The 130,637-nt window shown below is 41.5% G+C and overlaps 1 protein-coding gene across 1 annotated transcript; it reads left to right on the forward strand.

The window, feature by feature from the left end:
• Positions 1 to 2,372: 2,372 nt before the first annotated feature.
• LOC100664786 (collagen alpha-4(VI) chain-like) lies at positions 2,373 to 120,158 on the forward strand. The gene is made up of 38 exons (XM_064277314.1): positions 2,373 to 2,573; positions 6,376 to 6,978; positions 9,302 to 9,889; positions 15,378 to 15,986; positions 18,812 to 19,489; positions 21,246 to 21,299; positions 22,519 to 23,160; positions 23,776 to 24,330; positions 28,481 to 28,803; positions 30,115 to 30,193; positions 43,806 to 43,951; positions 44,255 to 44,347; positions 46,441 to 46,494; positions 51,504 to 51,575; positions 52,643 to 52,669; positions 54,145 to 54,189; positions 56,987 to 57,040; positions 61,552 to 61,614; positions 62,716 to 62,781; positions 70,394 to 70,447; positions 70,569 to 70,604; positions 75,689 to 75,751; positions 77,499 to 77,561; positions 78,651 to 78,713; positions 79,524 to 79,586; positions 82,685 to 82,735; positions 87,276 to 87,311; positions 87,416 to 87,478; positions 88,787 to 88,849; positions 90,515 to 90,550; positions 91,526 to 91,562; positions 94,184 to 94,195; positions 94,283 to 94,776; positions 106,432 to 106,522; positions 108,598 to 109,281; positions 111,526 to 111,622; positions 113,816 to 114,045; positions 119,473 to 120,158. The coding sequence occupies exons 1-38, from the start codon at positions 2,498 to 2,500 to the stop codon at positions 119,652 to 119,654; spliced, it is 7,245 nt and encodes a 2,414-aa protein (XP_064133384.1). The 5' UTR covers positions 2,373 to 2,497; the 3' UTR covers positions 119,655 to 120,158.
• Positions 120,159 to 130,637: the final 10,479 nt, after the last annotated feature.

Below are 130,637 nucleotides of genomic sequence, written 5' to 3' on the forward strand. Positions count from 1 at the left end.
AAAGTTGAAGTACAGTCTTTCATTACAACAATAATGATAATAATATGTGAATTTATGTTGGACCATTTTTCCTGACACTTCCAAACTCTCAAGTTCTTTACCATCACATTGTCCTTAACCCATTAGAATCATCTCTTCTTTAAGAGTCAGACATTCATTTCTTTACCATTGGGTGAAAGTTTGTTGGGGAACAGGATGTTTACCATCTGAAAGTATCTCCCTTCAAGTTACTTACATACCTCCTTGAGGAGACATTAGGGGGAAGCTGATGCAGAAACCGAGGAACAGAGAAATCAAATCATATCACATCTGTTTATTGGAAACACTGGGCCACTACCCTGGGGAATGTTTGTAATATAGTGGGCAATATAGGAGGTGCCTCAGATTGGCCCATAAACCCAGAAAGGTGAAACGGCTTGCTCAAGTCCACAAAGCGAATGGCCAAGTTGAAACCAGAATCAAGGCCTATGGGCTTCCTTTGAAATAAAGACTTCACCCAGCATTTTCTGTTGGTATAAATGATAAAATAGGAGTGGTTATCTGACATCCTTGAGACACACTTGAGGAGTAAAAAGTATGCACTTCAAAATTTACTGAATTTCTTACTGTTTCCAATACATAAAATTTCCTTTCTCAAACAGATTCAGTTATTTAAGTGTGAAAGTGATGTTTATAATTCCATTCTCTGCAGTACCTAAGTAGTGTTCGGACCCAAATGGTGTTCCCTGAAGACCTAATTGGTGGATAAAGGAATTAAGGGTTTGAGTCCACATTTTTCCCCCAGGGCAAATTTTTCACAGGTCTTCATTTTACACAGGCGGACTCTGAAGAGTTGAGTGACCATCTGGACTTGAAGATTTTCATTGAAGAGTTTGAAACATATTTGAGGTCCAGTCAGGTGCTGGACCAGGAGCCAGGTCACCTGGGGCAGGGGCTGGCTCTGATAATTCATGACTGTGTAGCCCTGGTATGCTACTTAACCTTTCTAAGATGCAATTCCTTCATTTCCAGTAACAAAATGAGCAAGCTAAGTCCTGCCCCCCTGGTGTCTCGCAGATTTGGGGTGAGGAACATGGACATGTTAGCATGGTAGCTTTCAAAGCAACAATCAATTGAAAATGAAGATTAAATGAAGGGAATGAATTAAATAATCTAAATGAAATTAAACAAAACAAAATAACTGCTTTATTAATATACACTGCAAATAATGAGTGTTCTATCTCTACAGATTCTGAGTTTCAGATTCAGATTTTGCATATCGGGGTTCTAAGAAGACTTATTTTATTTAACAAACACTTGAATAGTTCTATGTGCCAGGGGTGGATAAAGTGTTTTACATAACACATTCATTTAATCCTCATAACAGCTCTATGAGGTCAGGCTATTACTGTCCCCAATTTTAGAAATGGGGAAACTGAGGCTCAGGGAAGTGAAGCAACTTGACCAAGATCAACTCTTAAGTAGTGGATCTGGGATTCAAACCCAGGCAGTCTATCTCTAAGAGTCCTTACTTTTAACTCCACTGCACTTTGCTGAAGGAACCTTGGTGACACAATGGCTAAGTGCATGGCTGCTAACCGAAAGGTCAGAGGTTCGAACCCACCAGCGGCTCTGCAGGAGGAAAGACCTGGTGATCCGCTCCCATAAAGACCACACCCTAAGAAACCCTATGGGGCAGTTCTACTCTGTCCTATAGGGTCACTGTGAATCAGAATCAACTTGATGGCACACAACAATACACTTTACTGGGAGTGGCTGTGAGGTGGACTGGCTAAAAAGATTAAGGTCAGGTGTTCCCCGTTCCACTTGGAACATGTCATTCAATGTGATTGCTGTGTGGTTGGTATTCTATTTAAATAAATGGACTTTCTTAAAGTAAAAAAATAGAATCAGAATTGAGAGTAGATCATTTTCTTGGAGGCCTTTAGAAATGGATACAAGTTTTGGGGGAGGAAGTCTGATGTTCTACACCTTTTGGGAACGTGTAAAACGTTTTCAGACTAGACTGATTTTTATCAGGCAGATGCGCCCATGAGCTATTTGAACATTTCTGCATGCAGCCACAAATGTTTATTGGGTCACCCAACTCTTGTATAAAAATACAAGAAAATCATGAAGAAATGTTTACGTTCCACCAAATGAATTCAGCATGTGAAACAGAAGTTCTACCCCAAGCCCTATATGTGTTTTCCTTTTATAGCCATATCTGGACAACTTGAAACAGTGAAGGCTGAGGCATACAATCTGGGTGTTTACAAAATTCTTCCTGACTTGGGTCAGCAAGACCAATATCCATGCACATTTGACACAGTGTTGCCAGATTTCCTCTATTATTTTGTAAAGCTTCTGCTGGTCTGGGAAAAGACTTGGTTTTGTTTTTTTACAATCAACTTTATTGAGGAATAATTATCATATAATACAATGCATCCATTTTAAGTATATGAAAATATAATTTTTAACTCTAAGGTTTCTTTTTCTTTCTAGATACACATCTAGAATGGAGACTTGGAATACGTTTTGGGGGATCCTCTTCCTTGCAGCTAGTTTTGACTTCATCAAGTCACAGAGAACTGGTAATAATACATCAGATTCTTTAAGCCCCCCAAAATTACCTTGCCAGGAACCTAATGTAGTGACAATCTCAAAAGAAAATATACAGGCACTTCATAATTAACAAAAGGGAAATGATTCTTTTAAGGAAAATTTAGTTAGAATCTGGAAGATTTTAGTGAATGGCAGACACTTGATTTTTTTTCCCCAAAGCTTAACCCCCGATGAAGCAGGAGTCTGGGTGGTGCAAATGGTTTGTGATCAGCTGCCAACCAAGAGGTTGGTGGTTTGTACCCACCCAGCAGCTCCTTAAAAGAAAGGCCTGGTGATCTGCTTTCATAAAGATTAAAAAAACCGAAAACCAAACCCAGTGCCATCGAGTTGATTCCGACTCATAGCGACCCTATAGGACAGAGTAGAACTGCCCAAAGGAGCACCTGGTGGATTTGAACTGCCGACCCTGTGGTTAGCAGCCGTAGCACTTAACCACTATGCCACCAGGGTTTCCTCATAAAGATTACAGCCTAGGAAACCCTATAGAGCAGTTCTACTGTGTAACACATGGGGTTGTCATGAGTTGGGGGCCGACTTGACAGCAGGTAACAACAACAACCTCAAGCGACAAAAAATAGATAATAAAAAATTGTACCCCTCTGAATGTTTTACCAGGCTCTTAAATACTCTTTGTAAACATGGGCCTGTTCTATTAATTGCATCTTGCTTCGTCTTCTTTGGTGAAGCTTTTCCAAGAGCAATTGGCACCGTAAGATGGACAGCTTCACCGAGTGCTAGTGGCATCTCTGCAATTTTTTTTCACAGTCATTTAAATGGATTGTTGGGACGTCTCAAGATGAAGGTCGTATCAAAAGAAGGTTGTTTGAATAGCCTGAAGCCGCACGGAGACAATATTGACGTTGAAATATTCAAATATAATTACACAGACTGTTATTTGATGGGAAAAAAACATGAAGCTCTCTAGATTTTCCCCTTGGCTCTGAATGCTATCACTTGTGAACAGAAGTGGCGACGGCCTTTTCAAGTTTCAAACACCTTGTAAAATTACAAAGAACTAGCGGAGGGATTAAGAAAGTGACCATGTATGAAAATGTAATGCATCTCTCAAATTGCACGTGATGGAAACAATACCGATTAGTCTGAAAAATCCTCTACAGCCTGAGGTTTCTCCTGATGCTTGGGAAGAGCAGGGGAAGGCTTTGTGGTCTGCGTTTGCTCTCTGGAAAGAGATGTTAAGAGGACAAACCAATCAACCATTCCTGGAGCGCTCAATGGATTTTCACCTCTAATAGGATAGCATTTTGGGGGTCTAAAAGGAAATAAAGCTGAAAGAGCTTGAAACTCATTAATTGTGTACCTTTTCCCTGATGATGGCTCCACTTGTCTTTATGATCCAATAGCAAGAGAAAGCAAAATTCTGAGAGGTGGGACCCAGGACTCCAGAAATGACAGATGGCCCTGGTATCTCTAGATTACACTAACTTTCCCTAGCCCTTCTCTGTCTAAACTCCCACTTGCCCTTTCTCTTTTCTCAAAGCCTTCAGTCCTTTGCATTTCTGTAATATGGGTTTTAATTTTATCTTCTTTATGGCAGTATAGGGTATGGACTGAATGCCAGGAGACCTGGGTTCTAATTCTGGCTGTTTGAAATGATTTGCACTAGTTATTTTTGCCTTTCTAGGTCTTAATTTCCTTCTCTGTAAGATGAACAAATTAGATTCCTTATTCTACACCTGTGCTGCCCAATACGGTAGCTACTAGCCACCTGGGACTATTGAAATGAAAATGCAATCAATTAAAAAATTCAGTTTCTCAGTCATGCTAGCCACATTGCAAGTGCTCAATAGCCACATATACCTAGTGGCTACCATATTAGATTGCTCAGCTCCATAGGATCATTTCCAGCTCCCAAATTTTCTGATTATTTTATTGGTTTTCATTAATGTTCAAAATTTGTATCCTTGTAGGTGATGTCTGTCTCCTTCCTCCCTCCCTCCCTCCTTTTCGTCTTTCCTTCATCAAACATATACATGTATATATTTTGGTATCCACTCTATGCTAGGCACTCACCGCACCCCCCCCCCCCAAAAAAAAAAGACGTAGTATCTGTTCTCATGAAACTTACAGTCTTGTTAGGGGAGATTGTCATTAATCAAATAAATACCCTAATGAATGTTACGTAACAAATTGAGGTAAAAGAGCGTTAGTCTAAGGGAATTTACACCCCCCTCCCACACACACACACACACAGACACACACACACACAAAATGAACGAGAAACTTGGAACCCCGTGGCACGAGGGAGGGTGGCAAGTTTGAGACACTGGACTAAGTTTAGAGCCTGGAGGACAGAGGCCAAGGTGGAGAACGTAGAGAGAAGAGAGGCGAGAGGGGCAGCGCAGGGCCTGGCCATGCCAGTATTTTAACCCCTTTGGCACAAAACCAGGTACGAGATGTACTTAATCAGTGTGGGATAATCATCCCTGAGTTTTTCAGCCACTTTAAGCTAAAACTGGTTTTAGCTGGCTTCAAGTTTTGTTTCTTCTCCTGTCACTAGTTCGTGTTCCCCTTCTACCATCACATATAATCAAATTGGGAGCTATGGGGAAAGACATTATGGTGGCTGCTGAGAAATAAATAAACAGGCCATAAACAGGCCATTAATTGCTTCTTCTTTTTTTCACAAAAGCATTGTGCTTAATCCATGTTTTCCCTCTTGTCACAGAAAAATAAAGTTTGAGTTGGAAGACACCAGGTCATCTGGTCTACTTTTGACTCTAAAGTAGGACAATCTGAGAAGCTGAGGGATTAACCTATTTGTCCAAGTCCTGCAGCCAGCTGTTGTCTGATCCTTTCTGTGCTAGAAGCCAGCGTGGGCCTGGCTGGGTACCAGTTGTTCTGGCTACTGTTGGGATGGTGATTTCTAGGATTAGAGCAGGGTCTGGGGAGAAGTAGTTGCACAGTGCAGCCTTGAGTTCAGGAAGTCAGCGGACAAATGCAAGCCACAACTTATCAAACATCAAACTAAAGGGTGGCCAGGGAGTACTAGGGGTTAAAGTCAGATTGCCTAGAAGCAGAGTCTGGGACAAGGACTCAGGTGCACGTGTTAATTTGAGGGAGTGCTCTTTAGGAAAAATATACAAGGGAGTGAGAGAAGTGGGATAGAGTAGGGGAAGAAGCTGGGCAGGGATGTGGCCTCAGGCAAAACCAAGACTTGACCTGATCTATGGAGGGCTCAGGAGCATAAATAGCACTAGAGTTGTCTTGCTTGAGGCAAGGAAGGCCAGGAGTCTGTACCCCCATATCCACCAGACACTGGCCACTCAGGCCAGTGGTGGTGTAACTCCCCAGGTGTTTCCAGATGAGGTCACTCCCTTCAGCCAAGCTCAGATTTCTGGAAAAAGCCGCAGACGTGAGAGTTTAGCTGGAGCACTTGAAGCAGCTGGAAGTGGGTATGCCAGCCAAGAAAGGGTATCTAGGTTTTGACTAAGAACAACATCTGCTACTAGTGGAAAGCTGGTTTCTTCTGGTAAGTTCAAGGGGTGAGTGGAGGGCCAGGGTCAGGACCTAATCGAAGGGTCTAGTATGTGTTAGAATGGTAAGGAGGGCGGCAGGTGAGCAAGGGTGGATGCTGGGCATGCTGAAGCAATGGAAGGTAATGGTGTGCCTCGACCTGGTTCATACTGATGACCATCAGGGTGCAGTGTGAGCTGATCTGGGTGGTGTAAAGATGCTGAATTGGGAGAGATAGATCCCAGCTGAGAGCTGTCAATTCTTTAATGCTTTCCCTTAAAGTGACTCTCTCCCCAGTCTGCAGGGAGGCCTCTGTGGGAGATATCGTGTTTCTGGTGGACACCAGCATCAACCCCCAACAGGCCCGCAGTGTGCGGAGCTTCTTGTCCGCTCTGGTGAAAGGCTTCAATGTCAGCAGAGAGACCATCCGCGTGGGTCTGGCCGAGTACAGCGATGAACCCAGTTCGGAGTTCCTACTTTCTACCTACCACCGCAAAAGCGATGTGTTGAGACACATTCAGAGGCTTCCATTCAAGCCTGGGGGCAGGAAGACGGGCCTGGGCCTGCAGTTCATCCTAGATCACCACTTTCAGGAAACAGCTGGTAGCCGTGCAAACCAAGGGGTGCCTCAGGTCGCTATGGTGATCAGCAGTGGCCCAGCTGAGGACCATGTCCGTGAACCAGCGGAGGCACTGAGAAGGGCAGGCATCCTGCTTTATGCTGTTGGCATCAGAGATGCCGTTTGGGCAGAGCTCAGGGAGATGGCAAGTAGTCCTGAGGAGAAGTTTGCTTCCTTGGTTCCCAACTTCCCTGGTCTGGGAAACCTTGTCCAGAAGCTGCGGCAGGAGCTCTGTGACACTTTGGCAGAGGCGACTCAGCCTGTTGACCACATCTCTCCAGGTACAAAGGCTTTCCCTTCTTATTTCTGATCTGGAAGGCTCAGGACTCAAAGCTTTATCTGTCTATTCATCCCTCTCACTGTCCTTCTTATTTTCCAGAACTTGGGATGGGGTAGGTTGGGGCGGGGGTGGCTTGGTAAGGTGTCTTGATTGCTTGGGCACACTTGATATTGCAGGTTGAAACTTAAAATTTCACTAAACTGTCTGTACTCTTCAGTCATTAGCCAAATACATATCAACTCTTTTTTGTAAACCCGTACGCTGGTTCTACATGCTGATGTAGTGTAAGTCCATTTTTGAAGAAAGGATTGTTTCTAGAATGATCTTATTATTCCCAGATTGATACCCACATTGCCTGGGTGGGTAGCAGATGAGGGGAAAGGGGCAGTGGATCCCTCAAGAAGTTTCTTTTACTACCAATATGTTGGTGTAATGCCGTGGTTAAGAGAACAAATTTAGGGAAAAGACAGATCTGGACTAAAATCTTAATATTCCACTTTCTGATTTTGTCATCTTGGACAGCTACTTTACTGCTCTGAACCTAAGTTGTCTTCACAGGGTGATGGTACCTGCCTCAGAGAGCTGTTGAGAACGCTGAAGTTATGCATGGAAAGTACTTGGTGTAGTGCCTAGCCCATCGGGGTGTCCATAAGCATGATCTATTATTAATTGTTATTACCTGGGATGATATAGCTATCATTAACTTCATGCTTCCATTGGTGATGATGGGACATAAGCTGGTGAAAATTCTCTATAAATTAATTACTAAGCTCTATTTTTTTTTTGTTGTTATAGTGATTTATCAGTTCTACTGTGTCCTATAGGGTCGCTATGAGTCGGAATGGACTCGACGGCACTGGGTTTTTATAGTGAAGTATAAAGCTTTGTGCAGGGAAAGAGAAGATTGCTTGTGGGTTCCATCAAAAACACACAAGAGTTTATGATTTTGGTATTCATATATAGGCTAGGAGAATTGGAAGAGATGCTAAAACTTCTACCCCGTTTGATGTAGCACTTGTGTGATTGGCATGCGAGTGGTGGGAGTATAGCATTTGTTGGTCAAATAAATATTATATGCCTTACTTTTGTAAAGCCCTTTGAGGTTTACAAAGAGGTTTATGTATGTAGTAGTGATGATTGCCATCTTTTTGGTGCTATATAGTTTTCAAAGCGTGTTGACATTGTTCATGTGACTGACCCATCATCTCAACTTTGTTAGTCACAGGGAAATTAACATTTTTATTTCCATTTTTCCAATAAGGAAACTGAGGCCAAAGGTAGCACAAGTGAATGGCAGAGCTAGGACTTGATCTCATCTTTTAGAGCAGACTCAATCCACTGGAGCAAGCGCCTTAGGCTGTGTTCCCCAGAAGCAGAGCCTGAAGCAAGGATTTGGTACATGTATATATTAAGGAAGAGCTCTCAGGGAAGAAGTCAGTAAAGATGTAAGGGATGCAGGACAGAGAAGCAGAGTAAGGTAAGAAAGGGTATGATCTGAGAGAAAGGTTCCACAGAGGGTTGCTTTAGACCGAGGCTGCTGGTGCATTCAGGAATGTAAGTTACACTTTAGAGTTGTCCTGACCCCAAAGTAAGGAGCTAGGCTCTCATATACTGCAGGCAAAGCAGCTCCAGTAGCTGGAGAGCAGTCCTCCAAAGAGCAGTGTAAGAAAAGGTAACAAGGAATCCAATGGGGCCTGGGCAGAGCTCTGATATTGTCTGCTACAGTAGATTATTTTGTTTTATCCTTATAATAATTCTGTGACAGTATGAGGCCTGGTATAAAGATTTCAGTGCTGCAGAGAAGAAAATTGAGTCTCAAAGAGGTGAATGGCCAGTAGTCCCAGGGCTAATACATAAGTGATAAGCTGCAATGAAAGATATCATGGCATATGGGATATACTCGAGCTTTCTGACCTATTGGTGCCAGCACATTCTAAAGAAGACGTTTCTTTGTGAAAAGGTGAGAGGCTGGTCTCTTACTTCCATTGGGCAGAGAACAGTCCTTTTCTCAACATGTTGTTCCATTTATAGGAGTATTTTTCTTCTTAGTGAGATTCAAAGGATTGCCCAAGGGGATTTCAAGGTTGAAGGTTATCAGTAGAACAGGACAGAAGCCTCAGAAGATGATAGAGTAGAGGAAAGGCAAGGCAAGGAGGATGACACTTTTCTAAACACACTGTCACTTGAGGGTAGTGTCTGAGGACCATTGAGTACAGGCTGCGTGGCATTGCTCACCCTTTATGTACACCATTCGTCTCTTTTTTGTTCTAAGTATTTTGAGTGAAGACCCACCAATTGTATCCCTTTCCCCTCCTCTCTTACAGCTTGCAGAGAAGCAGCCCTGGCGGACATTGTGTTCCTGGTGGACAGCTCAACCAGCATTGGACCCCAGAACTTCCAGAAAGTGAAGAACTTCCTTTACTCTGTTGTCTTGGGGCTTGACATCAGCAGTGACCAGGTCCGAGTGGCACTTGTCCAGTATAATGACAACATCTACCCAGCCTTTCAGCTGAACCAGTACCCTCTGAAGAGCATGGTCCTGGAGCAGATCCAGAATCTGCCCTACCGCACAGGAGGCACAAGCACGGGGAGCGCCCTGGAATTCATCAGGACCAACTACTTGACTGAGGCAGCTGGCAGCCGGGCCCAGGATGGGGTTCCTCAGATAGTTATTCTGGTGACAGATGGGGAGTCAAGTGATGAAGTCCAGGAGACCGCTGACAGGTTGAAAGAAGATGGAGTTGTTGTGTACGTGGTAGGGATTAATGTCCAGGATGTCCAGGAGTTGCAAATAATAGCCAGTGAACCATTCGAGAAGTTTCTCTTCAACACTGAAAACTTCAACATCCTGCAGGAGCTGTCAGGAAGCATCCTTCAGACCCTGTGCTCAGCAGTGGAGGGTGAGATTAAAGGTAAGAGGCTGTGGTAAAACCCAACATTCCCACCAGGTCAACTTGCCTACGTCTCTTAGTATTTTCCTTTGCATTGACTCTCTTATTTCACTGACATTTATTTTAAGAGATCATTACCACAAATGAAAAAACAGTTTACTTTGCCATTGTTAGCAGGTAATTGTCAGTCCTGGGTTTGGTTACCCTCAGTGATGTTCTTTGTCCTCCCCCTGCTCTGCTCTATATTTCAAGATAATGCCCCCTAGAGCTATTCAGGCTCCTATATGAGATGGTTTTAGCCAATGGGAGTCACCGAGAAGGTGGAGAGAAGGGAGACATCAGAGTACTTCTTCCTCACATCTGGGCAGTCTCTGGCAGTAGCTGTGCCCCTTTGGTGGCCCCACATTCTGCTGGTATGCCCAGCATGGGCCTAACATCTGCTTGCCCCTTTCCCCTGGGCTCCAGTTATATCACCTCTTCCTTTTGTCCCTCCAGCCAAAAAATAATTTCTTATTTTTGTTAACCCTTAATTGTCTCTTTTGTTTAGCTTCTCTCCTCTTTCAGTATCAGTGTAATTGATATCAGTGTAACCAATTCCCTACATTAAATTCTCCCTTTTAAATATTTAGAGTAGTTTCTGTTTTCCTGGTCAGACTCTGACTAATTTACAAACCATAAAATCGAACGTAGTAAAAGAGTAAGTTAAATAATCCTAGCTAGAAGAAATACTCTTATTTTTAGAAGAGATAGAAACACCATATAATCCAGCAATCCCACTCCTAGGAGCATACCTAGAGAAATAAGAGCCTTCATACAAATAGACATATGTATACCCACGTTCGTTGCAGCATTGTTCACAATAGCAAAAAATGGAAACAGCCTAGGGTTCCCATCAACAGATGAATGGATAAACAAACTATGGTACATACACACAATGGAGTACTACGCAACAACAAACAACAATGTTGAACCTGTGAAGCATCTCACAACATGGATGAATCTGGAGGGCATTATGCTGAGTGAAATAAGTCAATCACAAAAGGACAATATTGTCTGAGACCACTACTTCAAAAACTCATTATAAGGTTTATACACAAAAAGAAACAATGTTTGATGGTTATGAGGTAGAGGAGGGGTGGAAGGGAAAAACGCTAAATAGACACGAGATAAGTTGTAACTTTGGTGGAGGGTAAGACAGTACACAATACTGGGGAAGCCAGCGCAACTAGTCCAAGGCAAGGTCATGGAAGCTCCATAGACACGTCCAAGCTCCCTGAGGGACCAAATTACTGGGGTAAGGGCTATGGGGACCATGGTCTTGGGGAACATCTAGCTCAGTTGGCGTAACATAGTTTATAAAAAAATATTTTGCATTCTACTTTGGTCAGTAGCCCCTGGGGTCTTAAAAGCTTGTGAGCGGCCATCTAAGATACTCCACTGGTCTCACCCCATCTGGAGCAAGGGAGAATGAAGAAAACCAAAGACACAAGAGAAAGATTAGTCCAAAGGACTCATGGACTACAAGTACCACACCCTTCACCAGATTGAGTCCAGCACAGCTAGATGGTACCCAGCTACCACAACTGACTGCTGTCAAAGGGATCACAATAGACGGTCCCAGACAGAACTGAAGAAAAATGTAAGACAAAATTCTAACTCACAAAAAAAAAAAAAAAAAAAAGAAGGTCATGCTTACTGTAGGTCTGATAGAGACTGGAGAAACCTCGAGAGTATGGCCACAGGACACCGTTATAACTAGGTAATGAAGTCACTCCTGAGGTTCGCTCTTCAACCGGAGATTAGACAGGCCCATAAAACAAAATGAGACTAAATGGGCACACTGGTGTAGAGGCGAGGATAAGAAGGCAGGAAGGGACAAGAAAGCTGGTAATGGGGAGCCTAAGGTCGAGAAGGGGAGAGTGTTGACATGTTGTGGTGTTGGCAACCAATGTCACAAAACAATATGTGTATAAATTGTTTAATGAGAAACTATTTTTCTCTGTAAACCTTCATCTAAAGTACAATTAAAAAAAAGAACCAGTAACTAGTTGCCATGGAGTCAGTTCCGACTCATGGCGACCTCATGTGTACCAGAGTAGATCTGTACTCCATCAGTTTTCAATGGCTGATTTTTTGGGGAAGTAAATCACCAGGCCTTTCTTCTAAGGTGCCTCTGGCTGGACTTAAACCTCCAACCTTTCGCTTAGCAGCCAAGCATTAACTGTTTGTACCACCCAGGAACTCCACATGGAATTAGGTGCTTATGAAATCTGGAAAGATCTGGAGAAAAAGGTTTTGAAATGACATGCAAGGAACACAAAACTGATTTAACAGTGCAGCCACAACCTCTAGGCTGCTACCGGAGCTATGAGTTCAAACACCTATGGTACCTCTGATGCAATGGTGCAACTGTTTCTAGACACCCAAAAGCAGGAAAATGTCAATGCAGGACAATTTTAATTTCTGTGAACTCCCCTGCCAGCAGAAACAGCCAAATCCAGAAGGAAGATAGCCCCGGCTTCACTTCTGACACCCATGTCTTGTGTGAGCCTATCTACTTAATGAGCTCTACATTTGAATCCAAGGAGCCTTAGTGGCACAGTGGTTAAGTACTTGTCTGCTAACCAAAGGGAGAGAGACCTGGCAATCTGCTCCAGTAAAAAGTACAGCCTAGAAAAGGCTCTGGGGAAAAAAAAATTCTAGCTAGATACCCCATTCTGCAAAAGGATCTGAACGTGGAGCCCGAGCTTTTTCGGTTTAAAAGGGAGATTAGCAAATGATTATTTTTAGCTGCCCTCAAATTGGCTCTGACTCGTGACGACTTTACATATAACAGAATGAAACATTGCCCCGTGCTGTGCCATCTTCGTGATCATTGGTATGGTTGAATCTGTTGTTGAGGCTATTGTGTCAATCCATTCCATTGAAGGTATCCCTCGTTTTTTGCTGACCTTCTACTTTACCAAAACATGGTGTCTTTTTCTAGCTTTTGGTCTTTCCTGATGACATGTCCCAAGTAAGCAAGCTGACAAATGGTTAAAACCAAAAAACCAAATCCGTTGCTGTCGAGCGACTCATAGTGACCCTAAAGGACAGGGTAGAACTGCCCCATAGGGTTTCCAAGGAGTGCCGGGTAGATTCAAACTGCCAACCTTTTGGTTAGCAGCTATAGCTCTGAACCACTATGCTACCAGGGTTTCTGACAAATGGTTAGAGAGATGTTAAAGACATTCTAAAACCAAACCAGAATTTTTTTCTGCATTTAATTTGAATGGTGAAAAGAGAATGCAAAAAGTAACGACTTTCTCACCATGTGAATCAATGTCATTTAATGCCCTGTCATGTGCCATGTAAAATCATCTCCTGTACTACTGAAGACCCATAGTTTGGGAAACACTGACTTCCACTAAGGTTGTCTTTGGTGTCTTCGATAATTCTGAGGATTAAGGATGTACACGAGCAGGGTGAATATGCCTGAGTTCTGTTCAGGACTTGACTAGATATTAGTCTTCCCTGGCTGTCTGCCCACATCCTGGTAACCATCAGCTGAATCTCTCAGACATTTCTTGTACACTTAACTGTTCGTTAGGCCTTGAGCTAAGCCCTGGGGATATAAGCACAAACAACAAGATAACTCCAGGGCAGGGAGGCAAAGAGATGACAGGAATTTTTCAGTGTATAACGTGGAATATGCTGTGAACTAGAGAGGTACAAAGTGCTAAGAAATCCCAGACACTTCTGGGTACCCTAGTTTGTGTTTTTTCCCATAGACTAGTTCAACGAGAGCAGCACATGGCAATTTTGATAAACAGGCTAAAGCTTGACCGTTGCTGCTCCTTTTTTTAAAAGCCAGCTCTAAAAATCCCTCCTTTGTGGTATATAAGAAGCCCTGGTGGCACAGTGGAAAACCTGGTGGCATAGTGGTTAAGTGCTATGGCTGCTAACCAAAGGGTCAGCAGTTTGAATCCACCAGGTGCTCCTTGGAAGCTCTATGGGGTAGTTTTACTCTGTCCTATGGGGTCACTATAAGTTGGAATCAACTCTGCAGCAACGGGTTTTTTTGAGTTAGTGGTGCAGCGGTTAAGAGCTCGGCTGCTAACCAAAAGGTTGGCAGTTCGAATCTACCAGGTGCTCCCTGGAAACCCTATGGAGCAGTTCTCCTCTGTCCTACAGGGTCGCTATGAGTCAGAATCAACTTGACAGGAATGTGTTTGGTTTTTGGTGTTGGTGGTATTTAATTAGGTGCTGAAAGTCTTTGCTGACCTACCTTAGCTTGTGTTTTAGATTCTGGTGAATAAAGTTTTTTTTTTTTTTTCTCATAACATGTTTGAAAATTAGATGAAAGCCTGGTACCAGCATATCAGGCACCTAGTTATAAACCAGTTACTTCAGTCTTGAGCTCATCAGCATGGACCAAGAAGCCTTTTATATGTTTCAGAGTAGCTCAAATTAAGCCACTGCATGAGAACTCTTACTTCACTGACTTACAATGATAGTAATTACATGGTTCTTGAAAACTGTTTTTAGCCAATAAGTCAACTCCACTGGATTCCGTTGCTGAAGTAATATTCTGACATTGTAAATTGAGCATTGGATTATATACCTTGTTTCATTATATAGTCAGTGTCTTTATTTTATTCTTTAATGTATCTGCTGAGGACTCAGTACCATCTAAGACAGAACAGGGTGTTCAAGGTGAAGACACTGTAGTTCTTGTCCAGAAAGGGCTCATAGGCACGACCACTTAACTACAATATGAGCCAGAATTAACTGGATATACTGGGACAGCAGAAGGAGCTGTCTGCCATCATTGGAGAATCTGGGGAAACTTCCTAGGGGAAGGGACATCTGAACCGGAGACCGAAGGATGGGTAGAGTTCTCACGGGTAGAAAACGAGGGAGAGAACATCCCGCGGTGTGGTCTAGAGAAAACAGCATGGGTTTTATAGTCCAGCAGACCGGGGTTTTAATTACAGCTTTGCCATTTTCTAGCTATTTATTATGGAAAAGCAGCTTCCCTTCTTTAGGCCTCATTCTTCTCACCTGCACAATGAAGATAATAATAATTTTCTACTACGATGATTTATGAGGATTAAATTAGATGAAATGTGTAAGAAGCTCTAAGACAAAGTAACTACTCAGTAAATGTTAACTTCTCTTTCTTCTTCTCTTGGTTGAAGATTCTTTAGTCTAATAAAGCAGTCAAAAAGGCAGTAGGATATAGAGAGGGAGAGAGCTTTGTGATCGAGACCCACATGGAGGGGATGGAATTACAGTACGCACAGTGTTGTATAGGCGAAGTACATCTCCAGCCCACATTCCCATACAAAACACCTATGTATTCAATTTCTGTTGTTGTTGTTTTGTCAGCTTTCACATTTCTCCTTCAATGACATTGATTGCATTTTTCATATTGTGCCACCTTTATCGCTTTGTATTCGGTATTCCTGAGAACTTAATTTACTTTGTCCTCTTTGTCTTTTCCTTCCCTTTCTCCCTTCTATTCCAGAATTCAGCAAGGCTTATGCAGACGTGGTCTTTCTTGCTGACACCTCTCAGGACACATCATGGGACAGTTTCCAGTGGATGAGGAATTTCATCTCCAGAGTGGTTGGCATGCTGGAGGTTGGCAAGGACAAGTACCAGATCGGGCTGGCTCAGTATGGTGATCGAGGTCACACTGAATTTTTGCTCAATACCTACCAGACACAGAACGAGATGATTGTTCACATCCAGGAGCAGTTTAGGCCCCGGGGTGGCCCCAGGAGGACAGGCAAGGCTCTGCGGTACCTTCGTCAGACCTTCTTCCAGGAGGCAGCAGGAAGCCGGTTTCTCCAGGGCATTCCCCAGTATGCAGTGGTCATTACTTCGGGCAAGTCTGAGGATGAGGTCTGGGAGGCCACACAGGCACTGAGGAAGAAAGGTGTGAAAGTCATGTCTGTGGGCTTGCAGAACTTTGACAGGAAAGAATTGGAGGGAATGGGAACCCCAACCTTTGTATATGAGATCCAAGGAGAAGATGGAGTCAGACGGGCGCTGCAAGATGTGCGTGTGGTGATCCAAGAGACTGAGCAGCCAACGCTCAGTACTACTCAGGTCTTCGAGGAGGCTGAAGTAGGTAAGATTTGGTCCCTAGGATATGGGAGCCTCTGAGGGATCTCAGCATAAGAATAAGATCAGAGAAGGGGGCGTCCTGGATTCTTAACCTAAGTACTGGGGCACTGGAACCAGTGGATGGGGAAGAGGAGGAGGCCTGGGGCTACCTTAGGCACACACCTTGAATTAGTTAATTATGGATATAATGATTCCAAATAACAAACCATCTCAAAATTCAGTGCCTGATGAGAACCATTTATTCTCACCAATCTGCTGAGGATCAGCCGATCTTGGCTGGGCTCAAATGAATGATTTGGATGATCTTGGCTGGGCTCATTTACACCTTTGGGGTTTGGCTGGGGGTTGGCTGATCTAGGCTTGGCTATGATAATCCTGAATCATCAGGCTAGCTGGGGCATATTATTTCCATGGTAATGGCAGAGGTGCAAAATAGGGAGCCCAATTGGGCAAGCACTTTTCAGACTTCTGCTGCATTGTGTCTGGTAATATCCCATTTTCCATAGCAAGTCATATGGCCAACATCAGTGGAGTATAAAATATATTCCTCCCATGGAACTGAGAGGTAGGGAGTGAATTTCTGAAAAATGTTCCATGCTACCAGATACCTATTCCAGGTGAAGGAGGAACATTCGGGGTTCTCCCCAGAGACTGAAAAAAGTCCTTGGGTTGGCATTCAACATGCTCACTGCAGATGCTATTGGCATTTTGGGTGGGGCAATTCATGGTGCAGGACTTTTCTGTATATTGTAGGAGGTGTAGCATCCCTGGTCCCTGTCAGTGGCATTCCCTAGTCATTGTGGTAATCCAGCCTCCCCAACATGTTTTCCAAATGCCCCCTGGGGATGGGCACCACTGTTGGTCAAGAACCACTGAACCTTATTTCACACTAAATTCCATTATACATTCGACACTTCAGCCAAGCTGAACTACTCACCATTTGCTATATATATGTCAGCTCTCCCACCTCTGTCTCTACCTTTGAACATATTAAATCATCCTGGGATGTCCACGGTCAAAACTCTAGCCGTCAATTCTCAAGTTACCTTCTTGGTGAAGCCTACCTTGATACCCCTAACTATAAATGATCAGTCTTCTTTTCTCTGAGTTAGCACAGCTCTGCCCAGACCTCTCAACATCCAGAGCTTGGGGAAAAGGGCCCTTGCAATTTTATGGGCAGACAAGACAAACACAGTTTAGACGACAAGAAGAAAATCCGAACAGAAGTAATAAGGAACTAAGCAGCACCATAAGGACACAGCATTAAAGAGAAATAGAGCAAAAAGAGGTCACCCTGGAGAAGGTGACCTGGGTGGAGTTGTGCTGGTCCTTTAATAATGAGTGTGATTTTAACATACAGGGAGAAAGGAGGGCATTCCTGGCAAGGGGAACAGGATGAGTAAGTGTGTGGGAGAAAGAATGAGCTGGATGAGTGTAAAGTAAAAGACTAAGCCCACTGGGATGGGGTGGGAGAGGGCTTAGAAGTAGTGAGGAATGAGATTGGATTAGATAGAATGGATCCTGATTATGGGAAAGTTAACCAAGGGATTTGGAGCAGGAAGAATAGCATGATCAAAGCGGTCTTTCAGGAAGCCCTCAGTGGGCTGGATGGGTTCCAGATGGGACCTCAGACTCAGAAGGATGTAAAGCCACATGGGGAGGATGCCTGGCCCCACCCAATGGTGGCTCAGAGAATGAGGAAAGTAGATGAATCTTGGAGACGACTTGAAAAGAGATTTACACTTGGCACTGGCAGATGAAAGGAGAAGTCAAAGATGCTTGGAGTTTCTAGAGAAGCTGTTTCAGACTTGCCAAAATTGGGGCACCCCCTCTTTTTTTAAACCTAGGTTTAATTTCTGGTTCTTTATAAAAAAGGAACAAAGGGAAAATTTCAGGACATCAAAAGACCTAGAGATAAGTTAAAATGTCATTCTGCTGCCCCTGTACTCTCTTCTATAAAGCTTGTTTACACACTGGTTTTAGCTCTCTGCTTGGGAGATTTTTTGTTTGTTTGTTTTCTTTTCATGTCAAAGCAGACCTGGATCTCTTTGGTTTGTGGACACAGTAGGTTCCCCACATTAGGCATTGCCTCAAAGGGAGAGGCAGGTGTCCTGAATTTCTCTTGGCAGGGAGTTTATTCAGTCATAACTCCATTACCCCATTTGAGACAGGTGAAAGGGAAGGTTCTTTTTACAGCAAAATGAAACAGCCAGCTAGCCCAATTTTTAGACAAAAGCTTTTCATAGGAGCTTGCAACATTTCATGTTCCCCCTGCTGCTATGACCTAAAATTTAGCAGAGAAAGGTGCCCAAGTTAGGAGTCACAATTTGTTATTTCCATCTTTTACCAAGAGATGGGGGATGTTATTAAGTCCATGGTGAATGTAATGGAGTTTCAGGCCTATGAAAGAGAATTTGATTAAGGGTTTCCTGCAACTAGGAAAATTGAGTCAAGACTCAGGTGCTTCTAATGAACTGAGATAAATTGAAAAGTAATCTTAAAATAATTTCAGGTGGATATTCAAATATCTACATATTTTGCAAGTGGTATGTATACTCATTCAGGTGAAAAATTTTGAAGCTGGTATGAACTCTGCAATGTCCTTTGGCCATTACGCCAAATAAAGACTTCCACTAAATTCTAAAATGTATGCGTATAAGTTAGTATAATATATGTTATTATAATTTATAACACGAAATATATTATTATAATATACATAAACATACCATTGCACGAGTTTCATACCTAAAATGAGAATTATCTTTATTACTCTGTTTTCATGCTAAAATCCTTCTTTCTGTTTTTGTTTGTTTCTTTCTTTGTTTATAGTATGTCCAAAGGCTGTTCCAACTGACTTAGTATTCCTGGTTGAGGAATTTAGCAGGGCTGGTCAATCAAATTTCCGACAGGTTGTCTATTTCCTGAAGACCACTGTCAAATCGCTAAGAATCCACCCTGGTGCTGTGAGAATTGGCTTGGTCTTTTACAGTGGGGAACCACGACTCGAGTTTTCGCTGGATACATTTCAGAATCCAGCCCAAATCTTGGCGCATTTGGATAAATTAACCTACCGAGGAAGAGGAGGAAGGCTGAAGACTGGTGCTGCTTTGGATTTCCTAAGGAACAGGGTTTTCATTCAGGAGAAGGGCAGCCGGTCCAACCAAGGTGTGCAACAGATAGCTGTGGTCATCACGGAAAGTGTCTCCCAGGATAATGTGTCCAGACCAGCTTCTCTCCTCCGAAGGGCAGGGGTTACCATCTATGCAGTGGGCACCCAGCTTCCCTCAGAGAGCAAGGACCTGGAGAAAATGGCGTCGTATCCTCCTTGGAAACATGCGATCTCCCTAGAATCTTTCCTGCAACTCTCTGCTGTGGGGAACAAGATTGAGAAGGAGCTCTGCACTGAAATTGTGGGCAAAATGGATTTAGATTCAAGAGTGGGCTATGCCCCACAAGAAGGTAAGAAGGCCTTTTCCAAAGTTGATCATTTTTTTTTTAATTTATTCTGCTTGCTCCTTCCACCTACCTCTTCCATTCCCCTCCAAAGAAGATTTTTGATTGAATTAATTTAAAAGAAAAAAAAAAAACAAACCCAAATCCTATAAAATCTTTGTTTTGTCTTGATTCCAAACAACACAGAAGAATATGAAGTCAAAGTGAACATCCCTTCCTCCTCATTTCTTACCGTTCACTCCTCTTAACAGTTTGATGAAGATATGTGCGTAGAGTAGAAGCCTTGTGGTACTCAGTGGGGATCGAGCAAATCTTAAGTCACCTAAGGCAGGAATTATTAAAAAAAAAAAAAAAAGATACAAATATACTTGAAATTTAAAAATTTTAACTTAGAACATTTATAAGACCTATAAACATTTTTAGTTTGTCAACCTTTTGGTGTAGGATCAAGGCTTCTTTGAGTATGAGCTGCTGCTTGCAGTTCTGTGTATTTTCTTCATTAATCTTCCAATAGTGTATTGTCTATAATGTCCAGTTTCAGTTTCTTTCAAGCGGGAAGAGAATTTAACCGGTTTTGAAATAATCTGAGCACAGAAGTCCTTATTGATTTTTTGATCCCCAAAATTCAGTCTTTTGTAGTACTGTCTAGTAACCCAACAATTTTTCTAAACAAGCCTTTATTATGTCTTTTCTAAGTTGTTAATCTAGTTTTCACAGATGCAATGAGTCTTTTTTTTCATACTCATGCCTTATTGATTTGTACACTATTTGATTAATTATGTAATGATAATAACAAAATTGACTCACACATGAGTTTCCAAGTTGAATCTAGTATTTTTTAGATTCAAATTAGAATCCTAGAAAGAAGGTGACATCTTGAGATGTAGATGATTAACTTAAAAATTCAAGGCTGTGATTATATCTTGAGGGGAAAAATCACTGAACTTTTTTTTTACCAAACACTCAACTATCTTGAAATCTCTTGATTACTTGTGCTGAGGTCCAGAGATTTGAAATATCTAAATAAATTTTGATTTTACTCTTTGGCCTGTATTTTTAGTCCCTTTTTCTGTTCTGGGAGCAAGGGACAGTATTATTATGTCTGAAGTTCATTTTCTTGTACACCTCTTGCCTACATTCTATAGGGAAGAAGGAGGGAAATGAAGCCCAGCTAATTCACAGTGTAAAGGGTTAAGAGTTTGTTCCTTCTCTAGATTACATAGCTAGCTATTAAGAAGGAGCCTGGAATCAGGAAAATCATCCCAAGGCCTAGAGGGATTAGAGGTGGGACAGTTTAGAGGTAAACAGAAGCCGTGACAATTTTATGTCTGGATAACCTGGATGGTCATAATGATAATACTTTCTATCATTTATTGGTCCTTTGCTATGTGTCAGGCACTCTGCTAAACACTTCATATAATAGGATATTACATATTATATAATATACATATTATATCATATAATAAATGTAATAAACACGGATGCCCAGAGGCATCCAGACTGTAAGAAATCTCTCTCTCTCTTTTTTTTTTCCCCAAACCCATATTTGCCAAGAGTGGTATGCAGTGTTTAGGGCCCTTGGCCCCTCTGGACAGTGCAAAGGCCCTGGGATGCAGTGGAGACCCCTGGGTCACTGCTCCGTTGGCTGGCTACAGAGATGCCTCTCCCCTCAGAGCAGTCCTGCCCTCGGACCTTTTCCTCACAGCTGTCTTTCCTCAGACCCTCCCCCTCACAGTGGCCGTGTTCTAGGTCTTCACCTCACAGCGGTCCTGTCCTCAGACTCTTCGCCTGACAACGATCCTTTCCTCAGACACCGGGTCCCATCCACCCACCCTATCGCCTGTGGGTGCTGGGTTCCAGCAAGGTCCAAGTTTCTGCCTTCTGTTTCCATATTTTTTTCCCTCCAATCTCCAAGGGATCAACAATACTTAACTTTGGGCAGATCACTTCTTCCTGGACCCCTCCAAGCCACACCCTCTTCCAGTGCCTGCCCTTCTAGTGTAGGGTTGCCAGATAAAATTCAGGCTAACATTAAACACATTTTTTGGTAGAAGTATGTCACAAATATTGCATAGAATTTGGGCCTCCCAAATAAAGGCTTGAGCAGGGAAGTACAACTCCCACCTCAGGTTGCTTCCCTTTCAGTCAGGAAACATGAAAAGGCTCTTAATTTTTCCCTGGATCAAGGGAATTCAGAGATTAAGAACACCAGACATCTTTCTTTTTGAGGACTATGTTAGATAACAAAAATAATACACTGGGTAATCTTAACCTTAAATTTTAGTACTTAGTGCTGCTGTGTGTACATGATCTTAGTTAATCCTTACAATAAGCTTATTGAGTAGGTCTTAAGGTCTTCGTTTGACGGACTAGGAATTGAGATGCAAAGAGGCCAAGTCACAGACCTCAGGTCGTGCAGCTAGTAAGTGGTGGAACAGGATCTGAATTTGGAGCCATGTTGCCCTTTGGAGTCTAGATCTTATTACAAAGTGATTCATTTAAGTAAGACCCATTTAAAACAGACAGTTCTAAATTTCAGAAAGTGTGCTCTTTTGCCCACATATTTAAAAAGTGCGTCTTGGCTTGGGAGGCAGGAATAATTTATACTGAGGCAATTCATAGCTTCAAATATGCTCTGATTTTTACTTACAGCTTGTTTTCAATGTCTCCACTTGAGAAATATTAAGTGTATTTATTTCATGTCTTAAGCAGAGTTCACCAGAAACACTCTGAGACAAATGATGTATTTGGGAGGCGACCCCAGACAGAAAAGGGAAGGAAGCCAATAGGGGGTGAATTAATGAGCAGGTTATTACTGTACGCTACTGGGGCTGAAGTCTGCTGGGGTCCTCAGAGGGACTGTAGAACTCACCTCAGAGTTGTTCCACTCAAAGAGCAAGGAAGCTGGAATATTATCTGCCAGCTCCTGTGGGCCACTTGAGGCTGTTCCCAGACTGATTCTCAAGCATTCTAGCCTGCCCACGTGTGGGCTAATCACACTCTTGGCCAGTGAATGCTCAGCCGTAGTCACAGGAGCTTTCAGGAGAAAGCTCTTGGCTCTCAAGGGAACAGCTAGGGCTAAGGAAACATGGGTGGGGCTTGGTATCAACAGCTTTGGCTATACCCCATCTCAGACTCTGCTCTAATGCATTGGGTTGTTTGTTCTTCTTATTGCCTAGATTGTGTGCATATTAAGAAGGCAGATATTTACTTCCTTATCGACGGTTCTGGCAGCATCACACGCGAAGATTTTCTTGAAATGAAGGTGTTCATGAATGCGGTGATAAAGAAGTTCTCTGTCGGGCCTGACAGAATACAGTTTGGAGTCGTTCAGTACTCACGTGACACTCAGAGGCAGTTTATCCTCAGTCAGTATCCCAGTGTGGCAGAGCTGAAGGTAGCCATTGATGGCATCCGGCAGATGGGCGGTGGCACCAACACAGGTCAGGCCTTGAATGATATGAAGCAGATCTTTGCAGACACTGCCCGCAGCAACATCCCTCGATATCTCATAGTCATCACTGACGGAAAATCTGATGACCCGGTGGCCGAAGCTGCAGAGGCCTTGAGGGGAGGCAACATCACCATCTACGCAATTGGAGTAAGAGATGCTAACACTGATGAGCTTAGAAAAATAGCGAAAGACAAGATTTTTTTTGTGTTTGAGTTTGATTCCTTGAAGGCCATCCAAGAAGAAGTGGTACGGGATATCTGCTCCTCAGAGAGTAAGAATTTTTTTTTTTCTTTTTTTAATTGTGGTAAATTTATAGGTAACAAAACATTTACCATTCTACAGTCTTAAAATGTACAGTTTAGTGATATTAAATATGTACCTCATGTTCAACCGTCGCCATTAACCATTTCCAATTTTTTCCATCACCCTTAACAGAAGCTCAGTGTCCCTTAGGCTTTATGTCTTCCTTTCCTTTCCCCCTCCCTCTCGCCTGCCCCTAATAACCACCAATAAACTTTGAAGAATTTTTTTCTTCATCAACTCTCCCTCTCTTTCTGTCTCTCTCCAAGTACATGTGTCTAATCTATTTAAATAGCCTTCATACTTGAAATGCTGATCCACTGGTCAACAAATGAGTACTGACACACTCAGAGTGACCATGACCTGGAACGAACCAAGCTGGTCAAATTTTATATCCTCCTTACACAGCTGTGTCTTATTTTGAGATGGGACTGTGCTGGGTCATAGAAAATTACTGACTTCCTCTTTCACCTCCTTTAAAAATATTTTCTGTTGTGTATATGCCACCTCCGCCTGTCCCTGGGATTTGTAATTATTGGATTCAGACTCTGAATGAATGGTTCTATTCTATTCCTTTCTTCGCCAGTCTGTAAGGATAGGAAAGCTGACGTTATCTTCCTGATAGATGGCTCAGAAAGCATCTCCTCAAAAGACTTTGAAAAGATGAAGAAATTCATGGAGAGAATGGTGAACATATCAAATATTGGTCCTGATGAAGTTCAGATTGGCCTTTTGCAGTTCAGCACAGAGCCCCAGGAAGAATTCGTGCTCAACCGATATTCTTCAAAGGTGGACATTCGCAGAGCCATCTTGGCTGTTCAGCAAATGAGTGATGGCACCCACACAGGGAAGGCCCTGAATTTCACTCTGCCTTTTTTTGACAGCTCGAGAGGAGGGAGACCCAGTGTTCATCAGTATTTGATTGTCATCACCGACGGGGTTGCAAAGGATAGTGTAACAATACCAGCCAAGGCCCTCAGGGACAGAAACATAATTATTTTTGCCATTGGGGTGGGGGAAGCCAAAAACTCTCAGCTTCTGGAGATTACTAATGACCAGGACAAAGTGTACTATGGAGAAAATTTTGAATCCCTTGAGAACCTGGAGAAAACAATTGTTTATCGGGTCTGCACCCCACAAGGTGAGTGACAGAGGACGTGTTTTTTGATTCATGTGCCTATTGTAGGGATCGGGGACCCTGTTGGCTCTATTCATAGAACAATTTCTGATCTTTCTGTCTGGGCGAGGAAGGGAAGATCACTTTGTGGGCAGGACAACTGGACTGAACTGATCCTGTGATTCGTCTCCCCCCGGGGATCCTTTTAATCATTCCTGGGGCTTTCGCTACTCTGGCCTTTAGAGAGGCCTGAGCCTTCTTAGAACCATGTCTCTAGAAAGACCTTGCAACTCTTTCTTTTATTCCTTGTAGCACAGATGAAGCCAGGTCGGAATGTGTAAACGTAACTTTACTGAAGGTTTGGCCATGTCCGAAGAAAAATAGAAAGCAGAGAATAATATCAATTAGGCGATCTTTCTTATGGAATAGAGCACACTGACTCTTCTATGGGGCTCAGTGCAGGGGCCTCCTTAATGTGTTGCCAGTCTGCTTTCCTATGGCCAAGGTCAAACTCAATTCTGTTTTGTGTCCTCTTTTATCCAAAACAGCAAGGCCCAGAGACAGGGGTTCTTCCAACTGACAGTCTGGGTTTGCTCTTCTGAGTTTACCTTTCTTTTTCTAAGACTTGCTTTTCAGGGGTGATTGGCCCAGAAACTGTCTTCGTGGAAGTCCCCACTGCACAACCACAGTATAATTGGAATAGATAATCTTTAGACGAGGATTGTTCCAAGGACTTCCCATGTATCAACACATTTAATCCTCACAATAATCCTATGGAATAGGTACAGTTTTACAGATGAGGAAACCCAGGCACAGCAAGATTAGGCTATTTGACTCAAGTAAATGGAAGAGCTGAAATTTGAACCCGAGGCGGTCTGATTCCTGAATCTGAGTACTAAATACTGTACTATACTGCCTCCCGGTATAGTGTGGGGCAGCATAGCAGGGCTTCTCAAACTTTTACACACATTTGAACGCGGATTCTGATTCAGTAAGTCAGGGTGAGATTCTGCATTTCTAAAGAGCTCCCAGGTGAGCTCTCAGACCACACTGTGAGTAGGCGGTAGCTTAGTAGGAGGGTAGCTTAGTAGGAGGGCAGTATAGTGTAATACAGTGAAGCTTTGGTGAAACAGTGAAGCTTAGTGCAGTATAGTATGGTATAGAATAGCAGAGAATGTCACAGAATGGTATAATATGGTATAATATAATACAGCAAACTATATAATGAAACTCACAAGGCCTAGGATTCCTACAAGAAGTCTGTGTATACAGGAGATCATTTTGTTATTACCTTCTTAAATATATACAAATTTAATTGGATCTAGAGGTCTTTGTTAGCTTAATGCTGAAAAGGAGAGAGGGTGCTCCTGGCCTCTATGCTCCTACTGAAGTAGTTGTTTCTTGACAAGGTGCTGCAACTTTGAACCTTCTGCTGGAGGCAGAACCTGGGCTTTTGGCATTGGCAAAACACTTTCCCATCCTTTATGTTACCTGATTCTTCATAACAAATCTTTGAGATATAAGCAGTTTTTGTTATTTTTTAAAATCCCCTTATCAGCTAGTATGCTTTTACCTACAAGTACCAGAAAACTCGGCTTAAGCAAGAAGCACACATCTTGTCCTGTATAGACTGGAACTCTAAAGGCAGGGTTGGCTCAAGGGAGGCACAACCAAGACTCCTACTTGGTTTTCCCATTGTGTACGTAACGCTGTTCCTACGCATTAGGTGATATCCAAAAACAAACCAAACCCAGTGCCGTCGAGTCGATTCCGACTCATAGCGACCCTATAGGACAGAGTAGAACTGCCCATAGAGTTTCCAAGGAGTGCCTGGTGGATTCGAACTGCTGACCCTTTGCTTAGCAGCTGTAGCACGTAACCACTATGCCACCAGGGTTTCCTTAGGTGATATACACTCATTTAAGTCTCACATTAACCCTGTGTGAAGTGAATGCTGGTATTATGATACCCAATTCCCAGATGAGAAAATTAAGGCAGAGATACGTTAAGAAACACACCTGGAAGTGTTGGAAGCACAGTTCAAACTCCCCAGCAGTTTGGGGTCAAAGCCTGCGTACGAACCATTATGCACACGGATCCACTTTATGAGAAGCTGGGGCCCAGATGGGGCTAGGTTTTAGTTTGGGGGCTAAGGCTTAATTCTGGAGAATGAGGAGATCTTGAAAGTCAGATTTTCTGGAGTATTAAATTAATATTTTTGCTTATGCTATCTAAAGAATATCACTGCTTTGCAGTGACCTATGTGGATTTAGAAATCACTTGAAAAGAATGCATGGGTACATTTTTTTTTTTTTTAAATAAGCATGGATTATGGGCTGTCTCATATTAAGGCAGCAAAGGCTTATTTTTGTTTGTTTGTTTGTTTACATGCAGCTGGTCATGGGCTTGGGGAGCAGAGGAGAAAGGGGGTTCCAGCTTCTCTTTTCAGTTCCTTTGGCACTATGTAGTAAATCAGGATTTATGTTTATCTTCAGCTTTGTCTTTTAACTCTTTAAATGTAATTAGCTAGGCATTCTAAGAATAACTGGAACCTAATTAATTATAGAATTCTAGAATCGTAAAGCTGAAGAAGACCTTAGAGCTTATCTGGCAAGTTTCAACCCTTCCCATTCCCAGGAAAGATAATGCTCCTGGCTACAATACAAAGTGTCAGTTGCAGAAGAAAGGCAGCTGAAAATGTTCATGGGGAAAGTGTAAATTAGAAATATCAAAACAATAGACCATACTGCAAAAAGGGAATTTCTCCTTTCTGAAATTATATCCACTATGGACATGGGACTTATATCTGCAAAAGTTCCTTTTGGTGAATTTGAATTAGAGATTTAAAATATAAAACAAAAACAAGCTGTCTTATAAGAAAGGAGGGGAGGAAGGTGTACTCTAGCTTGACAAGTTCAGAAACATGTGGCCGGCTGGCCTGGGGTATGACGTTTAGGGGATTGAAAACTCCCAGACCAGCCCTGGATCTCAGATTCCTAAGAACCTTTAAATTTAGGCCACTAGGAACTTTTTTGCTGGTGGAGCGTCCAGTATACATCTGTGTTCCCCCAAATTGTTACCTGTAGTTTTGGTTTTACTGATTCTGAGCCATATACTGCAATGTGTGATGAGCTAAAGAGAAGATGGTTACATGTCCTGGCTTGTCTTAGGGCAGTTCCCATTCATGCTTGTCCAGAAGTAATTAATATTAGCGCTCCCTCTTATGATTGATAAGGTCCATGGGTGGCACAAATGGTTTGCTCTCAACTACTAACGAAGAAGTTGGCAGCTCAAATCCACCCAGTGGTGCCATAGGGGAAAGGCCTGTTGACCTGCTTCTGTAAAATCACAGCTACTAAAAACCCTGTGGAGCACAGTTCTACTCTGAAATACATGGGGTCGCCATGAGTTAGAATCAGCTCGATTTTTTTTTTTTATGGTTGATTAAGTTACACTTCTAGACACTTATCCAGGTTGTAACTGAGATATATCTGTGACCATCAGCTTTTGGATCCTCAGTGGAATTTTGTGGATGGTCTTATTTACCCATAAATGTGTGGGTATAACTTGAAAGATTAAAAAAAAAAAAAAAAACACACTGCCGTTGAGTCGATTCCAACTCATAGCGACCCTGTAGGACAGAGTAGAACTGCTCCATAGAGTTTCCAAGGAAACTGATCAAGGAGCCTTCAAATTCTACATACACCATTCCAAGGAGGGCTTAAAAACCTTCAGGCAGAGGGAGCAGAAATTGGGAGTGATTGTCAGTCTTGACTTTTTCTTATATGCCTTCCCATCCCTGAAACGAGGTCTGTGCATGGGTGGTGAATGGCGAAGAAAACTTCAGGAGAGAAGGAAATAGTACAGCTAGTGCTGAAAGAGGCTCAAGCCTCGTTTACATACCCTTCTGCATTCATTTGTCAAATATTTAATGAGCATCTCCTTTATACCAGAATCTGCAGAGGCATGGAAGTATGAAACGTTATGTATTACACTAGTTGGCTTTTGCTATGTAACAAACCACCCCAGAACTCAAACAACAACCATTATTTAGCTCATAGTTCTGTGGGTTGACTGGGGTTCTTCTGTCAGGGCCAGCTTGGCAAGTCTCTTCTTGGCTCAGTCATGCATCTGTGGATGACTAATTTGATTTTCTGCTTCTCCATCTTTAAAGAATGCAACACGGAGTTGTCTGTAGGAATTGATATCTCTACTTCCAGAAGGCAAGGTCAGCAGAAGCTTCAAGAGTTACTGCCAGAACTGATGCGACAGTTGGCATTGCATTCCAACATCAGCTGTCACGTTCCTGGTCAGACCAACATGAGGTTTCGCTACATGGTTCCTGGCCCAGATGGGCAGGTTACCTTTGACTCATACTTTCAGAATTCCAATGACAGGATCACCCAGATGTTCTTGAATGCCAAAAGCAATCGTATGGATGTGGAGTTTTTGCAGTCCCTGGGGAATGTTGCTCTCCTGGCTTCTGCTAAAGTGAAGGTAATCAATGATGAGAACCCATGCTAAGGAGTCATCATGCAGGGTAGGAAGAATAAGGCCAACTAAACTGTCATTTACTGCAGACCCTACATAGAGGAAAAGTATAGTTTTACCGAGTAAGAACCAACAAGAGGTATGTTTTCATTCAATCAACAACTATTTATTAAGCCCTAGATGCTTTGTGCTGATTGATGCCAATAGGGAGAAGAGGATAAGTCCCTGCCTTCAAGTTGTCCATAGTTTAGCGATCCTCCCATTGCATAAATTCATTCCAAAGACAACTTGGAAGGCATTCAAAGACTTTGTAGCTCCTTATGGCCATTCATTACCGCTACTAGAGTAACCAAAAAACCAAACCCATAGCATCTAGTTGATTCCAACTCACAGCAACCCTGTAAGACAGAGTGGGACTGCCTCATAGGGTTTCCAAGGAATGCCTGGTGGATTCGAACTGCTGACCTTTTAGCATCTAGTTGATTCCAACTCACAGCAACCCTGTAAGACAGAGTGGGACTGCCTCATAGGGTTTCCAAGGAATGCCTGGTGGATTCGAACTGCTGACCTTTTGGTTAGCAGTTGAGCTCTTAACCACTGTGCCACCAGGGCTCTGCCCTCTAAATTAGGGCTCATTATTTTTTCAGTCAGTGCCTCCAACTGTCTTTACTGACAGCTAATGGCTTGTTAGTGCAGCCCACCTCTCAAACCCCTCCTCCCTCCCTGTTGTCCCTTAACTTTATATCCACAAAATTCCACAGAGATGGAAAGGTCTTATGTGGCATTTGTTAGGAAATGATACCCCCCAAACTTTGGAAGTTACATTTAGCTTTTCCTTCAATCATTCATTCAATGAATTTTATTTCTTGACTAATATGATTCGCTTTTTAAAGTTTTCTACGAGTAAAAGTAACACATTTGAAATGTAGACAAAACATTAAAAAACATGTAACAGAAAATAACAATAACCTCCACCCACATCTCTCTGTCTCTCCACACACACATGCACAATACATATACATGCTCATACATACAAACATACGCAAACTTGAAAACCCCTGTTAACATTTTGATGCTTTTGCTTTGATAAAGGTGGGTATTGCAAGATGATTTTTGGAAGGTGAATAGGTTAAGCTGGTTCAAATCTTTTTTGGCGGGGAGGGAGTTGAAGTAAAAGTGAATGGTTAATAACAAATGTATGAAAAGATAAAAAGGAAGAAGGTAAAAGGCTAAGCACAACCAGAAAAGTTCACCCTTGTATTTTAAAGAAATGTGAACTTATAGCATCCTTTTCTATTCTCTCCCCCTCCTGCACAGGTCATTTTAGTGTTTACAGATGGACTGGATGATGATTTAGAAAGACTGAAGGAAAAATCCAAGCTTCTCCATACCGCAGGTAAGTGTCCTGGTTTGCCCCGTGTCGGGGGCATTCCTCCTGCAGTTTTGCCCTGTGTTGGGGGCATTCCTTCTGCAGGGGCTGAAATACACTTTCAGATTTCTAGACGGCACTGGGCTCTATTAAGTGGCGTGTAGGCCGACCCAGGAGCGCTGGTGGTGCAGTGATTAACAGCTATGGTGAGCTATAGCTCCTAACTAAAAGTCGGCAGTTCAGATGCACCAGCTGCTCCTTGGAAACTCTATGAGGCAATTCTACTCTCTCCTATAGGGTCGCTATGAGTTGGCATTGACTCCATGGCAACAGGTTTTTTTTTTTGTATGCTGCCCCAGGTGGTTGGTTGGAGCTCAGTGCCCAGGAGGCTGATGCCCAGCCTTCCTCTTTGTATGAGTCAAGGGCTGTTCAGGGCTGAGAGACTCCTCCCCCACCCCTAACACTGACCACTGATGGGCAGTAGGGTGCGATGGGAGGGTGGGAGGGTCTCCATGACTGAGACAGGACTGTTTGGTTACCACTAGACATCTGCACTGTCAAAGCACCTTCATGCGGAGTACTGCTGCTTCCTTTTTTAGGCTGCCTAGTAGTCCCTGGGGTGTGGAAATGATTAACAGGCTCGGCTGCTAACCGAAAGGTTGGAGGTTCAGGTCCACCTAGAGCCAAAGGGACTGGTGATCTACTACTGAAAACCCTATGGAGCGCAGTTCTACTCTGACACACTTGGAATTGCCATGAGTATGAGTCCACTCGACAGCAACTGGCTTAGGGAGTCCATATGCCTCTTCTTCCTAAACTCTAGAGTCAATCTGAAGTTGGGCCTTTCTCTTTCCACCACTCTTTCTCTCCCCTTTGCTCCTTAATTCTTCTGCCTCCTTCTCCAAGGGCTTGCTCCTGTCTATATGGCATCTTTGTGAAAATTAGAAAAAAAGGCCCAATCCTCTGTGTGGATGCAGTGCAGTGCCTGGGCACATGGCTTGGTGAGAGGCATGCTGGCCAGATTTCAGCTCATACTGGTGCTCTCAGCTGGGTGTCCTGGTTCAGCATTACAAGTATAACTGTATGTGGTGAGTCTGGCCATTCCCATTTTGTGACATACAAAGGCTCTAAAGCAAATGCGGGACAAACAGTAAGCAACTTGACTTGTTTCACCTCCTTTTACCCATTTTCCTCCTCCATGGAATATATTCAACATAATCTACTGTGGATGATATTTTTCCATTTGGTTAATGATGGGCTGGAATATATTTTTTTATAACAACTTGCTTCCAACTGAGTTTACTGCATAGATGGCCACTAGAAGTTTAAATTGTAACTTTTCTGGAAGAGGATTGGGAGTATGTGACAAAAGACTCAACTTTGCCTGTGTGCTAGCTCAGCAATTCCATTTCTAGGAATTTATTTTTAAGAAATAATTGAGGCTATATATACAACTTTTAACCACAAGAGTGTCAAGTGGCTTTGTTACAATAGCAAAAAACCGATTTGTGTGTGTGTGTTGAGAATTTACTGTTCAAAATATTAACAGCAGTAGTAACATCTGTTCTGATGTTCTACATAGAGATTTCAAGCCAGATTTCAAAAGTATCCTTGTCCGTTTGTACTCTATCGTGGGGACAAACTAAATAATCCTTTAGTGCCTGTGTCAGTGAGATAGGCTAGGTTATACTGTAATAACTAACAACCTTCAAACCTCAGTGGCTTAAAGTAGTAAAAATGTATTCATCTTTTATGCCTCATGTCCATCACTCAGGGACCCATGCTAAAGGAGGGTCCATTCTGACAGGTGCTTTTGCAATTGCTGTGGCCAGGGAAAGGAAGTAGGGCAAATTGGGCACTGGCTCTTGAAGTTTTTCCCTGGGAGTGATACATGTCACTTCTACTCACATTTCATTGGCCAGAGCAAGTCATATGGCCGTTTCTAACTTTCACCAGGTAGATATTCTTTTACAGGTAAGGAATTGAGGCTCAGCAAAATATTACATCATTTTCCCAAAGAAGTACAATCCTATAATGTGCCCTTAAGGCAAGGACTGGAATGTTGGTGAACAGCCCCAATGACTGCCATGGTTTCTAAGAGTAAATCACAATTGTCTACTTCAGGAATAGGTTTAGAAGGATGTAGCTTAATATAGGAGTCTCTGGTTGGCACAAATGGCTCAGTGCTTGGCTACTTACCAAAAGGTTGGAGGTTTGAGTCCACCTACAGTCACCTTTAAAGAAAGGTGTGGCAATCAACTTCTGAAAAATAAACCATTGAAAACCCTGTGGAGGAGAGAGGAGGCCAAGATGGCTGCTTAGTTAGACACACCACGTCCTCCCTCTATAGCAAACACCCAAGAAATCAAGTGAAACAGATACAGATGACAGTACTGAAACCCTGAATATCAAATAAAAGGATAAAGAATTAAATCAAACACCAGTTGGAAGAAGAAACTGAATGAAAACAGTGAACAAGGAGAGATAATGGAGCAGAAGTGTTCTATCAGCCAGTCTGGCACAGCGTGGCCTTATTGAAACAAAGCCAGTAGCAATCTCGGGGGAGGAGCACAAGAAGGCAACTTCATGAAACTCCCAATAGGAGACAAAGAAACTTTGTAGGCATACCTGGAGTGAAGCAAGGTGAGCAGGACATGAACTGGAGCTAAGGGGGGAAACTATAGGAAGGAGGGTGAGGTTTCAGGGACCCTGGCATCCACAGAGCAGGAAGGAAACCAGGATCCAGAAACAGGGTGACTCACCAGTGGCAGTCCCTGACCATTAGAGCGAGTGGCATGCATGGACTAACAGATTCATAAAGCATCAGTAGGAGGTTCCCCCACCCAACTGGACTCTGGGCAGCGCCCCCCCCCCCCCCGCATTTAGTTGGGACTGGGTTCTGATTACTGGCTGTACCCAGTGGGAAATAAGCAAGCATCCTCACCTGGTGACCAGAGGCACATGCTCCCCCTCTCCCCACTCTCTTGGTGATTAGTGGCATGAAGCCCTCCCATTCCTGCCATCCCAACCACCAGGGACCATTGTATGAGCCCCCCCTTCCCTCCCCTCCAGCCCCATCTGACACCCCCTTGTCCACCTGATGAACAGTGGAGAGAGAGCGCTCTCCAGCCACCCACCTTGCCCCTTGCCTGCTGACCCAGTGAGCAGGCAAATAGAGTGCCTCCATGCCGTCCAGCTGCTCACTGCCCTGATGAGTGGGTGGAGAGAGTACCACTCTGCCGACAGCCCTGCCTCTTGCCTGCCCACCTGCTGACCCACCAAGTAGGTGGAGAGAGTGCCTCCATGCTCCCTGGTTGCCCACCCCATCACTCATCCACTGACTTTTGATGGGCAAGGAGAGCACCTCTGCACTCCCTGGCTGCCTTTCCCACCCCTTGCCTGTTGCCTGCCCACCTGATGAGCAACTGTGAGCATTCATGCACCACTGAACTGATGACAGATGGCAACCAGCACCCACCCAGCATGCCCTCAGCCATCTTACACTCACAGTGAACAGGAATGCAAGCTCGCCCTGCCTGCTGATGCCTTGCCCACCTGGAGACAGGCGGTGAGTGCTTCCATGCTACCAGCCAAGTGAGCAGCACGAAGCACACTCGACCTGCCTACCAGCACTGATACATCAAAGAAAAACAAAGCAAAAAACAAACAAATAAAAATAACACCTTGATGCCTTGAAGACAAATCATATAAAGAAACAGGACAAGTTGGTTTAAGCAAGTGGCCAAAATAAAGGGGCAGAAAACCTTCCTGTGGAAGAAATGGTAATGGATCTACCTGATAAGGAATTCAAAAGACTTACATATAGGATCCTCAAAGAGATCAAGGAAAACACAGACGAAGCCCTAGAAGAATTCAGGAAAACAATACAAGAACAAAATGACAAAATAAATAGATAATTAGAAACCATACAAAAACAGGTACTCGAAATCCAGAAGATTAACAATAAAATTTCAGAAATAGGTAACTCAATGGAAGGACATAGAAGTAGAACTGAATCAATGGAAGAAAGAATTAGCAAAATAGAGAACAACTCTCATGTTACTAAGTTGTTTGAGAAACAACCAGAAAAAAGAGTGAAGAAAGATGAAGAAAGCTTAAGAGTCATGTAAGACACCATGAAGAGGAATAATTCACATGTGATTGGAATTTCAGAACAGGAAGAGACAAAAAGAAAAAAGCAACAACAGAATTTTTGAAGATTTGATGGCAGAAAACTTCCCTGATATCATGAAAGATGAGAAAGTTTCCATCCAAAAATCTCAATGAACCCTATACAGGATAGACCCCGAAAGAAAGTCACCAAGACATATCATAATCAAACTTTCCAAAACCAAAGACAAAGAATAAATTCTAAGAGCAGCTAAGGAAGAACAAAATATCACCCACAATTTCCTGGCAGAAACCATGCAGGCAAGAAGGCAATGGTATGACATATACAAAACCCTGAAAGAAAAGAATTGCCAACCGAGAATCACATACCCCGTAAAATTGTCTGTTAAATACAACGGCGAAACTAAGACATTCCCAGATAAACAGAAATTAAGGGAATTTGTAAAAACCAGGCCAACTGGGGAGAGAGCTTCTTGGCTTAAGTGGTCACATGAGACTATGTGGGCAGCTCCTGTCTGGAGGCAAGATGAGAAGGCAGAGGGGGACAGGGGCTGGCTGAATGGACATGGGGAATACAGCGTGGAAAGAAGCAGTGTGCTGTCTCTTTAGGGGAAGAGCAACTAGAAGTACATAGCAAGGTGTATATAAGTTTTTGTATGAGAGACTGACTTGATTTGTAAACTTTCACTTAAAGCACACACACGCGCATGCGCGCGCGCACACACACACAAAACAACCTTACAGGAGATATTAAAGGGAGTCCTTCTGACAGAGAACCAGTGACATCAGACAACAGCCTGAGATTAAGACACATGATGACATCACCGAGAAACCAATTCAGACAAAGAATTCTCAAAAGTAAGATAAAGCTACAAAACTGAAAACAGAGAGCCAGAGGTGTCAATCTGTAAATGATGACAACTTCAAAACAAAAAGGGGGACTAAATGGTATAGTTACAGAACTTCCATACAGAGAGGAAGTCAAGGTGATATCAAGAAATAGCAGACTGTTTTAAACTTGGAAAGATAAAGACAAATTTCAGAGTAACTAGAAAGAAAATTAATAAACTTACTCACCAAAATAAAGAAGAAAACCATAAAGACTAAATAAACACAAAATCAACAACAATGAGTGAAATGAAAACAAAAAATACACACACAAGAACTCAGCACAGAAAATTAAGTGGACAAAGAAAATGTCAACACCACAAACACACACATACACACAGGAAACATGACAGAATGACAGCAGTAAATTCATACCTATCGATAATCACAGTGAATATAAATGGTTTAAATGTACCAGTCAAGAGACAGAGAGTGGCAGAATGGATAAAGAAAACATGACCCATCAATATGTTGCCAACAAGAGACACACCTTAGACACAAAGATATAAATAGGTTAAAAATCAAAGGATGGAAAAAAATACATAATGCAAACAGTAAACAAAAAGAGCAGAAGTGGCAATATTAAGCTCCAGTAAAATAGACTTTAAGTCAAAATCCATCATAAGAGACAAGGAAGGGTACTGTATAATGAATAAAGGGTCAATTCACCAAGAGGACATAACCATAATAAATATTTATGCATCCAATGACAGAGCTCCAAATACATAAAACAAACATTGATAGTATTGAAAAGAGAAAAATGCTAGGAGATTTTAAAACCCCACTCTTGACGAAGGGCAGAACAACTAGAAAGAAACTGAGCAAAGATACAGAATATCTAAATAGCACAGTCAACCAACTTGACCTCATAGACATATACAGAACATTCCACGCAATAGTGGCACAACACACCTTCTTCTCCAGTGCACATGGATCATTCTCCAGAATAGAACATATTTTAAGCCACAAAGCAAACTCCAATAAATACAAAAAATCCAAATAATCTTTTCTGATCACAAAGATATAAAACTAGAAATCCATAACAGGAAAAGCAAGGAAAAAAAAGTCAAATACATGGAAACTGAATAACAGCTTAATTAGAAACTGCTGGGTAATAGAAAAAATTAAAAATAAAATAATTCCTGGAATCAAATGAGAATGAAAACACAACATACCAAAAACTTTGGGACATAGCAAAAGCAGTACTCAGAGGACAATTTAATAGCAATAAATGAACACATCAAAAAAGAAGGGCCGAAATCAATAGCTTAAGTCTGCAACTCAAACAAATAGAAAAAGAGCAGCAAAAGAACCCCACAGTCACCAGAAGAAAGGAAATAATAAAGACCAGAAGAGAAATAAATGAAACAGAAAAACAATAGAAAGAATCAAGATTAGAAGGTGGTTCTTTGAGAAGATCAATAAAATTGACAAACCACTGGCCAAATGGACAAAGGAAAAAGACAAGAATATGCAAATAAACCAAATAAATTTTAACAGAACTAACTGAGATAAAAAGGACCATAACAGATTATTATATGAAAAATTGTGCTCCAACAAGTTTGAAAACTTAGAAGAAATGAACAAATTTCTAGAAACACACTACCTACATCAGCTAACACAGACTGAGGTAGAAAATATGAACAGACCCATAATAAAAGAAGAAATTGAAGAGGTCACACAAAAAAAGCTCCCAACAATAAAAAACTCCAGCTCAGACAGCTTCACTGGAGAATTCTACCAAACATTCAGAGAAAAGTTGACACAAATTCTACTCAAACTATTCCAGCACATAGGAAAGGAAGGAATACTCTGTAATTCATTCTATGAAACCAGTATAACCTAATACCAAAGTCAGGCAAAGGCACCACTAACAAAGAAAATTACAGCCAATATCCCTCATGAATATAGACGTAAACATTCTCAACAAAATTCTAGCCAAAAGAATTCAACAGCATATCAGTGATAGGATAATATCCATACGCCTACAAGGAAGACCAGTTAATACGATTATTATTCAAATTTACTCACCAACCACTAGGGCCAAAGATGAAGAAATAAAAGATCTTTATCAGCTGCTACAGTCTGAAATTGATCAAACATGCAATCAAGATGCACTGATAATTACTGGTGATTGGAATGCAAAAGTTGGAAACAAAGAAGAAGGATCAGTAGTTGTAAAATGTGGCCTTGGGGATAGAAACAATGCTGGAGATCGAATGATAGAATTTTGCAAGACCAGCGACTTTTTCATTGCAAATACCTTCTTTCACCAGCATAAACGGCGACTATACACATGGACCTCACCAGATGGAACACACAGAAATCAAATTGACTACATCTGTGGAAAGAGACGATGGAAAATCTCAACATCATCAGTCAGAACAAGGTCAGGGGCCAACTGTGGAACAGACCATCAATTGCTCATATGCAAGTTCAAGCTGAAACTGAAGAAAATCAGAGCAAGTCCACGAGAGCCAAAATATGACCTTGAGTATATCCCACCTGAATTTAGAGACCATCTCAAGAATAGATTTGATGCATTGAACTCTAGTGACCACAGACCAGACAAGTTGTGGAATGACATCAAGGACATCATCCATGAAGAAAGCAAGAGGTCACTGAAAAGACAGGAAAGAAAGAAAAGACCAAGATGGATGTCAGAGGAGACTCTGAAACTTTCTCTTGAGCGTCGAGCAGCTGAAGCAAAAGGAAGACTTGATGAAGTAAAAGAACTGAACAGAAGATTTCAAAGGGCCTCTCGAGCAGACAAAGTAAAGTATTATAAGGACATGTGCAAAGCGCTGGAGATGGAAAAGCAAAAGGGAAGAACACGCTCGGCATTTCTCAAGCTGAAAGAACTGAAGAAAAAATTCAAGCCTCGAGTTGCAATAATGAAGGATTCCATGGGGAAAATATTAAATGACGCAGGAAGCATCAAGAGAGATGGAAGGAATACAAAGAGTCATTATACCAAAAAGAATTGGTCGATATTCAACCATTTCAAGAGGTGGCATATGATCAGGAACCGATGGTACTGAAGGAAGAAGTCCAAGCTGCTCTGAAGGCATCGGCGAAAAACAAGGCTCCAGGAATTGATGGAATATCAATTGAGATGTTTCAACAAACAGATGCAGCGCTGGAGGTGCTCACTCGTCTGTGCCTAGAAGTATGGAAGACAGCTTCCTGGCCAACTGACTGGAAAAGATCCATATTTATGCCTATCCCAAGAAAGGTGATCCAACCGAATGTAGAAATTGTAGAACAATATCAGTAATATCACATGCAAACAAAATTTTGCTGAAGATCATTCAAAAATGGCTGCAGCAGTATATTGACAGGGAACTGCCAGAAATTCAGGCTGGTTTCAGAAGAGGACATGGAACCAGGGATATCACTGCTGATGTCAGGTGGATTCTGGCTGAAAGCAAAGAATACCAGAAGGATGTTTACCTGTGTTTTATTGACTATGCAAAAGCATTCGACTTTGTGGATCATAACAAACTATGGATAACACTGCGAAGAATGGGAATTCCAGAACACTTAATTGTGCTCAAGAGGAACCTTTATATAGATTAAGAGGCAGTTGTTTGGACAGAACAAGGGGATACTGATTGGTTTAAAGTCAGGAAAGGTGTGTGTCAGGGTTGTATTCTTTCACCATACCTTTTTAGTCTGTATGCTGAACAAATAATCCGAGAAGCTGGACTATATGAAGAACAGGGCATCAAGATTGGAGGAAGACTCATTAACAACCTGCGTTATGCAGATGACACAACCTTGCTTGCTGAAAGTGAAGAGGACTTGAAGCACTTACTAATGAAGATCAAAGACCACAGCCTTCAGTATGGATTACACCTCAACCTAAAGAAAACAAAAATCCTCACAACTGGACCAATGAGCAACAACATGATAAATGGAGAAAAGATTGAAGTTGTCAAGGGTTTCATTTTACTTGGATCCACAATCAAAAGCCATGGAAGCAGCAGTCAAGAAATCAAAAGACGCATTGCATTGGGCAAATCTGCTGCAAAGGACCTCTTCAAAGTGTTGAAGAGCAAAGATGTCACCCTGAAGACTAAGGTGTGCCTGACCCAAGCCATGGTATTTTCAATCACATCATATGCATGTGAAAGCTGGACAATGAATAAGGAAGACCAAAGAAGAGTTGATGCCTTTGAATTGTGGCATTGTTGAAGAATATTGAATAAACCATGGACTGCCAAAAGAACGAACAAATCTGTCTTGGAAGAAGTGCGGCCAGGATGCTCCTTAGAGGCAAGGATGGTGAGACTGCGTCTTACATACTTTGGACATGCAGTCAGGAGGGATCAGTCCCTAGAGAAGGACATCATGCTTGGCAGAGTACAGGGTCAGCGGAAAAGAGGAAGACCCTCAACAAGGTGTATTTACACAGTAGCTGCAACAATGAGCTCAAGCATAACAACGATTGTAAGGATGGCTCAGGACCGTGCAGTGTTTTGTTCTGTTGTGCATAGGGTCACTATGAGTCAGAACCGACTTAACGGCACCTAACAACAACAACATCAAAAAAATAATACATCATGATCAAGTGGCATTCATACCAGGGATGCAAGCATGGATCAACTTTAGAAAATCCATCAATGTAATTTACCACATAAATAAAACAAAGGAAAGGAACCACATGATCATCTCAGTCAATGCAGAAAAATATTTATAAAATCCAACACCGCTTACTGATAAAAACTGGCAGCAAAATAAGAATAGAAAGGAAATTCCATGATGTAATTAAGGACATATATACAAAATGAACAGCTAACGTTACTCTCAATGGAGAGACTGAAAGCATTCCTTTTGAGAATGGGAACCAGAGAACAGGAACTAGACAAGGATGACCTTTATCACCACTCTTATTCAATATTGTACTGGAAGTCCTAGCTAGAGCAATAAGGCAAGAAAGGGAAATAAACAGCATCCAAATTGGTAAGAAAAAGTAAAACTATCCCTATTTGCAGATGACATGATTATATATACATAACAAATCCCGGAGACACCACAAGAAAGTTACTGGAACTAATAGAAGTGGCAGGGTACAAGATCAACATTACAAAAATCTGTTGAATTCCTCTACATTAACAAAGAGAACTCCAAAAAGGAAATCAGGAAAACAAAACAATTTCCAATAGCCCCCAAAAGGATAAAATACTTAAGAAATAAATCTAACTAGGGATGTAAAAGATTTATACAAAAAAACTGCAAAACACTACTGCAAGAAACCAAAAAAGACCTACATAAATGAGAAAACATACCACGCTTATGGATAGGAAGACTTAATATCGTGGGAATATTAATACTACCTAAAACGATCTATAGATATAATGCAATCCCAATCCAAATTCCCACAACATTCTTTAACAAAATGAAAAAACTAATCTCCAAGTTTATTTGGAAAGGAAAGAGGTACTGTATAGCTAAAACATTATTGAAGAAGAAGAACAAAGTAGGAGGACTCAACTTCCTGATATCAGAACCTACTATACAGCCATGGTAGTCAAAAAAAACGTGGTACTGGTACAATGACAGACAGAGACCAATGGAACAGAATTGAGAACACAGAAATAAATCCATCTACCTATGGGGTTTTTTTTTTTTTTTTTATGGGCAACTGATCTTCAACTAATGGTTGAAGTCTATTAAATTGGGAGGAAATAGTGTTTTTAACAAATGGTGCTGGCAAAACTGGATATCCATTTGCAGAAAAATGAAACAAGATCCATACCTCACACCATACACAAAAACTAACTGAAATTGGATAAAGTCCTAAATGTTAAACCTAAAACTATACAGTTCATGGAAAAAAACAGGAACAAAGCTAGGGACATAATGTATGGCATAAAAAGACTACCAAACGTAGCTAATAGCTAATAACATACAGATAGCTGAAGATAAACTAGATGACTGGAATCTTCTAAAAATTAAATCCTTATGCTTATCAGAAGATGTCACCATGAGAGTAAAAAGAGAACCTACAGACTGGGAGAAAATTTTTGTTAATGACATGTCTGATAAACATCTAATCTCTAAATTTATTGAAAACCTCAACAACAAAAAGACAAACAACCCCATTAACAAATGGGCAAAGGACATGAACAGACACTCCACCAAAGAAGACATTCAGGAAGCTAACAAACACATGAAGAGATGTTCTCGATCGTTAACCATGCAAATCAAAACTACAATGAGATACCATCTCACCCTGGTGATAATGGCACTGATCAAGAAAACAGAAAACAACAAATGCTGGTGAGGTTGTGGGGAGATTGGAATTCTTATACACTGCGGGTGGGATTCTAAAGTGGTACAACCATTGTGAAAAACAGTAAGTATGGCACTTCCTTAAAAAGCTAGAAATACAAATACCAAATGATCCAGCAGTCCCACTCTTAGCTATATATCCTAGGGAAATAAGAGCTGTGACACAAATAGGCTTACGGACACCCATGTTCATTGCAGCATTATTCACTATAGCAAAAAGATGGAAATAACCTAAGTGTTCATCAGTGGATGACTGGATAAATTGTGGTGCATACATACAATGGAATACTACACAATGATAAAGAACAATGATGAATCCAAAAAACATCTCACAATATGGATGAATCTGGAAGACATTATGCTGAGTGAAATAATCACAAAAGGACAAATACTGTTATGAGACCACTATTGTAAAAAGTCAAGAATAGGTTTACCCACAGAAACATTCTTTGATGGTTACCAGCGATGGGAGGATGAGGGAGTGAGAATCGCTAACTAGATAGTTAGCGATTCTCACTCCCTCATCCTCCCGTGTTAATTCTGATGAAGGGAATAAAATACACGATATGGGGGAAGTCAGCATAATATGACCACGGCAAAGGAAGACATTGAGAGGTATGCAAGACCAAAGGGCAACTACGGTAAACACTGTAACATATACAATCCTGCAACAACAGTAATAACAAACAATAATTTGTGAGTGGATACATAGGTAGCTATGTATGCTAAATATGTGTAGGAGGTCGTACGGGAGTACACCTGTGTTGCATATATAGGTATAACCAAAAGAACCAAACCCACTGCTGTCGAGTCAATTTCAACTCATAGAGATCCCATAGGGTTTCCAAGGCTGTAAATCTCTGCAGAAGCAGACTGCCACATCTTTCTTCCAGGGAGTCGCTGGTGGTTTTGTGCCACTGATCTTCTGGTTAGCAGTTGATGGCTCTAATCACTGGGCAACCAGGGCTCCGTATAATATAGTTGTATATATTTCTACATACATATTTGTGTGTGCTGGATGTATATTCATATATCTGAGAGAGCACATAGGGGACACAGTTATAGAAACTTCTTATATATAACCAAACATCTTGTGGGACTGAGTTACTGGGTTTGAAGTTCAAGGACCATAGTCTCGTGGGAATATAAGCCAATTGGCATAACATAGTTCATAAAGATAATGGTCTACATCCTAGTTTGGTGAGTAATGTCTGGGGCTTAAAAGCTTGTAAGCAGCCATCTAAAATGCAGCTATTGGTCTCTTCCTGTCTGGAGCAAAGGAGAGTGAAGAAAACCAAAGATTCAAAGACACAATTAGTCCAAAGGACTCATGGCCCACATGAACAACAGCCTCCCCTGGCCTAAGACCAGAAGAACTAGATGGTGCCTAGCTACCACTGCTGACCACTTTGACCAGGAACACAATAGAAGGTCCCAGTTAGAGAGGGAGAAAAATGTAGAAAAAAAATCAAATTCATAAAAAAGACCAGACTTATTGGTCTGATAGTGACTAGAGGAATCCCTGGAACTATTGCCCTGAGACACCCTTCTAACTTTGAACTGAAGCTGCTCCTGGAGGTCACCTGTCAGCCAAGTAATAGACTGGCCTATAAAATTAACAATAACACGCATAAGGAATGTGCTGCTTAGAACTATCAACTATATAAGACCAAAAGGGGAATACTTTCCCCAAAGCAAGGACAAGAATGCAGGGAGGGGCAGGGAAACTGGACGAATGGAAATGGGGAACCTAGAGTAGAAATGGGGTGAGTGCTGCCATATTGTGGGGATTGCAACTAATGTCACAGGACAATCTGTGTATGAATTATTGAATGGAAAACTAATTTTCTGTGTAAGCTTTCACCTAAAGCACAATAAAGTGTTAAAAAAAAAAAAAAAAGGAAGAAAAGAAAACCCGATGGAGCACAGTTCTACTCTGACACACTTGGGGTCTCCAAGAGTTGGAATTGACTCGACAGCAGTTGGTGGTGGTAGCTTAATACAGTAAGGGCTGAAAACTCTCTCTCTCTCTATTTAAAAAAAAAAAAAAAAAAATCAAAAGGAGGCTGTAGAAGAGTCCTTTGTGATTCCACTTAACTGCTTAACTTCCAGCTAGCAGAATTGAAAAGTATCAGACCAATTCTTAGGGCATGCATGCCATTAAAGCCATTAGCTGGTTTTATTTTAATAAAAACACAGTTTTGAGACAAGACAGGTAAAGTGTATGAAGTGATGGGATGGTCAATGACTATCTGGCGCTGAGACAAAGATGGAGCATTCGAAAGATACACAAGAAAACCACCCACTTGTTGATATTTTGAAGGGCTCTCTGGACTCCTGGTAGTTGGCCTGGAAGGCGTGCAGAAATTAGAAGAGCTCCAGGAACTGGAATTTGGCAGAGGACTTGCATATAAGCAACCTCTGAGCATCACACTGAGATCCCTCCCAAGCCTCTTACGGAAACAACTTGTAAGTCTGTTTTCTTAAACACTGTTCTTCACTGACTTGTTGCCATCAAGTTGATTACAGCTCAAGGCTGGCAGTTCAAATCCACCAGCCGCTCCTTGGAAACCTCATAAAGGGCTGTCCTACTCTGTCCTATGGGGTCGCTATGAGTCAGAATTGACTCGACAGCAACGGGACCTTCACTAGGTCCTATTAATCATAATAATTTTTCAAACCTGGAGAGCATTCTTTCTCTTTAGTGTATAACGTGATGCAGGCTAACACAGATGGAAAAAAGTCTTATGGGGTACGGATTCTGTTTTTCAGGACACAATTGTAGAAAGAACGTGCTGCAATACGCACGTGCATTGTGTCGGAGAAGAAGGGGACAAAGGACATGATGGGGTTCCTGGGAGCAAGGTAGGAATTTGTTGGGTGGGAGGGAATGTGGTGAGGGAGACAAGTGACACTTCAGTACCCACTTCACACCGGGCCCTGTGTTACGTATGTAACAATTGTTTTTTAATTTTAAAGGAGCCCTGGTGGCGCAGTGGTTAAGTGCTTGGCTGCTAACTGAAAGGTTAGTGGTTTGAACCTACCGGCCGCTCTAAGAGAGAAAGATGTAAAAGTCTGCTTCCATAAAGATTTAGAGCCTTGAAAACCTCACTGGTCAGTTCTACTCTGTGCTACAGAACTGCTATGAGTTGAAATACACTCAACGGCCAAGGGTTTTGGGTTTTTTTTTTTTTTTTTCTTCTAATTTTACCTTCCTAACAAAACGTCGATGTAGATGTTATTTTGTAGGGGTACAGTTGAGGCTCAGAGAGGGGATATCATTTTCCCAAAATTGCACAGTTATGAAGAGGCAAAGTCTCACATTCTTTCCTCCTTATTATGCTGCTTACTCCCATTTGACAAATAATTTTACAAATTTTACTATGGCACAAAAGATTTCCCTTGTCTACAAAATTTTCACTTGTCTCACATCTGCTTTCTTTACAGTAGTAAATGCCTCTTTCCCTCCGGTGTAACATCCTTTTCCATCGCCTTAGAATCACTGGTTCCATGTGGTGGTTAATTTCATCTCCCTCTTAATCAGTAAACTCTAGGGTTTACTGATGGGAAAATCACTACTTAACACGTTTAAGGGAGAGTATCTCATTAGAAATGATCCTCAGATACCCAGGTTTAGCATGGTTTCATTCTCAAAGGGATGACAGATTTATTTTGATGGAGGTATAATCACATCCATAAATGAAGTTAAGTCAAACCCATTGGTTTTGCACCATCTTTTTACATACTGTCTTTGGAAGGTTTTCCATGAAATTGTGAAATGAACTCTCAATGGCTTTGCATTTCAGACTTTTTCGTTTAGAACAGTGTAAAGTGCATAATTATATTTTGAAAAATAAATTCTAGTTATGTCTTACCACTAGATTCCCTGTCCTACCTCCCCAAGTTGTGCTTTAATATCAGATTGGTGAATTAGAAAATTAAACTTGGAAACCACATGACATAATTTCTTTGCAACTCAGGGACAGTGCTTCTAAGAGGCACTTTTGAATTTTTTACTTCTCTGCTCTTCTTTTTACTTCTCTGCTGTTACTTTTCAGCTTATTAGAATTCAGTGGTTGGTGGTACTGGTTGTGTTGACTTTCGTAGCTTTGTTAATCCCAAATAGAATATATCACCCAGGTCTTACTAACCAGGGTTTAGACTAAATAAAAAAAATCTGGCTATAAAATGCCAAGCCAGACTTCCTTGAGAGGAAATGGGTTTGTGCGTTTAGGTATATTACAGGGGGTACAAAAAAGAGTCTAAATAGCTGAGTCATACAGAAATAAACCACAATTTCTCAGAAGTAATATGGCCAGTAACACTGCTGCTTACCGACATTCTTTAAAACGAAGTCAAAGTCCTCTTCAAGAGAGAGTTTTTCTTTAAGCTTTTAACTAGAAACTAATCTTGGTTTGAATTTTTGAAATAGCATGGTTTATAATAATTTCCACCCAGAATTATGGTTTAGGAAGCATTGAGTTTTTGTTTACGGGTATGGAAAATTTGGCAAAGGATATTGGTGAAGATTTCACAACATGAGCCATGAAATTGATCTCACCAAACGACTTAAATGAAAAATGTTGAATTGGCAAATATTGCGTTATCTGTATTTTTAGAAACATAAAAAATTGAATTATACTGAAGTCTGTGTAGGAAAGAAAGTGATGAGCTTAAGAAACGCATGATTAAAAAAGGTATTTTGGAAAAAATCAAAATAGGTCGACTATGAATGCAAAAAAGTATTCAAGTTTTCATTTTAACAAGGCCGAGAATATCTCTGCAGCCTGAACCCATAGGCTTGTGCTGGGAGTTCTCCTAAAACGCTTAGTTACGTTCTCTAAAATGTCAACTCAGGAGGCAAGGCTATCTATCACTAACAATTTTTATTTCATGTAGAATTGAGAAATGAAGAATTTAGAGTCCAGTTTATTTATGTCACTTGCTCTTTTTCTTAGGGAGAGAAGGGTCCTGACGGATTACCAGGTCATCCTGGTGAAGAAGGTATACCTGTAAGTACTGAATCTTAATTTTTTCTTTGAAGGACTATAAGGTAAATGGGTCAAATATTAGCAATGCTTAATCGCACTTAAGTCACGGGGGTTTTTCTAGTCTATACATTTTAAAATGGGTTTAAAATATCTGTATAAAAACAATCATTTACCAAAACAAATGTCAGGTGGACAATTTTTTAAAGCTATAGACTCTTCTAGAGTCTATCCAACCCATTTTTGGCTTGCATAGACTCTAGACGGCGTTTATGAAGGATGGTCACTGTTTTTTAATCAGTGAATTTGGGATAACTAAAAGTATGGTCTGTGTCTAAAGTGAATGAATGTAAGATTAGGTGTAATTGTGAGCTGAATTGCAAAATAGGATTACTATTAATAAAGCAAGTCCCTGGGTGGTGTGAATGATTTGCTCTCGGCTACTACATGAGAGGTTGGTGGTTCGAATCCACCTAGCAGTGTCACGGAAGGGAGGCCTGGTGACCTACTTCTTCTGTAAAGATTGTAGTCAAGAAAACCCTATGGAGTTCACTTCACACATGGGGTCACCACGAGTCAGGATGGGCTTGATGGCAATGGGTTTTATTTATAAAGTACCCATGTTTGTAAGTGGCTTAATGAAATAAATCAAAGAATCCAAGACCATTCTTATAACTGGGTCACTCAGATGCCTTCCTGAGTAACCAAGAAGGCAGTGCAGTTATCGTTATCCACCAACGGAATGTGCTGGACAAGGAAAAGTTATCTATCATGTGGTTGACTATGGATAAAAATATGTACATACAGAGAGAATTACTGAGCTAGGGGCTAGAAAGTAGTAGAAATCATCTTTATTACATAATATAAATACCAGAAGGATGTAAAAATTCCCAAACATGATTTTTGGTTAATCTTGAATTGTGGAAAACCCCTTTGCCACAGGCGTCTGTTTTGAAGTTGATTTGTATATATTACTGGTTCTCAAACTTTTTGGACTCAGGAGACCTTTACATTCTTTAAAGATTATTGAAGACTTCAACAGTATCAGTATTTACCATGATGAGAAATTGAAACTGAGAAAATTTTATATTATTTTATTTAAAAATAACAAAAATAAATCCAGTATATGTTACCATAAATGACATATTTCTTCGTGAAATAGCTATATCTTCCAAAGTAAAAAAAAAAAAAAAATCACTGAGAAGAATGGCATTGCTTTTATATTTTCACATTTCTTGGACGTTTAGCTTAATAGAGGACAGCTAGATTCTCATATCTGCTTCTGTATCAGTCTGTTGTGTTATCACACACTACGTGGCCTCTTGAAAACTCTACCGCACAACTGGGAGAGGATAAGAGTAAAAAAAGAAAGTAATATTTTAGTGTTATTGGGAAAATAGTTTTAATCCTGTGGATCCCCTGAAAGGATTTCAGAGACCCCAGGGGTCCTTGGACCATACTTTGAGAAATGCTGATACGTAAAATCATTGGGTTTTCCTGGCTAATGCTTTTCACGCGTGTGAAAGCTGGACAATGAATGAGGAAGACCGAAGAAGAATTGACGCCTTTGAATTGTGGTGTTGGCAAAGAATATTGAATATACCATGGACTGCCAAAAGAACGAACAAATCTGTCTTGGAAGTGCAACCAGAATGCTCTTTAGAAGCAAGGATGGTGAGACCGCGTCTTACATACTTTGGACATGTTGTCAGGAGGGATCAGTCCCTGGAGAAGGACATCATGCTTGGCAGAATACAGGGTCAGCGGAAAAGAGGAAGACCCTCAACAAGGTGTATTTACACAGTGGCTGCAACAGCGAGCTCAAGCAGAACAACGATTGTGAGGATGGCGCAGGACCGGGCAGTGTTCCGTTCTGTTGTACATAGGGTCGCTATGAATCGGAACCGACTCGACGGCACCTAACAACAACAGCAACAAAAGCGTTAGTGTTGTTTGTTATTGCTTTACTTGGAGTAGTACATTGTTTTATTATCGTAAATATTTAGGTTGTCTGAATTTGGAAAACAAGCAGGAATTGGAGAAAAATGCAGCTACTGAGATCTATGTTAGCCAGTCCAGTTCTTTGATTGTCTTTATGGGAGAATTGATCACTTTTCTCTCTATTTTGCCTCAGTTAGAATAATCTTGTTGTTGTCAGCTGCTGTCAAGTTGGCTCCTGACTTATGGCAATTCCATGCCCAACAGGATCACACCGTTGTGATCCGCAGGGTTTTCATTGGCTGCTTTTCAGAGGTAGATCGCCAGGCTTTTCTTCCAAGTCTGTCTTAGTCTGGAAGCTCTGCTGAAACCTGTACAGCAACACATAAGCCTCCATTGACAGATGGGTGGTGGCTGAGCTTCAAGTGCCTTGACCAGGAATTGAACACAGGTCTCCTACGTGGTAGGTGAGAATTCTGTTGCTGAACCACCACTGTCTTCAAGCACAGCCTTAAATGTTATAAATTCAGGAATGTGAATTGCACATTTTCACTGTTTTTTTTTAGGAGTAATGAAAAAATTTCTTCCCATTTTCATGATGTGTTATTTCATTTTTTTCTGTTTGGCAGAGGTTGGCCCGAGGCTCAAGGAGCGTGGCCAAAGCTAGTAGACTAACTCAAGATCCATCCAATCCATTAGGACTTTTGACTCTAATTTCAGACAGGATAAATAAGCCCTTATCAAATTTAAGAATACTCTCTTTTTTTCTGAAGGATATTTTGGGCAAATACATACCAATTTAATTATATATGTATAGCAACTGAAACTTCAGAAACTGAAACCAGAAGTTGCAAGAGTTATCGTTATTTTTTTAAGTTTTGTTAAAAATAAAACCAAAAGAATTTTTCCTTGGTGTCCCTGCTTTATTAGGGACATCTGTTTTGAAATAGCAACTATCTTCTAATAAAGGAAACAGCCCGTTATTCAGGACTGATAGCACTATATACTGCAAGATAGTACGGTAGACATGTTAGGATTAAATTCTGCAGATGAAGCTTGTATTAGTTTCCTAGGCCGTCGTAAGAAAACACCACAGAGTGGGTGGCTTTAAACAATAGAAATTTATGGTCTTGTAGTTCTGGAGACTGAGAGTCTGAGATCAGAGTGTCAAATAATTCCTTATGAGGCTTTCAGGGAGAATCTGTTCCATGCCTCCCCCCTAGCTTCTAGTGGCTCCAGGTACTCTTTGGCTGGCAGCAGCAATCACATGGTGTCCTTCCTCTATCACTCTGTGTCTGTTTTCTTTTATGAGAACAACACTCAGATGGAATTAAGACCCATCATACTCTGGTATAGCCTTAGGTAAACTGATAACATCATCAAAGACCCTGTTACTGAACAAGGACAGGTACACAGGTACCAGGCATTAGGAGTTTAAAGTATCTTTTGGGGGGACGCAATTCAATCCATACAAAGCTTAAGCGCCAAACATTGGACCTAAAAGCACATATAGATTAGAAAGAAGGGGGAAAACAGACATTTAAAAAATATCGATTAGGTGTCAGGGCCTGCGTTAGGCATTTTGTATACATTATTACCTTTAATCATCATCTTATACCTACTGGTATATGTTAGTATTTTCATCTTAGACTTGCTAAGGTCACATGAGGTACCCTGGTGGCACAGTGTTTAAGTGCTCAGCTGTAACCGAAAGACTGGAGGTTTGAACCCACCCAGTGGCTCTGGAGGAGAAAAGATCTGGCAATCTGCTCCCATAAAGATTACAGCCTAGAAAACCGTATGGGGCAATTCTACTTTGTAATACAGGGTTGCTACAAGTCGGAATTGACTTGATGACACACAATAACAAAGGTCGCATAGAGAGGGTTGGAGATATGCCCCAAACCACGTCTAACTGATGTCAGAACCTGTGTTTTTCTCATTGTCTCTTGCTGTTCAACACAATAATCCTATGAGATAGTTGGAATCAGTAGTATCTATACCCACATTTTATAAATGGGGAAACACAATTCATAGTCATGTACTTGCCTAAACTCACAAAACAAGTTGGAAGCAGAATTAGAACTTGAGCCCAGGCCCCTTCGTTCTAGACCCAGAGAGCTTCTCACACAACCACATGCCTATTTGCTGTTCTGGGCAGCTTAGGTAGAGAACTTATCCATATTCATTAAGTCAAAGTTAGATGTTATATTTGTAAACCCTCTTTTGATGAAAGCTCATGGGATGTGTAGTACTTTCTAGTTAATATTTAATCAATTTGGCAAAAGCATGATATTTATCATCCCTCGTCTTACCCAATACCTGGCTCAAAAGATTAGAAGCATTAATTCATTCTTCATATTCTGATTGGATGTCTACTGTGTGCAGATGAAGCTTGTATTAGTTTCCTAGGCTGCTATATATAAAAATAGAACTGTGACTGGGAATGGAGACCAAAAAATAAATCGATGAGACATTGTCTGTGCCTTGAAAATACTCATGGTGAGAGATTCTGATATGTTTTTTTTAAATAAAATCCACTGTGATGTGATGTGACAAGTACTGAAACAGTGGTCTCCCCAAATACTACAAGCAAACCGAAGGGTCAGTTGGGTGGAGTCAACAGAAAAAGCTTCTCAGAAGAGGAGGTAACATGATCTATCTTTTAGGAACGGATAGGATTTCACCTAGAAGAGAAGTGTTAAATATGGCTTACTCTTTGTGGTACCATAACGACCTCTTCATCCAGTTTCAGCTGCCTGAAGGAAATTTTGAGACACACTTTTCGTTTGCATTTGAACTCTGAAGTTTTGCCCATGTAGATTGACTGAACTGGCATATATATATATATGCATATATATATTTATATAAATAATGTGGGTTTGTATTATTTAGGGTCATCAGTGTGGGGAGTTGAAGAATATTTATCTGATTGTCTTGCAGGTGATCCTACCAGGCCTTTGAGGATGTAGAAGTCACTGTAAGGACCGTGCTGTAGTTTAGTCATTCCGATTTCCGTTATGACTGGTTTGAATTGGCTAGGTGGTGATACAGACAGTTGCTTGACTGTCTTCATGTGTATATTTATTTCACAGGGAGAGAGAGGTCCCCGTGGTCTTCCTGGACCCCGAGGGGAAGGAGGATGCCCAGGTCTGAGGGGACCTAAGGTGAGTATGACGTTGAGCTGTGGAATTCCTTTCCTATCTCATGTTCACTTTTGAGTTTGAAGAAAATCTTAATTCTTCAACATAGTTATGGAGTTTTAGCTCTTCCTCAGTTTAAGAGTGTCTTAGTTTATGTTTCCCAGAAGCAGAGCCTGAGAATAGGAATAAATGCAAGTAGTTTACTGGGAGATTATCACAGAAAACCCTAGTAGGGAAGTGGTGAAGTAAAACAGGGAGGGAAAGTAGCCTTAAAAAGGGGTGGTATCAATCAGATTACCATTGGAGATAGATGGAACTTAATCCTGCTGGGGAACTCTGGGAGCCATTGTCCAATATGATACCTCAATGTTATCCTACTTGAAGGGCAAGAGAGCTGGGCTGTTTATACACCAACTTTTATCATGTATTAGTTAAGGGCTGCTTTTGCGAGCATTAATTCCCCAGCACTTCTGTCCTCTTCTGCATGTGGGTAGAGCAGGCTCTGGTTCCAGAGAAAATCGTCAGGAAAAGAGTGGCAGGTGCTGGGGATTGGAAGTTGGCTTGAGAGAAATTTTAGAGACTGAAGAGGTACAGGTGGGGCACCCTTTATGAGTAGCTGCATTAAATATTCCTCAGTCTTCCAGGATTGAATGATCTTTTTAATAATGCCAGGGAAACTTTTCTACAACCTCAGTGGTCTAAAGAAAGTTTTCCTGTATATTCTAGCAAGTTACTATTTCCACTAATCTATCCGGTTGTTCCCGGAAGCCCTGTCATGCTTGTTAGCCAGTGTATTCTCATTTTTATTTGAGAAAAAATATGCTTGTTATAGTAAAAGGTGGCAGGTCACTTCTGTTCTCTGTTCACCCCTACTATGTGAGGAGTTCCAAGGTGGAATTTTTTCCAAGTCACAATCAAAGGGAGGAGGGTGATAGTAATCAGAGTGGTGATTACATTCACTAGAGAAGAAATCAGCATTTTGATTTAATAATTGTATTTTCTTGAAATTAGGGAATACACGGTTTCTTAAATGAAATAAGGTTTTAAAAATCTAGTTCATGCTCAATTCTTTTTATTCTTTTTAACTTTAGGGAGCAAGAGGATTTTCAGGAGAGAAGGTACATAACTTCCTTTACTCTTTAAGTAAAGGAGTTTATCTTATATATCATATATATATATACCTTTAACTGGATATCAGTTTCTTTGGGAAACAATACTAATTCCAATTGCTTTTCCTTTGCTTAAGTGAGCCAAAAACTTTTAAACAAATGAAAATGTCAGATGGTATCATTTTAGCCCAAACCACCATGCTAATGACTATTTGTAAGATATGCATTTCAGGTTTAGGAAAGTGATGTATTTTAGTATCTTCAAACATTGCTAACTTTATAGTAATTGAGCTACCATATTTATCACATGAAGGTCTGGAGGAGTTGGTACAGAATTTGAGGGACTGGAGGAAGGGCCTGATGAAGGTGAATGTCTAATGGGAGAGGGGTTCTAGGATAGGGCTATTAGGAAAGGAGGTGGTACATAAGGGAGTTACTTTACATTCAAATTCAGAGCCAGAGTGTATCCGTTTCTTCATTTATCCATTCAACAAATATTTTTTAGGTACCTACTCTGTTCCCCACATTATAGCGGGGAATGATATCAACATGATGAACAAAACAGACAGGAATTCATGGAGCTTCCTCACTCATGTTATTTGGAATCACTGACTTGTCTCTCATCGTGTGTGGCAAATGCATCATGTAAATTCTAGTCCAAGGGCTTAGTATGCTTATTTTCATGTCCCAAACCCAGCTGTACTTTAGTTAAAAAAAAAAAAAAAAGCCTGAAAATTGACTTCCCTGTGTGGACAGTAGGAGTAAATCAACTATTCCATACATGCAAAATGAATTTTATTCTGCTTTCAAAACTCTGTATTTCTTCTTCAAAAGATGCTTTATGATGAATACATTAACTGTTATTTTGAGATAGTTGGCAAAATGAAAGACCCATAATTTGAAAGAGATGGAATATTTGATGAGCTGTTGCTATGCAGCTGCTTATTTTCACTCTTACTTAATTTGCCTCATTTTTTTCAGTTATTTTCTGAAGGAGATTAAGAAAAAATTATTATTATAAGTCCCCAAAATGCTCACACATGCGCACGCACGCGCACACACACACACACATTTAATATTTCTCCTTAGTCTGTGGTCTTCCAAGTTCCCATTATAAATATTAATTCAGGGATATTTGCCAGTATTTTTAAATTAGAGAAGGCCAGTGACAAAAAGGACCACCTTTAGCATGCAGTTAACCAGTGGGAAACGTTTTAGTAGTCTTGTGAGAGAGCTCTTTGTTCTCAGTGCAAAAGTTGTAAAGACTTACTAACCATTCAATATTTGAGATTGTTTTCTAGCTTTTTCTGTAACATCTGAAACTCTCAAGACTAATTCAGAAAGAAAATAATCTCATGGCTATTTCAGAAGGCTATATTCTTTGTCAACTGAATAAAAATTAGCAAGAAAACTAATATCAAGAAAATAAGCGTGTACACATATTTGTCTTGTCTCTAACACTCTGATCTTCCTCTGCTCCACAGGGTGACCCTGGTGAGAAAGGTCTTGATGGCTTGAATGGAGAACAGGTAAAGAAAGTTTCTCAGTCTTCTCCCTGTCCCCACTAGTTTGGCAGTTATACTCTCTATTTATACTTTTCACCATTAGTCTAGAAATTTTAACATAAATATACCAAAATATCTAAAGTTAATTTATATTTTTGCCTTTATCCCTAAAATACAAGGATTCTAGAAATTTAGCCATGACACACACCCCTTTCATGGTACAGATTATTGTCTAGTATTTTGTTTCCATCTTTTCTTTAAATTTGTTAAATTCTACTAATTAGACATCGTCATTGTTTTGTATAATCAATACTTGTCTGGATTTATACCCTTATATTTACTGGTATCATTGATGCTTTCCTTTGGGATCATGTTTCTTATGTCTAAGGTACAACTTTTAGAATTTCCTTTAGGAAAAGTCGGTTCATTATAAACTCCCTTGGTTTTTGTTTTTCTGAAAAACTCTATTTTACCCTCTTTCTTGAAAGATAGCTCATTGGGTGAACAATTCCGTGTTGACAGTTATTTTCTCTCAGTACTTTGAAAATGTAATTTCATGGTCTTCTGGATTCTATTGTCTTCTAGCTTTCATTATTGCTGTTAATAAGTCATCTGTCAAAATGTTCCTTTGTAAGCAATCTTAAAAAAAAAATTCAGGCTACTTCAAAATTTCCACTTTGTTTTTAGTTTTCTGTATTTTCAATATGATGTGTCCAAGTTTACTTTTTTTTTTTTTAAACTTAACCTACTCGGGACTTGTTGGGGTTTTGAATTTGAGTTTTTGTATCTTGCATAAGTTTTGGAAAACCCTTAGAATATTATCATTTTTAATGTTTTTACCTTTCCCATTTTCTCTATCTCTTTATGGAAGTCTAAGTAGAAATTTGTTAGGCCTTCTTATTTTATTGTCTATATCTCCCTCTTTTTTAAAAAAGAATTTTAATTTTGTTGCTGTTGAGAATACACACAGCAAAACATACAGCAATTAAAAAGTTTCCACATGTACAATTGAGTGACATTGATTACATTCTTCGAGTTGTGCAACTATCCTCACCCTCTTTTTCTGAGTTCCTCCCCCATTAACATAAACTCACTGTTCCTTAAGGTTCCTATCTAATCTTTCTAGTTGCTGTTGTCACTTTGATCCCATACAGATAGTTCTTAAAAGAGCATAATGCTCAAGGCAGACATTCTTTACTAGTTAAGCTAAACTACTGTTTGGTTTTAAGAAGATTTCAGAGGATATTTTTGGTTTAAGGTTTAAATATTACCTCAGGGAAATAGTTTCAAGGGTTCATCCAGCTCCCTTGCCCCCAGAAAGTCTGGAGTCCATGAGAATTTGAAATTCTGTTCCGCATATTCACTCTTTAGATCAGGGTTCTTCTATGGAATCTTTGATTAAAGTGTTCAGTAATGGTAACAGAGCACCATCCATTTCTTCTGGTCTCATGGCAAAAGAGGCAGTTGTTCATGGAGGCAATTAGCCATACATTCCACAACCTCCTCCTATTCCTGACTCTTCTTCTTCCTCTGTTGCTCCAGGCAAATAGAGACCAATTGTCATGCATTGGATGGCTGTTTGTAGCTTTTAAGACCCCAGATACCACACAATGAACTAGGAGGTAAAACAGAAGCACTAAACATGTTATTAGGCCAATTAACTGGGATGCCCCATGAAATCAAGACCCTAAACCTACAAACCAAGGAACCAGATCCCATGAGGTCTGTGGTTATGCATAAGCAGCCTCAGAGGCTACTTTTTTTTTTTTTTTTTTTTATGGTCATTGTTGTCAATTTTTCATACTTCCTATTTATTTGCCTTTCTGTGCTGCATTCTGAATAATTCCTTCAGTTGCTAGTTCACTAATTCTCACCTCACTTGTGTTTAAGATGCTATTTAACCTGTCAGTTGAATTTTTAATTTCAATTATTACAAGTCAAGTTCTATTTGACTTTTCTTTTTTCAAAATTGCTTGGTCTTTTTTCTAGTTGCTTGGGTTTTTTTTCTCATTTTTTATTTATTTAAACATATTAACTGCATTTATTTTATACTCCATGTATGATAATTCCAATATCTGTAATACTGCAGTCCTGATTTTATTATCTGTTGTTTCTGCTGATTCTTCCTCATAGGTCTTGCTCATGTGTGTTGTGACTTTCGGTTTAAACTCATTTTTTATTGAATTTTATCTGGGAGAGATCATTAAGGCCTGAGTTGAGATTGTTTGCTTCTGCCATGTACCTGGCCTCGCTACTTCCTGGAACCACTTTAAAATAAATTATCAGGTTGAACTATTTCGTACCACAGATACACAGTGATCAGAAGAAGCCCTTAGGACAGCCAACAGCCAATACCTCTCGGGATTCCTACTTTCTCTTTATTCTGGACTCTAAGGATTTTTCTTTTTCCTTATTAATTCATTAACAACAACAACAAAAAGTAAACTCACTGCTGTGGAGTCTATTTTGACTCATAGTGACCCCATAGGGTTCCCAAGGCTGTAAATCTCTGTAGAAGCAGACTGCCACATCTTTCTCCCACGGAACTTCTGGTGTTTTTGAACCCCCAACCTTTTGGTTAGTAGTTGATCACTTTAACCACTGGGCCACCAAGCACGTAAAATATGTTTTAATTTGTTATCTTCAATTTTAAATTATATTTTAGTGGAAGGGTTGTTCTAGTCTGTCATATAGTCAGAGATAGAATAGCTGAGAAAATCTTTACTCTTTGCTAGAATGTGAATGTGAAGCTACATGAAAAAGGTTCCTGGCATGACTAATATAACAAAGAATCTTTATATATTTATTTTTCCTTTTATAGGGTGAGCGTGGAGTCCCAGGGTCATCTGGAGAAAAAGGAAGTAGAGGAAATCAGGTAAAGTATGAGGATATTCTTTTTTTTTTTTAATTGTACTTTAGATGAGGGTTTACAGAGCAAACTAGTTTCTCACTAAAGAATTAATGCACATATTGTTTCGTGACATTGGTTACCAACCCACAACATGTCAACACTCTCCCCTTCTCTATCTTGGGTTCCCAGTGGGTCCCCATTACCAGCTTTCCTGTCTCTTCCTGCTTTCTTGTCCTTGCCCCTGGGCTGGTGTGCCTATTTAGTCTCATCTTGTTTTATGGGCCTGTCTGATCTTTGGCTGAAGGGTGAACCTCAGGAGAGACTTCAATACTGAGCTAAAAAGGTGTCTAGGGGCCATAATCTCAGGGTTTCTACAGCCTCTGTCAGACCAGTAAGTCTGTTTTTATTGTGAGTTAGAATTTTGTTCTACATTTTCCTTCGGCTCGGTGTGGGACCATGTATTATGATCCCTGTCAGAGCAGTTGGTGGTAGTAGCCAGGTACTGTCTAGTTCCGCTGGATTCAGTCTGGTGGAGGCTGTGGTATTTGTGGTCCCTTAGTCCTTTGGCCTAATCTTTCCCCCGTGTCTTTGGTTTTCTTCATTCTCCCTTGTTCCAGATGGAGTGAGACCAGTGGAGTATCTTAGATGGCCACTCACAGGCTACAGCCCAGAGGCTACTCACCAAAGTAGAGTATAGAACATTTTCTTTATAAACTATGTTATGCTAATTGAACTAGATGTTTCCCAATGCCATAGTCCCCACAGCCCTATGAAGATATTCTTCTCTCATTTCTACTGCATAAAGTGACATTGACAGTTGATTTTTAAGCTGTTGGAAGGAATCATCTAGTGGTTTAAATGCCAGATTGAAAGTTAAAGAACAGTAAATATTAGATAATTTTTGGAAACTTTACTTAAGGCCTGACTCTGCTGATAGTGAGATGAATAATGTAAATCAAGTTGCTTAACATTTTGTACTCTAGAACAGTAATCATGTCACTCGTTATATTACAAACTTTCCATGACTCCCTGTCTCACATCCAAGACCCTTTCCACCACATCCTTCACTAACCTCAGTCAAGAAGTATCTTTTCCAGTCAAATTGTACTGCTTATTGTCCCCTGAACATTCCTTATGTGTGCTCATCTGTGTCTTTGCTCATGATAGGTGCCTTATCCTCGAATGCCTTTCCTCCACCTCCACCCTCAGTGGTTATTTGAATATCACCTTTTCTTCGATGTTCAGGTCCTCTTTTTTCCTCCTTATGCTAGTCTGTAGTGATCTCTCCCTTCTCTTCCTTTTTATAACTTACATTATTTGTACTATCTGCTTGACAGTGATTGCACACTACCTCATACTAGTAACTATATTTCTATATAAGGGAAGACAGATACCTGGCATATATACTACAACTTCTCCTTCCTGTGTCAATGGTACAGCCTTTATCCTACTAAATGATTACAATCTTCTTTCCTACTAAATTCAAGCATGGCTGAAGGATTCTTCTCAACAAAGTACTATAATCAGCTTGATTGGATTAAATATAGCTCACACCAAACCCTTGGCTGTCAAGTCAATTCTGACTCATAGCAACCCTATAGGACAGAGTAGAACTGCCCCATAGGGTTTCCAAGGAGCACCAGGTGGATTCGAACTGCTGACCTTTTGGTTAGCAGCCATAGCTCTTAACCACTACACTACCAGGGTTTCCGGATTAGATATAGGAAGTGAATTTTTTAACTTACACTTCTTGTTGTTTCTCATGGATAAGAGTAATACATTTCACTCCAACTATGCACGATTAGTGGTGTGGATGGATTTCTGATAAGTGAAACAAGGCAAGTCAGAAGACATGGCTTTTTACTGAGGTTTAATTTCCAACCTGAAGTTTGTGAATCAGATTTTGGAGAAGACGGAGGATACCATGCCTCCTCAAGACTGGAGAATCATCAGTTAAGCTTGATAAACACCTGTCAAGTGCGTCCTACCTGTGGGGCACAAAAACAGAGTTCAAAGATACATAAGACATGGCTATAACCAGCAAAGAGCTTATCTGGTGCAAGAGAGAGGATTTGTACAGGAAAAGCTGTAACACTAGATTATAGAGGATAAAGGCTATAATAATGGGGAAAATAAAGAATCAGTGGGAGCCTGGTGATTTGGAAACTACAATGAATAAACTGGCTTTTCTTCGTCTGATCAGTCATCATCTTTTCTAATCTAGGCATGATTCTAAAATGGGGAACAAAGCAGGCATGGGTTCTCTATCTCAGAACTGGCCTCTATGGGGAGAGCCAGACATTGATGAAATAATCATACAAATAGGTGTAAGATTACCACTGAGATAAGTACATGAAGGAGAGGTAAATGGCAGGGGGATCTGATCCAGGCTGTACAGCCAGGAAGACTTCATCCAGGAAATGAAGATGGGCTGAAGTTTAAGGGATAAATAACAATTAACCAAGTGATGAGGGAGGCAGACCTAGGCAAGAGAACAACCTTGTGGCATTTGAACAGGTTCCTGAAAAATGGAGAGGGTTCAAGCATTCCTAAGAACACAGGAAAGCAAGACATTTTCACTCAGCCTTCTCTGAGAGGGATGGGGAGAGAGACACAGGGAATTCCAGCCTCAGGAGAAGGCACAAGGAAAGGCTTAGAGTTAGAGGGACTCGGTAGGTTTGGAGAGATAAGGATTCCAATTGAGCAGGACTGGAGGGATGAAATAAGAAGGATGAAGAGTCAGAGAGGGAAGCCTGGATGGACAAATGAATCAATTTAAGGCCATGTTTAAGAGTTTTTTTTGTTTTGTTTTTTTCTACTCAGTGATTAGAGGCTATTGAAGGTTTTTAGATGAGGGAGACTCATGTTGAAAGCAACAGGTTTGGAAGATTACCCTGGGAGCCAAGCATCTGGGTTAGGAGGAGAAGAAACTAGAAGAAGGGACAATCATAATAGGCACCGTATGCCAGGCTCTGTGCTAAATGCTTTTAATTTATTATTGCATTTAATCCCCAGAGCAGCCGTGTGAGATAGGTACATCCATTTCACAAATGAGAAAATTGAGTCTTAGAGAAACCAAAGAAATATGCCTAGGTAGTAAACTAAGAAGATCTCTGGGTTGTGCAAAAGGTTTGTGCTTGACTGCTAACCTAAAGGTTGGCAGTTCAAACCCACCCAGGAGTAGTGCAGGAGAAAAGGCTTGGCGATCTGCTTCAATAAAGATGACAGCCAAGAAAACCCTATGGAGCTGTTCTACTCTGTAACGAATGGGGTTGTCATGAGTCTGAATCGGCTTGATGGCAACCAACAACAAGTAAATTCAGCAGCAGGATTTGAATTTAGAATTATCTAGCTCCCTTTAGCTCCCTATTGCCATTATATTAAGCCAGGAAAGACATAAAAAGGAATCTCTAGTAAGGTTAAGAAATGGCTCCTTTTGGAACCTAGAGAACATTCCGTTCCCTGTGTCTGAGATTCAGATCCCAAAGAGGGGCTCCACTTCATTATTCTCAGATCGTGGGATCATTCCCACCAGAACCAGGCACATCACCTGAGGAAGGTATTTGCGGGGAGTTTGGCCCTTACTCTGTGGCTCAGTGGAAACCAGCACACAGGGATGGTACCATTTATGGCAGGTTTTAAGAGAAGCAACCATTTACTTGTCACACTGTGGTCCTATAGCATGCCTGTTTACCTCGGTTTCCCTGTTTACAGTAGTCAGGAGTTCTGCAAGCATTTTTTCCCCCTCCTTTCTCTCCTTTTTCATAAAATCTTACTCACTACTTCAGTCAAGGAGCCCTGGTGGCATAATGGTTAAGAGCTCAGCTGCTAACCAAAAGGATGGCATTTCAAATCCACCAGCCACTTCTTGGAAAACCCTATAAAGAAGTTCTATTCTGCCCTATTGGGTCGCTATGAGTTGGGATCAACAACGGGTTTGGTTTTGGGGTTTACCTCAATTAATGTTGCCTATGTCTATGGTGGAAACCGTGGTGGTGTAGTGGTTAAGTGCCACAGCTGCTAACCAAAGGAATGGCAGTTCGAATCTGCCAGGTGCTCCTTGGAAACTCTATTGGGCAGCTCTACTCTGTCCTATGGGGTCGCTATGAGTCGGAATCGACTCGACGGCACTGGGTTTGGTTTTGTTTTTTTGCCTCGTTCTTTTTCTCACATCTGTTTCTGTGGGGGAAGGGGCATCAGGGAGAAGAGGAAAGATCAAGGGATTTTATGGCAGAGAGACCTGAGTCCACCTTCTCCAAGCCTCATCGCCCTCATACACCAGTGGTATTAATTCCTGTGCTGTGAGGGTTAAATGAGGTAAAACACACCTAGGGCCAAGTGTATGGCAGATTCCCAGTGACTCGGTGTTCTTTTCTATGTCTCAGCCTTACCTGTGTCAGAAAATGCTTTAAAATTCAAGGACAAAGCTGCTCTTTTAACTAGATTCTCATTTTCCCTCTTAATGTTCTCTTTCCTTTAGGCAATGAATGATTTAAAGAAACACAAAGTGACATGTTTTTTCTTTGTGATTTAAGGGCTTGACGGGACCTCCAGGACGACCTGGAGAGCATGGAGCGCCTGGCTTAAGGGGAGATCCTGTGAGTGACGGTTGGAGGATTTCTGGGACTTCCACTCCAAGGACTTGCAGTCTGTTTGCTTGACACAAAGGCAAAGAGCAATCAGTTATTCATTAATGAGGCAACTGTTTAGCCTATCTTAGTATTGTAACGAATAAGAAATTTGAGAGAAAAACCCAGCTTATAGAGACTCTAGGGTTTTTTTTTTGGTCAAAATACACACAACAAAACATACACCCATTCAATAATTTTTGCATATATAGCTCATTGACAATGGTTACATACTTCATATTGGGTTACCATTCTCTCTCTGCCCATATTGTTTCATTGTTGTTAATTCAGACTCTCTGCCACTTAAAGTTCTCATCTGTGTTTTAGAGTTAGTGTTGTCCATTTGGAACTCTGGTGGCTCAGTGGTTAAGAGCTTGGCGGCTAACTAAAAAGTCGGCAGTTCGAATTCACCAGCTGCTCCTTGGAAACTCTATGGGGCAGTTCTACTCTGTCCTACAGAATCCCTGAATCAGAATCGACTCAATGGGAATGGGTTTGGTTTTTTGTGGTTTTGGTTGTCCACTTAATCTCATATAAATCTTGAAAAGAGCTCAATGCTCAAGGTGAACTTTCTTGATTAAAGGAGCGAAACTGCTGTTTAGTTTAAAGATGACTTCATGCGATAGGTTCAGTTTGAGGCTTAAAAGTTGTTTCCAAGCAATAGATTTGGGGTTCCTCCAGTCTCAATGGATCCAATATGTCTGGTTTCCAATATGAATGTGAAGTTCTGTTCCACATTTTTTCCTCCTTTTGATCAAGATCCATCTATTGTTTCCTTGATCAAAATGTTCAGTGATGGTAGCCAGGCACCATCCATTTCTTCTGGCCTCATGACAAAGGAGGTAGTAGTTCATGGAGGCAATGAGACCTGCAGTCCACTTCTTTCTCCAAGAATCTAGATTCTTAAATGGGCTGGAATTTTAATTGCATTGGGTATTTGGGATTACTAAGTAATTCTGGATAATGGAAAGGTCTACTTTGGTTTTCCTTTCTTTTAAAAATCCTTCTTTCTGTGATTTCTTCTTCTTTCTTTGCCATTTATTTGATGTTGCCAAGCTTTTCTTTTCTCAGGGGGATCCTGGAGCTGATAGTTACGTTCAAGGCCCTAAGGGAGAAAAAGGAAGGCGTGGGCATCAGGTAAGATGGTCTCTGTTTGCTTGGGGGTACTGGTACACATAGGAATAGATTTTACCTGGTACAGAAGATTTGGGCATTCTGGTAGGATCAGCATTGAAAGCCAGGGAGCAAATTTGTGGGAGTTCGTTGTTCACAGAGACAGGAGCTCTGAATGCCAATCCCAATGTACATCCTTGTCCTTGCATCCTTGTTTCATAGGTTCATTTTCTGTCAAATCTTCTCTCTCACAATGCTAGTAATACTAGTGGGCTGAGTGACTATGATCAAGTTACTTCTTTTGCCTTTGTCTTCCTGACCTCCGAAATGAAAGCATTAGACTCAAATGAAGCCCAAGCTCTTTTCCAGCTTAAAAAGTCTCCAATTTTGTGACGACGTATTGATTTCAAATCTGCTCAAAGTCACCGTATTGTTGGTCTGCTTTCCCTCACAGCCAATGACGACTGATGTGAATTGGGTATTAGCCGTTTTCTAAGATCAGATCCTTGTCGATTCTTAAGTCTAGAAGCGTTGTGACAGAAGAAGATATCATGGATGGAAAAAGACTTCACCTGACAAATGCTAACTTGTTGGAAGTCATTTTTACATTTTTATGTCCCAGACATTAGAAAGCTTGATTCTGGAAAATACCTAAAATAATCCAAGTGCCTCAGCCCTCACATCTCAGCATTCCTAATTCCCAGGAATGAGGTCTGCATAGCAAAATGTTTACAGCAATGGAGGGACCTCTGCTTGCTTTAAACTTCAATTTTGCATCCTTTGGCAAGAACTTAGGACAACAGGCTCCCTTCCCTAGATTGTGGCTAGTTACATCCATTTATATGTGTCCAGGTCCTGAGAAAAATCCAGTTTGTAACAAGACTATTATCGTGAGGTAATGTGAGAGAATGGTCACCAACTTCCTGCAAGAATTTTCATCCTATTACTATTAACCAAAGGGTCGGCAGTTCGAATCCACCAGGCGCTCCTTGGAAACTCTATGGGGCAGTTCTACTCTGTCCTATAGGGTCGCTATGAGTCGGAATCGACTCGACGGCACTGGGTTTGGTTTTTGGTTTATTATTAATTACAGTTGTTGTAGCCGAGCCCCACTGAGAAGTTTCCCTTTGGTGGGTGAAATCTGATAGCCCTGTGAATAGCCACTTGACCAGTTACTAGATTGAGCTGAAGGAAAAAAAAGCAAGGCAGCAAACCTTAACTCATCTGGACCCCAGTTTCCTCATCCTTAAAACGGAAAGATTAGACAAACTGTTTCTAAGTTACCATGAATCAGTGGTTGCCATGGGAGTAAGTTGGAATCAGCTTGATAGCAACAGGTTTGGTTTTTTGGGTTTTATGAGAACAAAGGGCACGATCCATGTATAAACTGAGCTTTGGTTCCATGGTTTGCTCAAGGTTTTACTGTTAGAAATGGTCAAAGCCAGGACCAAAACCCAGACCTTGAGACAAACTCTCTGGTTCTATGTCCACCACAGGTCTACAGCCACCGGGGGAGCCTCATGCTCACAGCTGATTTTAGCCAAGGGTTATCCTCGAACATCAGATCCCTGAAGTGTTTGTGCAAATAAAAATTGTAACCCCCTGGGGCAGTGCCATGTCATGTTGTGTTTGTGTTCTGCATAGCTTCTACCCCCACCCTGGGCTCAAAGAAGGATGCTAACCAGGGGTGGATGAGCCAGTAAGCACGATACACATAGGCTTAATTGTGTCTACTTACTAATCTGTAGTGTGCAATTTCACACAGGTGTGGTGAAAAACAACGGAAATTGTGCACAGCAGATTAATAAGTAAGCACAATTAAGCCTGTTTGTTCCTTGCTTATTGGGTAATCCATCCCTGGTGCTAACTAAATATCTGTTGCATACACTTGGATAATAGAAGTTATTCCCACAAACCTGCTGCTCTGACGCTGAAATTCTAGCTTGTTGAGTGTTATTAGAAGATACACCTCAAGGGGACAATCTTTTCCTGGTACTATTAGTTCTGAGTTGAACCAAGATCAGATCTAGTGTTGCAATTTGATTATATACCTATTATTGACGATGGCGAAGGATTGGGGAGTATTTCGTCCTCTTGTACATAGGGTCGCTATGAGTGAGACCTGACTCAACACCTAACAACAACAATTGTGGCAGTAGTGGGAAATTAGTCATACTTTTCACAATGTGAACTCTTTTGGAAGGCAATCAAACAACATATAAGTTAAGGGCTACTGTTTCTTGTTTTTATTATTATTATTTTGTTATATCTTTTAATTTTACTGCGAGAAAATACTTATAAAATTTGCCTTTTAATTATGTTTAAGTGTAGGTTTTGGTGGTGTTAATTACACTCACCATGTTGTGCAACCATCCCCACTCTATTTTCATTCCCTCAAACGGAAACTCTGTACCCATTCAGCAGTAACTTCCCCATCCCTCCAGCCACTGGTAACCTCTAACCTACCTCCTGTTTCTATGAATTTGCCTCTTATACATATTTCATATGTGAGGAATCAAGTAGTATTTATCTGGCTTATTTCACTGAGCATAATGTTTTCAAGGTTCATCCATGTTGTATCATGTATCAGGACTTCGTCTTTACGGCTGAATAATATTCCTTTGTATGAATATACCACATTCATCTGTTGCTGGACACTTGGGATGTTGCCGCATTTTGGATACTGTGAATAATACTGTTAAGAATATTGGTGTACAAGTATCTGAGTCCCTGCTTTCAATTCTTTTGGGTGTGTATTTAAGAGTGGAATTATTGGGTCATATGGCAATTCTTGGAGCCCTGGTGGCACGGTGGTTAAGAGCTGGGCTGCTAACCAAATGATCGGCAGTTGGAATCCACCAGGTGCTCCTTGGAAACCCTATGGGGTGGTTCTACTCCATCCTGTAGGGTCGTTATGAGTTGGAGTCAACTCGATGGCAATGGATTTCGTTTTGGTTTTATGGCAATTCTATTTGTTATTACTATTATTTCTATGCAAGTGACAGAAAAACCTGACTAGCAGTGTTTAGGCAATAGGCATGCTTAATAATCTGGGATAGGTGACCCCAGGTTGGGAACAGCAGCTCAGTGATGTCTCAAGACTCAGTGGTATAGTCAAGGACCCGGCCCCATTTCTTTCACTCTGCCATCCTCAGCGTGTTGGCTTTTGGTCTTTGGCAGCTCTGAGCATTTTGCTTCACCCTTACATAAAGTGCCAGAAGGAAAATGGCTTTCTGTTAGGGAACTCCCATCAGCATGTTCTGTTGAAGAGTATGAGCGTGTATTCTGTTAAAGTAGAAAAAAGAGCTATGTTAAAGGTTCTAGGTGGTTTGAGCCAGGGAAAACGTAAGGTCCATAGAATGAAATCAAACATTCCCACTGATGCTGCAGTTCGAAATGAATATTTATAGGGCATGAACAAAAAACTTACGGTACACTATTCTAATTGGATGTTACAAATTTAGATCAGCATAAGGCAAGATTATGTGAAGAAAGGAGTTGAAGGCATCGGTTTAAAAGTACACGTGTCCTTCTTAGATTGATCACAGCGTGATAATGGTAAAATCACATGACTAAAGGGGGGCTGTAGGACAATCACAGGAGAATTACAGGACGTTTTTTCCTAAGAAACAGCTTGCTCAAGTGAAACCTTTCTTGTGGGTATTTGCATAGGAGATTTAAAAAGGGTTACTGCCAAGGTCTTTCTTCAGAAACATTTTTTCTACATCCTGAACTTAGGAAAACATTTCCTCAGTTGCATGATTACGTCTGTACAAAGGTTACCAGTTGCCGGGCTACAGGCAGACACGAGAGATCTGCATAGGATGGAGTCTGAACTCAAATTCAGGCTAGCCATTTTAGTTTTGTCAAGTGCCTCAATTTTAATGCTCTCACACAGTGTTTTATAGCTCATTGACCATCACTGGTCCTGTGCTCCCTGCCTGCCCTTGCCTCATTTTAAGAGAGCGAGAGAAAGCCAGTATTTGATAAAAAGAAATGGGATTGCCACAATTAGCTTAGCCCTGTCATAATTCATCCCTTAGAGCTGGGGATGCCGTTCCCTCAAACAAAACCGAGGTTTTCTCAGCTAGAAAGGAAGGGGAGGGGCTGTCATGTAGGCCATGAAATTTCTCCACCACAGCAAAAGATGTGTTTGGCCTTTGAGTCAGCCTTTTCAATTCTAGAAATGTATCTAGAAGCTACTCCTGGGCAAACACAAAAGATTTAGCTCCAAGGATGGTCACTGCAGTGATCTTTAAAATAGTGAAAAATTGGAAATGCTTAAATGTCCTTTGAAAAGGGATTATTTATATAAACAATGGAATATTCATGCAATGGAATATTATCAGGCCATGAAAAATAATGCAGAAGGTTATTTTGTGACACGGAAAACATCCATGATGTACTATTAAGTGAAAAAAGCAGGTTACAAAACACTAAATTCAATGAGTCCAAATTTAGAGATGAAAAGTCTACATTATCTATGTCCATATCCATTTATCCTGAAAGAATACGCACTAAAATATTAATTGTGGCCATCTCTACCCAGGAGTTATGTGTTTCTTTTCTTTAACATTGTTCTCTGAATTGTTGAAATATTCTATGCTGAACCTATGTTTCTTTTTACCCCAACTTTTCATTTTGAAAAATTTCAAATATGCAGATAAAATGTTATAGTTGCAAGAATAGTACAATGAACATAATTGCTACCATTTAGACTCATTTTCGTTGTAACTCTCTATACATATACGAACCCATTGTTGTCAAGGGGAGTCCATCTCATAGCGACCCTATAGGACAGAGTAGAACTGCTCCATAGGATTTCCAAGGAGCAGCTGGTGGATTTGAACTGCCGACCTTTTGGTTAGCAGCCAAGCTCTTAACCACTGAGCCACCAGACTCCATACATATGCATAGGTGTATACATTTATAAGGTCCCTGGGTGTTGCAAAGGGCTTACACTCAACTCCTAACCTCATGGTTGGCAGTTTGACTTACCCAATGGCACCACAGAAGAAAGGCCTGGTAATCTGCTTCCATTAAGATTACAGCCAAGAAAACCCTATGGAGCTGTTGAACCGATTCCCACTTCTGGTGACTCCATGTGTTACAGAGTTGAACTGGTGAATTTCTTCTTATTAAAATTACTGATGATTTTTTTCCTATTTACATTTTAATTTTCTGCATCCCCAAATTTCTGTAGTAAGTGTTGCTTTATAATGAGACTTTAAAAAAATAAAGTAGGTTATATATGGGAGAAGGTTGTAGATAAAGCACTTTCACTATGAGTCTAGATATAATAAAAACTCTTGAGATGTTTGTCATTTTCTCATTTCAAAAGTAAAAAGTATTTTGCATCCAGAATAGCAAATATTTTGGGCAGATGTTGGAACCATTGGGCAAAAGACTTCTAGAAAACAGGAAATTTACAGTCTCAGAATATCATTGCCCAGATTACTTACTCATTAGAAAGAGAAAAAAAAAAAAATACATTCACAGTGGAGAAATCTGGTGAATGCGATCCTAATCAAGTGATCAAACTTGTCCCCAATAACAGGACAAACTGACATAGTATGTCTCCTGGTGACAGAGGAGGGCACCAAAAAACCAAACCCAGTGCCTTCTTATCGACTCGACTGGCAGATTCGAACTGCCGACCCTTTGGTTAGCAGCTGTAGCACTTAACCACTACGCCATCAGGGCTTCCGAAGAGAAAGGCACAGCATCACTTAATCTCCTACCAAAAAGGTTTAGCTGGAATCTAATCATAAGGAAACAATCAGATGAATCCTAACTGAGAGTTGTTTAGCAAAACAGCTGGTGTCAATGTCATGTAGATGGATAACTGGGGAAAGGCAGCTAAATGCAATACATAATCCTTGACTGGATCCTGGAACAACAACAAAAATAGCCATAAAGGACATTATTGGGACAAATGGGGAAATAAAAATATTTATATTAGATAATAATATTGTATCAATATTAAATTTCTTCAGTGTGCTTATGTAGGAGAATGTCTTCGTTTTTAAAAGATACTTGTTGAAATACTTTGAGGCAAAGCTTCATGATGTCTTCAATCAATCCTCAAATGGTTCAGCACAACATTTTGTGCCATCCAGGGACTCCTGAGTGTCCCACAACCTTGTTTAAAAAAATGTTCTAGCACGATATAAAAATTGAGCAATTACCGTTTTTCCTTTTTCCATGTTTGGGATAAATCATTTTCTCATACAATTGGCATACTTTAAAAGAATAACATGATAGTATAAACTCTTTTCTACTTTGAAAACTTTCCATAAACGTAATTTTTGCTTGTTGCATACTATTTCAACAAATTATTACAATAAGTGTTTCTGACATGATTTGATTAACATTTCCCTCATCTTGTGGGGCTACTGAAATTGTTTCAGAGTTTAATCTATGATAAATAACAGCTGGAGGAACAAATTTGCACATAAAGTTGTTTTTGTTTCTGTATTTCAAATTCTTCCTCAATTTAAGTATAGTTGGCCTTCCATATCTGCTGGTTGCACATCTGCAGGTTCAACCAACCATGGATTGAAAATATTTGGAAAAAAATTTCCAAAAACCAAAGCGAATTCATGCTGCACGCCAAGCACTATGCTGAATCCACTTGAATGTAGTGATGTGTAGGCATCCTTGGCCGTAGCCATCTCACAGATCTTCAGTCTCTCTCCAACGCTTTTTTGTTTGAGTGTTGGTCACCTCCCTTCTTGACGTTATTCCCCAGACAATACTGTATAACAACTATTTACATGGCATTTACATTGTATTAAGTTATTATAAGTAATCGAGAGATGATTTAAATTATACGAGAGGATGTGTGTAGGTTATATGCAAATACTCTGCCATTTTATACAAAGGACCAATTCCCCGCGGATACCGAGGGACAAGTGTATTCTTTTTGAATTCGCATGTGACTTCACTAAATAATTATCTCAAATATCCCTACTTGGGATACAATGTGGTTTCCATTTCTCCTGAAAGATGGACTCATTCTTTCTTTGGCCATCACTCATTTTCCTACTTCTGATCCTATATAGGTGTGAGCACTAGAGAGTTTCCTTATGTGTACAATCTTTTCCCCATCATTATCCATATATATTGTTAACCCTTTGAGTATAGAGACACACTCTTCTACCTTCTGTTTCCATCTGCCACTCTGGACTCTATATGATGCAGGTAAAAAGGGAAGTGCCAGTATTTTCAAATATTTAAGTATGGCCTGTTGAAAAATATGTCCTAACATGGTGAATCCCAAGAAGACGTCAAAGAACAATCTGTGGGAAAAGATGGATGCAACACTGATATTTTGAAACACCAAAATTTACTACTATTTGCTTCTCGAGTGGCACTGACCAATGGAACTATCTGAGATCGTGGAAATGTTCTATATCCGTACAGTCTAATATGGCAGCCACTAGCCACAGGTATCTATTCAGCACTTGAAATGTGGCTAGTGCAACTGAGGAACTAAATTTTTAATTTTATTGAATTTTAATTAAGTAGCCACACCTGGCTGGTGACTTCCATATTGAGCAAAGCAGGCCTAGAGATTAGACACAGAAGCATGTAGACATCTAAACTGATTTTACCTTTGCCTCTTACTTTCCAGGGAAGTTCTAGTTTCGATGGACGTCAAGGGGAAACTGGAAACATCGGCCCTAATGTAGGTATAACTGCTTGTGGGGTGTATTCCCTCTGCCATTGTGGAAGAGAGAGCGAAATGGCTTGGGGTGAAAATTGGTTTGGTTCCTTCTCTAAAATTTCTGCTACCGTTCTGTTTTTAGGGATCAAGAGGAAGACAAGGTTGGCCAGGGTTGAAGGTCAGTGCTTTCTGGAAGGAGCGCCCTTTGCTCCACATACATGGCTACCTTAGTTTTCTCTGAGGTCAAGAGAATGCTGGTTGGGCTGTCTGAGGTCACCTGAAGATCACTGAGTAATTTCCAAGAGGACCTTTTCCATGAAGAAGAGAAAGTTTATCGGGTTCTCTGTCTCTTCCCCTTTCCTCACTATAATATTTCATTCAGATAGAAAAGAAGCTAATACCTAGAGAAGGGCTTTCACCTCTGAAATAATGATTTTTTTCATTTGAAGAAGTGGGACTTCCTATGAGTACATAAGAGAATTTCATAATCACTAGAGGAATTTTTTCGGAGGAGCCCTGGTGGCACAGTGGTTAAGAGCTGAGCTGCTAACCAAAAGGTCAGCAGTTTGAATTCAACAGCTGCTCCTTGGAAACTCTATGGGGCAGTTCTAGCCTGTCCTGTAGGGTCCCTATGAGTTGGAATCAACTTGATGGCAACAGGCAACGGGCAACAGGCGGATGAATGGAAAAGATTGAGCTCTTGCCATTTCCAAAACAGGAAAAGTGTGGTTTGTGGATGAGATGGGAGGATATTTTTTGCAGGGGAATCTTAATTTTACTGAGCATTTATCTAGCACCCAAGTGTGTCCTAGATGTTTGTTTATATCACCTCATGTAAACCTTTCCACAACCCAGGTTTTTTGAGTTCCACAGGTCACTTTTTATGGATAAGAGGAAATACAGGTTTAACGAAGAGAATTAAGCTGTCATAGACCACATAGTAATTAGTGTTGACAGGATGCAAACCCAATGACTGATTCCAAATATTGTGTTGTTCTTTGAGAACTTTTGTACAAAATAAGAGTTAAGTTTATTGTGTAGACTTCTCTCTGATGTAGTCTAATTGTGCTCTGCTCGTATTATTTTTTTCTAGCATTTTTATGATTTAGGGATACTGGGAGGGTGTGAATGTGTGTATGTGTCAGGGGCTGGGGAAGGCCGGGAAGACCCATGTTCTCCTAGACACAAAAGAAGATGGGAAACCTATGTTTACCAGAAGTACTTGGGTATTGAGCAATCCCAACTATAAAAAATCCAAACAAATTTTGTGTTTAATGCCAAATAAAACATAAGTAAAGATTTAAAATAAACTCTTACATAAATAAGTAATTTCTTATGCCATTAATATAATTTTAATACTTGTGAAATAAAGCCCTGAACTATCATTTTATCTTTTAATTTTTGTACCAAAAAAAAAAAGGGCAGAAAAGAGATTGTAAACTGATCTGGCTAAGCTTTGGAGAATTAAGTGAAATTAATTCTTTACTGATGCTGTGTGCAATTTATCCAAACACCCCGTGTCCTCTGCTTAGTTGGGTCTCAGTTCATTTTGGTTCCACAGGTCTTTCCTTTTTTTTCATTTTAATTATAACCAGAGCTATGCCTGTGGATAAGTTGAATAGTCATATGGTATTATCAAGTTAGTAATAAAAAACAGTTTTTACATTTCCCTACCCACTCTTTCCCCCTGCTTCTGATTCCTGATTCTTCTGCTTTGATTTCTTTGGGCTGTTCCTTCTGGTATTGTGGCCATATTTCTAAACGACATGCTTACACTGTACTTCTTGATTTTCAGTTTTAGATGTTTTCTATTGATTTCTTACTAGGGGGGATGAAGATTTAATTTTCTGAACCTGTCCATCTTTTCCTCCAAACACTTCCTCCCAACCTGGCCCTGCAATATACTTATTTTTTTCCTTTTTGGTCAAATCAATATTCATCGTTCTCATGATGACTTTATGAGTATTATTTACAACTGTGTAACTTTTCCTTTCCCTGAACCCCCTTTTGTTTCCATTTGTGTTGTGTTCTATTTGCCTATTGCTAATTCATCACAAACCTCTTTGACAGAACTGGTAACTTCCAACATATTCAAATGAGCAAGACTTATTTTTCTTGGATGTGTCCCTCTTGAGCCCTCTGTCCTCCTGCTGTAATCCAAACTGGTTGCTCTCCAGACTTCTGCACTGTTATCTTATTGGGACAGATTTTGCATCAGTATCCCTTCATCCTAGGATGCTCTTCATCTCTCTCCTGGATTGCTCCCTGGTTCTTCCATCTCCCTCATTCTTAGTTTATTCTCTTGTTTTGGTGGGGCACATCCTCCAGTAACTCCCTCAAAAAGGGTTCATAGGAGGCATATTTATTCAAGTACTTGCACATCTGAAAATGTCTCCTCCTCACATTTGACTCATAATTTGGCTAGTTACAGAATATTATTTAGATGTTGGATTTCCTGAGCTAGTTCTCTATTTGCTCCTACCTTTTATCTCCCAGTTTACAACTCTTTTTCCTTTTGTTGTACTATGTGGGACACTTTCTTAACTTTATCTTCCATATATTTTTGAATATTTTTAAAAATTCAAGAACTTTTCTTCTTCTAGGAATTTTCCTTTAAAAAATAGATTTATTTTCATATTTTATGAGTTTAATGTCTTATTTCTCTGATGACAGTAATTACATGTTTTTCAAGACTTCTCTCATTTATTTTGAATTCCTTTCATTTATTTTGAGTTCTTCCTTTACTGTATTCTATGTTAGGGCATTTCTTTAAGTGTCTGTGTTCTCGATGGTTCATTTTGAAGAATAAGGCAATAAAGTATTATTTGGAAACCCTGGGAATTTAGGGATGACAGGAGCACATATCTGGTTATTTTATAGGGAGACCACCAAATTTCATATGTTTTCTCGTAGGCATTCCGCAATCTTCTGCCTTGGGGGGTGTAAGTCTGGCTTCCATTAGAGAAGGATGGGTGAAGAAGGCCTGGGATTTTACTATTTAGTATGTAGACTTTCACTTAAATTTCCTCCCTTACTATGCCTGGAGTCCCTGAGACTAGGGACTCTGGTTAATCTTCTCTAGAGAGTAAATTTCCAGCCTCATGGTAGAGTTGGAAAGGGCAGATGCCAGGTTGGCAGGAAGGGGGCCTAAGGATCTAACTCCCTCTTGTAAAGATTTTCCTCCCATTCCTGGAAACCTGTTGGCATTTAGCTTTTACAGCTCTTTTTTTTTCTAATTATCTCTCTCTTTGTTCTTAAGTCAATCATCACTTAACCATTTGTTTTCAGGCTTCTGAAATTTTGTTTCCATCACTTGTCATCTCTTGTCAGTTCTCTTCATCCTTGTGCATTTATTCCTTTGCTGTTGCTCGCATGGGGCTCAGAACAAAACAGACCTAAGTGTGTGGAAACTGCCATTTTTAATTGGGACCCTCTTCCTTGAATAAATTGTAAGTTTAATGAATCCCTCTACTTTTTTGCTCTTATTCCTGTTCAAAGTTTTTGTTTTCATAAGAGATAAATAATAGCTTTTTGTAGGCTCTGGGGTAAACTAGGCTTATCCAATGTGTCAGTGGTTTCCCACATGGTTTCACCCAATACTGGGTTGGCTACCTAGAGTCATATATGTTTTGACTTAACAAACATCAGCCGTTCGTGCTGGAGGAATGTAGCTTACAGAGGTGCTAGAGTCCAAACTATAGGATCCTTTGGACCTTGGGAGAATCAAAATCATACACTGACTTTTGCAAGATGCATGGTAAAATGGAAATTCTAACTGAAATTTTACTTTCAGAAAAGTTCACATTTATGGCAAATAAATTGACCTATAGATCTTTTTTTAAGTAAGGCAAAACTTTACATTTGTTATTTATGATAAAATTAAGAAAATAATTAAATTAAAAAAATGTCTATTAGCCTACCACCCTACCACAGTTCGTATTAGTGGGTTTGCTTTACCTGTATTAGATAATAAAGGTTTTACAATGGGTATACTACTTTACATTCTGCTTTCCCATGTTTCTAAATCTTCCCATTATCATTTTAATTCATAATATTTTACTCTGTTGAAGTATCATGACTTACTATACTAGTCTTACATGATGCATTTATATAATTTCTATTTTGTCAATTAACAAAGCCAGTGATATAAAGAAAAACTGTACAATGGATTTTTCGTTTTGTTCTAGCTTTTGATTTGCTGAAATTATTTCTTTAATATAAATTTAAAGGAGTGAAATTTCAATAAAGAATCAGAACTTTGCTATACGTAGCCACATTATTTTTTAAAATGACTGTTGGCGACTATAAGTGTCACTAATGTGATATGCAAATTAGGCAACATTTCACTGCCTGTTTAGAAAGGCCTAGTTACATTTCTTTTTAAAACTTTGTTTATATTTGGAAATCAACACTTGAAAGGCAGAATAACAGTCAAACGCAACTCCACTCCAACCACCACTATCCCATCAACAATGACGAACAGAAGTGCTTCCCATTTATCTGAGGAGTTAAAAAAAAAAAAGAAAAGAATTTAAGAAGCACAAGTAATTAATCCACATATTGTTTAATTCTGAGTTTGAGGTCTTTTTTTTTTGCACATTTATGAATAATCGGTGAACTGGTGAGGAACATGAAAAAAGGCAGAATAATTCAGAAAATGGGTATTATCCTCAATCTCGTAAAATGTATATCCTCTGTAGAAATAAAAATATCAGTCTGGGAAAGAAATTAAAGCAGTTACCAAATGATTCACTTTAATGACTTACCCTTTGCCCAGAGAGATAGCTTCATGCTGTAAAGAACTATAGGCTTTTAAAGCCATTTTTCTATTATTTTTTCATGTGACTGTTTTTCTGTAGTGTTACTCTTATTCCTGTGTTCAACATTCTGAGTTTCCTCACGTGGGATAAATGTTCCTCACAACAGTGAGCATTTAGCCCTTATGCCTAAAAGGGACTGAATAGGATTTTAGGAACCAGTCATTATGCACAGTGGGGTAATGGGGTTAAGGTTATCTAAACAAAATATTTTTGCTTCCATCACCTGCTAAGACACTGGAAGATGTGCAAAGTCTGGGAAAGACAATAAGAACTTAGTCTTCCATTTTTCCAACGTCTCCTGAGAGGATTGTGCACAGCCTATTAAATCTTTTTGGAGTCGTCCTCCTGGGGCTTTCAAGTGACATCCTGCAAGGGAACACTGCCTCCAACAGGAACACTGAAGATGCTGGAAGAACTAACTGAGTTTTATTTATTTTGACAGGGTGTGCGTGGACAACCTGGTGAACAAGGCTACCAAGGAGAACTCGGGTATCCAGGCCCACAGGTTGTACCAGTGAACTTGATTTTAGCGCTAAAGGATTTTTGTTTGAAAATTTAACCTAGATTCTTACAGATTATATATTCAATAGGTATTTAATGTAAGCCGAAATGGCACTGAATACTTCCCTTCCAAGGCCTCCCAAAGCAAAACATATAGCCCCCATTCTGGGCAGGTATAGGCCACACAGCTAATATTTCTTGAGTCCTAGACACTACCCTAAGTACTTTCCTTGTATTAATTCATTTAATCCTTCAGCAACTCTATGAGAAAGGAGATTTTATTATCCTCATTTTACGTGGGGGGAAATGGAAAGACATAGAAGTTAATTAAACTCACCAAGGTCACATAGCTAGTAAGAGATAAAGTTAATATTCAGACTCGGGCATTCTAGCTATAAAGTCTATGCTCTTAATTATTGCCTCTGAAGTTATGCATTCAAGTTACTCCAATGGTATTTAATTCATTAAAATTGTACTCTAGTTGGCAGGAAAAATCATCAGCCAAGTGTTTATTGAATCTCTACCCTGCACAGAACTGGGTGCTAAACCTGGGACATTCATATCATTAAGGCAAGGGTCTTGCCTGCAAGGAGCTCAGTCTAGTGGGTGTTGTAAACTATTCAGTGATAACTGAAATTTGAACTTATAACCAGTTATTTTGGGATCTTTTTTTAAAGCATAACCCAAATCTTCCTGTAAGCCATTCTGGAACACTTTATACATCTTTCTTTTAAAAGGCAACTTGTTTCCAAGTACTTCGAATGGAAGAACTTCAAATGGAAAAACAAATTTTACTAACACATCCTATCATGAAATATCCCATGAGTGTCAGATGTCAGAAAGTCCCTGCTGTCTTTAGACTTGACGAAGGTACTAAAGAAAGAGACGGGAAGTCAGGGTGTAATTAGAGATTGTGTATATTTCGCGATGGAAGTATTATCTGAACTCAGCAGAAACAACTGAAAGATACATATTTTCCCCATTTTTCTTGATCATTTTGACAGCCCATCACTGTTATGTCCCTGCCTTCCCCTCTGTACCCACTTTATTCCACTGCTGGGTGAAAGAGGAGCACATCATGCTGGGAACCATGAGCAAGGGAACTGATAAAGTCTGTCCTTAATTCTCACCTTCCCACTGGGATGCAGACATGATGATCTATTTAAATAGATGATTGTCAATGCCTCACCCAGGAGAATGAATGCTACGATCAATGCTTCTGATAGGAAAGCAGTTCTCAGAAAAGTTGGAGAAAAATTAAAGTGACAAAAATCAGTAAAGTAAAAGGGATTGGGGAGAAAATGAGCAACTCCTCAGCAATGTGCACAGTGAGACCAGGCCACTTAAATGTACCTTTAGTTCTGGATAAAATCATAAACATGCTCTCTTGTCCTCAGCTCTTGAATGTGTAAGGAAAGGATTGATTTTTCAAAAGAGATCAATATCCTAGCAGTCCCTCTCATCCCCATTTTAGGATTTAAAATTAGTCGGGTGAATTAAAATATAAAAGCAATGTTCTCAAACTTGAGTGTTCCACGTATTCACCTGGGGAGATTGTTAAAATAGGATTTAATGAGTGTGTAGAGCAAGGTGCTAGGGTGCTGCTTGATTCAGGCTTGATAAATGAGGTAGAGATGGGCCAGGGCACCTTAACTTGTGATTCTAACAGCATCCAAGATGACTTTGTGGTTGCATGGTATATAAATAGTTTTATACAAATCTGTTGAATTTCAATTTCATCTTTGGATCAGGGACCAAGAGGAAGGCAAGGAATACCGGGAATTTCTGGACAAAAAGGCTTACTGGGCGCTCAGGTAGGCTTCAGAAGTAAAGAGCTACAACACAGCTGCTCATTAAAAATGGCCAGTTCATACCCCTGAGTGTTCTTGGACAAATAACATAAAGTCACCCTGTTTGTTCTGGAATTTGTGAAAATCAGGAATTTCTACCAAATAATTCAATGTAGTGAACACTGACCACCAGGTATGGACCCCCTTATACTCTAGGTATATTATGGGAACATGGTGATCAATGAAATATGGGTTTGAGTCTCAAGGGTGTGTAACACAAGCTCATAATTGTCTATGGTGCAAGACAAAATATTAGTAAAATGCATACAAGTAACTCACTTATTCATCACGAATATATAAGGAAGTGTTATTATCCTAGTTTTGTAATTGAGGAAACCGAGGCTCAGGAGGATTAGACGATTTGTCATCCAGATAATAAGTACTTGTAATGACCTCCGACTCAGGTCTTTCCAGTGCCTCTTCTACTCCACCACCCATTATCCTGGGGCTTCGTGGAAGGATCAGACCAGATTGAGACGGATGATCGGGAGGGGATTCCTGATAAAGGGACCATTCGATATAGCTTAGAAATCTGGGTTGTATAATCTGAGTCAGGAATAGGAGTCTTTATTGGAGATTCAAAATAGCAGCTCCAGGATGGCCGAAGCCATAATTCTGCCCTCATTCTCTCCCCCGAGTCTGGAAAAAATCCGGCCCCATAACTCCACTAGTTCTTTGTTCTCATTTAAAGCATTTTTTATTTGGAGCCGGTAAACGCCTAGGTCTTTGACTTTTTGATCTCTTAATCAAATGGTGTTTTCCCCTCCAGTTGCCAGGCAATCCCTCCAATTCTCAGTACTCTGTGGTAGACAGTGGTCTCTTACACAGAACACCTAACTCTTCCAGTGTCACCTCCCAGCCCAGAGTTTCAGTGTGTATATGATGGATTTGGCATGTTGGAGGAAAAATTAATTGATTCTATAAAACATTCAAGGTTAAGCTCATATTTCCAAGGTGATTCATAAGAATATTACCAATTCCAGACCATTGCAATAGTAACAAGAGAGTCAGATAGCTAACTTTGTGGTGATTTTGGTTGTGGTCTTGTTGCAGGGGAGTCCTGGGTCTCCAGGGCCAAACGGTTCTAAAGGAAAAGCTGGGCCAGGAGGAATGAAGGTAAATGCCAGAGAACACACTCTTTCTTGACTGTGACCTGGAGAAGCCTCTTGAGTTTCTTTCATGAGCTTCTCCTTACATGATCATTTCCAGCATGAGTTTCTGATGTGGTTGGTAATGATATTGATTGCCGATTATATTATAGCTGGATAGATGGATACAGAGAAGAAAGAACACATAGACATATAGAAAGACTAAGAGATTGATCTATATATGGTCACGTCTATAGGTAGACAAAGACGGGTCAGTGGATAGATGGAAATATTGATTCATCTCTTACCCACACACACAGACCTGGAAAAAGCCATAGTCACATAAAATTCTGTAACTGGTGCTGCATCCTGGTTTTGCTCATTTTCAATATCAAAATCTTTACTGTATTTGCAAGTTTTAGTAGTTAGTTGCCATCAAGTCAGCTCCAATTCACAGTGACCCTGTGTATAACAAGCAGAAGGAAACACTGCCTGGTCCTGTGCCAGTTAGCTATAAGCTAATTTTCAGAAGTAGATCATCAGGTCTTTCTTCCTCGCCTTTCTTAGTCTAGAAGCTCTCTTAGCAGAGCTGGTATTTGAAATACCGGTGACATAGCTTCCAGCATTATGGCAACATGCAAGCCACCACCACACGACTAACTGTATTTGTCAGTTATCTATATTAACAAAACCTAGGGCAAGATGTTTGACCTGAGACTGTGTGGTGATGCCAATAGGACTTGAAAAGAACTACTATACGATCTCTAAGTAAAATGACATAAAATTGCTTTGATGCATAGGAGGAAATTTATTTCATCTGTATGCTTTTGTATAAAAGGGAGAGCTTGGTGAAGTAGGACAAGAAGGCCCATGGGGACCACAAGGACCAAGAGGGCAGCCTGTAAGTCTGGTTTTACTGTTTTGGACTCTTGGTTGAATTTATTGATTATTATGTGTTGCTTTTTTCATGTTAAACTTTAATATTCTCGATGAATATTATGACGAATTAAACTTGGGGCTATAAATATGACTTGATCATTAAAGCTGTACTGCATATATCTTTATAACAATAAAAAAGAAAAAAAAATGAAATGAGACAAAGAGTCTCAAACTCCTTATATAAACAATCCCAAGAGGTGTCAGGATTAATTTTGCCTTCTCACGTGTGCTGAAGAGGGAAGTGCCAACGAGCCACCTATTTGACAAAGATATTTTATAAGCATTGCATCTGTTAGAAATACAGAGATGTTCCACGAAACCTTTTCTTTTCAAGGGCAACAAATAAGATAGTAGATCAAAGTTTTAGACTTTTAAGGGTACGGATTTGAGTACCCAGAACCAAGAAATAATCTTTGAAGACCAGGGATCATAAAAGATTCAGTTCAATAGATAACACTTCCAAAGACAGGGCTCTGCAGCTTTACCTTGACCTTCACTCTGAACATGACAGCAAGTTTTATGAGTATTTTCAATGCACCACCTTATTGGCATTAGATTTATGATACAGTCATGTCATCTTTCCTGCAACTCATGTTTCAGAGATTTCTTTCACCAACAGTTGAAACTTAAAACTTAATTTGGAAAGGAAAAGAGCAGAACAGGATTACTACCACATGGAATATGGGGCAAATAATGTTTGCATCTACACGCTGAAAATTCAGAATGTGACTTTGACACTTTGACTTCATTAAAATTTCTTGATTTAAAATAAGGTAAACCTTGCTCCTATTGAGCTTTCCCTGGGACAGGTAACGCTGAGGAGGAATGCCTTTCTCGAAACAGTCGCTTGAGAAATGTCAGAGGGAGAACCTTCCAGAGCACACAGCTTGGGTCCCTGGGGTGGCAGGTGCTGGAGGCTCTGCATGTTCTTCAGCAGGGAGAAGATTGAGTAATAGCAAGTCTCATCTTCACACTCTTGTTTCTAAGAACACATTTTTGGCTCCTTTAGCCAAGCCAAACAATAAGTTGTCCTAGGCTATCCTGTCCTCTTTTCTTTATCTTGTTTTTGTTTTTCTACTATTTCAAACTTCCCTTCTCAAGCTATAGGAATGTTTTTTTGTGGCTTAAATTTCTAATTTTTCTTGTTGATTTAGGTGCAGTCTTTATTTGTCCAGAAAAAAACCCCTTAAAATGTTTACTCTTTTTTAAAGGAAGCTCATTATCTGGACGTTCAGGTGCTAAGATCCCCTGTAGTATTATCGGCATTTTCATAATTATTATCATAATTATCACCACCACCAACATGTCCACCACAGCTATCTCCACCATCACCACTACCACGGCCACCACCACCACCATCTCCACCACCATCACTGCCACCACCTTCACCACCATCAATACTACCACCATCACCACCGCCACCACCACAGCCATCTCCACCACCACCTTCACCACCATCGATACCACCACCATCACCACCGCCACCACCACCACCACCACCATCTGCACCACCATCACTGCCACCACCTTCACCACCATCAATACCACCACCGTCACCACCGCCACCACCATCACCACAGCCATCTCCACCACCATCACTGCCACCACCTTCACCACCATCAATACCACCACCATCACCACCACCACCACCACAGCCATCTCCACCACCATCACTGCCACCACCTTCACCACCATCAATACCACCACCATCACCACCGCCACTGCCACCACCACCACCACAACCATCTCCACCACCATCAATACCGCCACCATCACCACCACCACCACCACCACAACCATCTCCACTGCCATCACTGCCACCATCATTATGACCACTGCCACAACCTTCACCACTATCAATACCACCACCATCACCGCCACCACCAGCTCTACCACCACTGCCATCACCAGCACTACCATCACCACCACCAACACTTCCACCACTGCTATCTCCACCATCACCACTACCACGGCCACCACCAGCACTACCGTCACCACCACCACCACCATCTCCACTGCCATCACTGCCACCAGCATCATTATGACCACTGCCACAACCTTCACCACTATCATATACCACCATCACCACCACCACCAGCTCTACCACCACTGCCATCACCAGCACTACCATCACCACCACAACCATTTCCACCACCATCATTAAGACCACTGCCACCACCTTCACCATCATCAAGACAACCACTATCACTACCACCAGCATCACCACCATTTCTATCATTGCACCTATAACACCACTATCTCACTACCAAGACCATCGTCACCATCGTTATAATTACATTATCACCACCGCCACTTATCACAGCTATTCCTGCTACAACCCCACCACTATCATCATTGTCACCATCACCACAACTACAATTACCACCACTACCATTACTAGCCCTTCCCCCGCCACCACCATAGCTACTACTGCACCATCAGCAGCAGCATAATTATCATGTATTAAGTACTTCTTGCTAAGCACTTCCCATGCACAATCTCACTTAATTTTCCTAACAACCATACCTTCACTTAGATGCTATTATTAGTCCCATTTTACAGATGAGGAAACTGAAGCTTAGAGAGGTTGAGTAACTTGCTGAAGGCCACTCATACAACCAGTGTTGGAAGTGGGATAAAAATTCAGGGCTGTCTGGGCTTATAGCCTGTGCACTTAACCACTGCACCACATTGTCTCTGTACCAATCTTTCCCCCCAAGGTCTGTCTTTATCCCTGGAGATTTACCAATTCTGAAACAACTTCTGGAAACTTTGTGCAGTAATGTGTCTTCCTACAACTATGGTATCATCTTGCTGATATACAGAACCTCATTGAAGAGGGGTCTAAAATAATAATAAATTTACTTCCATCATGGCTTTTTAAACTTTCAAACCCTTTCACCTCCTAATCTGAGTAGATACCCTGTGAAGGTTGTCTCCCATCCTCCCCCACTCCTACTCTGTCTTCCTTACCTCCTGGCACTTCTGATTTATCCGAGGGTTTTTGGATACCATTACCAACCCATGGACTCTACAATTCACTTTATGTTATTTTCTCAGGGTCTTCTGGGTCCAGATGGATATGGACATCCAGGAAGAAAAGGAGCAAAGGTGAGGTCAAATGGGTCACTTAGAGAATATTCTTAACTAAGGCCTATAGTTTTAATTTTATTTTACTTGGATACAACTTATTTCCCAAGAGATGTGCCAGGAATAGTTCCTACATGCTGTTTCCGTCATGTAGAAGTGACTACCAGAGTTCCTTCCCCCCAAAATAAAGCTGATCGTGCCAGTCATTTAAAATCAAAGTCCTTACCTCATCTTCTGCTGTGCCAGCTCTTCCCACCCCAACTCTGGGCATTCCGGGCCATTTCCCAACTCCTTGCCTTTACAAAGTCTTGCCTCTGCTATATCCTTTCCCATCGCCCTCTCTAGGCAATTTTAACTCATTTTTTATGGCTGACTCAAATATCGTCTTCTCCTTGAAGAAACCTCCTTGGAATTCCCTAGAAAGGATGTTTTAAGTCATACTCTGTGCTCCTGAAGCACATTGTTCATATTTCAGCAATAACCCCTTCCAGGTAGATTGTGCTGTAATTTATTTCTGTGTATATGTCTACACCTCAGTCTGGGAACTTCTTGACAGCAGGGTGGCATCATGTTCATTTTTATGAACAGAGCATGACATACAGTATGTGCCCAATAAGGGTATTTGAATGTATGACTGAACATGTACTTAATGGGTCACTGTCAGAGGTTTTGAAGCATGGAAGTCACATAAAGCTTGTTGTACAAATCAAATGTCAATAGTCATCGTTATTCTGAATACTTTAGTCTGCAAATTACGTTTATTACCTCACAAAATAAGAAGTCACTGGGATGTTCAGCTACTTAACTATGTCAGGTCTCTGGACTGGCTTCTCTGCAATGCTCTTGACTTTCCCTTGGTGGCTGCAAGATGGCACCCTTTCCATTTTATTGAGCAGGAAAATGCCCAAAACACAGTAAGCTCTTAGTAAATATCTGTGCAGTGATGGAGCTGTGGGGGACCTTAATGATCATTTAATCCTGCCTTGTCCATTTAAAAAAAAGAAGTGAAATAATTTGCCTACAGTCACAGAGCTAGTTAGAGACAGAACTGAGTAGCTAGTCCATTGGAACCCCATTGTGGCAAACCAAGTCCTTCTCCATGAGAAAGTTAACTTACTAGGGGAATTTTGAGTAGAATTCAAATATGAATTCTACTCAACTAAGCAAAGAGCAGTCTATATTGTGATGCGCTTAAAGTTGTGGAACACACAGATGCAGTCCACGTTTGTGTGGATTTTTCCTGACGAGGTCTCACTTACATGGCCCTTATTGCTGCTTGTCTCCCTGCCCCTCCCCCACTACATTTTCCTAGTCTGTTCATTCACTCCCTCTCCACTCATCATATCTTCTTTCTACTTAAATCTCCAAGACCTGCTTTTTCTTGCACACCTCAGCAGGTAATCATGCTTCTGATTTCATTAAGAAAATAGAAGCTATGAGAAGAGAACTTCTGCATACTTCCACCATCAATGAGGCCAAGCTACTTGCCCGTGTGCTCATATACCTGCCTTCCTGTGTACTAGTATGGAGGAGAATCCATGCTCCTATCTAAAATTAACCCCTTCTTTAACCCCTTCTTTCATGGACTGGATTTCATTCCATTTTGCTTCTTTTTTCATGGACTGGATTTCATTCCATTTTGCTTCCTCAAGACCCAGGCTCTTGAGGGTGTTGTCTTTCTTTTCTGCATATTCAAATTTTCTTCCATACAAAGAGGTGGGACATCTCTCATCTTAAAAAAACCAAGCCTTCACTTGACTACATACTCCCATCAAGACATAGCCCCATCTCTCTGGCAAAACTCTTTGAAGGAGTTGTCTACATCAGTGATTCTCAACCAGGGGCAATTTTGTCCCCCCCACCCCCGCCCCATACTCCTACCCCTAGGGGACATTTGGCAATGTCTGGAGATGGTTTGGAAACCCTAGTGGCGTAGTGGTTAAGTGCTACGGCTGGTAATCAAAGGGTCGGCAGTTAGAATCCACAAGGCGCTCCTTGGAAACTCTACGGGGGCAGTACTACTCTGTCCTATAGGGTCGCCATAAGTCGGAATCGACTCGACGACACTGGGTTTGGTTTGGTTTGGTTTGGTTTAGAGATGGTTTGGCTGTCACAACTGCGGGAGGGAGTACTACTGGCATCTAGTGAGTAGAGACCAGAGATGCTGCTTAACGTCCTGCAGCACACAAGGGAACCTCCACAACAAGGAATCATCAGGTCCAACATGTCAGTAGTGCCAAGGTTGAGAAACTCTGTTTTCCTTTCTCAGGTTCTTTCTTTAGCTGACTTCAGTTGAAACTTCATGCCCCCTTCCCTCCACCCTCCCAGCCACTCAACTACATTTGCCTTAGTCGATGTCACTGATGACTCACGTTGCTAAATCTAAGGGTCAGTTCTCTGTCCTTGCTTACTCCATCTCTCAGCAGTATTTGACAACGGTGATCTTGGGCTTGTTCTGGAAACCTTTCCTCACTCAACTTCCAGCACGCCTCACTTTCCTGGTTTTCACTAGATGCTTTTTCCTAGTCTTCCTTGCTGGGTCTTCAGCATCTTCTTGACCACTAAATATTAGAAGACTTTAGGACTCTCTCCTCATACTTTTCTCCCTCTTTACTCACTCTTAGGTGACTTCATCCAGTTATATGGCATCAAATACCATCTATCCCGTGATTTCCCCTTTATTGCTCCAGCTTGGACTAATCCCCTAAACTTCAAATATTTATGCACTTAGTTATCTACTAGGAATCTTAAAATTAACATATTCCAGAACAGCTTTCCTCCTCCTCCTTCGCCTCTTCCTCTCCTTTTTCTGTTTGTTAACCTTTTATTATGGAAAAGTTCAAGCCTATGTAGAGATTGGTATAATGATCCCCCCACCCCATGTACCCACAACTTGCTTCAATAATAAAAAATCTTTGGCCAATTTTGTTTCATTTATACTCCCATCCACTCACTCCCCACCCCACGTCCACCCCCAGATTATTTTCAAGCAAATATCATTTCATCCACAAATATTTCAGGTTGTATTTCTAGTGAGATTCTTTAAAAACAAAACCACAATATCATTATCACACCTAAGAATTAGCAATCATCCCTTAATATTATCCAGTCCATAATAACTGATTCCCCGGGCAGCCTGTCCTTCTTCCAGCCTTCCCCATCTCAGAGAGTCACTCAGGATAGACACTTGCAGCTATCTTTGATTCCTCACTTAACACTTACCTCCTCAATGAAATCCATCAGCAAATACTGGTGATTCTATTTTCAAAGTATATCCAGCATTTCCTCACTTTTCACCATCACCACTGCCACTGTCTGGGCCAAGCCAACATGACTTTTTACCTAGATTCCGGCAATAGCCACTTAACTGGCTTCCATGCTTCTGCACTTGCCCCATATAGTTAATTTTCCACACAACAGCCAGAACTATCTTTTAAAAGCATACAAAACCAAAACCCACTGCCGTCGAGTCGATTCCGACTCATAGCAACTCTATAGGACAGAGTAGAACTGCTCCATAGAGTTTCCAAGGAGCGCCTGGTGGATTCGAACTGCTGACCTTCTGTTAGCAGCCGTAGCACTTAACCGCTACACCACCAGGGTTTCCTTTAAAAGCATAGATCATGCTATTTTTTCACTCAGAGCCCTGCTATGGCTCCCCGTGGCACTTAGAATAAACTCACTGTTAACATGGTCTACAAGACCCTACACAATCAGGTCTCTCTGTTAACTCTCACACTCATCTCTTAGCTTCCCCACCTGCATTCTGCTTGGTGCTCCCCAAGCCTGCTAGCCTTCCTTCTCTTGCTCAGGGTCTTTGCGCATGCTCTTTCCCCTGCCTGGAATGCTTTCCTTCCAGACATCTTCTTGGCTTGCCTCCTCAATTAATGGCGACCTTTGTGCAAATGCCACCTTTTCAAAAAGGCCTTGCCTGACCACCTTATGTAAAATAGCCTCTTCCTTCTCACCTGCCTTACTCTTCATCCCTCTCCGGAATAGCCTTTATCTCTCCCTGACATATTTTATAGTTCTTTTATCACTCTCAGACTTCCCCTCCAACATGTAAGTTATACAAAAGGAGGGACTTTGTCCTGCTCACTAATAAATTCTCAGTGCCTAGAGAGGTGTCTGGCACATAGTAGGTGCTCAATCAATATTTACTGAAAGAGCGGTTGCTTTGTAAGATGGCTTTGGGCTTGACAATGGCACCTGCTCCCCAATTTGCTGCTATCTCCTTTGAGTTCCTTCGCTTGGATCAGATCTTAGATTATTTAAACTGAAGATAAAAATGCCTGAGAAGGAGCCTTCATTGTACAACATATCAAGGAGAGGGAAAGTTTGTAAAAATCTTTTACAAATTATTTCATGTTGAATGAAAGAAATGAGATATGGCCACTTGGGAGTAGCTCAAGATAACAACTGTTGCTGTAGTTGTTTTTTTTGGCATCTGTTTTGAGTCTAATTCTGAAAATTTATAGTTTCTTCCCTTTCCCTGAGGAATGTCAATGAAAGACTTAATCACATGACATTAAATAATTCCCTATCTCATTTCTGACACTAGGGCAAACCTGGATTTCCTGGCTATCCTGGCGCACAAGTAAGAAGATATCTTTTTGGACCTGCCAGCTTGTAGGCAGCATTTATTACTTGTTTGTACTTATTTTTCTTTACATTCAAGATTCTGCTTTTGATTCTATTAAGGGAGAAGATGGTGACCAGGGGCACCGAGGAGAAAAGGGAGCAAAAGGAATCAGAGGGAAGAGGGTAAGAACCAAGGGAATTTTCAACATTTTTTATAGATGCCCATGTCATAGCATTCTACTCACAGGCCCATATTTCTATTGGGTTAATGGCCTTCTTAGCAGGAAACCCATGTCCTCCTCAGTCAGTGCATATTCCACACCTTCCTTGGACTACTACCACTCCCCACTTAATCCCACTCTCCTTTATTTTCTGAATGCAAATGCAACTCATTAAACTAAGGCAACAGAAAATCCAATTTGGCTTTTCAGTTATGCAATACCAACCTTTTAAAAACAAGTTGGGGCATCTCTGTCTTAGGTAAGTCTACATATCACTTGAAAGAGTATTATTTTAGCTGCAAAGCAAATATTGATGTTTCTTTAAAATTCTTCCAAGCCTTAACTTTCTCTTAGCTGTTTGAGGACTAGGCTTTCAAGACTCTGGCTGCCATCTTGGAGGACTTGAAGTCACTGTGCTTTATTGAGTCTACCAATAAAAATTCATTCCTTTAGGTCCTGAAGATTCAGTCTTAAAGAGCCACAATCACTAGCAACTCTTTTTTGGGAAGAGTAACCTTGTAGGTATCTAGCACCTTGGTGATGTTTAGCTGATAGACATGAGAGCAAAGCCTCTGGGAAGAGGACATGGAAAGAGGAAAGAGAAGAGAATACGTATTTTCAGGCACTCAGTAATTAATATTTTTATACACTGACAAGGGCATAAAGAAAAATTTTATCTATTTCCAATCTGGCTTGCTGCTAACTACTGTTGTCCTGCTCAGCTAAGCATATCACTCTGGTTTTAAATTAAAAAAAAAAAAGAGAAAGTATCACTTACATCCAGATAATCCTGTACCATTTGAAATATCTATAAGATAAGCAGTGAGCTCATGGCTAGCATGTGATTTTTATGAGACTGAGGACTAGAAGATGGTGGGGCAATTTCTCCTGTCTCCTGATGCCAGTCTCTCAATGCAGACTTCCAATGCATTCTTATTTATTACTTGACCTGAGGCTCACCTGAGTACTGAGTCACCCTTTAAGGCTCTGTTTGGAAGCATGCACACACACGCATGACTGGGGTAACTATGTAGGCAGGAATATGGATGTTTTCCTTAAAGAGACCCTCCTCTCCTTCAATTCTCTGTGTCTCACTGCACTGTTGCATGGCTCAGAAACTAATGGTCCACAGCAGATTCATTGGACCTTAGATTTAAGGACAACTTGGGATCTCAAGGTGGGTCTGATAGTTTCCTTATTTTGGGCAACTGATCTGAAATCAAGTTGTAATCAAGGGGAAAGCTCATGACTTTGGTTTGGTCATTTTTAGGGTAATGCTGGCTTTCCTGGATTTGCTGGAACTCCAGGGGGGCAAGGCCCACCAGGACAAATGGTAACATGTACCGTTCTGTGTCTTTTTTTTTTAATTCAACCTTTATGTAAAAATGCATAAGAATTTGATAAGAGACATCTCCAAGTAGAAATGAACATTTGGGACATACAAGAGGATCTATAGGGAAATGGACCAAGTTGGCTTTAGAGAACATTAGCTTCAAGTCCTTACACAGTATCGTTATCTAGTATATATTTTTTGCTTGAACATGAAGAAGATACTGGAGTGGCTGAAGATTTGTGAATTTGTCTAAATACATAAAACAATACATAAAACTCATTAAAGGGTGAGTTTATCAAAATAAATAAGATCAGCAACAAAATTTATGCAAAGACCAGAAGAAAATCCTAACAAAATATGACATTTATATATTCTTACTGAACTAACAATGTTGTAAGCTAACAAGTAGTTTTGAAATGTCCTGGAAGGTCATTTGGTATGAAAGCAAAGACTTTGCGGTTACTGTTGGTCTGTCTCATGCTTTGTCCTACGGGTCCAGACTGTCATTTCATAAGGGGTGGCACAGTGGATCTGCCATGGGGTGGGCCTGGTGGTTTCACTGCTGTCTAAGGTTTTCTAGAGAGGAGCAACCAAGTCATAGAATCAAAAACCTTAGAGATAGAAGGATGACTCATGCACATTTTATAGATGAGAAGACAAACACTGAGAAGATTATAGTGACCTGCCTGAAGTCACTTAATAGAGCCTGAAGTATTAAAAAAAAAAGATGTCACTTTGATGACTAAGCCTTTTCAATTGCCTCATATGTGTGTGAAAGCTGAACAATGTAAAAACAAGATAGAAGGAGAATAGACACATTGGAATTGTGTTGGTGAAGAGTATTGAATATATTACGGAATGCCAGAAGAACCAACAAATCTGTCTTGGAGGAAGTACAGCCAGAATGCTCATTAGAAGCGAGGATGGTGAGGTTTCATCCTGCTTACTTTGGACATGTCATCAGGAAAGACCAATTGCTAGGAAAGGACATCATGTTTGGTAAAGTGATGGATCAGCACAAATGAGGGACACTCTCCATGAGATAAGATTGACAGAGTGACTGCACCAATGTGCTCAGACCTGCCAATGATTGTGAGGATGGCAAAGGACTGGGCAATGTTTCATTCCATTGTATGTGAGGCCTCCATGAGTCAGAGTCAACTCGATGACAGCTAACGACAACAGAGTCTAAATAAGGACTAAGATCTTTAGACTCCCAGAGTGGCTGGAGCCCAGCAGCTCTGATGTGAGGGGCACCAGGGAAGACTTGTTCTGTAGTAAGGCAGAGACAGGGAGTGGTGGTGGGTGCCCTGAGGAGAAGGGGTGGACGAGGGACTGGGGTCCACTTTAGAACTGCCTATGAATAGACCTGGGATGTTGAGTGGCCTTTTCTTAAATTGTGATTTTATCCTAAAATGAACTGGACTTCTAAGAGTCTCTGTTATCTACCTGAGCTTCCTGGACTCCAAAGTCAGAAACACTGACCTCAGCACTTTGGCTTCCTTTCTTAAGGGGTTATGTAGGACTGCAGGGCTATGCATGAAGGGCAGAAAGTGGTCTTCTATGTATTGTGGTGAGCTTTCTCAGAATCTCTTGCCACCTCTGGAGAAGAAGGTGTTGAACCTTAAAATTGTATTTAAAACTCAAATTTCTGTTTTTTTCCAGGGTGTCAAGGGCCCCAAAGGTTTGGTAGATATGATGGTAGGTGAAGATTTTAATTGTAAACTTTCTTCTTTTCAGAATACAAAGGTTTCCACTCTCACAAAATAGAAATCTGCTAATCTTAAAGATTCTTTAGTTTCTTTTACAAATTCTTTAATACTATAAGTTTATACACTTGACTCTGAAATGTCATAATTAAATAAAATAAAAAAGAGTAAAATACTATTTCAAATCCAGCAGGGAATCTGGATGTGGTAGAGTAATGTTAGTTGACATGAAATGAAGGACTTTGAAGCTACCCTCTTTTTGCAATATGCCTTTTTGTGAAGCTCAAAAATTGCTTGTAAAGTATTTATAAATGAGACAGGGTAAAGTACAGGCTTCTGTGTCTCATGGCATATCCCGAAAACAATGTCAAAAGTTATGATGGTTTTTCACCTCCCAACTCCAAAAATACTATTGGGGGCAGGGCATGGATGGTAGAGGCACCTGAAGAGCAGGAAGTGGTAGGACCAAGGGAAGAACAGAGCAGAAAGGAAGGGATCAAAGGCAAGAAGCAGAATTACTAGGGGAAGGATGAGAAGTACCTGACTTGGCAGCCGTTCTAAAGAAGTGTTACAGGAGTTGCTAATTCAAGAGCTAAAGGCATTTCCCTGATAATTAACCTTCTGTGGCAAGATACCTAGATCTAAACATCTTCAAAATCAGGTTGGATTGTTTTGTGACGATAAAAAAATGGGTGCCCCTTATCCACCTATGCCCAATAATATGGGTAATATTGTATATGAAATCTTTTAAGTGTTTTAGCATGTTCACTGGGTCCAGAAATACAACTGCTGGATTGTTTCATCTGCTCTCACAATTTTTGGGTTTTCTGTTGTAGTTAAAAGCTTTGGATTAGCACTATAACATCCATATGACATTTCTAAGTCACGAGGGTGAGGAAAAATATAATCTGCTTCCAACTAAATGCTTTTTCTTTTTTTTCTCTGTCTTGCTCTGTCTTTCTAACAGCCTTGCGACATTGTCAATCTCACACGAGAAAACTGCCGTAAGTTGTTTGGGAAAAGCTCAAAAAGAGCCAGTGGTGTGAATGGGGATGGATGATGGGTTGGGGGCACAAGTCCCCTGTGGATTTGGCTGAGGTTTGGGCGGTGCCATTGTCTATGGTGAAAGATTCTTATGAATCAATATGTTGGACTCAGTATTCCCCTCAGGTGTAAGTAATCATTTCCAATGTGGTCTCAGAAATAAAGTGGTTGAAAAACTAACCATTTCAACAATGAAGAAAAATTCCACTGTAGAATACAATGAAGTACAAAGATAATTGCACACCTGCATGTCTGCGTCTTGGTGATTGCTATCATAAGAAGCTTTGTTCTTTTTATCTCATCCATTTAAACAAGAAGGGTCAATGGTAACCCTCCAACAAGAAATGTGTCCCATTTTATTTGCATCTGTTTTAAAATGGAATTATGAATCATCAAATCTTAGGTAATGTTTTATCACATTCCCAGATTGTGATTTAATTACTGTCTTTAATATACGCCAGGATATTTGCGTCCTATAATACACACTTTTCTTCATTTACTGGCAATAAAGAGAAAACATTGAGTTGACAAGTAGCTTAGCTTGAAAGCTTGGATTGTCTTCTCGATCATCTTGCCCTTCTTATTTAACCCTTCCCTGTTCTGTGTCTTCCCATCCAGCTGTTGCTTAGGGAGATTCTGGAATTTTTTTTCTAAAAATTGCAAAATATAATACCATCAGCTTGACCACCAAAGAAAGGAGTGTCAGAGTTGACCGTATACATGTTAAAACCCATTTACATTGAGGGGCACCATGTAGTGTAAATTCAACAGAAAAATTGGCAAAATCTATACAAGTAATTGACCCAAGCGAAGGACCCTACTTCCTCACTATATTGTGTTGACATGTCTAAAATTGCTGTTATTCAATTATTCCCATCTATATACACAGACATTTTGTAGTGATTTAATCTAAATATAAAATGCTCCTTTAGGCTGGAAATGAGCAAAGGACATGAGTAGGGGATTCAGGAAAGAAAAAGTACAAAGAACAACAAACTTATGAGAATGTTCAACTTTACAAAAAGTCAAAGAATAGAAATGAAAACAATTAGATGCTCCTTTTTCTCAAATTGGAAAAATTTCCCCTATATTTTGCTTTTCTCTTCTTTTTTATTTTATTTTTTATTCATTGTGGTAAAGTATACATATAAAATATTTTCCATTTTAACTACTTTTTAAGTGTAGAATTCAGTGACATTAATTACACTCACCATGTTGTACAACCATCACCATTATCCATTTCCAGAAGTTTTTCATCATCCAAACAGTACCCCTTAACAACTTCCTGTTCCTTTTCCTCTGTAGCTCTTGGTAACCACGAACATTTGTCTCTATACATTTGCCTATTCTAGATATTTCATATGAAGAGGCTCACACAATATTTGTTCTTTTGTGTCTGATTTATTTCATAATGTTTTCAAGTTTCATTTCTTTTTATGGCTGAATAATATTCCATTGTATACCACATTTTGTTTATCCATTCATCTGTTGATGGACTCGGGTTCTTTCTACCTTTTGGCTGTTGTGAGTAATGCTGCAATGAACTTTGGTGTATGTGGTAATATTTTAAAATGGCAAAAATCTCTACTCAAATTTTTAGAAATGTATAAAAGTACACATTACTGGTGGTAATGTAAATTGGTACAAACTTTCTGAAGAGCAGTTGGACAATAACTGATCAAAGTCCATAGAGATTTATCTTATGGATATAATTGGATAAATATACACAGATACTTGTACAAGGATGCTTATCACATAGGCATGTTGGCTGAAGAAATCATGGGACATCTATATAGAAGAATAATATACAGTCAGTGTGAAAGAGCATCTAGCTCTTAATTTATTGATGGAATTAAGGATAATTTTAATTTTTTGTTTTTCTAATATTTTTTATGAAAATGTCTTGCTTTTGTACACATACACTTACACATAATATACAATTTATAGCTAATATAGTGTTAGATATGTGTGTGTGTATGTGTATGTTAGGATAGCTCAGTGTATTAGATTTAAGTTCAGCAAGTGTGAGCTAAACCCCCAAATAACAATAATACAAATGTATTTCTCAAATCAAAGCCTGGAAGTAGTCCAGAGTTGATATGGACTCCATGGTGTTCAGGGATTCAGGCTCCTTATGTTTTCTTGCTTTGCCATTGGTGGGTGCTCCTTTACCGAAATCACCTCATGGTCCAAGATGGCTGCTGAAGCTTCAGCCATCATGTCTATATTTCAGCCACCAGGAAAAGGAAAGAAAAGAGAAGGATCCATTTTGGAAGTTGCACTTACCATTTTTCTTATTCAAATGGACAGAACTTAACAAAATGGCTACACCACTTGGAAATCTAGTCTTTATGTCAGGCAGTCACATGCCCAGCCAGAAAACAGGAGCTCTATTACAGAAAAATGGAAAATGGATATGGGAACTAGGCTCTGCCACACTTAGGCAAGAGTTGGAGAAGGTTATTGCTTGAATTTCTCGAAGGAGATAGTTTTTCAGGTTGAAGTATTTACACGGAAAAATGCCACTGCCTAAGTAAGCTAACAATGCCTTTTTTTCTCTCCAAAATAATTTCCCTTCCAGCTTGTTCAACAGGTAAATAATATTCCTCATTCACTTAAATGCTTACCTGTTTAGAGGCTCTACAGAAATTCCTAACTCTTGCATATCCATTGTGTCAAGGTGCTTCCAAATGCCCAGCATTCCCAACTGAAGTGGTTTTTGCCTTGGACATGTCAAATGATGTCTCCCAGTTGGATTTTGAAAGGATGAGAGACATTCTATTCTCTCTGTTGATGAAGATGGAAATAAGTGAGAGTAACTGCCCAACGGGTGCCCGAGTGGCCATCGTTTCGTATAATGCCAAAACAGATTACCTGGTTCGCTTCTCAGACTACAAGAGAAAGACTGCCCTCCTGCAGGCTGTTACAAAAATCCCCCTGGAAAAGTCTTCTGGCTCCCGGAACCTTGGGGCCACCATGAGATTTGTGGGGAGACATGTATTCAAACGTGTGCGCTCGGGCCTTCTCGTGAGGAAGGTGGCTGTATTCTTTCAGACAGGCTGGACCTATGATGTGGCTTCCATCAGCACAGCCACACTGGAACTCAGCGCACTGGACATCGTTCCTGTGGTCATCACCTTCACGAAAGAGCACAACCTCCCAGATGCCCTGGTGGTAAGCTGGGGAACCCTGGCGGGTAGGCCATGGGGAAGTTAGCACCTGCAGCTTACCCCTTGTTCCCTGAGTGGTGCAAACAGTTAACACCCTCAGCTTCTAACCAAAAAGTTGGAGGTTTGAGTCTACCCAGAGGCGCTTCAGAAGAAAGGACGGTGATATACTTCCGAAAAAAGCAGCCATCGATGACCCTATGGAGCACAGTTCTATCCTGACACGGATGGGGTCATCATGAGTCAGGGCCGCTTGACAATAACTGATTTTTTTTTTTCCTTACCCCTTCTTCAAGGAGCACGTGAGGAATGAGGAACGATGTCTATGCATGGAGGGTAGAGGTGGGGTCTGTGTATTGCCTACTACGAGTACTACCATTTCTTGAGGGCTTATCCTGTGCCATGTGCTTGTAAACATTATCGTATTTTATTCTCTTAACCACCCTACAAGGTAGGTGTTACTGCTTCTTTCTGTTTCTAGGATAGGAAAATTGAAGCTTAGAAAGCTCAAGTATATCGTTAAAGATCAAATACCCAGTTCGTGGCAGGCTGATATTGTACCCACACTGTCTGCCTTCAGAGCCTGTGCTTAACCACTGCTAATGGTGTCATTAGGATGATGAATCATCATTGTAGTTTTCTTTCTTTTTTATTGGCATATAACCCATGTAACAAAGTGGGTCAAGTGCACTCATCTTAAGTGTCCAGATGGATGACCAAGACATGGTTTAAGATATAGAGCGCTCTCAGCATTTCGTAAGTTTTCCTCATGTCCCTTTCCAAACCATGCACTCCCCAGGGTAACCACTTCTCTGACTTCCATCACGATCGAATCGTTTGCCTATCTGGACCTTCGTATAAAGTGGATCATACAGCATGTGCTCTTTCGTATCTGGCTTCTTTTTTTCAACACAGTATCTGTTCTTCTTGTTCATCCATCTTGTGTCTGTTGGTAGTTCGTTCTCTTTTTATTGCTCTGCAGTATTCCATCCTGCCGTGGGCTGTTTGGGAAAGGCTCACAAACAGTCAGTGGTGTGAAGGGGGGTGGGTGATGGACTGGGGGCACAAGTCCCCTGTGGATTTGGTGTGTACACCATAATTTATTTATTTATCTGTTCTCCAGACTTAAACTTTTCTAATTGAAACTCACACAACACATTCTCATGGAACATCAGATGATTTATTGAAATGAGGGTGATTCCTTTCTTAAGAGATTCCAGGCTGTTCATTAATGTTAGGTTGAACCGTGTGGCATTACCAGTGGTCAACCAGTTTGACCTGTAGAAACGGAAATGTCATTATGTTCAACCTAAAAGCTAATGGATTCATCTGTGCCAGACCATTTAATTTTCCCTGAAGGTAGTGTGTGCAGCGCAAGTGGAGGTGAGAGATTTTGTTGACACAGCTGTGAATATGGTTCTAAGAACCAATAGGTAGAATTGTGACCGCTCGCAAACTGTTGGACAGGATGGACAAAATATCTTGGGCTTTGAGAAGCAAAGTTAAAATGTAGAGGGAGAGATCCTTGTTCACTGTTACCCTTGCCAGCAGGATGCCTGAACAGGGGCAAGTGGGGGTGGGCAGGCAGCTCTCAACAACTTCTTAAAAGGATTAATAAAGGGAGGGCAAATAGATCTTTGGGTAGTTCAAACAGTTTTCATTTGTCTGGAAACCCTGGTGGTGTAGTGGTTAAGAGCTAAGGCTGCTAACCAAAAGGCTGGCATTTTGAATCCACCAGGAACTTCTTGAAAACTCTATGGGGCAGTTCTACTTTGTCCTGTAGGGTCACTATGAGTCGCAGTCATCTCGAGGGCAAAGGGGTTTTTTTGTTATTGTTGTTCTTTTACTAACCTAAAGGTTGGCAGTTCGAACCCACTGAGCAGTACCATGGAAGAAAGTCCTGGTGATCAGCTTCAATAGATTATAGCCAAGAAAACCCCAAGGAGAGGTTCTAGTCTATAACACATGGGGTTACATGAGTCGGAACTGACTTGACAGCAATGGGCATAAACAAATAACAATTTAAATTAGAGGTGTGGCTTTTGGCTTAGGCTCTTTACCAATAATGAGGGTCTCTCTGGGTCTCTTTGCCTTTCTGGGTCTCATTTTACTCAGCTGTAAAATGGAGAGAGGGTTGCAACTAGATGTTGTCTAGGTTTCCTTCCAAGTGTAATTCCCAGGAAGGTATTTCCTTTACATTTGAAGAGTGATATCCAGGGTGAAATTACCAGTCACCAGTTGCTGTCAAGTTGACTCTGACTCATGGCGACCCCTTGAGTGTCAGAGTAGAACTGTGTTCCACAAGGTTTCCCATGGCTGATTTTTTGGAAGTAGGTCACCGGGCCTTCTTCTGGGGTGCTTCTGGTGGACTCAAACCCCCAACCTTTCTGTTAGCAGCAGAACATGTTAACTGTGCGCCCCTCAGAGAATCCTAGGGTAAAATTATATTCCCCCCTCTGAGAGGGAATCCTGGGCAGGCAGAATTTGGAACTGACGTAGATATGCTTCTTTGTCAAAATGCTCTTGCTCTGTTCATTGCTTTAGGTGCCAAGTAAAAGGATGTAATAGAATGTGAAAAGAACTTGCCAGCCTGCATAGAGTTGGCCCTTTGTTCTGTCACTTCTGTCTGCTTTCCTCTCCACTTCTGGGACATATTCTTGCTCCAGGATGCTAGGAGACAACTCCATGCTCTTTAAATTTCACAATTCAGAAAGGATGTTAAATGGCACTTACTAGATCAAAAGTAATGAATGGTCTCATACCTGGTGACATTGAGAAGGAAAGAAACCATAACAATGACAACCCCGTTCTCAAGGCCTTTCAGAAAGTCCATATTTCCTTGTAATTGAATATATTGCAGCCTTTCACCTCCCCTATCCCTGTGCTATATCCTTAGGGGAATCCAGTTAGGGGAGTGGGAACCCAGAGATTTTTCTTCTAAATTCTCTGCCTGAAGGCTCCCTTTGACTATCTGTGGCACTTTTGGCTTTCACCTCTATGTTGTTTCATTTTTCAGAACAACTCCCACATGCTTCTTCTGGGAGAATAGTTGTTGTTCAACTTGAAACAATTATATAAACAGATGCCTTAACTTCTCAGTTCATTTAAACACACTTGGAGGCTGCAGTGCATGTTGAAAAGATTTTTTGAGCCATCCATTCAATCATCTCAACCCTTAATAAACTGTGTTCCAGCATTCTGACTATCTGTGCCTAATCCCGTTGTTAAAAACTGCCTAACTGCCTTGTGCCTCAAAATATGAGACTTCAATAGCCCACCCTACTCCTTTTTTTAAGGACTAAAGGGAAAATAAATATTTTTGTGGGCCGGGTTTCAAATTTCTTTTTTCTTTGTGAAAAGTCTACCATGTGTTCCCTTGAAACAATATCTAGGAAAAATTTAAAAAAAAAAAAAATTTTTTTTTTTTTTTTTTTTTAGCTCACGTTTATTGGTCTAGCACTATTCTAAAATATTCCCACTTACTGATTCATTTTATCTTCACAATTACCCAAAGAGATAGGGACTGTTATGAGCCCCTTTTTACAGATGATGAAACCAAGACTCAGAGAAGTTAAATAATTTGCCCAAGATCTAGAATTCCCATTTTCAATGGGAGTTTGAGTTCAGAAGTCACTACCAGGAATAAAAGAGATTTGAGAAGTTCTAAGCTCTTTCCATGTCTTAACTCATTAAATCTTTACAACAACACTATGAGACAGCTGGTCCTGTTTCTATTCCTGTGTACCGCTCTTTCAAAAAAAAAAAAAAATGTCCTAAGAGTGGAATACTGTGTAGCACATGAAACCAATAAATAAATAAAAATCAGCTTTAGAAAGTGAAAACGTTAAGAAGGCGAAAAACATTTTTGCAGTAACTTTTTATTTTGGTATAATTTCAGAATTCAGAAAAGTTGCAAGAGGACACTCTTTTTTGAAGAAAGGAAGTATTGGGTTATCCAGAGAAGCAATGATGGAGACCATGTATAACCTGATGCTGTGGCCTCGTGGGCTGCTGTGTTTTCCACTGATTACTAATTCCCTTAACCCAGGGAAGGAATTAGGCAGATGAGGCTTCAGACTCTGGCTTCCTGCATTATGTAATGTGGGCATATTATTTGGTACTGGGGCCTCAATTTACTCACCTACAAAATGGGATGACCTTAAAGGTTTCTTGTGAGAAATATAAGTGATAGTGGTTACAGGAACATCCGACATCTATGAGTATACTTGATGCAGGCCATTATTAATGACACCTTCTCAAGGTCCTTAAGAATGCCCTTTGCCCAGTAACTATTTGTTAAATCAAATAGCTTCCATTTAGTGAGCACCTATGAAGTTACAGGCACCATGCTACAAGCTTTTCATGACTTACCGTTTTAACCTTTCACTATTCACAATTCAGTCCAGGGACCAGCAGCACCAGCCATCATCCAGAAACTTGTGAAAAATGTCAATCTCAAGCTCCACCCCAGATCTAATCAATCAGAATATGCATTTTTAATAAGTCCCCCAAATGATTTACAAGCACATTTAAGTTTAAGAAGTGTTACCTTAATCCTCATAATATAGAGCCTTGAATGAGGTAAGTGAAGGTCGGAGGTAAAGTGACCTGTTCTAAACTACCGAGTTCTCGTATTTGCACTCTGATATGAATAGTTCCTCATGGCATCCCCATGTGCTCAGAGTAGAACTCAATGGCAACTAACAACAACGATGGCTAGTTCCTAAGTCTACCACTGAATGCCCTCAACCCAAAGCTAGCCTCTGGTGTCAGCTAGGGAGTCCAGGAAGAGTTAACTGCTTCACGGCAGTTTTGGTGGGTCACTGTCAACTGGCAGGAGCCAAAACTGGACTCAAGTTCATGGGCTCAGTCACAGGTTGCATGACTGCTCTCTCCCTCTGTCTTCTTGCCCTGTTTTTCCAGTTTTCCCTCCTTATTCCCCAATGTTTTACCTCAACTTGATGCCAGACCATTGCTAGCTCTTCCTCCTTAGGGTCAAGTTAACTGTTCCTCCATCCAAGGTAAAGCCTCCTCCCCAGCACCTCCTTGCTTTCTCTCTACTCCCCTCTGTTCAAGCCAAGAGCCTCCCTCAGCTCAGTCCCAGGAAGGAGCATTGTCCTATGGCCTCTGGCAGCTTAGTACAACAGCTGAAGCATTTAATTTAACCTTGTAGGTCTTTCAAGGTCAGGGGCTCATGGGTAGTGCTTTAATATTGGGCCTGGGGCTTCTCAGGGTTGTCCTGTAGCTCTTGAGAAAATACCTTTCTGTCTATTGAACAAAAGAAGATATTAATGCAAACCCGTATATTGCACCCTCTCCCCTGTAGACTCCAGTGTTCAGTATACAACTACTCCAAAACAAATCACAACTGGATGTTCAGGAATGAAGTTGGTTGAGGGAATCACCAAAACTGCTGATTAAAACAATACGAGTGCTTTTAGCCTCAAGTAGATAGCTTGGTTTGTGTATAAGATACTATATTTTTGAGACTTCATTCTTCTCTGGTGCTAATGGTAGCTTGACAGTAGGAATCATAAAGCCGGGTTTCTCCTCTCCTCACACTGTGTTCCTTCCCACCTCATCTCTTTGCTTGAGCTTTCTCAGGAATCATCTTGTCTGCTTATCAGTGACAAGGGCCATGCTGGCAAGTCCAAAGCACAAAGCAATTAAATAGTCATTAATAGCAACTAAGTACAGAGGACTCTGTACTGAATCATAGCTCCCCTGTGGACTTCCGTTGTGATTCTACGTACTTGTTTCTGTACTTTTTTTTTTTTTGCAAGAACAGTAAAAATTTTTAAGTGATCAAAAATTATCGTTCCAAAGAAAAAAGTTTTTAAAAACAGACAAGTTCTGTACTTATTCAAATTCAGTTGAATTTGGCAATTTCCAACAAGCAGAACAACAGATGGAAGAGTTAAATGTTGGGAGCTGTTCTGAGTAAAAAAGATAACACAATGTCTTGAACAAGAGGCAAACACAGAAGGGAGGATCTGGCTGTGTTGGAGCAGGAAGATCTGACCCCCTCAAACTCTATGGCTAAGTTTATGTAACCGAGACCCACAGTGTTTGAGGGACTTGGCCAAGGTCAGGCAGCCAGTTGTGGCAGAGTGAAGACTAGAACCCAGGTTCTGGACTCCTGGGCATCACTGCTGCATAGAACATTCCCCATGAACTATTCCTAAGACAGAGGAGTAGGAATTTGTACAAACAGGAAGGAATGTTTGAATCTGTTTGAAGTCTTTCACATTTTATAATATACTTCACCAATTATACTATGATTTAAAAATACTGTACCCTAATTTAGCATTTCCTCACAACTCTATGGGTAAAATGAATGCTCCTAGGGTTATTCCAAGGAGCCCCAGTATTATAATGGTTAAGTGCTTGGCTGCTAACTGAAAGGTCAGTGGTTTGAAACCAGCAACTACTCTGAGAGAGAAAAGACCTGGTGATCTTTTCTCATAAAGGTTACAGCCTAGGAAACCCCATGGAACAGTTCTACTCAGTCCTATAGAGTCGCTATGAGTCGGAATCAATTCAACAGCACACAACAACAACAACAAAACAACAGGGTTATTCCTTGGAGTCCCCGGGTAGTGCAAATGGTTAAATGCTTGGCTGCTGACCAAAAGGTTGGTTAACACTCAGCGGCACCTCGTTAGAAAGGCCTGGTGATCTGCTTCCACAAAATCAGCCACTGAAAACTGTGAGAAGCACAGTTCTACTCTGACACACACGAGGCCGCCATGAGTCAGAATCAACTCGATGGCAAGTGGTTCGTTGTTGCTTAGAGCCATCCCAGACTCTACATATCTCCTGGTACACTATCGTGAGTCCTGATTTGAAAGCCTTCTAAACTGTCTTGTGTGATTTCCAGTAAAGTTGGCGATTTGTCATATCCTCGTCTACACTGTTTTCTCTAATCTTCGGTGGTCAATTAAGTCCAATTGGTTTGGCCAATACCCAGACTGGACAATCATATGGAATAAATTTGAATGTTGAATGTTGGCAACTCTGTACTCACTCTTCATGTCAGCCTCCCCCATCTGGCAAGGAGTTCCAGAGTTTTGGATGTGTTTTGTGGTTGCACATTGGAGGAGGGTGTTCTCCAATCTGAGGCAGAGTGGAGGCACTAAGCAGGATTCTAGAGATAACCACTGTCCACTCCCTGAAATGCTTTTCCAGCTAAGTATCCTACTCGTTCTCTCATTCTCTTGAAAGTGCCAGATCGGATGTCGTTATCATCATCAGCTCCCCACTCTCCCTTTGGTGACTTGAAACGAATCTCTTCTTCTGTTTCTAAAACACATTATTGGAGCTCTGTCTTACTTGAAAATCATTTGTTTATACTTCCATTTAGGGTTTAAGCTCTTTGAAGTCGTGTCCGTGTCATCTTTGTATCTCCATGGGGTTTGCTAAGATTTTTATGTTGTAGCTGTTTAGTTGATCTTGATTGCTTTGAATTTCTAAGTTAGGAAGGAGCATAATTTAAGGCTGCTTTTGCCGTATGCACAACAAGAGAAGCTGCCTGTCTTAGTTACCTGGTGCTGTTATAATAGAATGCCTCAGATGGGTGGTTTTAACAAACAGAAGTTTACTTACTCTCAGTTTAGGAGAATAGAAATCCAAATTCAGGGTGCCAGCTCTAGGGAAAGGCTTTCTCTCTTTGTCGGCTCTGGAGGAAAGTCCTTGTCTCTTCAGCTTCTGCTTCCTGGTTCCCTGGAGATCTCCATGTGTCTTGGCATCTCTCTTCCCCAATCTCTGCTCCTCTCAATTGCTTGTTTAATCTCTTTCTATATCTCAAGAGATACTAACTCAAGATGCACGCTACACTAATCCCGCCTCATTAACATAACAAAGACATTCCATTCCCAAATGAGATTATAGCCACAGGCATAGAGTTTAAGATTTATGACACATATTTTGGGGGAACATAATTCAATCCCTAACATTCCACCCTTTGGCCTCCCAAAGTTCATGTCTTTGCCACATGCAAAATACATTCACCCCATCACATCATTGCAAAAGTCTTAAATCAGCTTCAAGTCCAAAACCTCATCTTCTGAAGCATCTAAGTCAAATACAGGTGAGACTTCAGGTGTTTTCCATCCTGGGACAAAATTCCTCTTCCTCTGTGAACCTGTGAAATCTACAAGTTATCTACTTCCAAAGAGCAATAGTAGAGCAGGTACAAGGTAGACATTTCCATTGCCAATGGGAGAAAGTGAAGGAAAAGAAGAAATAACAGGCACCAAGCAAGTCCCAAACCCAGCAGAACACATTAGCTTTCAACGCTTGAATATAATCCTCTGTTCTCTGAAACCAACTGGGCAATGGCCCTGCTGTCCAGACTCTGGGTGCTGGGCACACTCTCTGGATTCTGGGTGAAGACCCCTCAGCCCCAGGCTCCAGCTCTGCCTTTCAGGCCCACTGGGACGACAACTCTGTTCCCCTGGCTTTGGGCAGCCCTACTCTCCTAGTCCATCTGAGTGGCGACCCCACCCCCTTGGTCCCTAAGCAGGCCCTGGTCTTCTGCCCCTTGGGCATGGCAACCCTGCCAACTCAGCTTTGGGCAGCAGCCCTACCTCCCTGGAACACTTAAACAGCTGCCTCACACTCTGGAAACGAGTTGGCCAAGATCCAATTTGTTGAAACCCAGGGGGCTGTGGCCCAGACCTTTGAAACTGAGAAGCCCCTGTTTCCCATCCTCCCTCCAACGGTTCTGCTGATTTCCAAGCTGCTCCAGGGATGGGCCTTTACTTTTCTTAGAAGACAACAGATGTAGCTCCTTTGGCCTGTTTCCTGCATGTAGAATTCCAACAGTCAGACAGCGTTCTTTCCTTCTTTCTCTGGCCCCTTCAGTCTAAGCTGCTGGGCTTTCTGCTGTGGTAGTTGGTTAGCTCCATCAGTCATAGGCTTAATCTCTTTAATAAAAGATTGCATTGCCACATCTTTGGTGAACATTCTAGGACATATGTCCTTAGTTTAGATAACAAAATTTTCCAAATCTTTAAGTTCTGTTTTCATTTTGCATAGTTCATTTTTAAGTCCATCTTTTTCCTCTTGCATGTTACTATAAGCAGCAAGGCACAACCACACAGCCCCTTTAAGATCTTGCTTAGAAATCTCATCAGCCAGATATCCAAGTTCATCACTTACCAGTTCTACCTTCCACCAAACATTTGAACATAATTCAGAACACAAGTTCTTTGCCACTGCATAAAAAACATTGCCCTTCCTCCATTGCCTAATTACACGTTCATCATTTTCTTTTAAAGCCTCGCCATAAACACATTTAACATCCACATTTCTAGCAACATTCTGTTGCTGGCATTATATATATTCTCTAAGACAATAGAGACTTTCTCTACAGCTCTTCTCACTTCCTTTTTGACCCCGTACCAGAAGTGCCTTTGGTGTTCATACGTCTACCAAGTCTCTTCAAGACAATCTAGGCTTTTACCATTAGGCACATGAAAGCTCTTCCAGCCTCTACCTATTACCCAATTCCAAAACTGCTTCCACATTTTAGGTATCTTCTTGCTATCAAATTCTGTCTTGGTTACCTAGTGCTACTGTAATAAATATGGAATGCCACAAATGGGTGGTTTTAACAAACAGAAGTTTATTTTCTCCCAGTTCAGGAGGCTAGAAGTCCAAATCCAGGGTGCCAGCTCTAGGCGAAGCCTTTCTCTCTTCGTTGGCTCTGGAGGCAAGTCCTTGTCTCTTCAGCTTCTGCTTCTTGGTTCTTTGGAGAGCTCCATGAGCCTTCCCATCTCTTCTCCTCTATTGACTTGACAGCACTGGGTTTGGTTTTGGTTTTGGTCTCCTCTTGATTGCCTGTTTAATCTGTTTTATCTAAAAAGAGATTGCCTCAAGATACACCCTACACTAATCCTGCCTCATTAATATAACAAAGACATTCCATTCCCAAATGGGATTATAACCACAGGCAGAGAGTTTAGGATTTACGACACATATTTGTAGAGGACATACAGTGCTTTTTGCTTTTCTTCTCAGGGGATTTAGGAATGTTCCCATCAGCATGAACAAATATTCAGCTCTTTAGATTTTTTTCCCCACAAGGGTTTTTCCTTCAAGTAAGCTCACTCGAAGAGACAGTGTTTGGGATATGCTGCAGCCCCAAAAAGTTAAGAGCGCAGAGCTCTGTAATAAGTATACATTATAGAAAAAGTTTTTTTTCAAAGTGACTCTTGATCGTTTAGCCCTCTGAGGGCTAGCATGACATCTTCATATTCCCAGCACCTTGCTACCCAGAGGATGGCACAGAGCCTGCTTGTTCCTGGCCACACAGATAATGAAGGAGGTGAAGCTGACACTCAGTAGGGCCCTTTTCTACATGATTAGACAAACAGATGGACATGACTAAGCTTAGACACCCACCTCTTTGCAAACCACTCCCCGAATCCTGGGAGAAAGCACTTCTAGATTCAGCATGAGGTGGAAATCCTGCAAATAGGCCCTATTAGGGCAGGTTAACTGTGAAACCATCCATCCCCCCAAATCAGTGGCTCAACACAATAAAACTTTATTTCTGCCGTCTGTCACAAATGAACGTGGGTCCTTGTATATGTGTGTGTCAGGAGCAGGGATGGACGAGTTCCTCAGTAAGCAAGGTATGTGCGAGTTTCCTTGTGCTTAGTGCTAATCTGTAGTGCATAGTTTCACTAATGCGTATGAAATCGGGCACTACAGATGAGTGAGTAAGCCTGTGTACCTTGCTTATTGCTGATTGGTTAATCTGCCCCTGGTCAGGAGGGGGTGTTTTGTGGCACGCAGCCATTTCGGGATACAGGCTTCTTCTATCAGTGGCTCCATCACGCCCTAGGGCCTCAAAACCTTGTTCTGGATCCTCAAACTAGAGCAGAAGAAGCCATGGAGTACAGTATGTGCACTGGAAATGGTACACATCACTTACCCTTACATCCCATTGGTCAAATCCCACTCACGTGCTCCCACCTAACTGCAAGGGAGGTTGGAAATGTGACCTAGTTGCGTCTCCAGGAAGACGAGGGAATGAGTTTATCATCTAACCAGTCTGTCACAGGGTACCTGTTGCTACATTTATTATTATTTTATATTTTCCTTTTAAGCTTTGAAGCAATTATTAAATAATTGTAATTGGAAAGGTTAAAGGAAGAAAAATAGATTTGCCAACTCCACAAAGCCTTCCCCGATTACTCCTCATTCTTGCCCTCTGGTTGTGATATGTCTTGGCTGTAAACACCAGGAATACTCTGGAGGGGCCTCCCTCATGATATCTACTTCCTTTCATTCTAATAGTATGTGACCTATAAGACTGCCTCTTGAAGTGTCTGCCAGTTCATGTTCATAACATCCATCACACTGCATCTGATACTTTGGACAATCAATGCAGATTCATGGAATTAATAAATCAGTGGACCTTGATTCTTACCTGCTACTCCCATCCCCATATGACATGTCATTGGCTGAGTTTTACACACATTGGGAGTTGGAGGACCCACAGCCCACGTACCCATACCAGTGATAGTCCAACCTCCTGGTTAGAACTAAAGAAGAACTAAAGACCAAATTACAGTAAATTTTTTTTTGTAATGCCAAATTATATATATATATATAAACTTTAATCATAAACGTATGTATGTGTTTGGATTAGAAGGATGCGACCAACAGATTCCACCTGTTCGTCTGGGAGACCATGAGGCAGCAGGACACGGAGCATATGGCCCACTGTACTCTCTGCTATGGTAAGCCTGGGCAGCGTTTCTGATCAGACTGATGCCTTTAGAACAGGGTGAATAAATTAACAGTCACAGGCCAAATCTGCTCTCCGATGTGTATTTGCTTGGGATGCACAATTTTAAAATCTGGGAATTCCACATTAAGCCTAGCGTTCCAATTTCTCTTAGAAATTCAGAATTGCCTTGAGAAGCAGAGATACTGCATTCCCACGTGGCTGAGTGGCATCTGCCCCCTTTTGACGGGGCATGTGTCTGCTGGTGCCTACAGCTCTTACCCCTTCTTATCACCTTACCCCTGGTCTGCGGCGCTCATAACCTGTCCTGCCAGCCCTGTAGATACCTGTGCTTGTGCTTCCTGCCTTAACAGCACCTCAGTGTGAAGGGCAGAGCACTGAACTAAGAGTCAAGAGTCCTGGGTTCTAGGCCTGGAACTACCACTGACTGGGCAATAGGACATCGGAAAGAAATTCAATGTCTCTAGGTTCCCAGCCTTTATCATTTTACCCCATACCCCACACTATCCGCTTTCCACGGAAACCCATGCACGCCCAGTTGTGAAGAGCTCCCATCCACATCTACTTCACCCAGGGCCCCAGTGAGTCTGGAAAGTGAATTCAAAGGGGGATTTAATTCTTCCTGGCGGTGCAGTGGTTAAGAGCTCAACTGCTAACCAGAAGGTGGGCAGTTCAAATCCACCAGCCACTGCTTGGAAACCCTATAGGGCGGTTCTACTCTGTCCTATAGGCTTGCTATGAGTCGGAATCAACTCGATGGCAATGGGTCTGTGTTTTGTTTTTTTTTTTGGTACTTGGTCCACACTAAGACGTACTACTGCCAGGAGAGGTTTGGCTCTGAGAGTGTGGTCGAGCCCCATACAGTAACTGCTGTTTGTATAGCTCATGAACTGCGTTCACATCCATCAACTCATTGGACACATCACCTCTCTGAACTTCAGCTTCCTCTCCTGATGTCTACTGAGCTCTTGCTACATGCAGGCATTGTGTTGAGCACTTAAATATATTAACTCATTTTTTCTTTTAAACCTCACAAACAACCTCATAAGAGAGATAGTATTACTATCATTGTTATCTCCACCTGAGAGATGAGGAAACTGGCACACTGGGAAGGCTAAAAGATTTGCCCAAGGTAGCCCAGCACAAACCATTTATGCCACCCAGGGAGCTCCACAGTACAAGGTAGAGCCTGGATTTGAACAGGGCAGTCTTGCGTTGGCTGCAGAGCCTTTTGACTTCTACTGTGAAGTCTGTGCTGTGCTAATGCTCTAATTCAGGGCCTTTTAACCCTTTTTGTACCATAGACCCCTTTGGCATCCGATTTAAACTACAGCCTCCTCAGAGTAGTGGTTTTCAACACATAGTGAAATACAGAGAGTTATAAAGGAAAATAATTACATTGAAAATATATTATCAAAATATTAAAATTTTTTTGATACAGTAAAGTATGTGCTTCTTTGTTAACATACTAAATAAAATGTAGCGGAGGGCCTAATAACTATTGTCACTTCGAAGTAGTGATGAGTGCAAATAATCCCGAGCAATCTGCAACAGCTGTGATGTGATACGGAAATACCTGTGATTTCTGTTGGTGACCGAGTCACAAGTACTGCTGGTGCGGTGGTGCTTTGCTGCCTATATGCATAATGGAAGGAAATGCTAAATGTCATATCGGCATTTTCTGACCTACAAAAATGGCAATTTCGTATGTGTCTTTAAAGTGACTGCCAGCCCTGGCAGTCAACGTTTTTATGTGGTTTCCCAAACATTCACTTTTGTCCATGTACCGACTTAGTAAGCAATTCATCTATAAGTCTCTGGGGAGTGGGAGTTGTCGGTGGACCCAGAAATTAGGAAGCCATATGGCCTAGTGATTAAAATCATTAAACGCGGAATCAGACAGTCTCAATTCTTTGTTTTGAAAAGCTGGGCACATTTACGCACAGTGTCCATGGGCTCGGTGCGGTAGCACTCAGCTGCAGCTATTAAGGGTCTGGAAATGTGTTTTGCGTGGAAATGAAAGAAATGCGTGGCTAACCCCGGCCTCCCCTTGCGCTGCCCTCCCAGACAAGTGCCGACCCCACCCGGATTGCGCCCTGGACTCGCAGAGGCCCCTGGTGGTAGACGTGGATGTGGCGTTCGTGGTGGACGGCTCCAACGGCGCCGGCGCAGAAGTGTATCCTGCGGCCTTGAGCCTAGTGGCCGCAGCGCTCGACGACCTGGAGGTGGCCGCGCAGCCCAGCGCGTCCCGCCGCGGGGCGCGCGTGGCCCTGGTGACGCACACGACGCCTGGCTTCAGGCCCGGCGGAGGGCGCCCTCCGGTGACTGAGAGCTTCCACCTGACCTCCTACGACCACCGAACCGAGATGCAGCGACAAGTCCGCGAGGCCGCAGGCCGCCGCCTGCAGGGAGCCCCAGCTCTGGGTCACGCTCTGGAGTGGACGCTGGAAAAGGTGCTTCTGGCAGCCCCACTGCCGCGGAGAACGCGGGTCCTCTTCGCCATTGTGGCCAGCGAGACCAGCAGCTGGGACCGGGAGAAGCTAAGGACTTTGTCCCTGGAAGCCAAGTGCAAGGGCGTCGCTCTCTTTGTGCTGGCCTTAGGCCCGGGCGTGGGGCCCTTCGAGCTGGCTGAGCTGGACCGGGTGGCCAGTGCCCCCTCCGAGCAGCACCTGCTGCGCCTAGAGGGGGTTTCGGACCAGGAGATGGCATACGCCCGGGGGTTCACGCAGGCCTTTTTCAACCTCCTAAATAGTAGGTGGCCTCAGAAAACTGGGGGTGACATGGGTGGTGTGGAGGGAGGAACTTAAAGAGCCTGGCATTTGGGCAGATGCCCATTGCAGCAACACCCTAGATAAGGTGTGCCCAGCCCCGCAGCCTCCGGGGAGTGCAGGGAGCACCCACATTTCCTGAAAAACCTGCCCTGCCGTCGCCCTGACTCTGCCAGGCCTCGTCCCAGTTCCTTGTCCCGAACCTCTCATCTGGTGGTGGAGAGGCCACCGCCTTCCACTCAACTTCTAGATTTTCTCACGTACCAAAATGAGACTTAGTCTCTTCCCGGTTGGTGAAGCCTGCGTTCAATATGATGGGGGAGGGGGGACCTTGAAAGGGCCAGTGCTGAACAGATCTAAGACGTAGCAGTCCTTGGGTGATGCAGACGGTTAAGCACTCGGCTGCAGGCTAACTGAATAGTTGGAGGTTAGAGGCCACTCAGAAGAGCCTCAGAAAAAAGGCCTGCAGACCTGCTTAGGCAAAAATCTGCCACTGAAAACCCTATGGAGCACAGTTCTGCTCTGCACATATGGGGTTGCTGTGAGTCAGAATGCACTGACGGCAACTGGTTGTTGTTTTTTTTTTTGGTATGGTTATTACTGTTTATCCAGTGATTTATGACGGTACTTCTCAACCTTTAACAAGACCATGGATCCCCTAGGGATCTGATTCGTATCTGGATTCTGATCCGCTAGTTCTGGGTGGGGCCTGTGATTCTGCGTTTCTAACAAGCGCCTGAATGACGCTGATGCTGTGGTCCCTGAACGTCACTTTGAGTGACAAGGGCATATGACATTTATGTTCAAGTAGAGGCCCACAAGGCAGTGTGGAGGTCAGAGGCCTTCCGGGACTTGCCAGGAAGTAAGGGAGAAAGGGCAAGAGTCCAAGGGCTCTCCTCGCAGGTTGGGTGGATGAAGGTAACAGTGGCGTTAGGGAAAAGGGCTGTGACAGTGAGTCCTGGGCAGACTTCCTCATCACCTCTCTACCTTAGCACCCTCGCCTCCACTCAAACTAGTCGAACCAAATTCATGAAAGCCAAACCTGTCTCCCTAAGCATGATAATGGCGACCATTTGAATGGGGGGGGGTGGGGATGGGTGGGATGGGGTGCGGTGGGGAGGGGGAGGGGGCATAATAATCTGTCATCTTTCCAGGAATTTGTCTTGGGCTGCATCTGCCAATGCATAATCCGAAATATCTCATGTCGGGCTCCCTCACTGTAACACGTGAGGCTTCCTTGCCCTCCTTGCTGGGAGACATTAGTTTCTCATCCCATTGTGGCCCTTGAAGGACATCTGCTCTTCCGTGAATGAAGGAATGAGGGGAGTCTGATGGGCATCTTAGAAGAGAAATATTGACATAGCATTTGCACCTCTCTAACAGGGTCCTGGAAACCCTGGTGATGTAGTGGTTAAGAGCTACAGCTGCTAACCAAAAGGTCTGCAGTTCGAATCCCCCAGGTGCTCCTTGGAAACTAATACGGTCCTGGAAACCCTGGTGGCATAGTGGTGAAATGCTATGGCTGCTAACCAAAAGGTTAGCAGCTCAAATCCACCAGGCGCTCCTTGGAAACTCTATGGGGTAGTTCTACTCTGTCCTGTAGGGTCTCTATGAGTCAGAATTGACTCAATAGCAGTGGGTTTGGTTTGCGTTTTAATAGGGTCCCTATGAATTGGAAATGACTCGACACCAACGGGTTTGGTTTTGGTTTTAATTTGAGAGGTAGAAAGATCCAGTGAATTGATTCTAGTCCTAGCAGTGTTTCATTCCGTTGTATATAGGGTCGCTATGATTCAGAACTGACTCCACGGCACCTAACAACAGCAGTCCTGGCTCTGCCACTAGCCAGCTGTGTGATCCTAGGAAAGTCAGCGAACCTTTCTGAACTTTGGTTTCCTTATCTTTATGGGGGAGGGGGGTGGAGAGAATTGGAATGGTTAATGGCTTAGTGATTCTTTGAGGGAGAAGTTTTTTTTAATATTCTTTTATGTTGTGGTTTTATTTTACAGTATTTAAGTATTGTGATATGATACATTTTATGCTTTTATTTTGTTTTGTTTGAAATTTTACTTTATTTTGTGCTTCATTTTTTATTTTGTTTTAAATTTTGTCTTAATGAATAATACGCCATTTTTGTATTTTATTTTATGCTTATTTGTTTTTTTGTTTTATATTATTTATTGTTTTATTTGATCTGACTTGATGTCTTATTTCATTTTATTTTTAGGTGAAACAAACCAGTACCCACCCCCAGAGCTCACTGATGAATGTGGGGGCCTGAACCGTGGAGACATCCCAGTGCAACAAGTCATGTCTCGCAAGAGGTGGGCTCCAGGCAGAGTTGAGCTTGTTCCACAGCTCCATCCACAGGCAGGAGACTGTCTCCCTAAAGAAAAGTCACCTGCAAAGCCAGTCTTTGACTTGACCTAAACCATTAGGGCTGAGATGCTCATTGGTTTGACAGTTATGATGTAGTTTGGTCTTTTTTTTTTTTTCCATTTACAAAAGTAATACATGATTGTCTTAGTTATCTAGTGCTGCCGTAACAGAACTACCACAAGTGAATGGCTTTAACAAAGAGCTTATTTCCTCACAGTAAAGTAGGCTAAAAGTCCAAATTCAGGGTGTCAACTCCAGGGGAAGGCTTTTTCTCTCTGTCGGCCTTCTCATCAGTGTTCCCCCAGACTAGGAGCTTCCTCGTGCAGGGACCCCAGGTCCAAAGGACGCACTTTGCTCCCAGCACTGCTTTCTTGGTGGTATGAAGTCCCCAACTTTCTGCTTGCTTCCCTTTCCTTTTTATCTCTTGAGAGATAAAAGGTGGTCCAGGCTACACCCCAGGGCAACTCCCTTTACACTGATCAGGGATGTGACCTGGATAAGGGTGGTGTTACAATCCCACCCTAATCCTCTGAACATAAAATTACAGTTACACAGTGGAGGACAACCACAGAATAATACTGGGAATCATAGCCTAACCAAGTTGACACACTCATTTTTGGAGGGACATAATTCAATCTATGACATTCCACCCTTTGGCCCCCAAAAATCACATTCTTGCAACATGCAAAACATATTCATTCCATCATATCATAGCAAAAGTCTTAACTCCAAGTCCAAAATCCAAAAATTCCTCTTCATCTCTGAAATCTAGAATATAAGTTATCTGCTTTCAAAGGTACAATGGCAGAACAGACACAAGCTAGACATTTCCATTACAAATGGGAGAAACTGGAGGAAAAGGAGGCATAACAGGCACCAAGCAAGTCAGCAGAACACATTATATTAGCCCTCAAGGTTTTGAAAATAATCCTCTGTTCTCTGAGGCAATTTACACAATAGTCCTGCCCTCCAGACTCTAGGTATTGGCCACACTCTCCGGATTCTGAGTGGAGGCCCCTCAGCCCTGGGCTTCAGCTCAACCTTCCAGGCCCACTGGTATGGCACCTCTGCTCCCTCGGCTTTAGGCACGCCATTCTCCTAGTCAATCTGAGTGGAGACTCCACCCTTAGAAACACCAGAGGCCGTGGCTTCACCCTTTGAAACCCCTAAGGTCATGGCCATACCTTTTGAGACTGAAGCAGCTTGGCTTCTTGTGTTCCCTGTCTCTTCAACTTTTACTTCCTGGTTTCTTGGCCTCTTGGCTCCTCCGGCCTCATGCCTGCATCTGCCCTGCTGGGGCAAGTGTTCCAAAGCTCTGTAGTTCCACCAATAGGTGCCTAGAGTCACCCTATTCTGCCAGGAAGCCCCCTGTATACAGACACTCAGCTCTTTTGCTCCGTGGGTCGGCAAGCCCAGCTCCACCGATAAGTGCCCGGAGGCACCCCACTCTGCCAGGAAGCCTCCTGCACACAGGCACTCAGTTCTCTCCTTCCGTGGGCCAGCTCCCGTGCAGCCTTGCGCTGGTCTCCTGGTTCTGCTGCTGCTGGTTTTCTGCTGCTGGTGCTTCTCTGCCGCTGCAGATTCTCTACTGCTGCTGGCCCTCTGTCTCTGACACTCCCCTATCCATTCACGGTTTCAAAACCACTTCCACATTTTAGGTATCTGTTACAGCAGCACCCCACTCTCAGTACCAAATTCTGTCCTAGTTATCTAGTGCTGCCATAACAGAAATACCACATAATTCAATCCATGACGATAACCATTATTTAAAAATTCAAAGAACACATAAGTGTATAAAAGCAAAAAACAAAAAATTTCCATTCCATAACATCAATCCCTCTAAAGCTTTTCATTCTGTACATGATGTATATAGCATATATAAGTATATAAGTATGTGCAAACACAAATATATAAAAACTTTTTTTGCACACACACAAATGGATAGTCTTTTTTTTTTTTAATTGATAATGCTAAACATACTATTGTGATACTTGCCCCCAAACCTCTACAAACCTAAGAAAACAGCGGATGCAGTGATGAAGCGTATCGAACCTGTGTCCCAGCAACATCGCCTGGGAGCTGAACCTCTGGGGTCTTGTGGTTTGGTTATGCAGTCTGACACGATTGTTTCTATACAGGTTGCTCAAGGGCCAGTTTGGCACGCCTGCCATCGCTGATGATTTGGAAGCACTTGAAGCAACAGACTTTTTTCTAGGGGGGGAGAAAAAAGCCACGACAACAAGTATAACTCAACAAGAAGCACTTGAAAATTATTATGAAAAGAATGAAAATGACTCTGGAAAAAATGAACAAAAAACACCAGCAAAACAAGAAACAAGACAAGAACTCAATTTAGGCACCACCTACGGTAAAAACGAAAAGTATTCCTTGCTTCTTAAGTTGGATTTACCCTTTTCATCTTTATGTTTTTCAAAAAGGCCTGTATACTGAGTGTTAGCAGGCAAATTGTGGCTTTTTATACACCTTCCTTCCAAATGCCCAAATTTGTGTATGGAGCTAAAGAAATTAAGAAAACATACTAAGGCTAGCTTGTATTTGGCTGTCAAACTGGAGCTGGTAGGAAGCTATTTCAGGGAGTATCTGGAGGCAGATCCTAAACTTCATTGTGGAGAAGCAACCATCACTTGCAGAAGTGGTGACCATACTGTGGACCTTGAGGGAAAATGCACCCTTGTAGACAGGCTCCTTCATTCATGAGTGGCCACATGGGTTCTGACCAAGTTTAAGTGCCATTTTGGATCCACCTAAAACAACTGTAGCATTGATTTCAAATTTAAATGCCAAGTTACCTCATACATGTGATCAATAAACAAGACAGTGGACATGTAAGAAAGAAATGTAGGAACTTGGCTCTGAAGTTTTTGAAAGGCAGGGGAGAGATAGCTGAGTTTCTAGTGAGTGATATGGTCAGTCCTGCTTAGATTAAGTGAGAAATAATTGCCCAGAGGTTTTGGATATACTTAAATGGTTCTTCATCTTGGGCTGCTAGCTAGAGGATCGTGGGAAACTTATTTAATCTGTGGCTCAGTTTTCTGTCAAATGGGGGTTATAGGAATACCTACCTCAGAGGCTGTTCATGCGTTTGCCTTGTAGTAAGTGTGTGATACAAGTTGGCTGTTAAGATGCTGATGATACATGATACCTCTTGATTCCAAAGTGAACACGTGTGCAAAGAAAAGAACAAACCCAGGTAGGGGTGGGAGTATGCCCTCCCAGCAGGAACAGTAACACTTTACCTCCTTAGGCTAAAAATTAAGCATAGAAGAGTTTACCCTATGGATTGTTATGTTTTCATCATAATCTTCAGGTAATCTTAGTAAAGCAGTGGTTTTCAGTTTTGGCTGTACAGTAGAATCACCTGGGAATCTTTTAAAATTGCCAGTGTCCGAGCCTCACCCAAGACAAATTCAATCAGAATCTCTGGGTGTGACATTTAGCCAGGATTTCACTGAGCAACTGAGAACCACTGTTAGGCAAATAAGGCAACTTCTTCCAAAAAATCAAAGTGAAAGAGATGGATTACTGTCATCAAATCCAGTCCCATTCACAGACAAAAAATTGAAGCCGGAAGGACTAAAGGAACTAACCCCCAGTACTTCGCACTAGGCTGTTCCTTGGCTTTGTCCAGCTCCCTCTCCCATTGCATTCCAAGACCATTATAAACCTTCACCACCTCCTCAAGCACCTTCCTCCACACCTCTTCATTTAGCAGATAATCTTATTTTTTTTGTTTGTTTGCATCTCAAAAGAAATAGAAGTGACAAGGTGGAACATCCTGAAACTCCCTGAATCTCTGCCGCCTTTTCTGCCTGCCCTGTGGTCATAGAGGGCAGCTGGCCCTTGTCTTCAGAGTTTTTTCTGAACTGTCCAGAGAGATCAAATGGCTCTTTCAGATCTCACTGGCTTGAGCCCCTTGGGCTTGGCCACTGTTGACCCATACCTCCCTCTTAAGTCCTCTCCTCTCTTGGCTTCAGAGACATACTCTCATCTCGTTCTTCTACGTCTGACCAGTCCATCTTTGTGGACTCCGCTTCCCAGGTCCATCCTCACAAATGGATCCAGGTTTTATGGGACCTGAAGCTTATACAATTTTGGGGAGGGGGGAAACTTTTTAAGAAAAGAATATAAAATTAATGCAAAATTAAGTACAAAAGCAAATATTTATTTAGAGGAGGCTTGTGCAGGTGAGGGGCCCAGGAATGGAAGGGCCAAAGCCCAGATAGCAGTCTAGCTGACCTCCTCTCCCTCACCTCCTACCTCTAATCGGTGACCAGATCTTGGCATGGTTTTCTCCTCAGTGTCCCTTAGATCCATCCTGTCTTCCATACCTTTATTTTTTTGTCTTTTTAAAATTAATTTAATTTATTTTGCTGTTGTTGTTGAGATTATACACAGCAAAACATACACCAATTCATTAATTTTATGATAAATACACCATGCCCTTCTTCAGGGTCCTTTGCTCAGTCCCCTAACCACTATACACACACTACTTGGACAAATGTTTCTACCATGACTTCCACTATCCCCTCTCTACTGATAACTCCCAAATCAATATCTTCCATCTCAAACTCTCTCCTGAGGTTCGAACCACTATATACAACTACCCTCCAGAATGCTCCATTGGACATGCCCACAGTCATCTCAAACAAACTGAACTCATTGTGTTTCCCATCCAGACCTTCTCATTTATCCACTGTCTTTAATGTAATGAGCCACCATTGGCCCAGGAATGGAAGGCCCAAACCCCAGGTATCAGTCTAGCTATCCTCCTCTCCCTCACCTCTCACCTCTAATGGGTGACCAGATGTTGGCATGGCTTCCTCCTCAGTATCTCTCAGATCCATCCACTCTTCCCACACCTTTATTTATTTATTTGTCTTTTTTAAAACTTATTTTGTCCTTGTTGTTGAGAATATACACAGCAAAATATACACCAATTCAATCACATAAAATAAAAAAACCCAATGCCGTCGAGTCAATTCCAACTAGTAGCAACCCTATAGGACAGGGTAGAACTGCCCCACAGCGTTTCCAAGGAGAGGCTGGTGGATTCGAACTGCCAGCCTTTTGGGTAGCAGTGAAGCTCTTAACCACTGTGCCACCAGGGCTCCATTCAAAGAGCATAACGGTCAAGGCAGACATTTTTTACTAGTTTAGCTAAGCTGGTGTTTGGTTTTAAGAAGACTTCAGGGGATATTTTTGCCCACACCTTTACTCTTAATGCCTTGCTTTTTAACTAAAGTGTAATTACAGTGCTCTTTAACTTATCTCATTTTGGCCTTTTTCCAATTCACTCTCCATGCCAGATTAATTTTTTGTAAACTCAAATATGATCACGACTTCTTGTTCACAAGGTAAAATCAAGGTGCCTAGGTAAGACACTCAAGGTCTATACAATTAGGCCCCTGCATTAGACCTTTGTGGCCTGACTGGCTCACACTTTCCTGCATACACCTCTTACTCAGAACATTTTGTGCTGTGTGCAGTTGGCCCGTATGCCCTGCTATTCCCAGTTTCCATGCCATTGCTCACCCTCAGCTGCCTGTGTCCATCCCCTCTGCAGTGTCCACTTGGTCCCCATCCCTGTGTATTTTACTATGCAGCTCAAATTTCATCTCTCCTTAGAGTGCTTCCTGGGCCCCCAGGTAGAATGAAATTTCCATGGCCTCCTTTGTGCCCCTGTATCTTAAGCTGAATTCTGCCCTAGCCCTGCATGCTTTTATTGCACCCAGTTGTGAAGAATTAAAGGAGTGTCATCGCTCTTCACAGAACCCAGGCTGATCTTGCTATATTTTCAATTTCACTGCTGTGTCTCCAGAGCACACAGATCTATTTTTGTTTGCTTGCTTGTTTCTCCTTCAAGTAGGGCAATCTTATAAGACATGTATACCAAGAGATAGAACCAGCCTAGGCAAAATTGAAATTCTATCTTAGCTGCTCTTCATCTCTGACCAACTCTGTCTTCTGCCTTTCTCCACCTTTTCCCTCTTTGTTCTTGGATTCTGTGGACTTGTCTGAGACAAAAATGTGAGTGCCGCTGCAGGAATTCTGCCTAGAGGGCAAAAGTTAATACTTGTAATAAGAATAATGTTAAATGTAAAATTGGGGGCTAGCAATAATTGCTTGGGTGAAAACCTGGCAATTTTGCGTACCATACCGATAGAAGAAGAGACCCGAAGGCATAGTGAGTGTTAAGTTGGAAAGAATAGCTTAGAGACAATTAGTTTAAAGCATGGAGGACTTACTCACCTAAAGCTATGCTGACCAGTATGATAACCACTGGCTACATGTGGCTATTTAAATTTAAATAATTCTAAATTGGATAAAATTAAAATTCCAGTTCCTTGGTTACACTAGCCCCATTGCAAACATTCAATAGCCACAGGGGCTAGTGGCTACTGTATTGGGCAATGCAGCTATAGAGTTTTTCCATCACTGCAGAAAGCTCTGCTGGACAGTGCTGTCCTAGAAATATAATCTAGGAAAAGCAGCCCCTGTTTGACTTTGGCATTCTAAAGGCAAAAGTCACAAAGTTTCACTAAGAAAAGTCATTGGTTTGTCCCCTTGTCCTTGGTTTTTTGGTTCAAATCAGTTGGTTACAGTAGAGGTTGGTGCCAGCCAGTTGCTGAGCCCTGAGTCTATTTGTTGAGTATAGAGAACACAACCACCAAAGTTCACCATTTGGAATGTCTTTCTGTTGACTTCCACCAAGTGTTTGAAGAAGCATTTGTTCTGGTTCCTTCTCCTGGGCTCCATCTGCTTGCTGTCTTAACCCTCCAGAGTCAGGGTTATGCAGTGGGCAAAATTCAATGTTATGGGCTCAAGGGGTAGGAAAATTTCCATTGCCAATTCCTTAGCCCACTTAGAGTGTATGCACCTTGTCCCCTTGGGCCCAGCACGTGGTTAATCCTCCAGGAAAACTGGTCTGTACTAATAATGCTAATGGAAGCTTAGTAGGGTACTTCCCAGCACCGGGCTGTGAATTCTAACTCTTGCTTTGTGATAACAGTATCTTCTTTATTTGGGAGTGCTTGGGAGGCTCAGGGGGGACTATGTGGGGGATGCCAGCCTTCTATGCTGCAAGACTGACCTAGGACAAGAATACTTCTCTACAATATGAAGTGCACACAACGAAATCTGTTCTCTGTAGAAGGCAGTGGTCACTCATCTGGAAAAACGAATGCTTGATTTAAAACTCAGGCCGTCTGTTGTCGCTTGTTGACTCTCAACACTGGATTTCATTTTCCGCGAACATCATGCTTTTCTTTGAATAGCTGTCTTAACTTCTTGGGCAAGCATCAGGGTACAGTAAATAATAAATAAGCTGGATTTGCTTAGGTCATTAGAAGGCTGGAGAGATTTGGGATTAGGCAAGTGATTGAGATGGCTTGAAAACGGAGGAAAAGTAGCATAATAAGCCAGTGAGCAGTTCTCATCATCATAAAGCTTCCTTCGTTGCATGTAATGTATCTGCCATATGCCAGGCACTGTGCAAAATAATAGCCATAAGACCCTTTCACGTATGTTACGTGATGCCTTACAACAACCTTGTGATGTAGGCTTTTTTTTTTTAAATAATGCTTTTTTTATGGTTGGGGCAATTGAGGCTCAGATAGATTAAGTTGCTTGCCCAAGGGCACACAGCCAGTTGATAGTGAGGTAGGGATTCAAACCTAGGCCTGTGACTCCAAACCATTGCTCTTTTCTTCCATGCCATCCTGCCTCTCATGCTCAAGCAGGAAATTCAGCTCTCTCTGCATTTGTTTTGTTGCAGGTCCTTGCTTCATGGGTCCAGAGGAAGGCGAGTGCCAGGATTACATCCTGAAATGGTACTACAACAAGGAGGAACAGGCTTGCCAGCAGTTCTGGTATGGCAGCTGTGGGGGCAACGCCAACCGATTTGACACCGAGGAGGAATGTGAGGCTCAGTGTAACCGCAAACTCCTAGGGAATTAAGCAGAGCCTCATTGCTGTTGCCCCTCCTTGGTGGCTGATGGAACCGAGATTACCCCTACTGAAGCAAGGTCACATAGCTCCTAAGTGACAGTGCTCACAACCTCAGATGTTGGACTCCTACCCCCTGAATTTTTTTTTCGCCAGTGATGGCTTGGGCCAGATGACTTGTAACTTGAGAGAACTGAATTCTCATAGTCAAAGAAAGTAACTGAAATAAGTAATTTCCTGAAAATTATTTAAATGAATTAGTACTGAATGAAAAAAGCAATTTGAACTTGACCTATACCATTACTTTAATTTTTTTTTTTTGGACGATGTAGCTAAAGCAAAATCAATGTAAGCAGTGAGCAAAACCTCGTTTGGATGAGTTGGAAAGTTGTTTTGTATTTTGCCACTAGAAAGTGGGGAAGTATCCATCAAAAGAGGGGGCCTTGAAAAGGGGGTGTCTAATGTGAAACTCCGTCCTTACTACCTGGTGTAAAAATAAAGGCATTCTTTATACAATCATTTGGTGTGAGGCTGTGTTTGATGCCTGAGCACTGGAAACTGTGTTAATAGTTTGTGGCAGGGCAGTTGGTGGAGAGGAAACAGCAGTGGCTTTTCCATGGTACTGGTCTGTCAGGACTGACTCCTGCCCTTTGAACTTAGTGACCCAACAATTAAGGCTGACATTGCCAATGAAAGCAAGAAATGAAGGGTCCAGGGTCACCCTCGATGAAAAATTTTGCAAAGATAGTGAGGTAAATTGTGTTTTCTTGTGAGATCTTCCTCTGCCTCACTGCTCGATTTTTCAGGCCCCTGAATGTGGGCCCCATCAGGCAGAAGTGAGCACTGCCCGGAGGGGGAGCAGCTGGGAACAGAGGGTGCCTGGGGTGGGGGTGTCCAGAGGATCACAAGCAGCTGGTGGTTGTCCCTCAGGCCTCAGAGTAGGGCTTGCTCTTTGGCAAGTCCTTGGTTCAGTAATAAAAGCTGTGATTTCTAAATCTGTCTCTGCAGTCCAGTGACACTGAAAATGGATGGGAACCAGCTTTATACAAAATGTTCATGGGAACATTAACATTCTTATGACAATTCTTTTAATTGATTACAAAAGGATGACTACGTGTTCAATGTAGAAAATTTGTAAAATACAGTAACACACATGGAAGAAATAAAGATCACCTATAATCCTTTCTCCCATTTTGGTGTATTTAGGTTTTTTCCTTTGCCTGGGTATACTCCCCACCCCACCCCACCCTCCAAGGAGAGGCTGGTGGGTTTGAACTGCAGACCTTCAGCTTTTTTGGTTAGCAGCAGATTGCTTAACCACTCCACCACCAGGGCTCCTTCAGACACTGAGTTGGAATAAAATTGTCGAATAAAGCATTTTCATGGTAGGAATGAAATGCTGAATGTTTCTTCTTGCTTGGCAGAGCCGATCAGTGTGGGGGCACTCGTACGAGAGCCGATCAGTGCGGGGGCACTCGTACGAGAGCCGATCAGTGCGGGGGCACTCGTACGAGAGCCGATCAGTGCGGGGGCACTCGTACGAGAGCCGATCAGTGCGGGGGCACTCGTACGAGAGCCGATCAGTGCGGGGGCACTCGTACGAGAGCCGATCAGTGCGGGGGCACTCGTACGAGAGCCGATCAGTGCGGGGGCACTCGTACGAGAGCCGATCAGTGCGGGGGCACGCGTACGAGAGCCGATCAGTGCGGGGGCACGCGTACGAGAGCCGATCAGTGTGGGGGCACTCGTACGAGAGCCGATCAGTGTGGGGGCACGCGTACGAGAGCCGATCAGTGTGGGGGCACTCGTACGAGAGCCGATCAGTGTGGGGGCACTCGTGCTGTCTCTTTTTTAGGCATAACTGGAGCTGCCTGGGCATGAAGTTGCCAACCTTATCTCCCCGAGGACGGTGTGTGATTTGACTTGCCATCATCTATTTTTTGCTTATTTCTACACGGCCCTTCCCTTGTCCAGGAATTAGAAAGACAAAGAGTCAATAATAAGAGAACTGCTGGGAAGGAGACAGGTAAGTGTGTTGGTTGTTCTCATCCTAGGAAGTTTATGATTCCAACTGCAGTTCCCCCTGTGTGTGCAAGGTGGCAGTATATTCCTTCCGTGGAGTTCCTCTGGCCTCTGCCAGAGTTCACTGGAAGCTCAGAAGGACAGAAAATCTAACCAAGGGGCAAAGAGATTGTTTTACATGATATTAATATCATTTAAAAAAACCCATTGCCATCAAGTCTATTACAACTCATAGTGACCCTATAGGACAGAGTAGAACTGCCCTACAGGGTTTCCAAGGAACGGCTGGTGGGCGGATTTGAACTTCTGACCTTTGGTTAGCAGAAATATTTCTTAACCACTGCGCGTTAATTCCTACTCGCGTTTACACAGTTTATAAAGCCCTTTGCCATGTTATCTCATGTAGTCTCCACCTCCCACCAGTGACTCTAGGATTTATATTGAAATGAGAAAACTATCTCAGGAAAGCGGCTTGACCCAGACATGTACGTAACTGTAACCGGTCCGTGAACTCAGGTCCTCAGATCCCAACACCAGGGCTCCTTTTGCTTTACTCCATACTTAAGGGCTCCTGTGAGTTCTGGGGAAGGAGAATGGCTGAGACTGAGGAAAGGAATTTCTTGCTTGTAAGGAGCCTGACCTTGGTGACTGGCTTAGATGCTCCCCTGAGATTCTGGCCTGGCCTAGGTCTTGGTACTTTAAGAGGATGCTCAGACAGCTGGTTTGGCTCAAGAGGCTGGGGTTGGAGTTGGGGCCTTGCTGGGAATCTGGCTTGGCTTGTAATCACTCTCTCCTTATTTGTCCTATAGAGAGGCTCAGGGACCCATCTGGGCTTCTAAGTTAAAGCAACTTCCCAGAATGATCCTCTGCCCTGGATTCAAGGATTGGTCTGGCAAAGGAGTTTTGGTGGCTTCAAATGGCATTTTAGAACTAAATTCTGTTTTTTAGCCTTGACAGAAACTCAATTCAAAGGCCTTGACTTACTGGGTCAACAACTGAAAAACCCAAGGGGACCTCCAGATCAGCCTGGATCCAGCTGATCAATTTCCTCTGCAGTGTGCTCTCTCTCTCTCCCTCTCTAGCTCTGCTTTCCTCTGTGGTGGCTCACTCTCTGACAGACTCTTTGGCCACAGGGGAAAGAGAGCTGGAAAATGGGAATGTTCGGAATGGCCAGACTTGGAGCGTGGGCCCACCCTACAGGAGGGGTGGGGTCAGTCTTACCCAACCACGTGGATTGGGGCAGTGGAGAGGTGAGAAATTGGGAAGTAGTTATCAAAAGGGGGACATAGGTGCTGTGAAGGCAAAATCAATGTTATTTACTGCTTAGAGGCCATTTTAACCCAGTGGTTCCCAAACCTCGCTAAACCTAAAAAAAAAAAAACAAACCCATTGCTGTCGAGTCGATTCTGACTCATAGTGACCCTATAGGACAGAATAGAACTGCCCCATAGATTTCCAAGGAGCAACTGGTGAATTTGAACTGCCGATCTTTCAGTTAGCAGCCGTACCTTTTAACTACCAGGGCCTCAGAATCCCTTAAAACACAAATTCCCACTCTGCCTTCCCCTTGCCCCACTCTTGGCCCCTATCCCCCTGAGGCCCCTTCTCAGAACCCCAGTGTGCTACTCAACATAATTTAAAAACCACGGCTCACTCCAACCTGTCCCTCATTCCCTTTTTTTTTTATATATTTTTTTTTTATAATAACTTTTATTAAGCTTCAAGTGAACGTTTACAAATCCAATCAGTCTGTCACATATAAGTTTACATACATCTCACTCCCTACTCCCACTTACTCTCCCCGTCTTGAGTCAGCCCTTTCAGTCTCTCCTTTCTTGACAATTTTGCCGGCTTCCCTCTCTCTCTATCCTCCCATCCCCCCTCCAGACAAGAGTTGCCAACACAATCTCAAGTGTCCACCTGATATAATTAGCTCACTCTTCATCAGCATCTCTCTCCCACCCGCTGACCAGTCCCTTTCATTTCTGATGAGTTGTCTTCGGGGATGGTTCCTGTCCTGTGTCAACTGAAGGTCTGGGGAGCATGGCCGCCGGGATTCCTCCAGTCTCAGTCAGACCATTAAGTTTGGTCTTCTTATGAGAATTTGGGGTCTGCATCCCACTGATCTCCTGCTCCCTCAGGGGTCCTCTGCTGAGGTCCCTGTCAGGGCAGTCATCAGTTGTGGCCGGGCACCAACTAGTTCTTCTGGTCTCAGGATGATGTAGGTCTCTGGTTCATGCGGCCCTTTCTGTCTCTTGGGCTCTTAGTTGTCATGTGGGCTTGGTGTTCTTCATTTTTCTTTGCTCCAGGTGGGTTGAGACCAATTGCTGCATCTTAGATGGCTGCTTGTTAGCATTTAAGACCCCAGACGCCACATTTCAAAGTGGGATGCAGAATGATTTCATAATAGAATTATTTTGCCAATTGACTTAGAAGTCCCCGCAAACCATGCTCCCCAGACCCCCGCGCTTGCTCCGCTGACCTTTGAAGCATTCATTTTATCCCGGAAACTTCTTTGCTTTTGGTCCAGTCCAATTGAGCTGACCTTCCATGTATTGAGTGTTGTCTTTCCCTTCACCTAAAGCAGTTCTTATCTACTGATTAATCAATAAAAAAACCCTCTCCCACCCTCCCTCCCTCCCCCCCTCGTAACCACAAAAGTATGTGTTCTTCTCAGGTTTACTGTTTCTCAAGATCTTATAATAGTGGTCTTATACAATATTTGTCCTTTTGCCTCTGACTAATTTCGCTCAGCATAATGCCTTCCAGGTTCCTCCATGTTATGAAATGTTTCAGAGACTCGTCACTGTTCTTTATCGATGCGTAGTATTCCATTGTGTGAATATACCACAATTTATTTAACCATTCATCCGTTGATGGACACCTTGGTTGCTTCCAACTTTTTGCTATTGTAAACAGAGCTGCAATAAACATGGGTGTGCATATATCTGTTTGTATGAAGGCTCTTGTATCTCTAGGGTATATTCCTAGGAGTGGGATTTCTGGGTTGTATGGTAGTTCTATTTCTAACTGTTTAAGATAACGCCAGATAGATTTCCAAAGTGGTTGTACCATTTTACATTCCCACCAGCAGTGTATGAGAGTTCCAATCTCTCCGCAGCCTCTCCAACATTTATTATTTTGTGTTTTTTGGATTAATGCCAGCCTTGCTGGTGTGAGATGGAATCTCATCGTAGTTTTAATTTGCATTTCTCTGATGGCTAATGATCGAGAGCATTTTCTCATGTATCTGTTGGCTGCCTGAATATCTTCTTTAGAGAAATGTGTGTTCATATCCTTTGCCCACTTCTTGATTGGGTTGTTTGTCTTTTTGTGGTTGAGTTTTGACAGAATCATGTAGATTTTAGAGATCAGGCGCTGGTCGGAGATGTCATAGCTGAAAATTCTTTCCCAGTCTGTAGGTGGTCTTTTTACTCTTTGGTGAAGTCTTTAGATGAGCATAGGTGTTTGATTTTTAGGAGCTCCCAGTTATCGGGTTTCTCTTCATCATTTTTGGTAATGTTTTGTATTCTGTTTATACCTTGTATTAGGGCTCCTAGGGTTGTCCCAATTTTTTCTTCCATGATCTTTATCGTTTTAGTCTTTATGTTTAGGTCTTTGATCCACTTGGAGTTAGTTTTTGTGCATGGTGTGAGGTATGGGTCCTGTTTCATTTTTTTGCAAATGGATATCCAGTTATGCCAGCACCATTTGTTAAAAAGGCTATCTTTTCCCCAGTTAATTGACACAGGTCCTTTGTCAAATATCAGCTGCTCATACGTGGATGGATCTATGTCTGGGTTCTCAATTCTGTTCCATTGGTCTATGTGTCTGTTGTTGTACCAATACCAGGCTGTTTTGACTACTGTGGCTGTATAATAGGTTCTGAAGTCAGGTAAGGTGAGGCCTCCCACTTTCTTCTTCTTTTTCAGTAGTGCTTTGCTTATCCGGGGCTTCTTTCCCTTCCATATGAAATTGGTGATTTGTTTCTCTATCCCCTTAAAATATGACATTGGAATTTGGATCGGAAGTGCGTTAAATGTATAGATGGCTTTTGGTAGAATAGACATTTTTACTATGTTAAGTCTTCCTATCCATGAGCAAGGTATGTTTTTCCACTTAAGTATGTCCTTTTGAATTTCTTGTAGTAGAGCTTTGTAGTTTTCTTTGTATAGGTCTTTTACATCCTTGGTAAGATTTATTCCTAAGTATCTTATCTTCTTGGGGGCTACTGTGAATGGTATTGATTTGGTTATTTCCTCTTCGGTGTTCTTTTTGTTGATGTAGAGGAATCCAAGTGATTTTTGTATGTTTATTTTATAACCTGAGACTCTGCCAAACTCTTCTATTAGTTTCAGTAGTTTTCTGGAGGATTCCTTAGGGTTTTCTGTGTATATAATCATGTCATCTGCAAATAGTGATAACTTTACTTCTTCCTTGCCAATCTGGATACCTTTTATTTCTTTGTCTAGCCTGATTGCCCTGGCTAAGACTTCCAACACGATGTTGAATAAGAGTGGTGATAAAGGGCATCCTTGTCTGGTTCCCGTTCTCAAGGGAAATGCTTTCAGGTTCTCTCCATTTAGAGTGATATTGGCTGTTGGCTTTGCATAGATGCCCTTTATTATGTTGAGGAATTTTCCTTCAATTCCTATTTTGGTAAGAGTTTTTATCATGAATGGGTGTTGGACTTTGTCAAATGCCTTTTCTGCATCAATTGATAAGATCATGTGGTTTTTGTCTTTTGTTTTATTTATGTGATGGATTACATTAATGGTTTTTCTGATATTAAACCAGCCTTGCATACCTGGTATAAATCCCACTTGATCAGGGTGAATTATTTTTTTGATGTGTTGTTGGATTCTATTGGCTAGAATTTTGTTGAGGATTTTTGCATCAATGTTCATGAGGGATATAGGTCTATAATTTTCTTTTTTTGTAATGTCTTTACCTGGTTTTGGTATCAGGGAGATGGTGGCTTCATAGAATGAGTTGGGTAGTATTCCGTCATTTTCTATGCTTTGGAATACCTTTAGTAGTAGTGGTGTTAACTCTTCTCTGAAAATTTGGTAGAACTCTGCAGTGAAGCCGTCCGGGCCAGGACTTTTTTTTGTTGGGAGTTTTTTGATTACCGTTTCAATCTCTTTTTTTGTTATGGGTCTATTTAGTTGTTCTACTTCTGAATGTGTTAGTTTAGGTAGGCAGTGTTTTTCCAGGAATTCATCCATTTCTTCTAGGTTTTCAAATTTGTTAGAGTACAATTTTTCATAATAATCTGATATGATTCTTTTAATTTCATTTGGTTCTGTTGTGATGTGGTCCTTCTCATTTCTTATTCGGGTTATTTGTTTCCTTTCCTGTATTTCTTTAGTCAGTCTAGCCAATGGTTTATCAATTTTGTTAATTTTTTCAAAGAACCAGCTTTTGGCTTTGTTAATTCTTTCGATTGTTTTTCTGTTCTCTAATTCATTTAGTTCAGCTCTAATTTTTATTATTTGTTTTCTTCTGGAGCCTGATGGATTCTTTTGTTGCTCACTTTCTATTTGTTCAAGTTGTAGGGACAGTTCTCTGATTTTGGCTCTTTCTTCTTTTTGTATGTGTGCATTTATTGATATAAATTGGCCTCTGAGCACTGCTTTTGCTGTGTCCCAGAGGTTTTGATAGGAAGTATTTTCATTCTCGTTGCTTTCTATGAATTTCCTTATTCCCTCCTTGATGTCTTCTATAACCCAGTCTTTTTTCAGGAGGGTATTGTTCATTTTCCAAGTATTTGATTTCTTTTCCCTCGTTTTTCTGTTATTGATCTCTAGTTTTATTGCCTTGTGGTCTGAGAAGATGCTTTGTAATATTTCGATGTTTTGGACTCTGCAAAGGTTTGTTTTATGACCTAATATGTGGTCTATTCTAGAGAATGTTCCATGTGCGCTGGAAAAAAAAGTATATTTTGCAGCAGTTGGGTGGAGAGTTCTGTATAAGTCAATGAGGTCAAGTTGGTTGATTGTTGTAATTAGATCTTCCGTGTCTCTGTTTAGCTTCTTACTGGATGTCCTGTCCTTCTCCGAAAGTGGTGTGTTGAAGTCTCCTACTATAATTGTGGAGGTATCTATCTCGCTTTTCAGTTCTGTTAAAATTTGATTTATGTATCTTGCAGCCCTGTCATTGGGTGCGTAAATATTTAATATGGTTATGTCTTCCTGATCAATTGTCCCTTTTATCATTATATAGTGTCCTTCTTTATCCTTTGTGGTGGATTTAAGTCTAAAGTCTATTTTGTCAGAAATTAATATTGCTACTCCTCTTCTTTTTTGCTTATTGTTTGCTTGATATACTTTTTTCCATCCTTTGAGTTTTAGTTTGTTTGTGTCTCTAAGTCTAAGGTGTGTCTCTTGTAGGCAGCATATAGATGGATCGTGTTTCTTTATCCAGTCTGTGACTCTCTGTCTCTTTATTGGTGCATTTAGTCCATTTACATTCAGGGTAATTATAGATAAATAAGTTTTTAGTGCTGTCATTTTGATGCCTTTTTATGTGTGTTGTTGACAATTTCATTTTTCCACACACTTTTTTGTGCTGAGGCGTTTTTCTTAGTAAATTGTGAGATCCTCATTTTCATAGTGTTTGACTTTATGTTAGTTGAGTCGTTACGTTTTTCTTGGTTTTTGTCTTGAGTTATAGAGTTGTTATGCCTTTTTGTGGTTACCTCATTATATACCCCTATTTTTCTAAGTAAAAACCTAACTTGTATTGTTCTATATCGCCTTGTATCACTCTCCATATGGCAGTTCAATGCCTCCTGTATTTAGTCCCTCTTTTTGATTATTGTGATCTTTTACCTATTGACTTCCATAATTCCCTGTTATGTGTATTTTTTTTTTTTAATTAATCTTAATTTGTTTGTTTTTGTGATTTCCCTATTTGAGTTGATATCAGGACGTTCTGTTTTGTGACCTTGTGTTGTGCTGATATCTGATATTATTGGTTCTGTGACCAAACAATATCCTTTAGTATTTCTTGTAGCTTTGGTTTGGTTTTTGCAAATTCTCTAAACTTGTGTTTGTCTGTAAATATCTTAATTTCGCCTTCATATTTCAGAGAGAGTTTTGCTGGATATATGATCCTTGGTTGGCAGTTTTTCTCCTTCAGTGTTCTGTATATGTCGTCCCATTCCCTTCTTGCCTGCATGGTTTCTGCTGAGTAGTCAGAACATATTCTTATTGATTCTCCCTTGAAGGAAACCTTTCTTTTCTCCCTGGCTGCTTTTAAAATTTTCTGTTTATCTTTGGTTTTGGTGAGTTTGATGATAATATGTCTTGGTGTTTTTCTTTTTGTATCAATCTTAAATGGGGTTCGATGAGCATCTTGGATAGATATCCTTTCGTCTTTCATGATGTCAGGGAAGTTTTCTGTCAGAAGTTCTTCAACTATTTTCTCTGTGTTTTCTGTCCCCCCTCCCTGTTCTGGGACTCCAATCACCCGCAGGTTATCCTTCTTGATAGAGTCCCACATAATTCTTAGGGTTTCTTCATTTTTTTTAATTCTTTTATCTGATTTTTTTTCAGCTATGTTGGTGTTGATTCCCTGGTCCTCCAGATGTCCCAGTCTGCATTCTAATTGCTCGAGTCTGCTCCTCTGACTTCCTAGTGTGTTGTCTAATTCTGTTATTTTATTGTTAATCTTTTGGATTTCTACATGTTGTCTCTCTATGGATTCTTGCAACTTATTAATTTTTCCACTATGTTCTTGAATAATCTTTTTGAGTTCTTCAACAGTTTTATCAGTGTGTTCCTTGGCTTTTTCTGCAGATATCCTAATTTCATTTGTGATATCATTAAGCATTCTGTAAATTAGTTTTTTATATTCTGTATCTGATAATTCCAAAATTGTATCTTCATTTGGGAAAGATTTTGAATCTTTTGTTTGGGGGGTTGGAGAAGCAGTCACGGTCTGCTTCTTTAAGTGGTTTGATATGGATTGTTGTCTCCGAGCCATCACTGGGAAACTAGTTTTTCCAGAAAATCCGCTAAAAAAAAACTGCAGTCAGATCCCTATCAGAGTTCTCCCTCTGGCTCAGGCTATTCAGATGTTAATGAAGCCGCCTGGGGAGGGTGGGGGAGGGAACAGAGAGATAGGAGAGTAGCACCTCAGAATATAGCCAGAGTTGCTTATCTTGCTTGGAATGACTGTTATATCTGAGATTCCCGCGGGCGCGTCGCCTATGTGTGCTGGCTGTGTGGAGATTGCCCCCAGGGGGTCTGGCCCGCTGGAGTCACGGTCAGATCCTCTGCTTCCAGCCCCACGCCCAGCGTCAAGGCTCCCCTACTGGGACGGTGCACTCTCAACTCCAAAATCAGTCGCTGCCTCCCGGGGACTTCTCGTCCCACCAGCCGCGTGGCCGTGCCGCCCCCGTGAACCAGGTGGGCCCCCTCCCGGGGTTAGTTCAGATGGGTGGAGTAGCTCCCCGTGCTTGTGCCGCGACCAAGTGTCCCGGCTGGAACACTGTTCTCCCCACTCCAATACCAGTCGCTGCCTCCTGGGGACTTCTCCTACCGGCTGCGTCCCACGCCGCCCGCGCGACCCGGCTGGTCCCCTTCCCGGGGTTAGTTCAGGGGGTGGAGCAACTCTCCGTGTTTATGGCGTACCTGCGAGCAGTCCAAATCCCTGCGGGACGGTTCCCCGGCTCGGATGCTGCTCTTTCTGCTCCAAGATCAGTCACTGCCTCCCGGGGACTTCTCCTACCGGCTGCATCCCACGCCGCCCGTGGAACCGGCTGGTCCCCCTCCCGGGGTTAGTTCAGGGGGGTGGAGCAGGTCTCTGTGCTTGTGCCGTACCTGACTGGTACGCTGGCTCCAGGCTCTGGAAACTATCGCTGCTTCCCCGTATTAGTTCGTTCTCCGTCTCTAAATCCGTGTTTGTTGTTCAGGGTTCGTAGATTGTTATGTGTGTGATCGATTCACTTGTTTTTCCGTGTCTTTG

The sequence above is a fragment of the Loxodonta africana genome, chromosome 27, assembly GCF_030014295.1.
Source record: "Loxodonta africana isolate mLoxAfr1 chromosome 27, mLoxAfr1.hap2, whole genome shotgun sequence".
Taxonomy (NCBI): domain Eukaryota; kingdom Metazoa; phylum Chordata; class Mammalia; order Proboscidea; family Elephantidae; genus Loxodonta; species Loxodonta africana.

Bases quoted from the DNA above. Each gene is read 5' to 3' on its own strand.
- LOC100664786 (XM_064277314.1), top strand. From the start codon at position 2,498: ATGGAGACTTGGAATACGTTTTGGGGGATCCTCTTCCTTGCAGCTAGT. The intron at 70,605-75,688 runs GTCAGTGCTTTC...TTATTTTGACAG, and splicing joins AAGGTTGGCCAGGGTTGAAG to GGTGTGCGTGGACAACCTGG. The intron at 90,551-91,525 runs GTAGGTGAAGAT...TCTTTCTAACAG, and splicing joins AAGGTTTGGTAGATATGATG to CCTTGCGACATTGTCAATCT.